This window comes from Scyliorhinus canicula, chromosome 17 (genome assembly GCF_902713615.1).
Source record: "Scyliorhinus canicula chromosome 17, sScyCan1.1, whole genome shotgun sequence".
NCBI classification, from domain to species: domain Eukaryota; kingdom Metazoa; phylum Chordata; class Chondrichthyes; order Carcharhiniformes; family Scyliorhinidae; genus Scyliorhinus; species Scyliorhinus canicula.
In genome coordinates, this window is record NC_052162.1 from 102900225 (window position 1) to 103044403 (window position 144179).

Here is a 144179-nt window from a genome sequence, read left to right on the forward strand (position 1 = left end):
GAATGAGATAAGCGCTCACGCCGCTGAGGACCCGGGTTCAATCCCAGCCCCGGGTAACTGCCCGTGTGGAGTTTGAAAATTCTCCCCTCGTCTGCATGGGTCTCACCCCCACAACCCCAAAGGTGTGCCTGGTAGGTGAACTGACCACGCTAAATTGCCTCTTACTGGAAAAAAAATGAATTGGGTACTCTAAATCTGTAAAAATAAAATGAGATAAGAGCATTTATTTTAGCTAATTATGGATGTTCTTAACCTACAACGCTATCTCTTAAACTGTATCTCTTATCTAAACTGTATCTCTTACCTTGAGTTTCCTAAGTGTCAAACAATAATTGGTTAACGTAACCATCTTTCAATCCATAATTGGGTCCTGACACTGCTAGCATCTCCTGATGTTTTAATACAGAGATTAACTGAAAGATCCGACAGTTTGAATAAAGGTTTATTCAATACCCAACTGAATGTAGCTGTCAAGGCCATAAAGGTTTCCAGAGCTCAATTTTACAGTTCTCATGATTTATGCTGAGGGTACTTAATTATGTGTAATTATAAAGCTTAAAACTTTCTAGATTTTGTGTTGCAAGTTACATACCAGCCTTACTGCTACATTTATTGATCAGGTGCTTATTCTTTAATTGTCTCACAATTAAGGCTCTTTAGTTGACTAATCTGGTGTCTGATAATGCAGTCATTGGTTTAGTTTTAAAAATGTTGGGCGGAATTCTCCGACCCTCAGCGCTAAAATTGTGCTTGGCACGGGGGCGGAGAATTATCCAAAATGGGCTCCCACGCTGGCACGCAATTCTCCGGCGACCCGGGAATCGCCGCCAGTAGAGTGCATGCGATTGCCACGGCACCGTTGATAGCAGCCCTGCGGTGATTCTCCGCGCTGGAGTGCCCGCCGGCGTGGTTCACATGTGGTCCCACCCGCCGGGACCTCGGCGTTCTGGCTGCGGGGGCCGTCCTGGTTGGGGAGGGGGGGGGGGGGGGGGTTCTGACTCCGGGTGGGGGGGGACCTCCAAGCTGGCCAGGCCCACGATCGTGGCTACCGATCAATGGGCGTGCTCATTCCGGGCGGAGCCTATGTTCCTCCGCGCGGGGCCCCTGTAGGGTGCCACCATGTTGTGGAGGGGCCGGCACGAAGTTGACCTGCGGCCGCCTGCCGTGCGCATGCGTGGCCGTAACTACAGAGCCCCGCCGGCATCCGGAGCTGCGGGACACATGCCAGGGCCCCCTTGAAAACGGAGAATCACCCCGGACACTCTGGGAAAAAGTCCAGAGTGATTCCCGCCCGTTTTCTGACAGGCGTGGGGACTTAGTCCCCATAAAGGAGAATCCTGCCCGTTATCTAGATTAGTTAAAACTGTTTTCTGACCATGTTAGTTTGCCATACTAAGCAACAAGAATTCAGGTTATAAAATGATATCCACACTGAAATTAGTGATTTTGAAACTACTGACATTCATTGTGAACTCATTGGCATTTCAGGTGGGTTGTGGGATGACTCACTAAGGTCCTTCTCACACAGTGCAGGCGGCAGCCTTTCTCCAGTGTGTCTTCACTGGTATTTCAGTCGGGTCAGTGAATCAGCAAATTCATTTATAAGCACTGAGCAGGAGAACGGATTCTCTCTCGTGTGAATTCGCTGGTCGTTAACAGCCGGGATAATTGAGTGACTCCCTTCCCAAACTCCAAACAGGTGAACAGCCATTCCGCAGTGTGGGTGCACAGAATCTCTTCCCATAGTCCCCATTTTTCCAGTTCCCCATTCCAGTGCAACTATGTTTGTGTTTCAATCAGCTAGATGATTGGCTGAAGCGTCCACACACCACACGTGTACAGTTTCTCCCCACTGTGAACGGTGCTTTTCCTTCTATGTTTAAAATCTGATGATATTCAGGTTACAATAAATTGAGAAACTCTAGCAGATCCTGAGGTGATGTTAGGTCTGAGTTTGCCGACTGCAAATCTTCCTCTTCTGATACCCTGTGAAAATGAAATGGATTTAAAACAGAAAAAAAGGGAGTGAGAGAACACCCAAAAAGACACTAAGGTAGATTATTAAATTGAGTTGAATTAATCTGGTAATTTTTGAGGTCTGTACTAGGGGAAAAGTGACCATGAAAGCAGCTGGATTGTTGTAAAAAACCCAAATAGTTCATTTAATGTCCTTCAGGGAACCTGCCAACTGTTTTGAGTCTATACAAACTTCTAACGTCTTTGGGAAGAAATAGAGAGGGAGATGGGAGAGGCAGGGATGACATATGGAGATCTTATACATCTACAACTTAACCATAACTATGACAGAATCTCCCAAACTCGCAACCCCCACCACCTAAAAGGACCAAGGTAGCAAGTTTCCCTCCAAGTCACACACCGTCCTGACTTGTCCGAAATCCAGTACTGGATGAACAGAAATTCTCTCCATTTAAATATTGGGAAGAATTATGTCATTTCCTTCAGTTTCCATTACAAACTCCAGTCCCTAACCATCAGTACCATCCAACTCTCTTACAACTTTGAGGCTGAACCAGACTGTTCAAAATCTTGGTGTTATATTTGAGCCCAAGCTGAGCTTCTGATCACATATCACTAAGACTGCTTATTTCCTCTTCGGTAACTCTGTCTAACTTCACTCCTGCCTCAGCTCACCTACTTCGGAAACTCATCCATTCCTTTGTTCCCTTGAAAATGGACTTTTCCCAGTTGATCACGCAAAGATAGGCATGGTAGACAGTGGTTAGTACTGCCGCCTCACAGCGCCAGGGACCCGGGTATGATTTTGACCTTGGGTGACCATCTTGGTGGAGTTTGTACATTTTCCCCGTGTCTGCGTAGGTTTCCTATGGTTTTGCACAAGATGTGCAGGATAGGTGGATTGGGCAAGCTAAATTGCCCCTTAGATGTCCAACAGTTAGGTGGGGTTACAGGCCAAGGCACGGGACTGAGCCTGGTGAGGTGCTCTTTCTGAGGTTTGGTGCAGACTCAATGGGCTAAGGGAGGGGCAGGACTGGCAGCTCAATGTTCCAGGATAAAGATGCTACAGGAAGGATAGAACAGGAGGTAAGAGAGGAGGGGGAGTTATGTTTTGGATTAGGGAGAATACCAGGGCAGTACTGAGAGGGGATATATCTGCGGGTTCGCCCACTGAGTCTGTATGGGTAGAACTGAAAAATAAGAAGGGAGAGATCACTTTGATAGGATTGTACTTACAGGTCCCCAGATAGTCAGAGGGAAATGTAAGGCTGCAAGAGAAATAGGGTGGTAATAGTTGGGCTCTTTAACTTTCTCAACATTGACTGGGACAGTCATAGCATTAGGGACATGGATGGAGAGAAATATATTGAGTGTATTCAGGAGGAATTTCTCATTCAATATGTGGATAGGCCGACTAGAGAAGGGCCAAAACCTGATCTCCTATTGGGAAATAGGAAGGGCAGGTGACGGAAGTGTCAGTGAGGGATCACTTTGGGACTAGTGACCATAATTCCATTAGTTTTAAGATAGCTATGGAGAATGATATGTCTGGCCCAAAAGTTAAAATTCCAAATTGGGTAAAGGCCAATTTTGATGGTATTAGACAGGATCTTTCAAAATTTGATTGGGGGAGTCTTTTGGCAGCCAAAGGGATGGCTGATAAGTGGGAGGCTTTCAAAAGTGTGTTAATCAGGGTTCAGGGTAAGCACATTCCTCTTAAGAGTAAAGGGCATGGCTGGTAGAAAGTGGGAACCCTGGATGACTCGGAATATTTAGGCCCTGGTCAAGAAGAAGAAGGACGCATATGACATGCATAGGCAACTGGGATTAAGTGCATCCCTTGAAGAGTATAGAGGTTGCTGAAGTAGAGTTAAGAAAAATTAGGAGGGCAAAAAGGAGACACGAGATTGCTTTGGCAGATAAGGCAAAGGAAAATCCAAAGAGCTTCTACAAATACAGAGGTACAGATGCTATAGGAAAGCTGGGTGGCACATGGCGCAGTGGTTAGCACTGGGACTACGGCACTGAGGCCCAGGTTCGAATCCCGACCCTGGGTCACTGTCTGTGTGGAGTTTGCATATTCTCCCTGTGTCTGCGTGGGTTTCACCCTCAAAGATGTGCAGTTTAGGTGGATTGGCCATGCTAAATTGCTCCTCAATTGGAAAACAATAATAATAATTGGGTACACAGCACAGAACAGGCCCTTCGGCCCTCGATGTTGTGCCGAGCCTTGTCTGAAACCAAGATCCCACTCCCTGTCATTCTGGTGTGCTCCATCTGCCTATCCAATAATCGCTTAAAAGTTCCTAAAGTGTCCGACTCCACTATCACAGCAGGCAGCCCATTTCACTCTAATTAAAAAAAAACAGATGCTATAGAAAAGGTAGAACAGGAGGTAAGAGAGGAGGGGAGATGCGTTTTTAATTAGGGACAGCATCACGACAGTACAGAGAGAAAGGATATAATCCAAGGGTTTGCCCACTGAGTCTATATGGGTAGAACTGAAAAATAAGAACGGCGAGATCACTTTGACAGGAGTGTACTATAAACCCCCAAATAGTCAGCGGGAAATCGAGAAGCAAATATGTAAGGAGATAACAGATAGCTGCAGGGAAAATAGGGTGGTAATAGTGGGGGATTTTAACTTCCCCAACATGAACTGGGACAGCCACAGCACTAGTGGTTTGGATGGAGAGAAATTTGTCGAGTGCATTCAGGAAGAATTTCTCATTCAACGTGTGGATGGCCTGACTAGAGAGGGGGCAAAATCTGACCTCCTCTTGGGGAATAAGGAAGGGCAGATGACGGAAGTGTTAGTGAGGGATCACTTTGGGACCAGCGACCATAATTCCATTAGTTTTAAGATAGCTATGGAGAATGATAGTTCTGGCCCAAAAGTTAAAATTCTAAATTGGGGCAAGGCCAATTTCACGGGTATTAGGCGGGAACTTTCAAAAGTTGACTGGGGGTGCCTGTTTACAGGAACATTTGGTAAGTGGGAGTCTTTCAAAAAGGGTGTTAACTAGGGTTCAAGGTGAGCACATTCCTCAGAGTGAAGGGTAAGGCTGGTAGAAGGAGGGAACCCTGGATGACTCGGGATATTGAGACCATAGTCAAAAGGAAGAAGGACTGGCTCTGGGTAACTGTCTGTGTGGAGTTTGTACATTCTCCCCATGTTTGCATGGGTTTCGCCCCCTCAACCCAAAAGATGTGCAGGGTAGGTGGATTGGTCACGCTAAATTGCCCCTTAATTGTAAAAAATGAATTGGACACTCTAAATTTTAAAAAAAGGAGGCATATGACATGCATAGGCAGCTGGGATCAAGTGGATCCCTTGAAGAGTATAGGGCTTGTCGGAGTAGAGTTAAGAGAGAAATCAGGAGGGCAAAATCGGGACATGAGTTTGTCTTGGCAGACAAGGCAAAGGAAAATCCAAAGAGCTTTAGGGTAAAAGGGTGACTAGGGAGAAGTTAGGGCCTCTTAAGGATAAACAAGGCCATCTATGTGCAGAGCCACAAGGAATGGGAGAGATCCCAAATGAATATTTCTCATCAGTATTCACTGTTGAGAAAGGCACGAATGTTAGGGAAATAAAAAATGATGTTTTGAGGAGGGTACATATTACAGAGGAGGTGGTGCTGGAGGTATTAAAGTGCATCAAGATAGAAAAATCCCCGGGACCTGATGAAATGTATCCCAGGACGTTGTGGGAGGCTAGGGAGGAAATTGCTAGCCCCTTAGCTGAGATATTTGAATCACTGACAACCTCAACAGAGGTGCCTGAAGATTGGAGGATGGCAAATGTTGTGTCCTTGTTTAAGAAGGGTTGTAGGATAAGCCTGGGAACTACAGACCAGTTAGCCTTACTTATGTAGTGGGTAAACTGTTAGATGGTATTCGGAGGGACAGGATCTACAGATATTTAGACATGCAAGGACTAATTAGGGAAAGTCAGCATGGCTTTGTAAGGGGAAAGTCATGTCTCAGCAATTTGATTAACCAAGAAGGTAGATGAGGGCAGTGCGGTCAAGGTTGTCTACATGGACTTTAGAAAGGCCTTTGACAAGGTACTGCATAGTAGGTTTTTGCAAGAAAAGGTTAAATCTCACGGAATCCAGGTAGCCAATTGGATATAAAATTGGTTTGGCGACCGAAGCCAAAAGATGGTTGTGGAGGGTTGTTTTCAAACTGGAGGCCTGTGACCAGCGGTGTGCCTCAGGGATCGGTGCTGGGTCCACTGTTATTTGTGATATATATTAATGATTTGGATGAGGCTTGGGTTTAGGTTTGCAGATGACACCAAGATTGGTGGCATAGTGGATATGAAGAAGGTTATACAAGATTGCAACAGGATTTGGGCCACTGGGCCGTAGAATGGTACATGGAATTTAATTTGGATAAATGTGAGGTGATGCATTTTGATAGATCAAATCAGGGCAGGACCTACTCAGTTAATGGGAGGGAGTTGGGGAGAGTTACAGAACAAAGAGATCTAGCTCCTTGAAGGTGGAGTCGCAGGTGGACAAGGTGGTGAAGAAGGCATTCAGCATGCGAGGTTCTATTGGTCAGAATATTGAATACAAGAGTTGGGATGTCTTGTTGAAGTTGCACAAAATAATGGTAAGACCACACATGGAATACTGTGTTCAGTTCTGGTCACCCTATTATAGGAAGAATAGTGTTAAACTAGAAAGTGTGCAGAAGAGATTTACGAGGATGCTACTGGGACTTGATGGTCTGAGTTATAAGGAGAGGCTGGAACTTTTTTCCCTGGAGCATAGGAATCTTCGGGGTGATCTTAGAGGTCTGTAAAATAATGAGGAGCATATATAAGCGAGGTAGTAAACATTTTCCCCCCCAAAGGTAGAGGAGTCTAGAACTAGAGGGCATAGGTTTAAGGGGGGAGATACAAAAGAGACATAGAACATAGAACGATACAGCGCAGTACAGGCCCTTCGGCCCACGATGTTGCACCGACATGGGAAGTCAAAAACTAAAGGCCATCTAACCTACACTATGCCATTATCATTATTATGCTTATCCAATAAACTTTTAAATGCCCTCAATGTTGGCGAGTTCACTACTGTTGCAGGTAGGGCATTCCACGGCCTCACCACTCTTTGCGTAAAAAAACTACCTCTGACGTCTGTCCTATATCTATTACCCCTCAATTTAAGGCTATGTCCCCTCGTGCTAGCCACCTCCATCCTCGGGAGAAAGCTCTCACCGTCCACCCTATCTAACCCTCTGATCATTTTGTATGCCTCTATTAAGTCACCTCTTAACCTTCTTCTCTCTAACGAAAACAACCTCAAGTCTATCAGCCTTTCCTCATAAGATTTTCCCTCCATACCAGGCAACATCCTGGTAAATCTCCTCTGCACCCGTTCCAAAGCTTCCACGTCCTTCCTATAATAAGGCGACCAGAACTGTACGCAATACTCCAAATGCGGCCGTACCAGAGTTTTGTACAGCTGCAACATGACCTCATGGCTCCGGAACTCAATCCCTCTACCAATAAAGGCCAACACACCATAGGCCTTCTTCACAACCCTATCAACCTGGGTGGCAACTTTCAGGGATCTATGTACATGGACACCGAGATCCCTCTGCTCATCCACACTGCTAAGAATTTTACCATTAGCCAAATATTCTGCATTCCTATTATTCTTTCCAAAGTGAATCACCTCACACTTCTCTACATTAAACTCCATTTGCCACCTCTCAGCCCAGCTCTGCAGCTTATCTATGTCCCTCTGTAACCTGCAACATCCTTCCACACTGTCTACAACTCCACCGACTTTAGTGTCATCTGCAAATTTACTCACCCAACCGTCTGTGCCCTCCTCTAGGTCATTTATAAAAATGACAAACATCAACGGCCCCAGAACAGATCCTTGTGGTACGCCACTCGTAACTGAACTCCATTCTGAACATTTGCCATCAACCACCACCCTCTGACTTCTTTCAACTAGCCAATTTCTGATCCACATCTCTAAATCACCCTCAATCCCCAGCCTCCGTATTTTCTGCAATAGACAACCGTGGGGAACCTTATCAAACGCTTTACTGAAATCCATATACACCACATCAACTGCTCTACCCTCGTCTACCTGTTCAGTCACCTTCTCAAAGAACTCGATAAGGTTTGTGAGGCATGACCTACCCTTCACAAAACCATGCTGACTATCCCTAATCATATTATTCCTATCTAGATGATTATAAATCGTATCTCTTATAATCCTCTCCAAGACTTTACCCACAACAGACGCAAGGCTCACCGGCCTATAGTTACCGGGGTTATCTCTACTCCCCTTCTTGAACAATGGGACCACATTTGCGATCCTCCAGTCCTCTGGCACTATTCCTGTAGCCAATGATGACATAAGAATCAAAGCCAAAGGCTCAGCAATCTCTTCCCTGGCTTCCCAGAGAATCCTAGGATAAATCCCATCAGGCCCCGGGGACTTATCTATTTTCACCTTGTCCAGAATTGCCAACACTTCTTCCCTAAGCACCTCAATGCCATCTATTCTAATAGCCTGGGTCTCAGCATTCTCCTCCACAACATTATCTTTTTCCTGAGTGAATATTAACGAAAAGTATTCATTTAGTATCTCGCTTATCTCCTCAGCCTCCACACACAACTTCCCACCACTGTCCTTGACTGGCCCTACTCTTACCCTAGTCATTCTTTTATTCCTGACATACCTATAGAATGCTTTTGGGTTTTCCTTGATCCTACCTGCCAAAGACTTCTCATGTCCCCTCCTTGCTCGTCTTAGCTCTCTCTTTAGATCCTTCCTCGCTTCCTTGTAACTATCAAGCGCCCCAACTGAAACTTCACGCCTCATCTTCACATAGGCCTCCTTCTTCCTCTTAACAAGAGATTCCACTTCTTTGATAAACCACGGTTCCCTCGCTTGACCCCTTCCTCCCTGCCTGACTGGTACGTACTTATCAAGAACATGCAATAGCTGTTCCTTGAACAAGCTCCACATATCCAGTGTGCCCAACCCTTGCAGCCATACTTCTCCAACCTACACATCCTAAGTCATGTCTAATGGCATCATAATTGCCCTTCCCCCAGCTATAACTCTTGCCCTGCGGGGTATACTTATCCCTTTCCATCACTAACGTAAAGGTCACCGAATTGTGGTCACTGTTTCCAAAGTGCTCACCTACCTCCAGATCTAACACCTGGCCTGGTTCATTACCCAAAACCAAATCCAATGTGGCCTCGCCTCTTGTTGGGCTGTCAACATATTGTGTCAGGAAACCCTCCTGCACACATTGTACAAGAATGACCCATCTAATGTACTCGAACTATATCTTTTCCAGTCAATATTTGGAAAGTTAAAGTCTCCCATAACAACTACCCTGTTACTTTCGCTCTTTTCCAGAATCATCTTCGCCATCCTTTCCTCTACATCCCTAGAACTATTAGGTGGCCTATAGAAAACTCCCAACAGGGTGACCTCTCCTTTCCTGTTTCTAACCTCAGCCCATACTACCTCGGAAGAAGAGTCCCCATCTAGCATCCTTTCCGCTACCGTAATACTGTCCTTGACTACAGGGTAATTTTTTTTCACAGAGTGGTGAGCATCTGGAACGGGCTGCCAGATGCAGTGGTAGAGGCGGGTACAATTTTGTTCCTTTAAAAAAAGTTAAGAGGTGCGGGTCGGTGTGATCCCCGATCTGTGACAGTCACCGGTTCGCTCTGGCGGGGGCATCAGGAGGTGGCAGCGGGCAGCAATTGAGAGATTTGGGGATCTCTTCATTGAGAAGGGTTTCAAGAGCCTGGAAGATCTAAAGGAGAGAGGGGGGGGGGGGGGGGGGGGGAAGGCAAAAGAGTCATGACGGGAAGAGTAGGGCCTCTTAAGGATCTACAATGTCATCTATGTGCGGATCCACAAGAGATGGGCGAGATACTAAATGAATATTTCTCATTAGTATTTACTGTTGAGAGAGGCATGGAGGTTGGGGAAATAAATAGTGATGTCTTGAGGAGTGTACATATTACAAAAAAGGAGGTGCTGAAAGTCTTCAAACGCATCAAGGTAGATAAATCCCTGGGACCTGATCAAATGTATCCCAGGACGTTGTGGGAGGCTAGAGAGGAAATTGTGGGTCCCCTAACAGAGATATTTGGATCGTCAACAACAGGTGAGGTGCCTGAAGATTGGAGGGTAGCAAATGTTGTGCCTTTGTTTAAGAAGGGCCGCAGGGAAAAGTCTGGGAACTACAGACCGGTGAGCCTAATGTCTGTGGTGGGTATGTTTTTGGAAGGTATTCTGAGAGACAGGATCTACAGGCATTTAGAGAGGCACAGATTGATTAGAGACAGTCAACATGGCTTTGTGAGTGGTGTAGCCACCTGGGGTGGCCACGTCCCGATTACAAAATGGACACTTGCAGAGAATGAAGGGAAAATTGGACAATGCTGAGAAAGCAAGCCAATGCAAGGTTTGTCTGTGGATTGAAGTTTGCAGCTCCCAGACAAGACCGATACTGCAAAGCCATTAGCATACTAATGAGCTATCTCCGGGGACAAAATAGAAACATTTAAGCAAACGATACCAAAGCAGACACCCCGGTGCCAGAGGAGACTGAAACAAAGCAGGCCAACGGTCACCTAGGGCCCGCCCAGCGATCAGGGCAGCCACCCCTTTATTGGAGGAAATCAATACCAATGATTAGGATATGGTCCAATTAATTGGGGCTAAGTTCAAGGCCCGCCCAAAAGCACGCGAAACCCCTTTGGGGTATAAGAGGTAGCCCAAAAGAGAGAATTGTTCTTCTTGGCCTTGGCTCTCAGCAGCGAGAGACCTAGCAGCTGCACCAGACAAGCAAGTCCAAAGTCAACGCACGCTACGAGATAGACACTCCTAGCTACTATTCTGTACAAGTTCGATGCCAGCAGCCTCAGAACCGGACAACGGCCATTGTTCCTCTGACTGGGTGGGCACCCGAAGCTAAGTATAGGCTTTTAGTCGTAGTGATAGTTTAGTTAGTAGAGTTTGTGCATGAGTATAATTGACTGTGTGTAAATAAATGAGTATTGATTTTGAACTTACTAACTGGTGTATCGAGTCTTTGATCAGTATTTGGTTTTGAACCTTGTGTCGGTATCAAAAAGATACCTGGCGACTCTTGAGCAAGCATAATTAGAATTAAGGACGGCGACCATATTAACCGCCATAAACAGAGTCAATTAAGGAGAGAGCATAACGAGCAACAGTGGAAAATCATGTCTCACGAATTTGCTTGAGTGTCTTGAAGAAGTAACCAAGAAGGTAGATGAGGGCAGTGCGGTTGACGTTGTCTACATGGACTTTGACAAGGTACTGCAAGGTAGGTTGTTGCACAAGGTTGAATCTCACGGGATCCAGTGAGGTAGCCAATTGGATACAAAATTGGCTTAGCGACTGAAGCCAAAGGGTGGTTGTCGAGGGTTGTTTTTCAAACTGGAGGCCCGTGACCAGCGGTGTGCCTGAGGGGTCAGTGCTGATGGGAGTTTAATTAGATAAATCTGAGGTGATGCATTTTGGTAGATTGAATCGGGGCAGGACCTACTCAGTTAATGGTCGGAAGTTGGGGAAAATTATAGAATAAAGAGATCTAGGAGTACAGGTTCATAACTCCTTGAAAGTGGAGTCACAGGTGGACATGGTGATGAAGACGGCATTCAGCATGCTTGGTTTCATTGGTCAGAAGATTGAATGCAGTTGGGACGTCTTGCTGAAGTTGTACAAGACAAGACATTAGTAAGGCCACACTTGGAATACTGTATACAGTTCTGGTCACCCTATTATAGAAAGGACATTATTAAACTAGAAAGAGTGCAAAGAAGATTTGCTAGGATTCTACCAGGACTTCATAGAATCATATAATTTACAGTGCAGAAGGAGGCCATTCGACCCATCGAGTTTGCACCGGCCCTTGGAAAGAGCACCCTACTCAAGCCACGCCTCCACCCTTTTGCCCAAGGGCAATTTAGCATGACCAATCCATCTAACCCGCACAACCTTGGACTGTGCTAGGAAACCGCAGACAAAACCCACGCAGACACGGGGAGAACATGCCAACTCCGCACAGACAGCGACCCAAGCCGGGAATCGAACCTGGGACCCTGGAGCTGTGATGCAACTGTGCTAACCACAGTGCTACCGGGCTGTCCACTTCATGGTTTAAGTTATAAGGAGAGGCTGGATAGACCGGGACTTTTTTTCTCCTGGAGGGTAGGAGCCGTAGGGAGGTCGATAAAATAATGAGGGGCACAGATCAGGTAGATAGTCAACATCTTTTCCCAAAGGTAGGGGGCTCTAAAACTAGAGGGCATAGATTGAAGGTAAGAGGGGAGAGATACAAAAGGGTCCAGAGGGGCAATTTGTTCACAAAGAGGGTGGTGAGTGTCTGGAGTGAGCTGCCAGAGGCAGTAGTAGAGGCAGGTACAATTTTGTCTTTTAAAAAGCATTTAGACAGTTATATGGGAAAGCTGGGTCTAGAGGGTTGTGGGCCAAATGCAGACAATTGGAACTAGCTTAGTAGTAAAAACTGGGCGGCATTGACAAGTTGGGCCAAAGGTCCTGTTTTCATGCTGTAAACCTCGATGACAATGGGCTGAATGTCTAAAAGGTATAGATAAAGTAGATGTGGATCTGGTGCTTCCTCTTATGGGGCATACTAAAATGTGAGGTCATAATCTTAGAATAAGAGGTAGCAAATTTAAAACGGATTTGAGGAAAACCTTCTTCTCCCAAAAGGGTTGTGAATCTATGGAATTCGCTACCCCAGAGTGTGGTGGATGCAGGGACAGTGAATAAATTTGAGGAGGAGTTAGACAGATTTTTAATTGGTAATGGGTTGAAGGGTTATGCAGGACGGTCGAGTTGAGGCCAGGATGAGATCAATCATAATCACATTGAAGGTGTTAGGCTCGGGAGGATAAACTGCTCCTTGGTCATGTGTTCTAGGGAGGAGATGCTCTGGCTGATTTTGCAATGCAGCTCTTGGCCTCTAACATTGTAGGTCACAGATGAGGAACATATCAGCCAGGATAGCATGGCGGAGCAAACTCGATGGGGCAAATGGTCTAATTCTGCTGTTATATCTTATGAACTTCATTGTAAGGATTCTATGAAAACAAAGCTGATATATTTGGCTTTTCCCCCAGATTGTTAACACCCAAAACTGCCCATGGTATTATTAACATTGGCAGAAACAGACCCTAATAAACATGGTTCAGTCCTGGATGTGACTATCATAATCCAATCACTACACTTACTTGTGAAGTCGCTGGTGTGCCCGCAGGTTGGATGAGGTAGTGTATCCCATCCCACACTTGAAGCAGATGAAGGGTCTCTCCCCAGTGTGAACACGCTGGTGTGCCCGCAGGTCAGCTGGCCGAGTGAATCCCTTCCCACACTTGGAGCAGGTGAATGGTCTCTCCCCACTGTGAATTCGTTGGTGTTCACTGAGTTGAGATGAATGCTTGAATCCAGACCCACATTGAGAGCACCTGAAAGGCCGCTCATCAGTATGAACACGTTGATGGGACATGCATTCACTGGAACTTTTATAGCCCTTCCCGCAGTCTGGGCATTTAAAAGGTCTCTCCCCAGTGTGAATTCGCTGGTGTATCAGTAGGGCAGAGGAAGCAGTGAATCGCTTCCCACACTCGAAGCAAGCAAATGACTTCTCCCCACTGTGAGTGCGCTGGTGTGTCAGCAGGTCCAATGACTGAGTGAATCCCTTCCCACACTTGGAGCAGGTGAACGGTGTCTCTCCACTGTGAATTCTCTGGTGTGCAGTAAGATGAAATGATTGCTTGAATCCAGTCCCACATTGAGAGCATCTGAATGGTCTCTCGTCAGTATGAACACGTTGATGGGACATGCATTCACTGGAACTTTTATAGCACTTCCCGCAGTCTGGGCATTTAAAAGGTCTCTCCCCAGTGTGAACTCGCTGATGTGTCAGCAGGGTGGAGGAGGCAGTGAATCCCTTCCCACACTCTGAGCAAGTGAACGGCCTCTCCCCAGTATGAGTGCGCTGGTGTATCACCAGGGTGGATAACACAGCAAATCCCTTCCCACATGTGGAGCAGGTGAATGGTCTCTCCCCTGTGTGAATTCGTTCGTGTATCAAACGGTCTGACAACCGACTGAATCCTTTCCCACAATCGGAGCAGGTGTACGGCCTCTCCCCAGAATGAACTCGCTGGTGTCTCAGCAGGTCGGATGACTGACTGTATCCCTTCCCGCACTCTGAACAGGTGAATGGTCGCTCTCCAGTGTGACACCGTCGATGAATTTCCAGCACAGATGGGTAATTGAATAACATCCCACAATCACCACATTTCCAAGGTTTCTCCTCACTGTGACTGCAGTTATGCTCTGACAGGTCAGATGATTGGCTGAAGTCTTGTCCACACACAGAACACATGTACGGTTTCTCTTCACTGTGAATGGTGCTTTTTTCTTCCATATTCAAAATCTGATGACATTCAGGTTTCAATAAACTGGACCACTCCGTCAGATCCTGATGTGATGTTTGGTTTCAGTTTCTCAACTGCAAAGCCTCCCCTTCTAATACCCTGTGAAATTGATTTAAAACAGAAAAAAGGGTGAGGGAGAGAACCTACAGAAACACAAAGGCAGGTTGTGAAATTGAGCTCAATGAATCTGTAAATTTGTGAGGCCGTACTTAGAAAATGTGATAATGAAAGCTGCTGGAGTGTTGTTAAAAACCGCCAACTGGTCTAGGTCTACAAAAGATTTGAACTTCCATGTGAGCAGTGTGGCAAGGAAGGAGGTTAAGAGAGGTGGGACGAGCACAATTAAACAGAATCTTCCAACCTCTACCATCTAGAAGGACCAGGTTCACATGTGTATGTGAACACTTTCACCTCCAACTTACACACTGTCCTGACTTATCTGACATCTAGTGCTGGATCAACAGAAAATTCCTCCATTTAATTATTGAGAAGGCTGAAGCCATTGTCCTCAGTCTCCATCACTCCACTGACAATGATACCATTCCTCTTACTGCAATGAGTCCCAATTACTTGCCATCACCCTGTCCTCACTGACCGACATAGGCTCCTGACTCAATTAAAAATTATCATCTTTTTCAAATCCCTCCATTATATTGCTCTTCCCTATTTCCGGTCACACAGATGTTTGAATATTTTCCCACAGACACACTTACATTCAGGTTCTGATGAATCAAATGACTGTCAGGTTTTGACCTGATGTTTGGCTTGAGCTTCCCGACTTCAAACCCTGATCTTCTAATATTCTGTAAAAAAAAAGGATCACTGTCAGTGCAGGATATAAATTGAGTAGAGATAAACATTTCTGTTGGTTTGAGTTTTGTGTGAGTAAAAATGCTCTCCTCCTAATGCCCTGCAAAAAGGAGTTTCCAAAATCGATCAGTGTCAGTCCAGGATTGAAACTCACATAATTATCTCCTCCTGCTGCCTGGAGCAGGATGATCGCGCATGCTCACTGCTGCACATTGCCCCCGCCCTATAAAGATGGCGGCTGTTAACCCAGCGTCTGTAACTGCTGCGGCCCCGTTTGGTGCGAATGCGGCCTCGTTCGGTTATTATTCCACTTTTGAGTCCTCCACTGAGTATTTATGAAGTCTCCCCACCCACGCCGCCGACTCCATTACCCTCCTACAATCCGTCTCTTTGTCTCCAATTCTGGAGCCGAGCGATCCACCACTCAGCATCGGAAACTCCCACGGCGCGCATGTACCAATCGGAACTCGAATCGCGCATGCTCGGATTCACAACGCAGGACTGCGGCTGGGCAAACAGGAGGATAAGGCACATTCTGATTGGCTGCGAATCCAGGGCAACACATAGCCTTTAAATATTTTATTGTTGACTATTAGTCTCGTGTTCGATTCAATTACAGTTAGTGCCATAAAATGATTAAACTATCTAATACAGAAAGCAGGGTTTGATCAGGGATAGTCAGCATAGTTTTGACAGAGGGAGGTCATACCTAAGGAATTTGATTGCATTTTTCGAGGAGGTGTGCAGATGTGGGTAGTGCAGTTGGTGTAGTTTATATGCATTTCAGCAAAAGATTTGTCACCATTGCTGCTGGAAGATTGATAATGATGATAAAAGCACCTGGGATCCGTGAGGAGTGGTTGGGTGAGGGCGGTGTGATAAGGAAGTTTGCAGATGTCACGCAGACTGGAAGGGTGGTTAGTAGTGAGGAAGAAGGTCTTAGGTTGAAGGAAGATACAGACAGGTTGGTCAGATGGGCAAATCAGTGACAGATGGAATTTAACTCTGAAAAGTGTAAGATGTGGTATTGAGGAGGTGGGGAGGCTGCAGAAAGATTTAGACAGTTTAGGAGAATGGTCCAAGAAGTGGCTGATGAAATTCAACGTGGGCAAGTGCGAGGTCTTGCACGTTGGAAAAAAGAATAGAGGCATGGACTATTTTCTAAACGGTGACAAAATTCATAATGCTAAAGTGCAAAGGGACTTGGGAGTCCTAGTCCAGGATTCTCTAAAGGTAAACTTGCAGGTTGAGTCCGTAATTAAGAAAGCAAATGTAATGTTGTCATTTATCTCAAGAGGCTTGGAATATAAAAGCAGGGATGTACTTCTGAGGCTTTATAAAGCACTAGTTAGGCCCCATTTAGAATACTGTGAGCAATTTTGGGCCCCATACCTCAGGAAGGACATACTGGCACTGGAGCGGGTCCAGCGGAGATTCACACGGATGATCCCAGGAATGGTAGGCCTAACATACGATGAACGTCTGAGGATCGTGGGATTATATTCATTGGAGTTTAGGAGGTTGAGGGGAGATCTAATAGAAACGTACAAGATAATGAATGGCTTGGATAGGATGGACGTAGGGAAGTTGTTTCCATTAGCAGGGGAGACTAGGACGCGGGGGCACAGCCTTAGAATAAAAGGGAGTCACTTTAGAACAGAGATGAGGAGAAATTTCTTCAGCCAGAGAGTGGTAGGTCTGTGGAATTCATTGCCACAGAGGGCGGTGGAGGCCGGGACATTGAGTGTCTTTAAGACAGAAATTGATAAATTCTTGATTTCTCGAGGAATTAAGGGCTATGGGGAGAGAGCGGGTAAATGGAGTTGAAATCAACCATGATTGAATGGTGGAGTGGACTCGATGGGCCGAATGGCCTTACTTCCACTCCTATGTCTTATGGTCTTATGATGCACTTTGGAGAGATAATCAAGACAAGAGAGTACGGGGGCGGTGTGATAAGGAAGTTTACAGATGTCACGAAGATTGGAAGGGTGGTTAGTAGTGAGGAAGAAGGTCTTAGGTTGAAGAAAGATATAGACGGGTTGGTCAGATGGGCAAATCAGTGGCAGTGGCTTAACTCTGAAAAGTGTAAGATGATGCACTTTGGAGAGAGTATCAAGACAAGGGAGTAATCAATGAATGACAGGACACATGGAAGGTCAGAAAAACAGGGATCTTGGGGTGCTTGTCCACAGCGCCATGAAAGTGGCAGGACAGGTTAATAGTGTAGTTAAGGCATACGGGACACTTGGCACAGATTATAAGAGCAAGGAGGTTATGTTGGAGCTGTATGAAACTTTGGTTCGGCCACAGTTCGATTACTGTGTGCCATTTGGAAGGATGTGATTGCACCAGAGATGGTGCAGAGGAGATTCACCAGGATGTTGCCTGGGATGAAGCACTTGAGTTATGAAGAGAGATTGTATAAACTGGAGTTGTTTTCTGTAGTAATCCACGGGAGGCAGGAGTTCCGTCACCACACCAATATTTATTTACAATAACGATATTTACAGGAGCAGCTACAAACAATGCTGCTAGCAGTCCAGTCAACTCAAGACTGCTCACAAAGCCTAAACAGGTGCTTATATGGCCCCCCTCAATGAGCTATCACTGAGGGAGCTCATACTCCAATTGACCAACCAATAAAGCCAATTGGAGTTCATTACACCCCTCCCCCCCACAAGGTCCGAGGAATTCCTGCCAGCTGGCATTCCTCTGAGCTTCTTCCTGCTCCTCATGTCTGGGTCTGTCACCTCTGTGTTGTCCGCCCGGTTGTTCTCCGAAGTGGGCGGGGTGTAACTTATAGGTGCCCGTCTTTTCCTTGAAGACCTCCTTGGAAGTTGTTCTTCCTCCTCCTCTGGGAGAGGTGTCGCGGCGGCCTCGTCGAACGTGTCCATCTCTGATTCTGACGACTGGGTCTGGAAAAATTGCTCGGGGCTGGGGTGTGGGTATTCTTTCCGTCTGGGCTATCCCAGCTTGAGGCAGTCCTGCTTCGCCTGCCTCCAGGTGTGGTTCCACTGCCCTTATTTGGTCTAGGTGTTTCTTCAGCACCTTACCTCCTATCGAAACCTCATAGGATATGGGCCCTGTTTGGGACTCTACCGTTTCTTTGACCCACGTTGGTCCATTCCCATAATTCTTGACCCAAATCGGTGCCCCCACCTGGAAATGTCTCTGCTGCCAACTATTATCATGCCCCTTGCATTGGGCCTCCTGTTGTTTCTCCACTTTCCCTGTTAAATTTGGGAAAAGGAGACTCAGCCTCGTTCGTAGCCGCCTTCCCATTAAGAGTTCAGATGGCGGTATGCCTGTTGTGGAATGCGGTGTGGTCCTGTAATCAAACAGCCACCGGGAGAGCTTTGTGTCCATTGACGCTGCAGGCTGCTTCTTGAGTCCCGCTTTAAGTGTCTGGACCGCTCTCTCTGCCAGGCCGTTGGTCGCTGGATGGTAAGGGGCCGTTTTGATGTGACGGACTCAGTTTTCCTTCAGGAATTTTCAGGCCGGCGTGGTCAAGAAATTCGTGACTGACTCCCTGTCTTCCTGCTTCGCTGTGCAAAATCTGTACCTACGTAAAATAGGGGTGGTTTTGGGTCGTAGTGCTCTTTCACCAATTCCGTTAATTCTTGGAAGGTTTTCGTGTCCGGCGCATCGGGATAAGTCAGACTACGTATAATGGCGAAAGCTGAGGGTCCGCACGCCGACAGCAGGATAACCCGTCTCTTTTCGTCCGTCAGTATATCATTGGCCCGGAAGAAGTAACACATTCTCTCCACATACTGGGACCAGTCCTCAATAGCCGGGTCGAATGCCTCTAACCTCCCAAAAAACGGCATTTTTTAAATGGCAAGGCTTACCCTCCGAGTGCGGCAGCTGGTCTCCGCAAAATTCGTAGTTTACCTCGTCGCCACTGTAGTAATCCACGGGAGGCAGGAGTTCCGTCACCACACCAATATTTATTTACAATGATGATATTTACAGGAGCAGCTACAAACAGTGCTGTCCAGTCCAGCACTGGACAACAAAGCAGTCCAGTCAACTTAAGACTACTCACAAAGCCTAAACAGGTGCTTATATGGGCCCCCTCAATGAGCTATCATTGAGGGAGCTCATACTCCAATTGGCCAACCAATAAAGCCAATTGGAGTTCATTACATTTTCTTTAGAGAAGAGAAGGCTAAAGGGGGATCTTATGAGGTTTATGTACAAGGTGGATAGGAAGCAGATGTTCCCCTTAGTTGGGGAATAAAAAGGTGCGAGCAGGAGGTTTCGAGAGGATATGAGGAAAATGTTTGCACCCAGAGACTGGTGGGGGTCTGGAATGCACTGCCTGGGAGGATAGTGGAGGTGGGAAACCTCACATCGTATTGAAATGTCATAACATTCAAGACAGTGGGCCAAGTGTTGAGAAGTGGGATTAGAGTTGTTTTAATGTAGTCTTGTCAGTGTGGACTCAGCGGACTGTACGATGATGTAATGACTATTAAAATTGCTGCAGCACCGTAGTTCTGGCCTGGGGTGTAATTAGCAGCACGAAGAACTTTGAGCAACAGAAACACAATCGATGTTTCCCCACCAGAACACCAAAATAAAGAAAGAGAAATGCAAATAAAGTAAGTAATGATTGATATTTAGAACATCTCTATCAGTTATTGCAGAACAATGTGATGATGTTCAAGTTTGGTGAAGATTCCTCCGATTGAATAAGTGTTTGTGGAGTTCCCAATATTCTATTCTGCTCTGCCTCTCTTTTTCTCAAAGATCGACCTGTGCCTTGGGCCATTGTCTGCCTGACAACATGAAGTTAACATGTCACCCAAGTTTTATCTCAGCTGTATCTATAGATCTCTTATCAAAGAGAATAGAGTTCACCAAGGCAACTTTTGTGCCTGTTTTTTTTCTCTCTCTCTCATGTTTGATGGAAAGAGGCAGCTATTTGGAACATGGAAAATAATCATCTACACTAAAACATGTAATTAGCACAATACAGGTATGAATCAGATAGCTTTGACACAATATAGTTTGTCTAGATCAATAAACTGCGATCTGAGGACAGCACAGAGGTGTAGTGATTCGCACTGCTGCCTCACGGCGCCGAGGAGCCGGGTTCGATCCCATGTCACTGTCCGTGTGAAGTTTGCACATTCTCCCCGTGTCTACATAGGTCTCACCTCCACAACCTAAAGATGTGCAGGGTAGGTGGATTGGCCTAGCTAAAATTGCCCCTTAATTGGAAAAAATAAATAAATAAACTCTAACTCTGTCGTCTTACAGCAGCATTTTTTAGGTTTTTGTTTTGAAGAAATGGAATTTGGCTGTTCTCATTAGGAATACTGCAGACAGACTGATCTAACAATGTCATCATCAAATAGCACTGCAATATAAGAGATCGTCTGCTCATCATATTGATAGAATGAGAGGAGCACACATATTTCTGAGGCTTCATAGAATTTATAGTGCAGAAGAAAGTCATTCGGCCCATTGAGCCTGCAATGGCCCTTGGAAAAAGCATCCAACTTAAGTCCAATGCCCCCACCCTAACCCTGTAACCCCAGTAACCTTTTGGATACTAAGCGGTAATTTAGCATGGCCAATCCAACTGACCTCCACATTTTTGGCTTGTGGTATTTAAAGAAATTACAGTGAGAGGCAGGATCAGGGTCATGGAGGGATATGAACACAAGGATCAGAAATTAAAATTAAGCCAATTTGTTTTTTGGAAAATCTTTTTATTGGCTTTTCTCATATTTATAAACAGTTGTTGCTTAGATACATTACATTTTTCTTGCCCGTGCTAATTTGCTTTATTTGTTTGTTTGGTCCTTCATTTATTGCGCAGTCCTTTGGTTCCTCATCTTTTTTTTTCCTGGCTTACTCTTCGTTGCTGGCCTCAAACAGGTTTTGGAACAGGCCGACAAACTGCCCCCAAGTATCCAGGAAGCCTTCCTCCAACCCTCGGATGGTGTACCTAATCTTCTATAGATATGTCAGGAATAAAAGAATGACTAGGGTAAGATTAGGGCCAGTCAAGGACAGTAGTGGGAAGTTGTGCATGGAGTCCGAGGAGATAGGAGAGGTGCTAAATGATTTTTTTTCGTCAGTATTCACACAGGAAAAAGACAATGTTGTCGAGGAGAATACTGAGATACAGGCTACTAGACTAGAAGGGCTTGAGGTTCATAAGGAGGAGGTGTTCGCAATTCTGGAAAGTGTTAAAATAGACTGGCGTCCCCTGGGCCGGATGGGATTTATCCTAGGGTTCTCTGGGAAGCTAGGGAGGAGATTGCTGAGCCTTTGGCTTTGATTTTTAAGTCATCTTTGTCTACAGGAATAGTGCCAGAAGACTGGAGGATAGCGAATGTTGTACCCTTGTTCAAGAAGGGGAGTAGAGACAACCCTGGTAACTGTAGACCAGTGAGCCTTACTTCTGTTGTGGGCAAAGTCTTGGAAAGGTTGAAAAGAGATAGGATGTATAATCATCTGGAAAGGAATAATTTGATTAGAGATAGTCAACATGGTTTTGTGAAGGGTAGGACGTGCCTCACAAACCTTATTGAGTTCTTTGAGAAGGTGACCAAACAGGTGGATGAGGGTAAAACAGTTGATGTTGTGTATATGGATTTCAGTAAAGTGTTTGATAAGGTTCCCCATGGTAGGCTATTGCAGAAAATACGGAGGCATGGGATTCAAGGTGATTTAGCAGTTTGGATCAGAAATTGGCTAGCTGGAAGAAGACAAAGGGTGGTGGTTGATGGGAAATGTTCAGACTGGAGTCCAGTCACTAGTGGTGTACCACAAGGATCTGTTTTGGGGCCGCTGCGGTTTGTCATTTTTATAAATGACCAGGAGGGGGCATAGAAGGATCGGTGAGTAAATTTGCAGATGACACTAAAGTCGGTGGAGTTGTGGACAGTGCGGAAGGATGTTAAAAGTTACAGAGGGACATAGATAAGATGCAGAGCTGGGCTGACATGTGGCAAATGGAGTTTAAGCAGAAAAGTGTGAGGTGATTCATTTTGGAAGGAATAACAGGAAGACAGAGTACTGGGCTAATGGTAAGATTCTTGGTAGTGTGGGTGAACAGAGAGATGTCGGTGTCCATGTACATAGATCCCTGAAAGTTGCCACCCAGGTTGAGAGGGTTGTTAAGAAGACATACGGTGTGTTAGCTTTTATTGGTAGAGGAATTGAGTTTCGGAGCCATGAGGTCATGTTGCAGTTGTACAAAACTCTGGTGTGGCCGCATTTGGAGTATTGCGTGCAGTTCTGGTCACCGCATTACAGGAAGGATATGGAAGCATTGGAAAGGGTGCAGAGGAGATTTACCAGGATGTTGCCTGGTATGGAGGGAAGATCTTATGAGGAAAGGCTGAGGGACTTGAGGCTGTTTTCGTTAGGTGTTTTCAATTAAGGTGACTTAATTGATGCACACAAGATGATCAGAGGATTAGATAGGGTGGACAGTGAGAGCCTTTTTCCTCGGATGGTGATGTCCAGCACGAGGGGACATAGCTTTAAATTGAGGGGAGATAGATATAGGACAAATGTCAGAGGTAGATTCTTTACTCAGAGAGTAGTAAGGGCGTGGAATGCCCTGCCTGCAACAGTAGTGGATTTGCCAACACTAAGGGCATTCAAATGATCATTGGATAGACATATGGACGATGAGGGAATAGTGTAGATGGGCTTTAGAGGGGTTTCACAGGTCGGCGCAACATCGAGGGCCGAAGGGCCTGTACTGCGCTGTAATGTTCTATTTTCTATGTTCTCCAGGTGGAGAAATTCCGAGGTCAGCGAGCCAGTCTGCAGCTTTGGGAGGTGCTGCCGATCGCCAGCCGAGCAGGATTCTCCGGCGTGCGATTAAGGCAATATTTTAATGGGAGGCAATCCATGTCAGCAAGCAGAAAGTTGATAAGTAAATGGGACTTAAACACAGTGGCAATGTTGGATGACCTTACGTTTCAGGAGGGTAGAATGTCCACATACCTTTCAGAACTGACATTCTGGTAAATCAGCACCAATTTTGATCCTTTATAAGGTACAGTTCCCAGAACTATACAGTCCTCCATCTAACCACGGCTTTCTATAGCTATAGCAAGGCTTTCCATCTTTTCTATAACAGCTTCTGTAACCGGTGTACAGCAAGTGAACATTTATTTTACACATCGAGTAAGAAAAATGAGGCCATTCTTGATCAAAATTAAGTTCTTCTAAATATTTGACATGAAATCAATTGCATAAACAATCCTTCCCCCCCCCCCCCCCCCCCCCCCCCCAAATATTAGTATGAGAATTTAAGAATCCCCAGACCAATTCTTTGTGTTATGGGGTTAATTTTCTCTCTGTGCGTGACACTGCAGAAGCTGCTGGGCCTCTCTGAATATTGTTTTTCTCAACATGGCCATTTTAAAATGTGAATTGGATAATTCACATAGATAAGCTGCAGAGCTGGGCTGAGAGGTGGCAGATGGACTTTAATGCGGAAAAGTGTGAGGTGGTTCACTTTGGAAGGAGTAACAGGAATGCAGAGTACTGGGCTAATGGCAAGATTCTTGGTAGTGTAGATGAACAGAGAGATCTCGGCATCCAGGTACATAAATCCCTGAAAGTTGCCACCCAGGTTAATAGGGCTGTTAAGAAGGCATATGGTGTGCTAGCCTTTATAAGCAGGGGGATTGAGTTTCGGAACCACAAGGTCATGCTGCAGCTGTACATAACTCTGGTGCGGCCGCACCTGGAGTACTGCGTGCAGTTCTGGTCACCACATTATAGGAAGGATGTGGAAGCTTTGGAAAGGGTTCAGAGGAGATTTACTAGGATGGAGGGCCTTGTATGGAGGGAAGGTCTTACGAGGAAAGGCTCAGGGAATTGAGGTTGTTTTCGTTAGAGAGGAGAAGGCTGAGAGGTGACTTAATAGAGACATATAAGATAGTCAGAGGGTTAGATAGGGTGGACAGTGAGAGTCTTTTTCCTCGGATTGTGATGACCAACACGAGGGGACATAGCTTTAAATTGAGGGGTGATAGATATAGGACAGATGTCAGAGGCAGTTTCTTTACTCGGAGAGTAGTAGGGGTGTGGAACGCCCAGCCTGCAACAGTAGTAGACTCGCCAACTTTAAGGGCATTTAAGTGGTCACTGGATAGACATATGGATGAAAATGGAATAGTGTAGGTCAGATAGGCTTCAGATGGTTTCACGGGTCGGCGCAACATCGAGGGCCGAAGGGTCCGTACTGCGCTGTAATGTTCTATGTTCTATTAGTAAAAAAAGAAAATGCAGGGTTATGAAGAAAGGGAAATATATTGGGACTAACTGGATAATTCTATGGAAACAAGCTGGCACAGACATGATGGGTTGATTGGCCTCATGTGTAGTGCATTTTACGTTTCTATTGATAGATCAATTTTGTTACAAATTCCTAGACATCCTGTCCGAGTTCTATCTCTGCAAAACAAGATTGTGAATCGTAACATGACTACATAGTTTGAAACAATGTGCAGTTGCTTTAGTGCAGTAATAGGTGCAGCATGTTAGCACAGTGGTTAGCACTGTTGTTTCACAGCTCCAGCATCCCAGGTTCGAGCCCGGCTTGGGTCACAGTCTGTGTGGAGTTTGCACGTTCTCTGCGTGGGTTTCCCCCAAGTGCTCCGGTTTCCTCTCACAGTCCAAAGATATGCAGGTTAGGTGGATTGGCCATCCTAAATTGCCCTTCGTATCCAAAAAGGTTAGGTGGGGTTACTGGGTTACGAAAATAGGGTTGAAGTGTGGGCTTAAGCGGGGTGCTCTTTCCAAGGGCCGGTGCAGACTCAATGGGCCTAATGGCCTCCTGCACTGTAAATTCTATGATTCTGTGATATTTCTGTATTGTTGTGGCTATCACGTTCGCCTCATATACGAACGGTTCCTGGCTTAAAACTAGGCAGAACCCTTGACAGAAAATGTCAATTTTAGAGTGAGGAAGAAGTTCAATAATACGTGGTTGTCACTCAGCGCCGGCCCTAGGGTTGCTGGCGCCCCGGGCAAGTTGAACTTCGGCGCCCTTGGAGGGGGGCGGGGCCGAGAGGGGGGGGCGGGGCCGAGAGGGGGGGGCGGGGGCGAGAGGGGCGGGCGGGGGCGAGAGGGGGGGGGGCGGGGGGAGGGGCCGAGAGGGGGGCGGGGGCGAGAGGGGGGCGTGGGCGAGGGGGGGGCCGCCCTGGGGGAGTGCGGCCACCGCGCATGCGCTGGTTGGCACCGGCCCAACTGCGCATGCGCGGGACCTGAGTCTCTGGCGCCCCCTAGCACATGGCGCCCCGGGCGACTGCCCGAGTTGCCGGTGCCTTGAGCCGGCCCTGTTGTCACTGCATATCAACTGACTTGCCTGATTGTAAAGTCAGGAGTCACTCGGTGAAAGGAATAGAAGGGAAGGTCTGTGATAGAGAGCAAGACTGGATGGTGTAGTAATAATCAGGGCCTAGTATTAAGGCCGATTAAATTGGATATCTTAAATTGAAGAATTGTGCACTTTAAAAACCACATACTGCAGAAGCCGGTAGAATCCGAATATACAGAATTCAGACAAGCTGTTTGAAGCAGCCCATGAATTTCTTTTTCCATAAATTTAGAGAACCCAATTCATTTTTTCCAATTAAGAGGCAATTTAGCATGTTCAATCCACCTACCCGACACATCTTTGTGTTGTGGGGGCGAAACCCACGCAAACACGGGGAGAATGTGCAAACTCCACACAGACAGTGACCAGAGCCGGGCTTGAACCTGGGACCTCAGCGCCGTGAGACTGCAGTGTTAACCACTGAGCCACCATGCTGTCGAAGCAGCCCATGAGTAACCCATCAATTAATTATTGCTGCTACTTGAGATGCATTGGCCTAATGTCCACAGTTCCTGATAACCCATCAAGCAATCATCGCTCCTCCTATGGCGAGCTCAGGTGCCCTGTCAACATATCATCAACTAGACCATTGGGCACTGAGAACCTGACTCCTGAGACTCCATTGGCAGAAGGCCAAAGACAGATGGAGAAAGGAGGTGGGTGGCGACGGGAATAAAAAAATAGGCATTCCAGACATCTGGAGAGAAAGAGAAAATGCTGATAAATCTCAGCAGGTCTGGAAGCATCTGTAGAGAGAGAAAAGAGCTAATATTTCGACTTCCATTACTTTTTGTCAAAGCTAACAGTCAGAGAATGTGGGGAATATTTATAAATGGAAAGCAGTGAAGGTGGATAGTGGGGGAGGGACATACGAAAATCCTGTCAGAGCGAAGAGCAGTACTTCTTCAGGGTAGGCATTCCTGGAAGAGAAGTGGCAGTGAATTAAACACTGGATAAGTTCTCTCCCTGCAGATGCTACCAGACCTGCTGAGATGTTCCAGCATTTTCTCTTTTGTCTAGCATTTTTTTTGGTTTGAGTATCCCATCTGCAAATCCTCTCCCTGTAAACATATTTAAACAGTGTTTACAGTACGTTACTTAAATTTAGTACCAGGGAAACACTGACGCAGTGGGTTAGCACTGTGGCCTCACGGTGCTGAGGTCCCAGGTTCGATCCCGGCTCTGGGTCCGGCTCTGTGGAGTTTGCACATTCTCCCTGTGTTTGCGCGGGTTTCGCCCCCACAACCCCAAAAGATGTGCAGGCTCGGTGGATTGCCCAAACTAAATTGCCCCTTAATTGGAAAAAAATGAATTGGGTACTCTAAATTAAAAAAAAAATTAAAACTTAAATTTAGTACCGATAATTCTAGGTTCTGGGGAACAGTTTTTCCTCTCTTCTTCCCCCAAAGCTGTAAATCCCCATCCTCCACACATCCTCCTATCTGGGCTGAAATCCAAATCAATCTCACCACCTCCACCCTTCCTTTACAACACTCCCAGTTTTCTCCCTCCCTTTACTCTGACTGGGTTCAGTTCTCCAGCTCCTGTGACCCTTATTCTGGTGCTCAGACTGGCCCCAGGTACTGTCTGGCGGAACAGAGGCGGGGACCCCCTGTTGGATCTTATTCAGATCCTGAAGCTGTTCATCCAGTATCTGACGCCACAGTGAGCGGTCAGGATGTGGCCTCCCTGCAGTTGCTGGATCTATATGATATTAACAGAAGCAGGGTAGAGAAAGATTCAGTTTAAGTGTGGTGACACTGCCAGAGGAATAGACAATTGGGATTTACCCAGGGAAGCAGCAAAATGGTAAGAGTGTGGAACACGTTACCAGAAGAGTTTGAGCTTTGCCTCTGAGCTGAGAACAAAGCTCACAATGTAAACAAATTGTTGACCAGCTGAAAATGGAAAGGGACTCACACTATCGTACAATTTGCGCAATGAACTTGTGGAGTTTGCACGTTCTCTCCATGCCTGTGTGGGTCTCACCCCAAAGATGTGCAGGTTAGGTGGATCGGCCACACTAAATTTCCCTTTAATTAGAAAATAATAATTGGGTACTCTAAATTTATTTTTAAAAATACAATTCGCACAAAAGCATCTCGGAACTGGTGTGAAGGGATTTATACAGTTTGCACACCTGTTAACGTACCAACTTCAGAGGATTTGAAGCACAATCAGAGCATTGCTACCATCAAGACACAGTTTATCCTTGGCCTGCTGCAATGCTCCAGTGAAGCCCAACACAAGCTGCAGGAACAGCATCTCATCTTATGATTAGGACTCAACATTGAGTCAAACAACTTTACATTGTGATCTTTCTCCTCCACCTTGAACTTTTAAACTCTCGGGGTGGCACAGTGGTTAGCACTGCTGCCTCACAGCGCCAGGGACCCGGGTTCAATTTCGACCTCGGATGACTGTGTGAGTTTTCACATTCCCACCATGTCTGTGTGGGTTTCCTCTGGGAGCTCTGGTTTCCTCCCACGGTCTAAAGATGTGCAGGTTAGGTGGATTGGCCATGATAAATTGCCCCTTAGGATAGGGTTGCAGGAATAGGGCGGGGGGATTTGGCTTGGGTAGAGTGGTCTTTCGAAGGGTCGGTGCAGACTTGAAGAGCCAAATTGCCTCCTTCTGAACGTTCACTGTCTCAATGCAAAGACACCCCACCTTCTCCTCCTCAGCAGGCCATCTCTCTTGTTCTTAAGGTTGCTACAACTTGTTGCAATCTCACAGCTATGGCTTAATAGCCAAAACATTCTCCCTCTCCTTTATTTCTGATGAAGAGCTAAACAGAATTAAAGCATTGACTGATTTTCTCCCGATAGATGCTGCCGGCCCAGTTGAGTTTTCCCAGCATCCTTTTATCATCTACCGGATTCCATTATTTGCAGTGTTTTGCTTAACTTACTGTTTAAAAACTATCACGAGCTCACACCATCTGCTGAGACTTCACTGAGTTTCGATCTAACTGTAGGGATTTGTTGTACTGTTCATTACATGCAGGAGAGAACTGTGGCGGAGGCCAGACCAATTTGGTTGTTGGGATCTATGCTATTCTGATAACAGGACATTGGTTTCTATTCTGCAATATCAGCTGTCAATGGTGGGTTGTTCACCCAGGATACAATGCGGATGGTAGCACAGTGGTTAGCACTATTGTTTCACAGCGCCAGGGACCCGGGTTCGATTCTTGCTTGGGTCACTGTCTGTGCAGAGTCTGCATGTTTTCCTTGTGTCTGCGTGGGTTTTCTCCGGGTGCTCCGGTCTCCTCTCACAAGTCCCAAATAACGTGTTTTTAGGTGAATTGGACATTCTGAATTCTCCCTCAGTGTACCCCAAGAGGTGCCGGAGTGTGGCGACTGGGGGATTTTCACAGTAACTTCATTGCAGTGTTAATGTAAGCCTACTTGTGAAACTAATAAAGATTATTATCCTGTTCTCAATACGGCTGCTTCCTATGCATTGCAGAATGTGCCTGGATCATGCCAGTGCTGCCCACTGAGTTTGCACTGACCCTTGGAAACAGTACCTGACCTCGGCCCAAGCCCCGACCCCATTGCCGTAACCCAGTAACACCAAGGGCCAATTTAGCATAGCCAATCCACCTAACCTGCACATCTTTAGACTGTGGGAGGAAACCGAAGCACCCGGAGGAAACCCATGCAGACACTGGGAAGAAGTGCAAACTTCACACAGTCATCCGAGGCTAGTATTGAACCCAGGTCCCTGGTGTTGTAGTGCAAACTTGACAGTCACCCGAGGCTGGAATTGAACCTGGGTCCCTGATGTTGTAAGGCAGCACTGGTAACCACTGTGACACAGGGCCACCCCAGTGAATTTCTATCCTGGACTGACACTCATGGATTTTGTGAACTCCTTTTCCAGGGGATTTACACACAGAAAACTAATTTCTCTCCCCCTCTTTTTTTCACTCACCCACATTCTCGTTTTTCCCCTTTTGGGTCTTTACAACAACCCAGCAGCTTTCATGGTCACTTTTTTCTAGTACTGCCCCACAAATTATCAGGTTAATTCGGCTCAATTTCACAACCTGCCTTTGTGTTTTCGTGGGTTCTCCCTCAATGTTTATTTATAAGATTTAAATTAATTTCACAGGATATTAGTAGGAGTGCGATTGGCAATCAGGAAATTCAAAACAAATATCACTATGATGGGGGTGTACTATCGACCTCCCAACAGCCCATGGGAAGTTGAACAGATATGGAAGCAGATTCTGGATAGATGTAGAAATAATAGGGTTGTTGCAGCGGGACACTTTAATTTTCTTTTATTGACTGGAAACCCCTTAGGGCTAGGTGTCTGGATGGTGAGGAATTTGTTAAGTGTGTCCAGGAAGGTTTTTTGGAATAATATGTGGATAGTCCGACTAGAGAAGGGGCCAGTGTATGGATCTAGAACTAGAGAACGAGCCCGGCCAGGTCATCAACGGGGGAACGTGTGGTGAACAGTGCCCACAATTCCGTCAGCTTTCGGATACTCATGGAAAAGGACTAGTGTTGTCCTCAGGTTAAGGGTTAACCAGAGTACGCAGGATTTGTAGGCTGTTGTTTGGGAGAGGCGGTTTGAGGGTAAAACCACATTTGGCTTGTGGGAGTCTTTCAAGGAGCAGGTGATGGGAGTGCAGGACAGGCATGTGCCAGTGAAAAGGAAGGCAGGATCCAGGAACCGTGGGTGACCAGGGAAATTGCGAGTCCAGTCAAAAAGAAAAAGGATGAATACGTGAGATCTAGGCAACGAAAAACAGATGAAACACTTGAAGAATACAAGAAAAGAGCTCAAGCAGGGGATTAGGTGGGCTAAAAGTGGTCACGAAATGTCCTTGGCAGACAGGAGTTTTAAAAAGTAAATTTAGACTACCCAATTCATTTTTTCCAATTAAGGGGCAATTTTAGCTTGGCCAATCCATCTGAAATGGCCACCTGCAAACGACCATGGGAATTGTGGTCAACTTAGTCACAGACAAGTACACAGCCTCTGTGTATTGCGCAAAGAAGCCAGACCTGACCAAAACTTGCAACCATTAAAAGTCAATCACCATTTCCCCCAGGACAACAGAGTTTGAATCAAGGAGCTACAGCAGTAGCAGACTAACCGGCGCCACTTCCCTTATTTGGAAAGGCCTATGTGCCTAGGACAATGATAGCTGGGACCCACCCAGCCACCGAGATATCTAATTGGCCAGGATCAGTGAGGGTGATCAAAACCCTATCGATCCATTGGAGCTGAAGATAGGACCATCCCAAAGGGCGCGAAAGAGAAGAAGGATAAGAAGTGCTGCGCACTAGGGATCGGCCTCTTTTGGACCGGCCTGTGTGCGACCAATTGCAGCATATCAACCAGCCAAGTTCAAGGTCCCGCGATCGCTACCTGAAGGACGAGCCCAGCCGAGACGAACCTGAAGACTTCCAACCGACCCGCGTGGACACAGATAAAGGCCTTATCTCCCACACAGAGCTGGTCATCCCAAAGTTAAGTAAAGGTCATCTTAGTTATTAGGTTTAGTTTAGTGCATAGCCGCATGAATCATTGCATATAGAACAAGTGTGTTTGTTAATAAACTGTCTTTTGGACTAATATACTGGTTGTGTGGTCATTCGGTCAATATAAGAAACAGCTTGTTTTTCACATAGAGATAAAGAAGTCACATCTTTTAGCCTGCACATCTTTTATTTGTGGGGGCGAAACCCACGGAAACACGGAGAGAATATGCAAACTCCACACGGACAGTGACCCAGAGCCGGGATTGAACCTGGGACCTTGGCGCTGTGAAGCAGCAGTGCTAACCACTGCACCACCGTGCTGCCCTGGCCGACAGGATTAAAGACAATCCCAAGACATATTCGGAACAAGAGGGTAGCTGAAGAAAGAGTTAGTCCACTCAAGGACAAAGGAGGGACATGTTGATTGGTGACTCAGAGGGATGCATAAATACTTTAGGAGAGGTCGTTATTACGAGGGAGGAAGTGTTAAGTGTGTTAAAAAGCATTAAGAGCGGCAAATTCCCAGGGCCAGATGGCATCTATCCCAGATTACTGAGGGAGACAAGAGATGAAATCACTGGGCTTCGAACAGAAATCTTTGTTTCCTTGTTGGCCACAGGTGAGATCCCAGAGAATAGGAGGATAGTCAGTGTTTTCTCGTTATTTAAGAAGGATAGGAAGGATAACCCGGGTAATTATAGGCCAGTCAGCTTGTCGTCAGTACTGGTGAAATTGCTGGAAAAGATTCTCAGAGATAGGGGGCTGGATTCTCCGATTCTGGGGCTATGTCCCCACACTGGTGTGGGAACAGCGGCCAGAAGAATTGACGCAAAATGCCCTCCAATTCCCTGTTTTGCTGGGGGCGAGCAGGACGGCAGCATTGAGCACCTGGGTCTAGCTGCTGATATGCCCCAGAGAAGTGCCAGGTCAGCGGCCGTGCATGTGCACGGCGGTGGCCTCCAGTGGCTCGCACCGCGGACCATCCCCCCACCCCAATGTCTCCAGCCCTGAATAATGTCCCCCCTACCCGCCAATCGGCACTCCCCCGACTGTGGCGGCGCTGGACTGAGTTCGCAGCCGTCACGGCGAGTTCCCGACGGGTGAGACCATGAGAGACCCACGCTGTCAGGAACTTAGCTAGTCAGGGGCGGAGCATCAGGGAGGTGGGCCTCAGGCAATGTCCTGTGGCCGTTGATACGTGGTGTGTGAGTACACCGCTTTGGAGGGGGCAGCCCACCACGAAAGCGGCGGCGCCCCCCTGGTTTCGAGAGAAACTTGGATTCTCCGGCCGTTCGGCGAACATGATTTTGGCGTTGGAGACCGGAGAATCCAGCCCAGGATCTATGCACATTTGGAAGTGAATTATCCTATTAGCTACAGCCAGCATGGTTTTGCATGAAGGAGGTCATGTCTCTCTAATTAAATTGAGTTTCTTGAGGAGATGACAAAAATGATTGATGAGGAAAGGGCTGTGGATGTTGTCTACATGGACTTTAGTAAAGCATTTGACAAGGTCCCTCATGGCAGGCTGGTGCAAAAGATTAAATCACATGGAGTCAGGAGTGAACTAGCTAGATGGATTCAGAACTGGCTTGGCCATACAAGACAGAGGGTAGCAGTGGAAGGGTGTTTTTCTGAATGGAGGTCTGTAATTAGTGGTGTTCCGCAGGGATCAGTACTGGGACCTCAGCTGTTTGTGATATAGATAAATGACTTGGAGGAAAATGTAGCTAGTCTGATTAGCAAATTTGCGGATTATACTAAGATTGCAGTGGAAGAAATAGGCAAAGATTGTCAGAGAACACAACAGGATATAGATAGGCTGCAAAATTGGGCAGAGAAATGGCAGATGGAATTTAATCCGGACAAATGAGAGTTGATGTATTTTGGTAGATCCAATTCAGGTGGGAGCTGTAAAATAAATGGCAGAACCATCAGGAGCATAGAGACACAGAGAGATCTGGGCATGCAGGTCCACCGATTCTTAAAAGTGGCAGCACAGGTGGAAATGGTGGTAAAGAATCCACGTGGAGGACTTCCGGTGGCAGCTATGAAGGAGTAGGTCGCACATTTGGTAGCTCCCGCTCGGGTCGGAACTTTGGACCTTTTGCCCCGATTTTTTGTCGGATCTGAAGTGGAAAATTGATGTTTGATACAACTGTGACGAGGAATCCTACATCAGTGCATGGAGGGGCGGACCAGGAGGACCCGCAAAGGAAGAAATAGGCGAACGGAGAAGGCTTGGGCTGAGGCTGCAACGGGAGAAATCATGGCGGAGGACCAGAGTTCTGGCTTGACGGCCCAGCGGTCGAAGGAGCAGTTGAAGCCGTTTATACAGGAATGCTTGGACCCGATTAAGGATTCGATTGCACGACTGGAACTCAGACTGGGTGTTCAAGATCGGACGATCCAGAAAGTGGAGAAGGCACTGACTGAGCAGGAGGAGCAGCAAACTGCAGTGGAGTTGGAGGTGGGAATGTTGAGAAACCAACAGAAGAGTCTCCAGGAGAAGGTGGAGAATTTGGAGAACAGGTCCCGCCGGCAGAACTTGAGAATCGTGGGTCTCCTGGAGGGATCCGAAGGAACGGATGCAGGGGCTACATAGCAACTATGTTTGAGAAGCAACTGGGGGAGGGGACATTCTCCCGACTCATGGAGGTGGACAGGGCGCACAGAGTGCTAGCGAGGAAGCCACGTGTAGATGACTCCCGAGAGCAATAGTGGTGAGATGCCACAGGTATCTTGACAAGGAGTGGATTCTACAGTGGGCCAGGCAGACGCAGAGCTGAAAATGAGAGAACAGCGTCCTGCGTATATATCAAGATCTGAGCGTGGACGTGGCGCGGAGAAGAGCACGGTTCAACCAGATAAAATCTACCCTTTTTAAGAAGAAGGTAAAGTTTGGACTACTGTACCAAATGTGTTATGCACGAAGAGCAACATTTCTACTTCGAGTCGCCCGAGGAAACGATGGACTTTGTGAGAAGGAAAGGGCTAGTAGCGGACTGAGGTGTTTGGACTGAACTTTGCTGCAGTGCTCATGTGTTTTTTTGTTTTGTTTTTCTCTTCAGTTATTTAAAAAAAAAAGAAAAGTTTTTGTCTTTGGATGTTACTAGTAATGCCTTTTGTATTGAGTTGGGGTCTGCGGACAAGCTGGTTGAGTTAAAATTTGCATTTGCAAATTGGGGATGGGGGTGCGAATGTTAGATGTTTGATCTTTTTGATTCTCGATGGGCAATTGGGTTGGGATTGTTTATGTTTGCACATGTGTGTGGGGGGTGGGGGGAGGTCATAATAGGTGGGAAAATGTCTGCGCTATGGGCGGGGGCCACCTAGCTAGCTGGGTGGACCAGCTCACAGAAGCGCAGTGGGGGGGTGAGCAGATGGTATGCTTGTTGGAGGGGGCTGTGTGTATACTGCTGTTACTGGGGGGAAGAGGGGGGGGAAATGTGCTGCTGATGGGGGAGGGACTTTTGCTGTGGGACAATAGGGAGGTCGGGGACCGAGGCTACCGGGGCGGGCCTGTGAATGCGTGGGGCACGGGCTGGAGACTGGCCCAAGAAAGGTGATGGCTGATCGGCGGAGGGGGGTTGGGGTGGGGGGAGGGCCCAATGAGGCTGATCGCATGGAATGTAAGAGGGCTAAATGGGCTGGTTAAGAGGACACGCGTGTTCGCGCATTTGAGAGGATTGAAGGCAGACGTGGCAATGTTGCAGGAGACGCACCTTAGAGTAACTGACCAGGTCAGACTAAGGAACAGATGGGTCTGTCAGGTTTTCCACTCACATCAGGACTCTAAGACTAGAGGGGTCGCGATCCTGATTAATAAGCGAGTGTCATTTGAAGCGGGATGAATAGTTGCGGACGTGGGGGGTCGGTACATAATGGTCAGCGGAAAGCTGGAGGGATGCCGGTGGTACTCATGAATGTGTATGCACCGAATTGGGATGATGTGGAGTTCATAAGGAGGGTATTGGGGAAGATCCCGGACCTGGATTCACATAAGCTGGTTATGGGGGGGGACTTCAACACAGTCATTAACTCAGGGCTAGACTGATCTAGCTCAAGGACAGGCAGGGTGCCAGAAATGGCAAGGGAGCTAAAGGGGTTTATGGAGCAAATGGGGGGGATGGGGGACGGGGGGGGGGGGGGGGGGGGGGGGGGGAACGGTAGGGGTGGACCCATGGAGATTTGGGCGACTGAGAGTGAAAGAGTTTTCCTTCTGCTCGCACGTGCATAAAGTTCTCCTGGATTGACTTTTTTATCCTGAGCAGGGCTTTACTGATGGAGGTAATGGACACTGAGTACTCAGGATCATGGATCATGCCCTGCAGTGGGTTGACCTACAGGTGAGCAAGGAGTTTAGCCAGCGCCCGCACTGGAGGCTGGACGTGGGACTTTTAGCTGATGAGGAGGTGTGTGGGCGGCTGACGAAATGTATCCAGAACTATCTGGAAGTCAACGACATGGGGGAATTTTCAGCTGCAGTGGTCTGGGAGGCGAAGAAGGCGGTGGTTAGAGGGTATACGGGCCCACAGGAAGAAGGCAGATTAGAGACGGACCGACTGATAAATGAAATACTACAGGTCGACAGGAAGTATGCGGAGACCCCAGAGGCAGGGCTTCTAAGGGAACGATGGAGGCTGTTTGGCTTGTTACCTACAGGGAAGGCGGTTGAGCAGCTGAGGAAGACAAGGGGAGAAGGCCAGTAGAATGCTTGCACACCAGCTTAGAAAGCAGGAGGTGGCCAGGGAGATTGGGAAAGTAAGGGACAGAGATGGGAACCTGGTCGGAGATTCAGCTGGGGTCAATAAGGCTTTCGAGGAATTCTACAGCAGGCTGTATGAGTCGGAACCCCCAGCTGGGCCAGAGGGGATGAGGCAATTCTTAGGGGGGCTGAAGTTCCCGAAGGTTGATGAAGACTTGGTAGAAGGGCTGGGGCCCACGATCGGATTGGAAGAGATAACAGATGAGCTGAAGGCCATGCAGTCAGGTAAAGCCCTGGGATAGGATGAGTACCCCGTGGAGTTTTACATAAGGTTCTCTGGGATGCTGGGGTCACTGCTGATGAGGACATTTAATGAGGCAAGGGGGAGAGGGGGCTTCCCCCGACAATGTCACAGGCCACTATCTCATTGATCCTGAAGCGGGATAAGGACCCGGAGTTATGCGGGTCCTACAGACCGATCTCGCTACTAAATATAGACGCCAAATTGTTGGCTAAGATCTTGTCCTCAGGATTGAGGACTGCGTCCCGGACGTGATTGGGGAGGACCGGACGGGATTTGTTAAGGGGAGGCAGTTGGCGGCCAATGTAAGAAGGCTGTTGAATGTTATCATGATACCCCCAGTGGGTAAGGATGTAGAGGTAGTGGTCGCAATGGACACAGAGGAGGCATTTGACTGGGTGGAATGGGATTATCTGTGGGAGGTACTGGGGCGGTTTAGATTTGGGCGGGGCTTCATTGACTGGGTCAGGCTGCTGTATCAGGCGCCCATGGCAAGTGTTCAGACAAACAGACTGACATTGGGCTATTTTAGGCTGCACCGGGGGACGAGGCAGGGATGAACCCTCCCCGCTGTTGTTTGCAATGGCCATAGAACCACTGGCAATTGCATTGAGAGCCTCAAAGGGCTGGAAGAGACTGGTCCTGGGGCATGGGTGGGGAGGGGGGGGGGTGCGTGGAACACAGAGTCTTGCTATAAGCGGACGATGTGCTCCTATATGTGTCAGACCCATTGTAAGGGATGGAAGAAATGATGGGGATTCTGGGGGATTTTGGGTTATAAATTGAACATGGGGAAAAGCCAGATGTTTGCGATCCAGGCAAGGGGGCAGGAGAGGCGACTGGGGGAACTGCCATTTAGAGTGGTAGGGGGAAGCTTTTGGTGCCTCGGGATCCAGGTGGCGCGGGAATGGGAACGGCTGCACAAGCTTAATCTGGCCCGACTAGTAGACCAATTGAAGGAGTATTTTCGGAGGTGGGATGTGCTCCCGCTGTCACTGACTGGGAGGGTACAGACAGTGAAAATGACGGTTCTCCCGAGATTCCTGTTTGTGTTTCAGTGTCTCCCCATCTTTATTGCTCGGTCCTTTTTTAAACGGGTCAACAAGGTGATTTAGAGCTTTGTATGGGCGGGTAAGACGCCGTGAGTTGAAAAGGGGATGTTGGAACGCAGCCAGGAGAGGGCGGGCTGGCACTCCCAAACTTTAGTAATTATTACTGGGCGGTGAATATAGCAATGATTAGGAAGTGGATGGTGGGGGGGGTGTGAGGGTCGGTGTGGGAGCGCGTAGAGACGGCATCTTGTGAGGGCACTAGTTTGGGGTTGTTGGTAACGGAGCCTCTGCCGTTCCCGCCAGCGCGCTACTCCACCAGCCCCGTGGTGGTTGCGGCCCTGAGAGTCTGGAGGCAATGGAGGAGACATGTGGGAGCATCGGGAGCATCGGTCTGGTCCCCAATCTGTAATAATCACCGGTTTGCCCCGGGAAGGTTAGATGGAAGGTTCCAGAGGTGGCAGAGAGCAGGGATCGAGAGGATGGGCGATATGTTTATCGAGGGGAGCTTTCCCAGCTTGAGGGAACTGGAGGTGAAATTTGAATTGACAGGAGAGAATGAAATTAGGTACCTGCAGGCGCGAGACTTCCTACCCAGGCTTCCTACTCAACTTTCCCGCTCCTACCACCAAGGGGGATACAGGATAGGGTAGTTTCCAGAATGTGGGTGGGAGAAGGGAGGGTTTTGCACGAGAAGGGAGGGTTAATAAGGGGTCAGAGGAAACACAGACCGAGGAGCTGAGACACAAATGGGAAGAGGAGTGAGGTGGAGAGTTAGAGGATGGTCTCTGGGCGGATGCGCCGAGTAGGATCAACGCATCCACAACATGTGCCAGGCTCAGCCTGATACAATTTAAGGTCGTTCACCGGGCTCACATGACAGTGGCCCGGATGAGCAGGTTCTTTGGGATGGAGGACAGGTGCACAAGGTGTGCGGGAGGACCAGCGAACCATGTTCACATGTTCTGGACATGCCCGAAGCTTAGGGGATTCTGGCAGATGTTTGTGGACGTTATGTCCAAAGTATTGAAAACAAGGGTGGCACTGAGTCCAGAGGTGGCGATTTTCGGGGTGTCGGAAGATCCGGGATTCCAGGAGGAGAAAGAGGCAGACGTTCTGGCCTTTGCCTCAATGGTAGCCCAGAGACGGATATTATTAGCTCGGAGGGACTCAAAGCCCCCGAAGTCGGAGACATGGCTAACTGACATGGCTAGCTTTCTCTGTCTGGAGAAAATCAAGTTCACCTTGAGAGGGTCAATGTTAGGGTTCGCCCGGAGATGGCAGCTGTTTGTCGATCTTTAGGGAAAATTAACGTCAGCAGAAGGGGGTGGTGGCTGTGGGGGTAGTTTTGTGTAGAGTAGGAGGCTAGAAAAGGTGGGACCTGTGAGAGAGGAAGATGGCTTTTGCACTATGTTTATAATTGTATTGACACTGTTTCCTCTGTTACTGTTATAAAACCATAAATACCTCAATAAAATGTTTATATATAAAAAAAGAAAGCATATCATAGATTATCATAGAATTTACAGTGCAGAAGGAGGCCACTCAGCCCATCGAGTCCGCACCGGCTCTTGTAAAGAGCACCCTACCCAAGGTCAACACCTCCACCCTATTCCCATAACCCAGTAACCCCACCCAACACTAAGGGCAATGTATCATGGCCAATCCACCTAACCTGCACATCTTTGGACTGTGGGAGGAAACCGGAGCACCCGGAGGAAACCCACGCACACACGGGGAGGATGTGCAGACTCCGCACAGACAGTGAACCAAGCCGGAATCAAACCTGGGACCCTGGAGCTGTGAAGCAATTGTGCTATACACAATGCTACCGTGCTGCCCCTATGGTATGCTTGCCTTCATAGGATGGGCACAGTAAGAAGTCTTACAACACCAGGTTAAAGTACAACAGGTTTGTTTCAAACACGAGCTTTCGGAGCGCAGCTCCTTCCTCAGGTGAGGACACAATTTCTTGCCTGGTATGGAGGGTATTAGCTGTGAGGAGAGATTGAATAAACTGTGATTGTTCTCCCTAGAAAGACGGAGGCTGAGGGGTGACCTGATAGAAGTTTATAAAATTATGAGGGGTATAGATAGGGTGAACAGTTGGAGGCTTTTTCCCTGAGAGGAAATGATAATTACCAGGGGGCACAGGTTCAAGGTGAGGAGGGAAAGGTTCAGTGGAGATGCACAGGGGAAGTTTTTTTACACAGAGGGTGGTGGCCTGGAATACACTGCCAAGTGAGGTGGTTGAGGCAGATATGTTAGCGACCTTTAAGACTTATCTGGATATCATGAACAGAGTACAGAAGAATACAGGCGTTTGGTCTAGACAGGACAGTGATCGGCGCAGGCTTGGAGGGCTGAAGAGCCTGTTCCTTTGCTGTATTGTTCTTTGTTCAAGAGCAGGCAGACACTTTGGATTTGTCAGAGCATGGATATCATCGGATTTTGAACATGGAAAGGAAAAGCTCTGTTATTAATAATAATCTTTATTATTGTCACACGTAGGCTTACATTAACACTCCAATGAAGTTACTGTGAAAAGCCCCAGGTCGCCACATTCCGGACCCTGTTCGGGTACACAGAGGGAGAATTCAGAATGTCCAATTCACCTAACAGCTTTATACTCTTAGTAATTATATTAACTCTTTATTCCTCACATTCATCCCTCATCGGGGGAACAGGACATCCCTCCTGACCTCAACCACATCTAGGAACCTCCCCAGGTCTGCATCTCCAAACCTTTGGGCCCATTGTCTCAGTGTCATGCTGCAAGCTGAGTGGGGTAGGCTGTTCAAGTACAGTTTAAGTGCTGCTCGACCTTGTTAGCCGGGGTGAGGTGGGGGCGCTGGCGAGTGCAATCTCAGCGAATCAGCTGCCAAGCTTTCATTTGCGGCATGAAGCCCATGGGGCCTCGTTAAGTGCACCAATTAACGTTGAATTGTGTTGCCGGCCTCACCAGGCCGAGCGCTGGAAAGCTCGTGTCAGTACCTGCCTGCTACCACCACTTAGAATCTTTCCGGAGATCGCACCTATATCTGACCCTGGCGGACACAATGACTGGATCCTCAACTGATGAGGCTGTCCAAGGATCTTACTGGACTCTTGTGGGTATAAATTCCTTGGTGTTATTTACATCCCTGATCAATCTGCAGTTTCCTTACAGGTTTGCTGCTCAGCCTAGTGATGTTCCACCTCGTCTTGGAACATGAAGAGTCAGATTAAACGATATAAATATCATCTTGACATCCCTCTCTGAAGGTGGTGTTCAAATAGCAACTGGGACGTATCCCCTGTGTGACATCATTACCATTTGTCATCACTGAAAATATGCAAGTCAGAAAGAATTGTCAATGGGGATTAATCAGCACTTTCCAATTGGAGATGTTAATCAGTGAAACCTTTTAGACACCCAATTATAGATTTTGCATCAAAGATCAATTAGGGATTGAATTAAAAGTTCATAATTTTATTGCAATTGAGTTCCAGTTTAGAGTTCTTGAATGAGGGAGTAAGATCACAGATAGTGCTTTTAAAAAAGAACAGTGCAGCCCTAAAAATCAGTGACAGATCCAGAATATTAAACTCCAGCTAGCTATAGGGTTGTTAATATTAGCAGAAACAAACCTAATACACTCAGACTCTAAGTACTGGACGTGATTAACAGCAGCAGTTAAGCAGCATCCAACACTTTTCATAAGTCACTTATGAATTAGTTGGTGAGTCTGCAGGTTGGAGGACCTTGTGAATCCCTTTCACACACAGCAGATGAATGGTATCTATTCCAACGATGAGTCCAAATACAGGAGGGAGATAGAGAACCTAGTGGAGTGGTGTAATGACAACAATCTCTCCCTCAATGCCAGCAAAACTAAAGAGCTGGTCATCGACTTCAGGAAGCAAAGTACTGTACACACCCCTGTCAGCATCAACGGGGCTGAGGTGGAGATGGTTAGCAGTTTCAAATTCCTAGGGGTGCACATCACCAAAAATCTGACCTGGTCCACTCACGTCGACGCTATCACCAAGAAAGCACAACAGCGCCTATACTTCCTCAGGAAACTAAGGAAATTCGGCATGTCCACATTAACCCTTACCAACTTTTACAGATGCACTATAGAAAGCATCCTATCGGGCTGCATCACAGCCTGGTATGGCAACTGCTCGGCCCAGGACCGCAAGGAACTTCAGAGAGTCGTGAATACCGCCCAGTCCATCACACAAACCTGCCTCCCATCCATTGATTCCATCTACACCTCCCGCTGCCGGGGGAAAGCGGGCAGCATAATCAAGGATCCCTCCCACCTGGCTTACTCACTTTTCCAACTTCTTCCATCGGGCAGGAGATACAGAAGTCTGAGAACGCGCACGAACAGACTCAAAAACAGCTTCTTCCCCACTGTCACCAGACTCCTAAATGACCCTCTTATTGACTGACTTCATTATCACTACACCCTGTATGCTTCATCCGATGCCAATGCTTATGTAGTTACATTGTATAGCTTGTGTTGCCCTATCATGTATTTTCTTGAATTTTGTTTAATTCCCTTTTCTTCCATGTACTGAATGATCTGCTGAGCTGCTTGCAGAAAAATACTTTTCACTGTACCTCGGTACACGTGACAATAAACAAATCCAATCCAATCCAATCCAATCCAATTTGAATTTGCTGGTGTGTGGTGAGCTTAGATGACAGCCTGAATCCTTTTCCACAGGAAGTACATCAGAATGAATTCTCCTAAGTGTGAATCCGGTGGTGTGATTGGAGGCCGGATAGCCGAGTAAATCACTTCCCCCACACTGAACAGTCTCTCTCCAGTGTGAATTCGCTGGTGTCTCATCAGGTAGAATGACTGAGTGAATCCTTTCCCACACTGACAGCAGGTGAACGGTCTCCCCCCAGGTTGATAATATTCGGGTCTTGAAAAGTCAAGTGGCTCAACCAAGATAGTTGTGTTGTGTTTCACAACAGCAAATTCTTCACTCTAAGATCTTGAACAGTTCACAAAATGTGTCACTGTAATTACATGACAGAAATCTGGTTTCCTCCCACAGTCCATAGATGTGTCAATTAGGGGGATTAGCCATGATCAATTTCCCCTTAATGTTCAAATAATTTGTCTAGGTTAGGTTAAGGGGTTTTTGAGATAGGGAAGTGAGCTTGGGTAGAACACTCTTTCAGAGGGTCGGTGCAGACTCGATGGGCCGAATGGTTGGCATTCAGTTGGCCTACTGAAGGACAGGAGAGAGGGAATCTATGTGTGGAGCCAGAGGAAGTGGGCGAGGTACTAAATGAATACTTTGCAACAGTATTCACCAAAGAGAAGGAATTGGTGGATGTTGAGACTGGAGAAGGGTATGAAGATAGCCTGGGTCACATTGAGATCCAAAAAGACAAAGCCTTGGGCGTCTTGAAAAATATTAAGGTGGATAAGTCCCCAGGGCCTGATGGGATCTACCCCAGAATACTGAAGGAGGCAAGAGAGGAACTTTCTGAGGCCTTGACAGAAACCTTTGGATCCTCACTGTCTTCAGGTGATGTCCCGGAGGACTGGAGAATAGCCAATGTTGTTCCTTTGTTTAAGAAGGGTAGCAAGGATAATCCAGGGAACTACAGGCCAGTGAGACTTACATCAGTGGCAGGGAAATTACTGGAGAGAATTCTTCGAGACAGGATCTACTCCCATTTGGAAGCAAGTGGACGTATTAGCGAGCAACAGCACGGTTTTGTCTCACTAACTTGATAGAGTTTTTCGAAGAGGTCACAAAGATGACTGATGCAGGTGGGGCAGTGGATGTTGTCTATATGGACTTCATTAAGGCGTTTGACAAGGTCCCTCATGGCTGGTACAAAAGGTGAAGTCACATGGGATCAGAGGTGAGCTGGCAAGATGGATATAGAACTGGCTAGGTCATAGAAAGCAGAGAGTAGCAATGGAAGGGGGCTTTTCTGATTGGAGGGCTGTGACTCGTGGTTTCCGCAGGGTTCAGTGCTGGGACCTTTGGTGTTCGTAGTATATATAAATGATTTGGAGGAAAATGTAACTGGTCTGATTAGTAAGTTTGCGGACGACACAAAGGTTGGTGGAACGGCAGACAGCGTGAGAGCTGTCAGAGGATACAGCAGGATTTAGATCGTTTGGAGACTTGGGCGGAGAGATGGCAGATGGAGTTTAATCTGGACAAATGTGAGGTAATGCATTTTAGAAGGCCTAATACAGGTAGGGAATATACAGTGAATGGTAGAACCCTCAAGAGTATTGGCAGTCAGAGAGATCTGGGTGTACAGGTCCACAGGCCACTGAAAGGGGCAACACAGGTGGAGAAGTTAGTCAAGAAGGCATACGGCATGTTTGCCTTCATTGGCCGGGGCATTGAGTATAAAAATTGGCAAGTCATGTTGCAGCTGTATAGAACCTTAGTGAGGCCACACTTGGAGTATAGTGTTCAATTCTGGTCGTCACACTACCAGTAGGATGTGGAGGCTTTAGAGCGTGCAGAAGAGATTTACCAGGATGTCGCCTAGTATAGAGGGCATTAGCTATGAGGAGCGGTTGAATAAACTTGGTTTGTTCTCACTGGAATGAAGGAGGTTGAGGGGCGACATGATAGAGGTCTACAAAATTATGAGGGGCCGAGACAGAGTGGATAGTCAGAGACTTTTTCCCAGGGTAGAGGGGTAAATTACTAGGGGGCATAGATTTAAGGTGCGAGAGGCAGGGTTTAAAGGAGATGTATGAGGCAAGTCTTTTTACACAGAGGGTAGTGGGTGCCTGGAACTCGCTGCTGGAGGAGGTGGTGGAAGCAGGGACGATTGTGACGTTTAAGGGGCATCTTGACAAATACATGATTAGGATGGATATGGACCCCGGAAGTGTAGAAGACTTTAGTTTAGACAGGCAGCATTGTTGGCGCAGGCTTGGAGGGCCTGTTGCTCTGCTTCCTGTGCTGCCCCAGTAGGGGCTGGTTTAGCACAGAGCTAAATAGCTGGCTTTTAAAGCAGACAATGGCAGGCCAGCAGTGTGGGTTCAATTCCTGTACCAGCCTCCCCGAACAGGCACCGGAATGTGGTGATTTAGGGGCTTTTCACAGTAACTTCATTTGAAGCCTCCTTGTGACAATAAGCGATTTTCATTCATTTTCATTTCATTTTTGTACTTTTCTTTGTTCTTTGTTCTCCTTCTACACTGCAGGGATATCTATCTAAATTTAGAACAATTCTAATTTTTAAATAATTGTTACTTTCTTGCATCCCGAGCTGTAAATTGTCATGCCCACTATTCCATGCATCAGTTCCACTTATTTTATTACGCTCCTGTATTATCTTTTGTTACACTTCTCTGTGTGTTTTGATATACTACGGAGTGTAATATGTGTTACTCAAACCTTAGTTACTGATAAGGTCTTCTGAATCTCGATGAAGAAGACTCAATCTCGTCCAGTAGTAACAAAAGGTTTATTGAGTAACTATAACAATAATTGCGTGAGTTCTTTACTAGTGATACTACTGATAAGGTTAACAAGATCAAACTACAGTAACTATGCTTGACTACACTCACCATCTGAGCTAATCTGATACTCCTGTCCTGGTCACAGTACATCCAAAAGAGAGAGAGTGACACACAATGTGGTTGCGTTTATACCTCTGTTGGTCCGGCCCTCCAGTGATCATCGGGTGCTACTGATTACACATTAACTCCTTATGTACATGTACATACAGACATCACTACACCACTTTTCTCATCACTCCCGTATGGGCTGCGTTCAGTTCTCAAGCTTCTCTCTGCAGAGCGAAAATAAAATCAATTAATAAATCATATTCATATTCATGGTGGGCGGCACGGTACCACAGTGGTTAGCACTGTTCTTTCACAGTACCAGAGTCCCAGGTTCGATTCCTGTCTTGGGTCACTGTCTGTGTGGAGTCTGCACGTTCTCCTTGTGTCTGCGCGGGTTTCCTCCAGTTTCCTCACACAAGTCCCGAAAGACGTGCTGTTAGGTAATTTGGACATTCTGAATTCTCCCTGCGTGTATCTGAACAGGTGCCGGAATGTGACGACTAGAGGCTTTTCACAGTAACTTCAGTTTTAATGTAAGTCTACTTGTGACAGTAAAGATTATTATATTCTGTCCAGTCATTTTATCTTCAGGGCACTAGGATCCTGTCGCCCCGCCTACTGTTCATCAGCAGGGGAGCCGGGCATGCGCAATGCTCCTTGCTGAACACTGGTCAATAATCAGGGCCTGTTCCCGGGGAAAATGCCCGGCTGTGTGACTGCGGGAGCTGAAGCTTCTTATTGGGGGTTTGCCGCCTCCAGCGGCTGTTTCTGACTCCTCCCAGCCCACCTTCCAGGAAACTCACACTGCTCATGCCCTCATAATGACCGATATGTGATTGACAGCAGCTCTGCGCCAATAGGAAGGAAGGGTGGGGCTGGAGGACCGAGCAGGAGCGGCTGATCCTCCAGTAAATCAGAGTGAATAAGGCATGGAGCTGAGCCCGGATCAGCCTCACTGGCTGCGTGTGCGATCTCACGCAAAAAGCGTGCTCCCCGAATGCTGCCGATTTACGGGACCCTCTACGGAAAAATCTGAAGTCACTGTCACTGACTCAAACGCTGTATTGCTAGTTATTCGAGGTATGGGGCCTACACGGGGTGTTGATGCCCCAATCCACCTGGCGGTATCTCAGCCACTGTGATTCTTCACAAAGCCACCTGAGGCCAAGGGACCACGCATGGTCCAGCTCATACTGCCCAGGTGATTGATGGCAGGTCCGGACCAATAGGAAGAGGGGCCTCTGCTGGAGGAACGAGTGGGAGTGGCTGGTCCTTCAATCAATCTGAGTGAATAAAGGGTCGGATGGGCTGAGACCAGACAGGAGGGAAGTTCTCTGGTTGCCGACGCCGAAATTGCATTTGTTTCAAACCAAATCGGGGGCGGTGCTGCTGTCACGATGTTCCAAAGCGTACACCGCACACTGTACCGACGGCCTCAGGATGTTGACTGAGGCCCATCCCCCCGATGCTCCGCCGCCAACCGGCCGAGTTCCCGATAGCGTTGCTCGCGTGTGCTATCATCCGTCGGGAACTCGGCATGGTGGCTGCGGACTCAGTCCAGTGCCGCTACAATCGGGGGGAGGGATGATCAGCGGGCAGGGGCTGGGTGCACTGTTGGGGGGGTGGCCCAGGGTTCGCGAGCCGGCCAAAGTGGGGTGGGTGCGGGGAAGTATTTTGCAGCACGGATCCGCTAGCGGCCGGCGCCATGTTGCAGGGCGTGGCTGCTGCAGGCTGCTGCCATGCGCATGCGTGGCCACAGACCCGGCAATTGTCCGGCAGCTAGAGTTGGGTGCTCTATGCTGCTCGTTTACTAGCCTCCAGCCAAACAGACGATCAGTGGTCATTTTACACCGAATTTTCGGTCATAAAACGCTATCGTTCCCAAATCGCTGTGGGGGCACAAACTCAAAATCATAGAATCCAGCCCAGGGTTTCTCCCATCACAGGCGGGGTTCCCAATCACTCCTGGAGTGATCTGGAGTGATGGGTCATTGAGCTTTACAGCACAGAAATTATGAATTTCCAGGACATTGTTGTATGCAACTCGAGAAAGATCACAGGGACATTAAAATAGATTGTTTCATTGTCATTGATCACCCTATGAGAGTCAGACTTCCAACATTTTGGGGGAAATAATGTTCCACAAAATCTTGATTGTCTTCTGAATTTTAATCTTCTTTTAAATCTTTATTATTGTCACAAGTGTGCTTACATTAACACTACAATGAAGTTACTGTGAAAAGCTCTCAGTCGCCACATTCGGGTACCTGTTCGGGTACACAGAGGGAGAATTCAGAATGTCCAAATTACCTTTCTCTGTCCTGTACTTGGGTGCGGATTGTTTTCAAATCCAGGATATCAAAAGGGGAAGATTTACAAACAGGAAAATTAAATCAAACATCACATCAAGATCTGACAGAGTAACAAGAATCGCCAAGACCCTAATATCATCATCCTTTGAATGTACAAAGAAAAATTATTTGTTCTGTTGTGTCTGTGGCACATAAGTGTGATTCGAAAAGCACTAACACAGATACACCCAGCTGGAAACGTATGAGAAGCCGTTCACCTGCTCCTCTTGTTGAATGGATTGACTCCGCCAACAAAAAATGCTGTCACGCCAGCGAGCTCACAATAGTGAGAGGCCGTTCACCTGCTCTGTGTGCGGCGAAAGGTTCAGCGAGTCAGTGCCTCTCACTGAGCACCAGAGAATTCACACCAAGGACAAGCCATTCAGCTTGTGGGAAGAGGTTCGCCCAGTCCTCCCTATACACTGACCACCAACTGATTCACTCAGACAAGAGACATTTTCAATGCAACAAATGTGAATTGCTTTAAAAGAAGCAATGATCTGTTGAGACACCAGTACACTCACACCGGGGAGAGACCATTCCTCTGCACCGAGTGTGGGAAGAGATTCACTCGTTCAATGCACCTTCTGACACACAAGCATATTCACACTGGGGAGAGGCCATTTACCTGTTCCGCATGTAGCAAGGGTTTAATTTATCAGTCAGACCTTCTGAAACATCAGTGAATGGCAAGATTATTTACCTGCTCTGACTGTGGGAAGAGATTCACTCTGTCATCCCACCTGCTTACACAACGAGAGGCCGTTAACCTGCTCCGAGGGTTGGAAGACTTTCTCTCAGTCGTGCCACCTTTTGAGTCCAAAGGTGTGCTAATTAAGTAGATTGGCCATGTTTTAAAAAATTGACCCGTAGGTTAGGTGGGTTTACGGGGATACTGCGGGGTGTGGGGGTGTTCTTTCCGAAGGTTGGTGCAAACTCGATGGGCTGAATGGCCTGCTTCTGCACTGTAGGGATAATGCTGGCGTCAATTATTAAGGAAGAAATAACTGAACATTTGGAAAGTGGGGACAGAATTGGTCCAAGTCAGCATGGATTCACTAAGGGGAAATCATGCTTGACAAATCTTCTGGAATTTTTTGAGGATGTGACCAGTAGAGTGGACAAGGGTGAACCAGTGGATGTTGTGCACCTGGACTTTCAAAAGGCTTTGACAAGGTCTCACACAGGATTAGTGGATAGGTTTGCAAACAGGAAGTAGAGAGTGGGAATAAACAGGTCCTTTTCAGAGTGGCAGGCAGTTACTAGTGGGGTCTGCAGGGTTCAGCTGGGACCTCAGCTGTTCACAATATACATTAATGATTTGGATGAAGGAATTGCATACAATATTTCCAAATTTGCAGACAACACTGAGCTGGGTGACAGTGTTGTGAAGAGGCTGCAGGGTGACTGGACAGGCTGGCTGAGTGGGCAAATTCTTGGTAAATGCAATATAACATGGGTAAATGTCAGGTTATCCACTTTGGTGGCAAAAAACAGGAAGGCAGATTATTATCTGAATGCTGGCAGTTTAGGAAACGTGGAAGCGCAATGAGACCTGAGTGCCATGGTGGAAGTCACTGAAGGTTGGCATGCAGGTACAGCAGGCGGTGAGGAAAGCTAATGGCATGCTGGCTTTCGTAGCGAGACAATTTGAGTATGGAAGTAAGGATGTCTTGCTGCAGTTCTACAGGGCCATGGTGAGGCCACGCCATGAGTATTGTGTACAGTTTTGGTCTCCTAGTTTGAGGAAGTCATGATGTATAGATGCGGGCGTTGGACTGGGGTGGGCACAGTAATAATTCTGGCAACACCAGGTTAAAGTCCAACAGGTTTGTTTCGACTCACTAGCTTTCGGAGCGCAGCCCATTCACCTGAGGAAGGAATGGCGCTCCGAAAGCAGTGAATCGAAACAAACCTGTTGGACTTTAACCTGGTGTTATCAGACTTCTTACAGTTTGAGGAAGGACATTCTTGCTCTTGAGGGTGTCCAGCGAAGGTTTGCCAAACAAATTCCCGGGATGGCAAGACTGACATATAAAGAAAGACTGGATTGACTGGGCTTGTACTCACTGGGGTTTAGAAGAATGATAGGGAATCTCATAAAAACATATAAAATCCTGTTGGGACTGGACGGGTTAGATGCGAGAAGAATGTTCCTGATGTTCAGGACGTCAAAACTAGGGGTAACACGGGCAGCACGGTGGTGCAGCGGTTAGCACTGCTGCCTCACGGCGCCAAGTTCCAAGGTTCGATCATGGCTCTGGGTCATTGTCCTTGTGGAGTTTACATATTCTCCCCGTTGTTGCTTGGGTTTCGCCCCCACAATCCAAAGATGTGCAGGGTAGGTGTATTGGCCACGCTAAATTGCCCCTTAATTGGAACAAATGAATTGGGTACTCAATTTTTAAAAAAAGAGCGAGGGTAACAGTCTAGAAACATAGAAAGTAGGTGCTGCAGTAGGCCCTTCGAGCCTGCACCACCATTCAATATGATCATGGCTGATCAGGCAAATTCAGTATCCCACTCCTGCTTTCTCTTCATACCCCTTGATCCCTTTAGTTGCAAGGGCCACGTCCAGCTCCCTCTTGAAAAATCCAACGAACTTTTGTGGAATAGAACTCCACAAGTTCACAACTCCCTGAGAAAGGTTCTTCCTCATCTCAGTCCTGAATGGTTTACCCCTTATTCTTAGACTGTGACCCGCTAGTTCTGGACTATAGCCAATGTTGAATAGCCAATGTTGTCCTTTGTTTAAGAAGGGTAGCAAGGATAATCCAGGGAACTACAGGCCGGTGAGCCTTATGTCAGTGGTAGGGAAATTACTGGAGAGAATTCTTCGAGACAGGATCTACTCCCATTTGGAAGCAAATGGAGGTACTGGCGAGAGGCAGCACGATTTTGTGAAGGGGAGGTCGTGTCTGTCTAACTTGATAGAGTTTTTCGAGGAGGTCATAAAGATGATTGATGCAGGTAGGGCAGTGGATGTTGTCTATGTGGACTTCAGTAAGGCCTTTGACAAGGTCCCTCATGGCAGACTGGTACAAAAGGTGAAGTCACACGGAATCAGGAGTGAGCTGGCAAGATGGATACAGAACTGGCTAGGTCATAGAAGGCAGAGAGTAACAATGGAAGGGTGCTTTTCTAATTGGAGGGCTGTGACTAGTGGTGTTCTGAGGGATCAGTGCTGGAACCTTTGCTGTTCGTAGTATATATCAATGATTTGGAGGAAAATGTAAGTGGTCTGATTAGTAAGTTTGCGGACGACACAAAGGTTAGTGGAATTGCAGATAGCGATGAGGACTGTCAGAGGATACAGCAGGATTGAGATCGTTTGGAGACTTGGGCAGAGAGATGGCAGATGGTGTTTAAGCCAGACAAATATGAGGTAATGCATTTTGGAAGGTCTAATACAGTGAATGGTAGAACCCTCAAGAGTATTGAAAGTCAGAGAGATCTAGGTGTACAGGTCCACAGGTCACTGAAAGGGGCAACACAGGTGGAGAAGCTAGTTAAGAAGGCATACAGCATGCTTGCCTTCATTGGCCGGTGCATTGAGTATAAAAATTGGCAAGTCATGTTGCAGCTGTATAGAACCTTAGTTAGGCCACATTTGGGGTACAGTGTTCAATTCTGGTCGCCACACTACCAGAAGGATGTGGAGGCTTTAGAGAGGGTGCAGAAGAGATTTACCAAAATGTTGCCTGGTATGGAGAGCATTAGCTATGAGAGAGGTTGAATAAACTTGGTTTGTTCTCACTGGAATGACGGAGGTTAAGAAGAGCAGCCAGAATCTAAGGTTTAAAATAAGGGACAACTGTTAAGCATGAAAACTTGCTGACGCCAGTAATAAGATGAGACAACTGATTTACAAATAAAGAAACCCATAAGGTGACAAGGTTACACTATAACACACACCATTTTGACGTTAAAACCTTTTAGGAGATAGTCAAGCCAGATGAAGTTAAAGTCAAAGTGCTTAACCTGAACATGACATGAACTTGACCCAAAGATGACCCAGGTTGACACTGTAAAAATCATTAAAAAGATATAAATCTGAAAGGTTACTGACGAAGACACAAACAAATTTATTACAAGTCAAGCAAAGTGAAAAAGTTCAAAGTAAATAATGGCGAGCTGGTGGAATGAAGCCGCACTGTTGCAAGGAGCCACGCTTCCAACCGATAGAAACTAGCTTTCAACTGTCAGGCTCAGTCAGCAAAGGGGAGCCATTTGTGAAGGTCAGGCTACACCAATTGCTATAAAAACTCTGAAAATTGAGCAGAGAGGCAGAGAGGCATTCTTCCCCGGTGATGGGACAAGCAGCATTTGAAGACTGAGCAACCCAGAGAAGCGAACAGAAGACCAAAAGCTGAAGAAAAACGATTGACAAGATAGACGTGAAAGTCTTACAACTGGTCCGACAAGAAAATATCTTTTTACCTTTCTGGAAAAATAGTTTTTATCTTTTTAACTTGAAAATAAAGTTAAGTTGAAATTGTTAACCTGAAAGAGTGGTTATTATTATTAGAAAGTTATTAGCAAGCTGGACCCGTGTGCAAGCTACTGAGTGGTAAGTAGACAAAATCTCCTCGGAAGATATGGATTATACCGGGGGACAACTTGAAATAATAGTTTGACCTGATTGGCATCCACCTAAGTCTGCCTCGGAGTCAGGGAAAGCAAGGGAATCCCTGGATCACCATTTAGAATTACAGCGCTCTATCGACTATAGGGGGAATTCTAAGAATAGTGGTGAGGTTTTTACTTCATGGCGCCCAATGTGGGGCCTCAAATATTAGAAGTTTCTAGGTAAAGTGAGGCTAGAATATTAGATGTTTCTAGTTAAGCAGAGCGAGGCTAGAATATTAGAAGTTTCTAGTTAAGAATATAGAATATAGAACAGTACAGCACAGAACAGGCCCTTCGGCCCTCGATGTTGTGCCGAGCAATGATCACCCTACTCAAACCCACGTATCCAACCTATACCCGTAACCGAACAACCCCCCCTTAACCTTACTTTTTAGGACACTACGGGCAATTTAGCATGGCCAATCCACCTAACCCGCACATCTTTGGACTGTGGGAGGAAACCGGAGCACCCGGAGGAAACCCACGCACACACGGGGAGGACGTGCAGACTCCGCACAGACAGTGACCCAGCCGGGAATCGAACCTGGGACCCTGGAGCTGTGAAGCATTTATGCTAACCACCATGCTACCGTAAGCAGGTGGAGGTTAGAATATTAAAAATTTCTGATCGACACAGGGAATAGAATATTAGAAATTTCTTGTTCCCAAATAACGGTTCGAATATTAGAAGTTTCTAATCGGCACAGAGGCTAAAATATTAGAAGTTTTCAGTCTATGTGTGAGTCAAACTTTACCAGCCGAGTTTAGTTTGGAAAGTCATGTGTGATTGACTTAGAAGGATATTCTGTGGATCGTGGGGACATAAAACTCAGTTGGGTGCGAGTGTTAGTAGACTAGAAAATACTATCCCTGAGTAAAAGTCTGCAGGGCGGCTGAGTAACAAGTACCATCAGTGGTAGAAGTAGGCTCAAATTAAATCATCCTTGGAGTCAGGCAGATTGTGAGGATCAAACCTGGAGAAATAGGTATGCCTAGAAACCTTTGGGGACCTTTGTAAGACCGCACCTGGAGTATTGTGCGCAATTATGGTCCCCTTTTGGCATGTCATGGAAATTTGGCATGTCGCCTACAACTCTCACCAACTTCTACAGATGCACCATAGAAAGCATTCTTTCTGGTTGTATCACAGCTTGGTATGGATCCTGCTCTGCCCAAGACTGCAGGAAATTACAAAAGGTTGTGAATGTTGCCCAATCCATCATGCAAACCAGCCTCCCATCCATCGATTGTCTACAATTTCCGCTGCCTCGGCAAGGTAGCTAGCATAATTACGGACCCCACGCATCCAGGACACACTCTCTTCCACCATCTTCCGTCAGGAAAAAGATACCAAAGTTTGAGGTCAAGTACCAATTGACTCAAGAACAGCTTCTTCCCTACTGCCATCAGAATTTTGAAGGACCTACCTCATATTAAGTTGATCTTTTCTCTACACCTTGCTATAACTGTAACATTATATTCTGCAGTCTCTCCTTCCTTCCCTATGTACGGTATGCATTGTTTGTACAGCATGCAAGAAACAATACTTTTCACTGCATACTAAAACATGTGACAATAATAAATCAAATCAAAAAATCTTATTTGAGGAAAGATGTAGTGATAGAACATAGAACAGTACAGAACAGGCCCTTCGGCCCTCGATGTTGTGATCACCGTACTCAAACCCACGTATCCACCCTATACCCGTAACCCAACAACCCCCCCCTTAACCTTACTTTTTAGGACACTACGGGCAATTTAGCATGGCCAATCCACCTAACCCGCACATCTTTGGACTGTGGGAGGAAACCGGAGCACCCGGAAGAAACCCACGCACACACGGGGAGGATGTGCAGACTCCGCACAGACAGTGACCCAGCCAGGAACTGAACCTGGGACCCTGGAGCTGTGAAGCATTGACGCTAACCACCATGCTACCATGATATTGGAGACAGTTCAGAGGAGGTTCACTGGATTGATTCCAGAGATGAGGGGTCTTCTGAAGAGAGATTGAGCAGTTTAGGCCTATACTCTCTCCAGTTTAGAAGATCAGCAGAGATCAAATTTAAGTATATAAATGATCTGGGCAGCACGGTGGCACAGTGGTTAGCACTGCTGCCTCACAGCGCCGAGGTGCCAGGTTCCATCCCGGCCCTGGGTCACTGACCGTGTGGAGTTTGCACATTCTCCCCGTGTTTGCGTGGGTTTCGCCCCCACAACCCAAAGATATGCAGGTAGGTGGATTGGCCACACCAAATTGCACATTAAATGGAGAAAAGAATTGGGTACTCTAAATGTATTTTTAAAAAAGTATAGAAATTATAAAAGATATGGATAAAGTAGACGTGGAGTGGATATTTCCTCTTGTGTGGCATTCTAGAACGAGAGGTCATAGTCTCAGGTTAAGGGGTAGAAAATTTAAAACAGATGAGGAGAAACTACTTCTCCCCAAGGATTATGATTCTGTGAAATTTGCTACCCTAGTGTGCGGTGGATGCTGGGACAGTCAGCAAATTTAAGGAGGAGTTAAACAGATTTAAAATTAGTAATGGGTTGAAGGGTTACGGGTTACGGAGAACGAGCAGGATGGTGGAGTTGAGGCCATAATGAGATCAGCCATGATCGTATTGAATGGTGAATCAGGCTCGAGTGGCTCAATTGCCTACTCCTCCTCCTAGTTCTTATGGTCTAAGAAAGAACTATTCTGTCTGATTCCACCTTCCAGCTCGTGGTCTTTAGTCCTGTAGGGAACAGCACCTCAAGCACAAATCTGGTGTTCTTGATTAATAAGGAGATCAGTGGTTATTGGGAGGAGGCAGGAGAATGGGGATGAGGAACATATCAGCCATAATCAAATGACGGAGCAGACTTAATGGGCCGAATGGCTTAATTCTACTCCTATATCTTACAGTCAGAGGGTCAGTACTGAGGGAGCGCTGCACTGTCAGACGATCAGTAATGAGAGAGTGCGGCAATGTTGGAGGATCAGTTCTGAGGGAGTGCAGCAGTGTCAGAGGGTCAGCACTGAGGGAGTACAGCACTGTCAGAGGGTCAGCACTGAGGGAGTGCAGCATTATCAAAGGGTCAGTTCTAAGAGAGTGCAGCATTGTCAGAGGGTCAGTTCTGAAGGGAGTGCAGCACTGTCAGAGGGTCAGTTCTGAGGGAGTGCAACACTGTCAAAGGGTCAGTTCTGAGGGAGTGCAGCACTGTCAGAGGGTTAGTTCTGAGGGAGTGCAGCACTGTCAGAGGGTCAGTTCTGAGGGAGTGCAGCACTGTCAGAGGTGCTGTTGCTCACTTCACAATATTACCTGAAGTGCCAGCTAGTTGCTCATATCGGAGTGAAAGTTCCATTATCCACTATTTCGAAGAAGACCAACAGATTATCACCAGTGTCTTAGATACATAGAAGATAGGAGCAGGAGGAGGCCTTTTGGCGTATCGAGCCTGCTCCACCATTCATCACGATCATGGCTGATCATCCAACTCAATAGCCTAATCCTGCTTTCTCCCCATAGCTTTTGATCCCATTTGCCCCAACTGCTATATTCAATGATGTGGAGATGCCGGCGTTGGACTGGGGTGAGCACAGTAAGAAGTCTTACAACACCAGGTTAAAGTCCAACAGGTTTGTTTCAAACACGAGCTTTCGGAGCACGGCTCCTTCTTCAGGTGAATGCTGACCTGTTCACCTGAAGAAGGAGCCGTGCTCCGAAAGCTCGTGTTTGAAACAAACCTGTTGGACTTTAACCTGGTGTTGTAAGACTTCTTACTGTGCTATATTCAATGTTTTAGCATCAACTACTTCCTGTGGTAATGAATTCCACATGCTCACCACTCTTTGGGTGAAGAAATGTGGCCTCACGGTAGCATGGTGGTTAGCATCAATGCTTCACAGCTCCAGGGTCCCAGGTTTGATTCCCGGCTGGGTCACTGTCTGTGTGGAGTCTGCACGTCCTCCCCGTGTGTGCGTGGGTTTCCTCCGGGTGCTCCGGTTTCCTCCCACAGTCCAAAGATGTGCAGTTTAGGTGGATTGGCCATGATAAATTGCCCGTAGTGTAAGGTTAATAGGGGGATTGTTGGGTTACGGGTATACGGGTTACGTAGGTTTAAGTAGGGTGATCATTGCTCGGCACAACATCGAGGGCCGAAGGGCCTGTTCTGTGCTGTACTGTTCTAATTCTAATTCTAAAAAAAAAATGTCTCCTCTTCCCTGCCCGAAATGGTTACCCTGAATCCTCAGACTGTGACCCCTGGTTCTGGACATACCCATCATTGGTAACATCTTCCCTGCATCTACCCTGTCTAGTCCTGTTGGAATTGTATAAGTCTCTATGAGGGGCGACTTGAACAAAATTTTGAGGGGCATGGACAGAGTTGATAGTTAGAAGTTTTTTTCCCAGGGTGGAAGAGTCAATTACTAGGGGACATAGGTTTCAGTTGTGAGGGGCAAAATTTAGAGGAGATGTGCGAGGGAAGTCTTTACACAGAGGCTTGGAACGCGCTGCTGGAGAAGGTGGTGGAAGCAGATACAATAGTGACATCTAAGGCATCTTGAATGCCTTAATAGGATGGGAATAGAGGGATACAGACCTGGAAGTGTAGAAGATTTTAGGTTAGATCGGCAGCATGGTCAGCACAGGCTTGGAGGGCTGAAGGGCTTTATTTTTCTTTGTTCTTTGTTATTTGTTATTTAACTTCCATGACCTTTAATTAAAATTTGGAAAGGTTAGAAATGTAGGAAGTTTTAAACAAGTGAAATACAGGAGGGATGAAACATAATAACATGAAAGGACTCTGATAGGATTTTGATTTGATTTGATTTATTATTGTCACATGTATTGGTATACAGTGAAAAGTATTGTTTCTTGCATGTCATACAGCCAACGCATAGTGTACATAGGGAAGGAAGGAAAGACTACAGAATGTAATGTCAAGTCATTACATGAGTCAGAGTCAAAGCTAAGGTATAGAGAAAAGATCAACTTTTGGAGGTCAGAAGAGATTAAATGAGTAAAATGATCCACCGTGTGAAAGCAGTGTTTCGGGATTGTACAAAATCTGAAATGAAAACATTAATAGCCGGAACCACTCAGTAGGTCTGGAAGAATCTGTGGCGAGAACAGAATTAACATTTCAGGTCAGTGAGCACGTGAAAATCATGGAAGTGTGAAAAAGATCCAAATGTAGCCAAAACGGCCACAAAGGAACAGCAAGTAATTAGGAAAATTAATAAAATACTATGTTTCTTGTGTGAGTAATTGAATGTAGGGACGTTTTGCATCAGTAATATAGGACATTAGTGAGACTACATATGGAGTATTATGTACAGTATTGGTTTTCTTATTTAAAGAAGGATGTAAATGCATTCAATGTCGTTCAGAGAAGACTTACTGTACTAATACCAGGAATGGGCAGGCTGCTTCTGAGGAAATACTGGGCAGGCTAGATTTATATTCGCTGGAGTTTGGAAGAGTAAAAGGTGAATGAATTGAAATCTTTCAGACCCTGAGGGGTCTTGTCCTGATGGATGTGGGCAGCACAGTAGCACAGTGGTTAGCACTTTGGCTTCACAGCACCAGTGTCCCAGGTTCGATTCCTGGCTTGGGTCACTGTCTGTGCGGAGTCTGCACGTTCTACTTGTGTCTGCGTGGGTTTCCTCCAGGTGCTCCGGTTTCGTCCCGCAGTCCAAAGATGTGCAGGTTAGGTGGATTGGCCATGATAAATTGCCCTTAGTGTCCAAAAAAGGGGGTTACTGGGTTACGGGGATAGGGTGGTGGCATGGGCCTAAGTAGGGTGCTCTTTCCAAGAGCCGGTGCAGACTCAATGGGCTGAATGGCCTCCTTCTGCATTGTAAATTCAGTGTTCAAAGATCTTCTAAGGAGAGAACCTAGACTTAGGGACCACTGTTTAAAAATGATGCTCTGCCAATTTAAGACAGAGATGTTGGGAATTATTTTCTCTAAGTCTCTGAAACTCTTCCTCAAATAGCAGTGGAAACGGAATCTTTGAATATTTTAAAGACTGAGGTACAGTAGTTGGATTCTTGATTAGCAAGGGGATGGAAGGTTAGCAAGGGTAGGCGTGAGGTTGTAGTTAGATCACCTTATTGAATGGTGCAGCAGTCTCAAGGGCCACATGGCCCACTCCTGCTCTGTACACAAGTGTTGTCATACATTGTACATGCTGCTCCACCGACAAACGCGTCCCTCACACTTCCAGTGAAGTGGGGGACAGTTTTCACTGACGCTTTCAGTGGTTGAAAAACAAAGCTGATAAAGTTGGGTACATACACAGGGCAATTAGATGACATGTAAACAATGTTTCTCTCTTTACAATCCATGCATTTTTTATGCCAAGATACTGGTTAAACGTTCTTGTGTGGGAAAGGAAGTGTTCGTTCAACCCAGCGGGCGAGACTCCAGTTGTTATGCTTAATTATACCAAGGAAAGAATGATGGTGGTGGGGTCCGTGCTCTATAATTGCAGTGTTAATTTGTTTCATAACTTTATACCGTGGCTCCAATCGTAATCATTCTGAGTACAATTTTAAAATCAAAATATCACTTTCCAATGGAAGGGGGTCTACCCAGGATTCGCTGCGGGCCAGAACGTGCCCTATTCTCACTGCAGAAGGGGCCCGCGCATGCTTAGTGACCAGTTGTTAATACAGCATGCGCAATATGGCCTCTTCGTGGAGCATGTGCAGTGTGGTGCAGATTCGGGGCGGCGGACATTTCGACTCCTGAAAGGGAGAAAAAGAAAGGTCGACGGAAGAAGGGCAGTGGCGGCTGCGGAGGGGAGAGGGGGCTTCATAAACACCCATTGGATTCCGCAAAACTGGACGAAGAACCGATCGGTGCCGCGTTCGAACCAAACTAGGCCGCGGCATCAGCAATCTGAGTTGGAGGCCCCAAGTTACCGGCGGCCATCTTTATGGGGGCAATGTGCAGCGGGGCGCATGCTCGGTCATTCTGTCCTCGGCTGCAGGAGGAAACCATGTTGTGAATTTCGATCTCGATAAAATGGTGAGATGATGACCTTGTTGTATTACTGGACTAATTCAAAGTTGTTCATATCCCACCATGGTAGCTGGTGGAATTTAAATTCAATTAATACATTTAATTTAAAAACTCTGGAATTAAAAGCTAGTTTCAGTAATGGTAATCATGCAATTATTTTAATTTTCATAAAAACTGCTCTGGTTCACTAATACCATTCAGGGAAGGAAATCTGGCATCCTTTTCTGTTTTGGCCTACACGTCACTCCAAACCCAAAGTGATGTGATTGACTCTTAACTGTTGTCAAAGGTTGAGCACTAGATGTTTGCCTTGCTAGTGACGCCCTCATCTCATGAACAAATACAAAATAATCTTAACTGTCTGAAGGATTGAATATGGGCAGTCAGGCACTGTAGGGATTCTATGGAGTGCTAGAATTGTCAAGTCTAGAGGTAATAAATAGATGGATGAGAGTTTCAGAAACATGAACTGAGATGGGCAAAGTGGAGTGACGTCACTGAGGTGAAAATAGGTGGCCTTGGAGATGGCACAGAATATATGGTATATCAGTATTAGATGGCAGGGCGGCATGTGCCTTGGAGGGGAAGTGATGCTGTTCACATCCACCTGGAAACCAGGTCCTTATAGGGGGTGGAGTTTTATTTTTAATTTGGAATACCTAATTATTTTTCTCCAATTAGTGGCAATTTAGCATGGCCAATCCACCTAACCTGCACACCTTTGGGTTGTAGGGGTGAAACCCACACAGACACGGGAGAATGTGCAACCTCCACATAGACAGTGATCAGGAGCCGGGATCAAACCCAGGTCCTCGGTTCTGGGAGACAGTAGTGCTAACCACTGCGCCGCCTTGACGCCCGGGGGTGGAATTCTAGAGTTTGGGAGATTCTCTCTGTCAAAGTTCTGGTGACGTTGTAGGTATCTAAAATCCCTCTCCTTCCGTTTCTGCGATTTCCTCAAGCCTCACTCCTGTAGAGTCTTGAGTAGGCGGCAGACTGGGTGACCATTTTCCTTGCCTGAAGAACAATTTTGAACCAGATGAATAGATACAACATTCCAACAGCTTTTATACTCACTTTTTCCTCATATATTGTGACCTGAAAAACATCAGATTTTGAGCATGGGAGGAAAAAAACACCTTCACAACGGGGAGAAGATGTGCAATTGATATGCATAAGGAGTTTGAGGGAGATTCTGTTAAATTTCTTAGTGCGATGTTGATAAATAAAATTTGCTGCTCCCACATCGCTTTCCCTTCCCGACCTCAGAAGCCACAGACCTGTGTAGGCCCAGATTGGATGGTCAGTTCCCTTCTCTGAAGGATATTAGTGAACCAGTTGGGGTTTTACAACAGTCCAGCATCTCTCATGGTCACTTTTTCGAGCGCCGGACCCTCAAATTACAAGATTCATTCAGCTCAATTTCACAACCTGTTTTTGTGGGTGTTCTCACTCCCTTTTTTCTGTTTTACATCAATTTCTCAGGGTATTAGAAGGGGAGGATTTGCAGTCGGGAAACTGAAACCAAACATCACATCAAGATCTGATAGAGTAGCCCGGTTTATCGTACCCTGAATATCATCGGATTTTGAATATGGAAGGAAAAAGCATTGTTCACATTGGGGAGAAATCGTGGAAATGTGAAAACTGTGAAGAGGGATTCAGTATTCCATCAGAGCTCGAAGCTCATCGATGCACTCACACTGTGGAGAGGCCATTCAGTTGCTCCAAGTGTGGAAAGAAATTTACTCAGTCATCCAACCTGCTGATACACCAGCGAGTTCACACTCACGAGAGACCTTTTAAATGCCAAGACTGTGGAAAGTGCTTTAAAAGTTCAGGGAATCTGATATCCCATCAGCAGGTTCACACTGATGAGAGGCCTTTTCAATGCCCAGACTGCAGAAAGTGTTTTAAAAGTTCACAGGAACTGATTCGCCATGAACGTGTTCACACTGACGAGAAACCATTCAGGTGCTCTCACTGTGGGACTGGGTTCAGACACTCTTCTCATCTCACTGTACACCAGCGTGTTCACACTGGAGAGAGACCAAAATCCACCTGTTCCGAGATTGGAAAGGGATTCACTCAGTCATCCAGCCTGTTGACACACCAGCGGGTTCACACTGGGGAGAGACTGTTCACCTGCTCCAAGTGTGGAAACTGTTTCACTAACTCATCGCATCTGTTGAGACACCAGCGACTTCATGATGGGGAGCGACCGTTCACCTGCCCCGAGTGTGGGAAGGGATTCATTCAGACATCTGACTTGTTGATACATCAACGAGTTCACACTGGGGAGAGGCCATTCACCTGCTCTGACTGTGGGAAGGGATTTACCCGGTCAACTGACCTGCTGATACACCAGCGAATTCACACTGGGGAGAAGCCGTTCACCTGCTCCGAGTGTGGGAAGGGATTCACTCGGTCATCTGACTTGGGGACACACCAGCGAGTTCACACAAGGGAGAGGCCGTTTATGTGCACCACATGTGGGAAGGGATTCACTCAATCATCCAACCTGCTGACACACCAGCGGGTTCACACTGGGGAGAGACCATTCAACTGCTCAACCTGTGGGAAGGGATTCACTACCTTATCTCACTTGTTGAGACACCATCGAGTTCACAAGAAACTACAGTGATTGGAATTTGGTGTTAATAGCATCCATAACTGAAAGATGTTCATTCAGTTCTGTTTATACTGATATGAATAAACTCCAATCCAGTATTCGGGCTAATATTCTGGATGAATAATCTCCAACCCACTATTCTGGCTAATATTCTGGATAAATGACAAATAAGTAAACTTTGCACAAATAATTTTTAATATCTCTAACACAAGTTAGTTCCTTTTGAAGGGCCCTCCCTCTCTGTTTCCTCCATCCTCGCCTCCAACAACAAGTGTGAGGAGCTCATGGAGCTTCTTTGTCACTAAGATTGAGACAATTTGATCAGCTGCCTTTGCTGTTTCCCGCCCTTCCATTAGCCCACTGGGACAAACTGTCTCTGAAGCTCCCCCTTTGTCTGAGCACAGAACATTCTCCAGTTCCTCTCCATGCCCTCTCTGTGCTCATCTTGTCCATTGACCCTATTCTCACTAAATTGCTGATCACCCAACTTCCCCATGTTCACTGATATTGTTAATGATTCTCTCTTCAGGGTACTGCCCCTCTCCTATACATCACTCTTTCCGCATAAAAGCAAAACCTTGACTCCACCATCCTTGCAACCGTCCCCTCTCCAGCCTCCCTTCCCTCTCCACAATCCTTGAATGTGTTGTCACCATCCAAATCTGTGCCGATCTTGCCCAGAACTCCTTGAATCTCTCCAAACAGGTCTGTGCCCTGTCACTGAACTGACTTACATAGAACAGTACAGCACAGAACAGGCCCTTCAGCCCTCGATGTTGTGCCGAGCAATGATCACCCTACTTAAACCCTACTCAACCCCAACTCCACCTACACCCTACTCCACCCCAACAATCCCCCCATTAACCTTACACTACGGGCAATTTAGCATGGCCAATCCACCTAACCCGCACATCTTTGGACTGTGGGAGGAAACCGGAGCACCCGGAGGAAACCCACGCACACACGGGGAGGACGTGCAGACTCCACACAGACAGTGACCCAGCCGGGAATCGAACCTGGGACCCTGGAGCTGTGAAGCATTGATGCTAACCACCATGCTACCGTGAGGCCCCATTTAGTTCTTATTAAATCCACCAATGAAATCCTCTGTGAGTGTGACAAAGGTAAACTATCTCTTCATGTCCTTCTCCAGCTGTCTGCAGCATTTGACAAGGTTGACCACCCCATTCTGCTCAGTTACCTCTCCAGGTGGGTGGGGCTGCTCAAACCTGGTTCCATTCTTCTTTATGTAATCATAGCCAGAGAATCACTTGTAATGTCTTCTCGTCCCACTCCCACTGTGGCGATTCCAAGGGTCTATCCTTGACACGCTGCCCCTCCAATTTCTCATCAGCTGCTGCTCAACTTCACCATCAGTGAAAGAGATCTACCATATGGATCTAGTGGCACTTGCGAACACTAAAACACAGTAGAAATTTGAGTTAAAACTTCTCGGGTGCAAATAAGAATCGTTTATTGCCTCTATTTGATTACAGTTGACAATCACTTAAATCTTATTCTCTAATAAGTCCGGTGAGCAAAAAGGACTTAAAGAGAAGCACTTATACACAATTTAACTTTTAAAATGATACAGAAATGGTTTCTTGCTTACGACAAACAGCTTGCATTTACTTCAAGAGTTTGAGTGGAAAAGTGAAAGTATAGAGATAGAGAATACTTTAGATCAAAGTATAGAATGATCCAGATAAAAATGACCACACTGACCCTCACGGTTATACTAAATCATATCAGTATTTAGCCATCTATCTACACCCCTGTGCAATCCTAATTGGTTTGGATTAGAATCAAATGAGTTTGATTTGACGGTTAGCTGTCAATTTTCAATTTGCAACATTGGCTTTAATTGTTTCATGTCTGAATTCTTGTCCATGTTACGGAATGCGATATTGTGCTGTTATCGTGACCAGCTTAAACTGGTCTTCTGCTGACTTAGCTGTTATCACCATTATGAACAATGGTGCCTTCATATTACTGTGGTGTTACTATGGTGTTGCTATGTCCTTGATCTGACAGCACATGTATAGCGTCAAACTGTCTTGCAAATCTGCTGTTTTAATCTATAATGGAATTATGCTGTGTCATGCTGTTCTGTTGAAGCTGTATGTTTTGAAATGACCTGAGGTTATGAGCAAATTTAAAATGGGTATTTAGAAAGACTGGGCTTAATATTTACGCTAAATAGCTATCTCTTGCCTATCAGGTGTATTAGAAAATAGTTGGCTTCTACAGTCCCCACTTCTGATCAATCGAAAGATTAAGTGAGATATATCACAATAAGATAAAATACACCATTAATGCGATAGGCTAGGTAAAAGCGCAAAGAATAACTCATTCATATTGTTATTGCAGTTTTAAACAATAGAGTGGGCAAGCATTGCATAACAAGCATTTCAGCAAAAATTATTATAATTCTTAAAGAATCATTATTATAAAATAATTAATCAATTAATCAAATTTGATTATACTGATTCAGTATTAATACATTATCAATATGTTAACCATACAGTCAAATAATTGATTGATCAGTAACATTTCAACAATAATACTTCATTTCTACTTCATCTAATGGTGGTGCAGTCGGGTTAGTGTGAACATTCTGGCAATTGGGCCCGCCCTTGCATTTAGCGAATAGTTCTTTGATGCTGTGTCATGCTGTTCTGTTGAAGCTGTATGTTTTGAAATGACCTGAGGTTATCAGTGAATTTAAAATGGGTATTTAGAAAGACTGGGGCTTAATATTTATGCTAAATACCTATCAGGTGTATTAGAAAATAGTTGGCTTCTACAATCAGAAACACATGATGTGGAGATGCCGGATCGAAACGCAGACTAAAATTTCACATGTACACATGATGACACCCAGCTCTATCTCACCAGCAACTCTCGACATGTTCACTTTTGTTAAATTATCAGACAGCGGATCTGACATTCAGCATTGGATGAGCAGACCTTTCTGTGAATTAAATATTATGAAAATGATTGTTTCCCTGGAAAAGTCTGAGACCAAACCAGCTTTTCATAACCTCACTCTCAGATTTGATATTGAGATGAGCTAAAAACAATCACATAATTCTACCATCACATAGATCATTTCTGAGACCTCTCTTCTCTCTGTCTCTGCACATCTGCTGCTGAAACCCTCCTTTAGGCCTTTGTTATCTCCAGACTTGTCAATTCCAGTACACTCCCCGCTGGAATCCTAAACTTGAGGTCGCCCAGAACTCAGCTATCCATATCCTTCCTCACATTGTCGCATGGTCTCAGTAACCTTTCACCCCTGTCCCCACTGACTTACACCTCTCCCCATCGAAGAACATCTTGATTTCAAAATTCTCACCATTGTTTTTGAATCCCTTCCCATAGCCTCACCCCTCCCTAAATCTATCATCTCTGCTATCCCGAGGTTTCTGGACTCAACTCTGTTTGATCGAGGTAGCACGGTAGCATAATGGTTAGCACTGTTGCTTCACAGCTCCTGGGTCCCAGGTTCGATTCCCGGCTTGGGTCACTGTCTGTGCGGTGTCTGCACGTTCTCCCCGTGTCTGCGTGGGCTTCTTCCGGCTGCTCCGGTTTCCTCCCACAGTCCAAAGATGTGCAGGTTAGGTAGATTAGCCATGCTAAATTGCCCTTAGTGTCCAAACAGGTGGGGTGGAGTTACTGGGGTACGGGGATAGGGTGGATGTGTGGGCTTGGACAGGGTCCTCTTTCAAAGGACCAGTGCAGACTCGATGGGCTGAATGGCCTCCTCCTGCATGGTAAATTCTATGATCTCTCGAGCATTCTCGATTTTCATTACTCCACCATTGGTGGCTGTACCTTCAGCTGCCTAGACCTCAAACTCTGACACCCCCACCCAAATCTCTCTCTCCTCCTTGGTGATGTTTCTTAAAACCTGCCTCTTTAACCAAGCTTTTGATCATCTGACTGAATACCGCATTATGTGTCTCGGTGTATTTTATTTTATAATATGAATATGAAACACCTTCAGGCATTTGATTACATTAAAGAGTTTATATAACTGTTAAATATAAGTTGTTGACAGTTACATCTTCTATAAGGGTCTGCTTGCTTTTATCAGCTGGCATCTGTACCATGATATTGGGAAGCTGGTGTGAGTGTGGAGAAGTGATTTGTTTCTTGTAGCTTAACTAGCGTGTGGAAACAGGGTGAATTTGCGGTGATAACAGGACACAGGCGTGCTCAGCTACCCGACAACTGAACAACGTTAAATTATTCCTGTGGACAGTAGAATGAGAACATTTCAAATCATCAAGACATTGACATATACACCATAAGAATGTGCGTAATATATATTCAACATTTTCTTTAGTGTTTTTAAAAAAATGTATTTTGTTACCAACATGTATCCAAACAGGTTACAACACATAAACACCCCGGAAAACATACTTCCCAGCAATCAACTATACAGTCTGTACAATTGTTTTCCCCTTTTTCACCCCCCCTTTGCACAAACAGCACCTCAATAATAATAACTTATTGTCACAAGTAGGCTTCAATGAAGTTACTGTGTAAAGCCCCTAGTCGCCATATTCCAGCGCCTGTTCGGGGAGGCCGGTATGGGAATTGAACCCGTGCTGCTGGCATTGTTCTGCATTACAAGCCAGCTGTTTAGCCCACTGTGCTAAACCAGCCTCATAAACACAGCCACAAACATCCCCCCACCTTTTCTCAAACTCCTCTGCAGAGCCCCTGAACTCATATATTTTATATGCTCCAACTGCAGGAAGTTGTACAGGTCACCCAACCAAGCCGTTAACCCCGGTGGCGATGCCGACTGCCACTCCAGTAAAATTCGCCGCCGTGCAATCAGAGAAGCGAAGGCCAAGACATCGGCCTTTCTCCTCTCCATGAGTTCTGGCTTCTCTGAGACCCTAAATATCTCTACCAAAGGATCCGGGTCCACCTCCTTCACTATCCTGGCTAAGACCGCGAACACTCCCACCCCAGAACCGTCCCAATTTTTTGCAACTCGAAAATATTAAAAAAAATACATTTAGTGTACCCAATTCATTTTTCCAATTAAGGGACAATTTAGCATGGCCAATCCACCAATACACATCTTTGGGTTGTGGGGGCGAAACCCACGCAAACGGGAGAATGTGCAAACTCCACACGGACCGTGACCCAGAGCTGGGATCGAACCTGGGACTTCGGCGCCGTGAGGCAGCAAGGATAACCCACTGCGCCACCATGCTGCCCATCGCAACCCAAAAACATGTGCATGTGTTTCGCTGGCCCACACCTCTCACACTTCTCTGCTACCCCCTGAAAGAACCCACTCATTCTCGCCCGAGTCATATGCACCCTATGCACCACCTTAAACTGTATTAGGCTCATCCTTGCACATGAGGAGGTCCCGTTTACCCTATGCAGTGCCTCACTCCATACTCCCCAATTGATATCCCCTCCCAATTCCCCGTCCCATTTCTCCTTGATCTTCATCAAACCCCAGCCACTTGTATATATCCCCAATTCTTCCCTTCCGTTCCACATCCGGAAGCAGCGGTCGCTCCAGCAGGGTGTATCCCGGCAACCTAGGGAACCCCCTCCAGACCTTTCGCACAAAGTCCCTAACCTGCAGATACCTGAACTCACTCCCCCTTGGCAGCTCTGCCCTCTCCCTTAGCTTCTCCAGACTGGTGAACCCTTCCTCAAAATACAGATTCCTCATCTTGGCCAGCCCCACTTCCCTCCACCTCCTGTATACACTATCCATCCCCCTCCGGCTCAAACTCATGATTCTCGCACAGCAGCGTTGACACCAACATCCTTCAACCCCAAGGTGCCTCATCAACTGATTCCATATGTTCACCATGGACTACTACCAGGCTCCCTGAATACGTACTCGGAGCCATTGGCAACGTTGCTGCCACCATAGCCTTGGAACTAGACCGCTTACAAGATTCCTCCTCCATCCTAACCCACTCCACCCCTTCTTCCCACCACCGCCGCACCTTGTCCACATTCGCCGCCGACTAATAATGAAGCAGTTTCGGCAATGCCAACCCCCCTGCTACCTCTACGTCTGTAGCAGGGTCCCCCCTCCCCACCCGTACAAAGTCAGAATTGATCGTGTCCAAATTCCGAAAAAAGGCCGATTTTAAAGATCAGGAGAGCCTGAAAAGTAAACAAGAACCTTGGCAGAATATTCATTTTCACCACTTAGACCCTCCCTGCCAACGTCAACTGCAGTGTATCCCACCTCTTAAGATTCTCCCTGGCTTTCTCCACCAGCTTTGTTAAGTTCCACTTATGGAGCCCCGTCCATTCCCTCGCTACCTGAATCCCCAAATACCTAAACCTATCCCTCGCTACCGTATATGGCATCGCCCCTAAATTTGCCCGCCGTCCCAGCTCATTGACCAGGAAAACCTCGCTTTTCCCTACATTTAGTTTATACCCCGGGAACCCTCCAAACCTCCCCAGCAGGCCCATTATCCTTTCCATACTCTCCGCGGATCTGAAACATATAGCAACAGGTCATCGGCACAGAGCGACACCTGATGCTCCCTCTGTCCCCTCATAATCCCTCACCATGCTGCCGATCCCCTGAGACCCATTACCAGGGGCTCTCTGGCCAGCGCAAACAGTAACGGCGACAGCGGACACCCCTGCCTCATACATCTTCAGTGTTTTAACATCTTTTTTCTATGGAGTCTGGAACTGCACGCAGTCCTCCTTCTAACCAAGATTCTCTATAAATCTAATAGGACCCCACAGCTGTTACATTAAATTCCTCGAAAAAATGAACCCCATCTCATTCTTTGCGCTCTCAACAATTTGTGTTGTCCCTTTTGGTGATTCATATGTGTGGACTTTATTCCCAGGAATCTCATTAAATCTGTCTGGTTTATCCAGGGAAGCCAATGCAGAAGGAGGCTATTTAGCCCATCGAGCCTGCATCGGCCTTCCAAAAGTGCACTTCACCTTGGGCCCACTCCCCTGCCCTCGGCCCACTCCCCAGGCATTGATCAGAGCCAATTCACAGAACCATTCTGTTTGCATCTCCCTGGATTTGGTGCAGGTCACCACGTTATTAACTCTCGCACAACTTTTAAGAACATAAGAACTTTTGTCGACTATAAATGTCATCAAGATATTTCCAATACCAGGTGATGAATGGCAGTTGCTCCTGGCAAACATCCCTGCGGAACATCGCATCTCATTACAGCCAGTCAGAGAAAGAAATATCCCCGAAGCCCTAGCCTCTGAGCTGAGCACAGTTTGTGGTCAGATTTCCCTGGGTTCTGCTGCAGGACCCTTCATTCACACAGCCTAGCTTCGGTCAGCCTCCTCGGCCACCCATACTGCAGACAGAGTGTAGCTATACTCGAGCTGGGGGTCAGATCCTGTGGCAGCAGCAGCACTGAGGAATTGGGCTCCTCTCCTGTGTGTTTTGAGGTCCTGCTCCTGGAGTTTTTACAAATCTTATCACTTTTTAAGAACAATATTACCATCTTATTGAAGCGATTAACAGCCTCTCAGTGCAACACACACACTGAAAGGTCTGAAGGTGGATAAATAACCTGGACCAGATGGACTACACCCCACGGTTCTAGAAGATATAGCTGAAGATATTGTGGAGGCATTGGTGGTGACCTTTCAGGAATCACTGGAGGCAGGAAGGGTCCCAGAGGACTGGAAAGTGGCTAATGTTGTTCAAGAAGGGAGGGAGGCAGAAGATGGGAAATTATAGGCCAGTTAGCCTGACTTTGGTCATTGGTAAGGTTTTGGAGTCCATTATTAAAGATGAGATCATGGAGTACTTGGAAGTGCATGATAAAATAGGACTGAGTCAGCACGGCTTCGTCAAGGGGAGGACATGTCTGACAAATCTGTCAGAGTTCTTTGAGGAAGTAACAAGGAAGTTAGGCAAAGGAGAACCAGTGGACCTGATTTATTTAGATTTCCAGAAGGCCTTAGACAAGGTGCTGCATAGGAGACTGTTAAATAAGTAAAGAGGCCATGGTGATCAGGGCAAGATCCTGGCATGGATAGAGGATTGGCTGACTGGCAGAAGGCAGAGAGTGGGGATTAAGGGGTCTTTTTCAGGATGGCAGCCAGTGACATGTGGTGTGCCTCAGGGGTCGGTGCTGGGACCACAACTTTTCACAATGTACATTAATGATCTGGAAGAAGGAACTGAAGGCACTGTTGCTAAGTTTGCAGATGATACAAGGAACTGTAGAGGGGCAGGTAGTATTGAGGAAGCCGGTGGGCTGCAGAAGGATTTGGACAGGCTAGGAGAGTGGGCAAGAAGTGGCAGATGGAATACAATGTGGAAAAGTGTGAGGTTATGCACTTTGGAAGGAGAAATGGAGGCACAGACTATTTTCTAAATGGGAAGATGTTTAGGAAATCAGAAGCACAAAGGGACTTGGGAGTCACTGTTTGCGATTCTCTTAAGGTTAACGTGCAGGTTCAGTCGGCAGTTAGGAAGGCATTCATGTCGAGAGAGCTGGAATACAAGACCAGGGATGTACTTCTGAGGCTATATAAGGCTGTCAGACCCCATTTGGAGTCTTGTGAGCAGTTTTGGGCCCTTATCTAAGGAAGGATGTGCTGGCCTTGGAAAGGGTCCAGAGGAGGTTAACAAGAATAATCCCTGGAATGAAGAGCTTGTTGTGTGAGGAATGGCTGAGGACCCTGGGTCTGTACTCGTTGGAGTTTAGAAGGATGAGGGAGGGATCTTATTGAAACTTACAGGATACTGCAAGGCCTGGATAGAGTGGATGTGGCGAAGATGTTTCCACTTGTAGGGAAAAACTAGAAGCAGAGGACACAATCTCAGACTGAACGGATGATCCTTTAAAACAGAGATGAGGAGGAATTTATTCAGCCAGAGGGTGGTGAATCTATGGAACTCTTTGCCGCAGAAGGCTGTGGAGGCCAAATCACTGAGTGTCTTTAAGACAGCAAGAGAGAGGTTTTTGATCAATAAGGGGATCAGGGGCTATGGGGAAAAGGCAGGAGAATGGGGATGAGAAAATAACTGCCATGATTGAATGGCGGAGCAGACTCGATGGGCCCAGTGGCCTAATTCTGCTCCTATGTCTTATGGTGTTAAAAGAGGCCTTTAAGTAAGATGTTCCACGTTGAAATCAAATGAAGCTGCTGACCTCTGTTTGGAAAACTATTTTTTTTTTAACAAACCATTTTATTGAGGTATTTTTCGGCATTGTAAACAGTTACAGATAACAAAAAAAAAAGCAAAAATGTGCAAACATCAACGTGAAATCAATACTTCAATCAAACCATACTGCACAAGCTCGCTCCTCTCCCATAGACACTACCCGCTTATTTATCCCTCCTACTCTAATCTCCCCCCCCCCGCCCCTGCTGACGTTCACTCACCCGCGAAGAAGTCGATGAATGGTTGCCACCTTCGGGCGAACTCCAGTACAGATCCCCTGAAGGCGAACTTAATTTTTTCCATATCCAGAAAACTTGACATGTCCGAAAGCCATAGTTCGGTCTTCGGGGGTTTTGAGTCTCTCCATGCCAGCAGTATTCGCCGACGGGCTATTAGAGAAGCAAAGGCCAAAACATCGGCCTCTTTCTCCCCCTGGAATCCCGGGTCTTCCGAAACCCCGAAAATTGCCACCCCTGGACTCATCACCACCCTTGTTCTTAGCACCCGGGACATGATCCCCACAAATCGCTCCCAGTACCCCCCAAGCTTAGGACATGCCCAAAACATGTGAACGTGGTTCGCTGGTCCTCCCGCGCATCTAGCGCACTTATCCTCTACCCCAAAGAATTTGCTCATCCGAGCTACCGTCATGTGGGCCCGGTGAATGACCTTAAATTGAATCAGGCCGAGCCTGGCACATGTTGCGGTTGAGTTTACCCTACTCAGGGCTTCTGCCCACAGCCCGTCCTCCATCTCCCCGCCAATCTCCTCCTCCCATTTGAGTTTCAGTTCCTCCGCCTGGGACTCTTCCCCCTTCATGAGCACCTTGTAAATAACCGAGACTCTACCCTCTCCTCCTTCTCTAGAGACTATTCTGTCTTGGATCCCTATTAGTGGGAGGCGTGGGAAGGATGGGACCTGTCTGCGGACAAAGTCCCGCATCTGTAAGTACCTAAAGTAATTTCCCCTTACCAGCCAAAATTTCTCCTCCAAGCCCCTCAAACTCGCAAAGCTCCCCTCCAGGAACATATCGCCCACCCTCCACACCCCCGCCCACCGCCATGTTCGAAACCCTCCATCCATGTTCCCGGGGGCAAACCGATGATTATCACATATTGGAGCCCAGACAGACGCACCCACCTCCCCTACATGCCTCCTCCACTGGCCCCATATCCGCAGGGCCTCCCCCACTACCGGGCTGGTTGAGTACCTGGCCGGCCTCAATGTTTCCAGTATATTTTCCATCCCGGCCAGTGGGTCCGACACGTACAGGAGCAGGTCGTCCGCATAGAGAGACCCTATGTTCTACCCCCCCCCCCCCCCCCCCCCCCCGGTCATTCCCTTCCACCCCTTCGCAGCTCTCAACGCAATCGCTAATGGCTCTATGGCCAGCGCAAACAGCAACGGGGAGAGTGGGCATCCCTGTCTGGTCCCGCGATGGAGTCTGAAATAATCTGACATTACCCTGTTTGTCCTAACGCTAGCTTTTGGGGCCTGGTACAATAGTCTGACCCAGTTAACCAGTCCCTCCCCGAACCCAAACCGTCCAAGCACCTCCCACAAATAGCCCCACTCCACCCGGTCGAAGGCCTTCTCAGCGTCCATTGCCAACGCTACCTCCACCTCCTTGCCCGTCGGGGGCATCATGATCACATTAAGCAATCTTCTCAAGTTAGCTGTCAGCTGCCTGCCGTTCACAAACCCTGTCTGATCATCCCCAATCACCTCCGGTACGCAGTCCTCCATTCTAATCACCAGGACCTTTTCCAGGAGCTTGGCATCCACATTGATCAGGGAGATTGGCCTGTATGACCCGCAGGATTCCGGGTCCTTGTCCCGCTTCAATATCAACGAGATGGTGGCTTGCGACATAGTCGGTGGCCGGGTCCCTCTGTCCCTTGCCTCATTGAAAACCCGAGTCAAGACCGGTCCCACTATCTCAGAGAACATCTTGTAAAACTCTACTGGGTATCCATCCGGCCCCGGGGCTTTCCACGACTGCATGGCCTTTAGGCCCCCCAATACCTCCTCCGCTCTAATCGGGGCCCCCAGCCCGTCCACTAGTCCCCCGCCTACTTTTGGGAATGTTAGCCCGTCCAGGAACCTTTTCATCTCCTCCGGCTCCTTCGGGGGTTCTGAAGTATACAGCTTACTATAGAAGTCCCGGAATACCTTATTCAGCCCTGCCGGGTCCTCCACTCTGCTCCCCTCCCCATCAATCACTCTACTTATTTCCCTGGCCGCCTCCCTCTTCCTGTGTTGCTGCGCGAGCAATCTGCTGGCCTTCTCCCTATGCTCATACACCACTCCCCTCGCCTTCCTAAATTGTTCCATGGCCCTACCCATGGATAGCACCCCCAGTTCCGCCTGTAATCTCCGTCTCTCCCTGAGTAGGTCCTCCCACGGGACCCCACATGCTCCTCGTCTATCCGATAAATTTCCCTAACCAATCTGTCCATTTCTGCTCTGTCCGCCCTGACCCTGTGAGCCCGAATTGAGATCAGCTCCCCCCTCATTACTGCCTTCAACACCTCCCACAGGGTCGCTGCTGAAACCTCCCTCGTATCGTTCACCTGCAAGTAGTTTTGCATACACTTCCGAAGTCTCTCACATATCCCCTCCTCCGACAACAATCCTACGTTGAACCTCCATTGCGGGTGTTGGTAATCCCCCCCCCCCCCCCCCCCCCGACCTGCAGGTCCACCCAGTGCGGGGCATGGTCCGAGATAGTGATTGCTGAATATTCCGTATTCTTTACCTCCCCTACACAGTCCCTGCTCAAGATTAAGAAATCAATCCTAGAGTATACTTTATGAACATGTGAGTAAAACGAGTAGCCCCTTCCCGTCGGCTGTCTGGCTCTCCATGGGTCCACTGCCCCCATTTGCTCCATGAACCCTTTCAGCTCCCTTGCCATTGCTAGGAATCTACCCGTTCTGGGACACGGCCGGTCCAGCCCCAGGTCAAGGACCGCATTGAAGTCCCCTCCCCCATTATCAACCTACGCGAGTCTAGGTCCGGGATCTTCCCCAGCACTCTTTTGATAAAGTCCACGCCGTCCCAGTTCGGAGCATATATGTTCACCAGCACCACTCTTCTCTCCTCCAGTTTGCCCCTTACCATCAGGAATCTGCCCCCGCTGTCTGTGACTACGTCTTCCGCCTCAAATTGAACCCGCTTATTGATCATAATTGCTACCCCCCTGGACTTAGAATCCAAGTCCGAGTGGAAGATCTGGTTAATCCAGCCCTTCCATAAAGTGTACTCACGGATTGATTTCTTTATTTTGAGCAGGGCCTTGCTGGCTGGGGTGATGGACACAATCTCAGACCATGCTCGGCACTGGGTTGACCAGCAGGTTAGTAAAGACAGTAACCAGCCCCGCACTGGAGGTTTGATGTGGGACTTTTGGCTGACGAAGGGGTGTGCGTGTGTGGTGATCCACTGTGTGCACCTGTATTAGGGGATGTAAGGTAGGACCTGCACTACAAGTTCACCGGTAGCCCCTGCCGGCTAGCTCCGCCCACAAGGAGCCATATAAATATGCATGACCTCCTCCTGATCAGCCATTTCGCCAGCTGCAGCAGGAGGCCACGCATCTGACTGTAATAAAGCCACAGTTGTACCAATCTAAGTCTTTCGTGCAATTGATCGTGCATCAATCAGATGCAGTCAGAGTTTTCTCCATTATGGACATCAGGATCAAACCCGATCGCCTGCAGCTGGATCCGCACTCGCCAGATGCCAGAAAGGACTTTAATCACTGGCTGCTTGCTTTGAGGCCAACATCAACGCTGCGACCCCCGCGCCGACGGAAGTTCAGAAGATCCAAGTTCTATACTCCAGGTTGAGCTCCAGCGTGTTCCCGTTGATCCAGGATGCCCCGAGTTAGGCGGAAGTGATGGCACTCCTCAAAGACAAACACACTCTTCGCAAGGCACGTACTCGCCACTCACGTACAATTACCTGGTGAGTTGATCGAAGACTTCTGGCGGGCTCTTATCCCACTCGACGGGACTGTGACTGTCAGGCCGTCACGGCCACTGAACATTCCAATCTCCTCATGCGTGATGCATTTGTGACGGGGATTGCATTGGACCCCATCCGACAACGACTGCTGGAAGGGGCCACGCTCGACCTAGCGGAGATTAAAGCTTTAGCACTATCCATGACGGTCGCATCTCGCAATGTCCAATCCTACCCCGCTCGCCGCGCGGCCCACCCCTCCTACACCTCCTGGGCCCCGCAAACGACCCTGCCGGCTGGGGCCTCTCCTACTCAATATGCCTGTGCCGCCCGCTAAACCACGCACCCTTGGGGTCCCCGCTGTTACTTCTGCGGCCAGCAGAAGCACCCTCGCCAGCGCTGCCCAGCCCGCGCCGCCACTTGCAAATCCTGCAGTAAGAAGGGCCACTTTGCGGTGGTCTGCCAGGCCCGCGCAGTCGCCGCTACCACGCCCGCAATCGCCCCCTTCCCCCAGCCGATCGCCCAATGGGCACCGCCATCTCCTGCTCCCGGGGCCACGTGCGACCAGTGGGCGCCGCCATCTTCTCCCCCCAGGTCCACGTGCGGCCCGTGGGCGCCGCCATCTTGCCCCGCCCCCACAACGTATGCACCATGGACGCCGCTGTCTTGCCCCGCCCCCGCAACATGCGCTCTCTGGATGCCGCCATCTTGCCCCACCCCTACAAAGTGCACTGCATGGACGCCGCCATCTTCTCCTGGAGAGCCCAAGTGGTAGTGGTTAAAACTGGGGAGAAACACAGAATGGTCGTGGACTACAGCCAGACCATCAATCGGTACCTACACCCCTTCAATTTACTGCTCTCCATGTGCCTGTCTAAGAGTCGCTTAAATGTCCCTAATGACTGACTCCACCACCTCTGCTGGCAGTGCATTCCACACACGCACCACTCTCTGTGTAAAGAACCTACCTCTGACATCTCCCCTATACTTTCCTCCAATCATCTTAAAATTATGTCCCCTCGTGACAGCCATTTCCACCCTGGGGAAAAGTATCTGGCTGTCCACTCTATCCATGCCTCTCATCACCTTGTACACCTCTATCAAATCACCTCTGCCTTCTTCGCTCCAGTGAGTAAAGCCCTAGCTCCCTCAACCTTTCTTCAAAAGACATGCCCTCCAGTCCAGGCAGCATCCTGGTAAATCTCCTCTGTACCCTCTCCAAAGCATCCACATCCTTCCTATAATGAGTCGACCAGAACTGGACACAATATTCCAAGTGTGGTCCAACTAGAGTTTTATAAAGCTGCAACAAAACCTTGTGGCTCTTAAACTCAATCCCCCGTTAATGAAAGCCAACACACCATACGCCTTCTTAACCCTATCAACCTGGGTGGCAACTTTGAGGGATCTATGTACATGGACCCCAAGATCCCTCTGTTCCTCCACACTTCCAAGAATCCTGCCTTTAACCCTGTATTCAGCATTCAAATTTGACCTTCCAAAATGAATCACTTCACATTTATCAAGGTTGAACTCCATCTGCCACTTCTCAGCCCAGCTCTGCATCCTGTCAATGTCCTGTTGTAACCTGCAACAACCCTCAACGCTATCTACAACTCCACCAACCTTTGTGTCATCGGCAAACTTACTAACCCACCCATCCACTTCCTCATCCAAATCATTTATAAAAACCACAAAGAAGCAGAGGTCTCAGAACAGATCCTTGCGGGACACCACTGGTCACCGACCTCCAGGCGGAATACTTTCCATCCACTACCACTCGCTGTCTTCTTTTGTCCAGCCAATTCTTCTATCCAGACAGCCAAAATTCCCTGTATCCCATGCCCCCTAACTTTCTGAATGAGCCTACCATGGGGAACCTTATCAAATGCCTTACTGAAATCCATATACACCACATCCACTGCCCGACCTTCATTAATGTGTCTCGTGACATCCTCAAAGAATTCAGTGAGGCTTGTGAGGCATGACCTGCCCCTCACAAAGCCATGCTGACTATCTAATCAAACTATGTTTTTCTAAATAATCATAAATCCTATCTCTCAGAATCCTTTCCAATATTTTGCTCACCACAGACGTAAGACTGATGCGTCTGTAATTCCCAGGGATTTCCATATTCCCTTTCTTGAATAGGGGAACAACATTCGCCTCCCTCCAATCATCCGGTACTACTCCAGTGGATAGTGAGGACGCAAAGATCATTGCCAATGGTGCAGCAATCTCCTCCCTTACTTCCTGTAGTAACCTTGGCTATATCCCGTCAGGCCCAGGGTACTTATCTATCCTGTTGCTTTTCAAACTTTCCAGCACATCCTCCTTCTTAATATCAACCTGTTTGAGTCTATTAACCTGGTTCACACTGTTCTCAACGAGGTCCCTCTCTCTAGTGAATACTGAAGCAAAGTATTCATTTAGGGGCTCCCCTATCTCTTCAGACTTTAGGCACAAGTTCCCTTCACTAACCCTGATCGGCCCTACTATCATTCTGATCATCCTCTTGCTTCTCACATAAGTGTAGAATGCCTTGGGGATTTTCCCTAATTCTTCCCGCCAGGGCTTTTTCGTGCTCTCCTCAGTCCATTTTTGAGTTCCTTCCTGGCTACCTTGTAACCCTCCAGAGCCGAGTCAGATCCTTGCTTCCTCAACCTTACGTAAGCTTCCTTCTTCCTCAACCTTACGTGAGCTTCCTTCTTCTTGACTTGAAGTTAATAACTTTGGTAGGAAGGAGCTGAAAATTATTTAAATGGAGAAAGACTGCAGAAATCTGCAGCAGGGAGGGATTTGGAGATCCTTGTGCTAAATCACAAAAAGCTGGCAAACAAGTTCAGCAGGTAATTGGGAAGGGAAATGAATAGGATGGGAATAGAGGTCCCCGGAAGGGTAGGGGTTTTTAGTTCAGATGGGCAGCATGGTTGGTACAGGCTTGGAGGGCTGAAGGGCCTGTTCCTGTGCTGTAATTTTCTTTGTTCTTTGAAATAGAATGTTGGCCTTTATTTCAAAGGGAATGGAGTATAAAAATAGGGAAGACCTGATAAAACTAAACAAGTCACTAGTTAGACCACACCTGGAATAGAACATAGAACATAGAACGTTACAGCACAGTACAGGCCCTTCGGCCCTCAATGTTGCGCCGTCCTGTGAAACCCTTCTAAAGTCCCTCTACACTATTCCCTTATCGTCCATATGCCTATCCAATGACCATTTGAATGCATTTAGTGTTGGCAAGTCCACTACTGTTGCAGGCAGGGCATTCCACGCCCTTACTACTCTCTGAGTACATAACCTACCTCTGACATCTGTCCTATATCTATCTCCCCTCAATTTAAAGCTACGTCCCCTCGTGCTTGACATCACCATCCGAGGAAAAAGGCTCTTGATGTCCACCCTATCTAATCCTCTGATCATCTTGTATGCCTCAATTAAGTCACCTCTTAACCTTCTCTCTAACGAAAACAGCCTCAAGTCCTTCAGCCTTTCCTCATATGATCTTCCCTCCATACTAGGCAACATTCTTAATACTTTGAACAGTTTTATCTAAGGGGATATATTGACATTAGAAGCAGTCCAGAGAAGGTTCACGAGGTTCATCTCGGATATGGAAGAATTTTCTTATGGGAGAGGTTGAGTAGCTTCAGCATGTACTCAATGGCGTTTAGAGGAATGAGAGGTGACCTTATTGATACAGATAGGATTCTCAAGGGGCTTGTCAGGGTAGATGCTCAGAGGTTGTTTGCCCTTGTTGAAGAGACTAGTACTAGCAGGCATGATCTCAGAATAAGGAATTTAAGACAGAGACAAGGAAGAATTTCTTCTCTCAGTGGGAAGTGAATCCATGGAAGTTACCACAGTGAAAAGTAGAGGCTGGGTCATTAGATATATTGAGGGCTGAGATAGACTGATTTTTAATCAGTAAGGGAATAATGATAAGGCAAGAAAGTGGCATGGAGGATTATCACATCAGATCAGTCATGATCTCATTGAATGGCGGAGCAGACTTAATGGGCCGAATGGCCTACTTCTGCTCCTAAGTCTTATGATCTTATGAACATAAACTGACAGTGAAGGGAAATAGCACCGCAGGCTGCGGATGTATAATTTTCAATTTCCAAAATTCACCAACCTCATCAATGTGGTTCTTCTGAAACTTTCAATGTAAGAGAAGAAAGTAAAGACAGGTCCAGCGGAGGTGTGAATGATAACAGCAGAAATGTTACCAGCGTTGACTTTGGAAAAAATGGGCATGCTGGTTTTCATCTGAAATAATTGAAATTAATGTTGAGGTTATGAAACATCGAATGGACAGATGAGGTGCTGTTCCATGAGCTTCCAATGAGCTTTATTGGAACAAAGCAGAAAATCAGGAATCCACAGAATTCCTACAGTGTAAAGGAAGACCATCGAGTCTGCACCGACCCTCTGAAAGAGCACTCTAAATAGCCCAATCTCCCGCCCTATCCCTGCAACCCCACCTAGCCAGCATATATTTGGACAATCAAGGAGCATAGCCAATCCTACTAACCTGGACTGGGAGGAAACCAGAGCATCCGGAGGGAACGCACGCAGACACGGGAAGAACGTGCAAACTACACAAAGACAGTCAACAAAGGCCAGAATCAACCCCGACTTCCTGGCACTGTGAGGCAGCAGTGTTAACTACTGCCACTGAAAGATTGGGACAGATAATTAAAAAGACAACAGACTGGAAGCTCAGGATCACACTTCCAGATTTTATGGTGATGTTTCACGAAGCAGTTACCCAACCGGGATTTATTCTCCTCAATGTAGAGACCACATCAAGAGCTTCAAGTTAGCAATATTAAATTGCAGTAAGTGTAAGTATATCCTTTGTAATCTGGAAAGTGTGTTTGGGGCACTGGAATGTGGGAAGAGAGGTTGTGAACAGACAGGTGCTGCACAGAAATTTAATGGAATTGTGTTAGAATTGGAAGCTTATATTTATAAAGCAAGATTGCACAGGCAAAACATGTTTACTCTGAATAGCAGAGTGAGGGTTAATCCGATCGTGGCCTCTGATTGTGAAATGGTTTGACAGGGTAAAAAGGTGGGAGAGGTTTCCATTTGCAGATGGATGAGAATAAATATCTCAGTTACTGATAAATCTAAAGTGAAATTCAGGGGCAACTTCATTAACTGGAGATGAAAACAGAAAATGCTTCATATACTCAGCATATCTGAACTAAGAATCAAACCATTTCGGGTCTGTGCACTGATTCAGTGCAGTTCTGGTGAAAGGTCATCGACATAAATATGAACTATGTTTCTCTCTCTGCGAACACAGATCTGTGGAGCATTTCCAGAATTTTCTGTATTTATTTCAGATATCCAGCATCTACAGTATTTTGTTTTCATTTGCTTGGGAGAACATAGAACATAGAACAGTACAGTACAGAACAGGCCCTTCGGCCCTCGATGTTGTGCCGAGCAATGATCACCCTACTCAAACCCACGTATCCACCCTATACCCGTAACCCAACAACCCCCCCTTTAACCTTACTTTTTAGGACACTACGGGCAATTTAGCATGGCCAATCCACCTAACCCGCACATCTTTGGACTGTGGGAGGAAACCGGAGCACTCGGAGGAAACCCACGCACACACGGGGAGGACGTGCAGACTCCGCACAGACAGTGACCCAGCCGGGAATCGAACCTGGGACCCTGGAGCTGTGAAGCATTTATGCTAACCACCATGCTACCGTGCTACCGTGCTGAAAGTTTTGTGAATGTGCAACTCATTGTCAGTGTTTGTGATTCCGTTCTGAGCTGGAAACCCATGAGTAAATCCCATCCTGTAAAGACCATTCATCGGCTGAAACTGCAAAGAAAATTGTTTGGTTCTCCAATTTACTGACATAGCGACAGGATCACACCGCAGAAACACCATTCAGATATTTGAGATGTGTGAAGCAATTTCATCAGTCTTCCCTTCCTGCATTGTCCCCATACCCTTCAACACCTCCACTAGCCCAATGGGGCTCCCAGTCGCTCCATCAGATTCTCCTCAAACTTGGGGAATTCCAACTCGTCTAAGAAATGTCTCAGTCTCTCCACCCCGGCCGGGAGTTCCAAATCATAAAAATCCTCAAACACCCCATTCACCCCCATTAGGTCTAAGATTGTATTCCTCCTCCTATCCTTCACCTTTCTGATCTCCCTTGTTGTCTCCTGCTTCCTCAAATGTTGTGCCAACATCCTACTCGCCTTTTCCCTTTATTCATAGACTGCCCCTCCTCAACTGCCCCACTGCCTTACCCGTAAATGTCAGTAAAAACTCCATCTGGAACTTCTGCCGCTCCTTCAAACAGCTTACGGGGCCTCCGAATACCTCCAATCCACCTACAGGATCTCATCCAGTAACCTCGCCATCACCGCCCGCTCCATCTTGTCTCAATGCACCTGTATTGATATAAACTCCCCCCATACCACTGCTTTCAACGCCTCCCATACCGTGGCGGCCGAAACCTCACCCATGTCATTCAGCTACACATAACCCTGAATAGTAGCACTCACCCGCTCACAAACCTCCTCATCTGCTAACAGTCCCACATCCAGCCTCCACTGTGGGTGCTGCCCCCCCCCCCCCCCCCCCGGATTTACCTACAAATCCACCCAATGCGGCGCGTAGTCTGAAACCATAATCACCAAGTACTCTGAACTGACCACCGCTGCCACCAACATTTCATCCATCACAAAATAGTCAATCTGGGAGTACACCCTGTGCACATGGGAGAAGAACGAAAATTCCTTCGCCCTTGGCCTACCAAATCTCCACGGGTCCATTCCTCCCATACGCTCCAAGGACCTTTTCAATTCCCTCACCACCGCTGATACCCTCCCCGATCTCAGATTTGACCGATCTAATTTCAACTCAATAACCGTATTAAAATCCCCCCCCCCCCCCCCCCCCCCCCCATTATCAGCTCGTGCAAGTCCAGGTTCGGGATCTTCCCCAGCACCCGCCTCATAAACTCAACATCATCCCAGTTTGGGGCGTAAACATTTATCAAACCACTGGCATCCCCTTCCCCCGGAGTCTGCCACGATGTTCTCCACCTCAAACGCTTCCCACTCACCATAACAGTCCCACATCCAGCCTCCACTGTGGGCACTGCCCCCCCCCGATTTACCTACAAATCCACCCAATGCGGCCCGTAGTCTGAAACCATAATCACCAAGTACTCTGAACTGACCACCCCTGCCAACAACATTTCATCCATCACAAAGTAGTCAATCTGGGAGTACACCCTGTGCACATGGGAGAAGAATGAAAATTCCTTCGCCCTTGGCCTACCAAAACTCCACGGGTCCATTCCTCTCATACGCTCCAAGGACCTTTTCAATTCCCTCACCACCGCTGATACCCTCCCCGATCTCAGACTTGACCGATCTAATTTCAACTCAATAACCGTATTAAAATCCCCCCCCCCCATTATCAGCTTGTGCAAGTCCAGGTTCGGGATCTTCCCCAGCACCCGCCTCATAAACTCAACATCATCCCAGTTTGGGGCGTAAACATTTATCAAAACATAACCGGAGTCTGCCACTATGTTCCCCACCTCAAACACTATCCGCTTATTTATCAGGACCGCCAGCCCCTGCGTCTTCAGATCTAATCTGAATGAAAGACTTGACCTACCCACCCTTTCCTTAACCTGGTCTGATCCCCGATCATCTGCTGTCTTTCTTGCAAGAATGCCACACCTGCCTTTAAGCTCCTCAAATGAGCAAACCTTTTTGACCGGCCCATTCGCCCCTCTGATATTCCATGTGATCAGCCTTGTCCCTCCCCCACCTGCTGATCAACCATAGCCCCTCCTGGGCCAGCCTCCGGCCCACGTCCTACAACCCACAAGGCCTGCCCTTGGATGTCCACCATCATCAACCCCCCTCATATCATACTTCAAAAGTCCCTCCCGTGTCAGCAGTCCCTGTCCCAAACCCCCCGAACAAAGCAACAATCCCAACACCCGCTAACACACAAACCACCTGCTCACCCCCCACCGCGCTCCTTTGAACTAGCCCACCCAGATAGCCTGCCCATGCTGCCTAAAATTGATTCCCCTCCTCCCTGCCCACACACTGCCTTGGTGCAAACAGCAATAACAACAAATGAAGGAAGAGAAAAAAAAAAGAGGAACAAAGGAAAATAACCCCAAGAGGGAAACAAAATCCAATGCACTCACTCAACACAACCTTCACAAATCCCATTAAAAGTCCTGAGTGAAGCCACAAACAAAGACCTCGAGGAAGGTTCCCCCCAAACCCCCTCGCCCTGGTAGGCAAGCAAGTTACAGCAATAACAGCCCAATAAGAAAAAAAACCCAAAGGGAAAAAAAACCCCAAACTCCCCGGCAAGGTGGGTAGGGAGAACTAACTGCCCCAAACACCTCCTCCAAAGTTCAATGTCCTCCTTCTCCTGCCAGTCCATTGTCTCTCACAAACTCCATCGCTTCCTCCGGTGTCCCAAAATAATATTCACGACCATTGTAGGTCAACCAGAGACGGTACAGCATCCCGAACATCACCCCCTTCTTCAAGAAGGCAGCCTTCACTCGATTAAAACCTGCTCTCCTCTTGGCTTGCTCCGCATCCAGGTCCTGGCATACAGAAGCTCCTTACCCTCTCAGGTACATTGCTTCATCTGCCTGGCCCACCTTAAGATCCTTTCTTTATCAAGGAACCAGTGCAACCGCACCACAATTGCCCTCAGCGGCTTGTTAGCCTGCGGCTTCCTCATCTGTGACGCCCTATGTGCCCGGTCCACCTCCAGGGGCCGTTCGATGGCCCCCTTCCCCTGCCACTTCTCCAGCATTTTGGCTGCATAAGAGTTAGCGTCCGCTCCCTCAATGCTCTCTGGCAACCCTACAATCCTCAGATTCTGTATCTTGGAGTGGTGTTGGGATCTTACATCTCCTCCTGAAGCCGCCTCTGGGTATCTCTCAACATCCCCATCAGCCGCCAATGAAGTAAGCTGCTCCTCGTGTCCCCCACCATCTCCTCCGCCTTCTGATTGCCTGGCTTTGGGTCTCCAGCCTTTTCTCCACACGGTCGATCCCCGTCTTAAACGGGTCCCCCGTCTTCGCCAGGTCCTCCAGACACTTCTTTCTCTGCTGGCTGAACTTCTCATTCAAGAAGTCCACCAGCTGTTCCATATACCATTGAGATGGTTGGGCCGACCCCTTGCCCTCCGTCATCTTTCCCTGTGTGGCAGGAAAGGTTTCTTGCTCCAACAGTTCCTTTCGCCTAAAACCACTTCTGGACCATTAATCCATCCACCGGTGGAATACTCTTATCTCCACTATCCTGCACCTTCTCCCATCAAAACATCCCCATTAGTCGGGGAAAAGGACCAAAAAAGTCATCACAAGCGCAAGCTGCCAACTGTGCGACCATGCCCATCATGGCTGCCTGTCCCGGCCTGTGCACTTTAATTGCTGTATGAATTGATTCAGTAATTTGACATATTGTCCCTATGTCTCCTATTATAATCGGACCATGCAGCATAATTATTAATTTAACATATTTCCATTCAATGGCGGGCCTGTTACCCAGCTTTCACAGCGAATCAAAATGTGCCCTCTCCTCACTGCTGGGGCCTGTTGCGTAGGCGCGGATGGGTTGTGAACGGAGCATGCGCCATGTGGTTTGCCAGATGCGGATGTGCAGTGGTGTTGCAGAGGCAGGTAGTAATTTTGGCTCTACAAGAGAGGGGAACGGTCGGCATATAGGAGGCTAATGGAGGCCGCGGAATGGGTGGGGAGGTTTCATAGAAACATCACAGATGACAGCAAACCAGAATAAGAACTGATCGGTCCCTCAGTGGGACAAAGCGAGGCCACGGCAGCTGGTGCCTGAGTTGGAGGCCCCGAGTTAACGGCCGCCATCTTTATAGGGGGCACTGTGCAGCAGCGCGTATGCGCGGTCATCTTGCTCCGAGCAGCAGGAGGAGAAAAGTTGTGAATATCTCCTGGACTGACACTGATAGATTTTGGAAACCCCTATTCACAGTGGCCTGGAATGGGACGGTTTACACTCCCATGTAACCAAGAGGAATGTTGATTTCTTCCCAATTTCTAGCCTACACAGATGCTATGAACTTTCTTTACAGGATATTAGAAGATCTGTACAGGGCAGCACGGTGGTGCAGTGGTTAACTCACAGCACCGAGGTCCCAGGTTCGATCCCGACTCTAGGTCACTATCCGTGTGGAGTTTGCACATTCTCTCTGTGTTTGCGTGGGTTTCGCCCCCACAACACAAAAGATGTGCGGGGTGGGTGGATTGGCCACGTTAAATTGCCCCATAATTGCAAAAAATGAAGTGGGTTCTCTAAATTTAGAAGAAAAAAAGATCTGTAGATAGTATTGGGGAAGCAGGGGGTCTGCAGAAGGACTTGGACAGGCTAGGGGCTGGTTTAGCTCACAAGGCTAAATCACTGGCTTATAAAGCAGACCAAGCAGGCCAGCAGCACGGTTCGATTCCCGTACCAACCTCCCCGGACAGGCGCCGGAATGTGGCGACTAGGGGCTTTTCACAGTAACTTCATTGAAGCCTACTCGTGACAATAAGCGATTTTCATTTCATTTCAGTGGACAAGGTAGTGGCAGGTGGAATACAATGTGGAAACGTGTGAGGTTATGCACTTTGGAAGGAGAAATGGAGGTAGAGACTATTTTCTAAATGGGAAATACTTAGCAAATCCGAGGCACAAAGAGACTTGGGAGTCCTTATTCACAATTCTCTTAAGGTTAATGTGCAGGTTCAGTCGGCAGTTGGGAATGCAATGTTCGCATTCATGTCGAGAGGGCTAGAATACAAGACCAGGGATGTACTTCTGGTCAGACCCCACTTGGAGTCTTGTGAGTAGTTTTGGGTCCCGTATGTAAGAAAGGATGTGCCTTGGAAAGGGCCCAGAAGAGGTTCACAAGAATGATCCCTGAAATGAAGAGCTTGTCGTATGAGGAACGGTTGAGGATTCTGGCTCTGTACTTGTTGGTATTTAGAAGGATGAGGGGGGATCTTATTGAAACTTACAGGATACTGCGAGGCCTGGATAGAGTGGATGTGGAGAGGATGTTTTCACTTGTAGGAAAAACTAGAAACAGAGGTACAATCTAAGACTAAAGGGACGATCCTTTAAAACAGATGAGGAAGAATTTCTTCAGCCAGAGGGTGGTGAATCTGTGGAACTCTTTGCCGCAGAAGGCTGTGGAGTCCAAATCACTGAGTGTCTTTAAGACAGAGATAGATAGGTTCTTGATTAATAAGGCAATCTGGGCTTATGAGGAGAAGGCAGGAGAATGAGGATGAGAAAAATATCAACCATGATTGAATGGAAGAGCAGACTCAATGGGCCGAATGGCCTAATTCTGCTCCTATGTCTTTTGGTCTTATTCTGTAGTTGGTCATTCTATAGTTGATTGTATAGGGACTCTTTAGTTAGGAGTACAGATAGGCTCTTCTGTGGACATGAAAGAGACTCCAGGATGGTATGTTGCCTCCCTGGTGCCAAGGTCCAGTATGTCTCTGAACGGAGAGGGTGAACAGCCAGAGGTCGACAGAGTACCAATATGGAGTATGGAGGGCATTAGCTATGAGGAGAGGTTGGAGAAACTTGGTTTGTTCTCACTGGAACGATGGAGGTTGAGGGGTTGCCTGATAGAAGCCTACAAGATTATGAGGGGCATGGACAGAAGGCGACAAGATTATGAGGGGCATGGACAGAAGCCGACAAGATTATGAGGGGCATGGTCAGAGTGGATAGTCAGAAGCTTTTTGGCAGGGTGGAATAGTCAATTACTAGGGGACATAAGTTTAAGGTGCGAGGGGCAAAGTTAAGGTGCGAGGGATAAAAAAGATGTGCGAGGGAAGCTTTTTACATGGTGGATGGTGGGAGCCTGGAACTCGCTGCCGGGGCAGATAATGGAAGTAGATACATTGTGACTTTTAAAGGGCGTCTTGACCAATACATGAATAAATGGGAATAGAGGGATATGGTCTCCGGAAGGTTAGGGGTTTTTAGTTCAGACAGGCAGCATGGTCGGTTCAGACTTGGAGGGCTGAAGGGTCTGTTCCAGTTCTGTAATTTTCTTTGTTCTTTCTAATTGGAAGTGGAAAACTCAGTCCAAACATCAGATCTCAACTTGGCAGAGTAACTCAATTGGAGAGATTTGAAAAGAGTGGTGAGAATTTTAAATTAACTTGCTGTTCAACCAGGAGCCTGTGAAGGCCAGTGATGCGTAAGTGAATGAAACTCGCTGCATAGCACAGGGATTTACATAGTGAGGCCGGTCAGGATAGCACTGTTGCTTCACAGCACCAGGAACCTGGGTACAATTCTGGCCTTGTGTGACTGTGTGGAATTTGAATGTTCTCCCTGTGTCTGTGTGGGTTTAGTCTTGGTGCTGCGGTTTCCTCCAACAGTCCAAAGGTGCACATGTTAAGCGTGGTTACAAGGATAGGGCGATTGGGGTGGGGGGGGGGGGGTAGGTAGGGTGCTCTTTCAATATGCTGAATGGCCTCTATATATGTAGGGATTGTATGGAGTGTCATAGTCATAGATGGGCAGCATGGTAGCAAAGTGGGTAGCGCAGTTGCTTCACAGCTCCAGAGTCACAGGTTCGATTCCTGACTTGGGTCACTGTCTGTGCGGAGTTCTCCCCTTATCTGTGTGGGTTTACTCCGGGTGCTCCGGTTTCCTCCCACAGTCCAAAGATGTGCAGGTTAGGTGGATTGGCCATGATAAATTGCCCTTAGTGTCTGGTTACGGGTGGAGGTGTGGGCTTGGATTGGATGCTCTTTCCAAGGGCTGGTGCAGACTCGACGGGCCAAATGGCCTCCTTCGGTACTGTAAATTCTAGGATTCTAAGATTGCCTACAGCACAGGAAAGGTCCTCTGGCTCATTGTATGTAATGGAACCGACGAGGGAACAAGCGGTTCTAGATCTTGTCCTGTGTAATGAGACAGGATTGATTCATGATCTCATAGTTAGGGATCCTCTCGGAAGGAGCGATCACAATATGGTGGAATTTAAAATACAGATGGAGGGTGAGAAGGTAAAATCAAATACTAGTGTTTTGTGTTTAAACAAAAGAGATTACAATGGGATGAGAGACTTTATGGTGTAACAGTTGAGGAACAGTGGAGAACCTTCCAAGCGATTTTCACAGTGCTCAGCAAAGGTTTATACCAACAAAAAGGAAAGACGGTAGAAAGAGGGAAAATCGACCATGGAAATAAGGGAGAGTATCAAATTGAAGGAAAAAGCATACAAAGTGGCAAAGATTGGTGGGAGACTAGAGGACTGGGAAATCTTTAGGGAGCAACAGAAAGCTACTAAAAAAGCTATAAAGAAGAGTAAGATAGAGTATGAGAGTAAACTTGCTCAGAATATAAAAACAAACAGTAAAAGTTTTTACAAATATATAAAACAAAAAAGAGTGGCTGAGGTAAATATTGGTCCTTTAGAGCAGTGCATCTCAAACTATCTGATGTGGCGGACCGGCAGTTTTCTTTTTCAATGTGCCAGGGACCGGTGAGCGAAACAAGCCAATCCAGGATTACTGTCTCTTTCTTTTCTGGAAACACTCCAAGTACCGGCAGACGATGGCTCGCGTACCGGCACCGGTACGCGTACCACACTTTGAGAAGCACTGCTTTAGAGGATGAGAAGGGAGTTTTAATAATGGGAGATGAGGAATGGCTGAGGAACTGAACAGGTTTTTTGGGTCGGTCTTCACAGTGGAAGACACAAATAACATGCCAGTGACTGATAGAAATGAGGCTATGACAGGACCTTGAGAGGATTGTTATCACTAAGGAGGTAGTGATGGGCAAGCTAATAGGGCTAAAGGTAGACAAGTCTCCTGGCCCTGATGGAATGCACCCCAGAGTGCTAAAAGAGATGGCTAGGGAAATTGCAGATGCACTAGTGATGATTTACCAAAATTCACTAGACTCTGGGGTGGTCCCTGTGGATTGGAAATTAGCAAACGTGACACCACTGTTTAAAAAAGGAGGTAGGCAGAGAGCGGGTAATTATAGGCCAGTGAGCTTAACTTCGGTAGTAGGGAAGATGCTGGAATCTATCATCAAGGAAGAAATAGCAAGGCATCTGGATAGAAAATGTCCCATTGGGCAGACGCAGCATGGGTTCATAAAGGCAGTTTGTGCCTAACTAATTTAGTGGAATTGTTTGAGGACATTACCAGTGCAGTAGATAACGGGGAGCCAATGGGTGTGGTATATCTGGATTTCCAGAAAGCCTTTGACAAGGTGCCAGACAAAAGGTTGCTGCATCAGATAAAGATGCATGGCATTAAGGGTAAAGTAGTAGCATGGATAGAGGATTGGTTAATTAATAGAAAGCAGAGTGGGGATTAATGGGTGTTTCTCTGGTTGGGAAAAAGTAGCTAGTGGTGTCCCTCGGGCAATGTGTCCAAGTTTGCAGATGACACTAAGATGAGTGGTAAAGCGAAAAGTGCAGAGGATGCTGGAAGTCTGCAGAGGGATTTGGATAGGTTAAGTGAATGGGCTAGGGTCTGACAGATGGAATACAATGTTGACAAATGTGAGGTTATCCATTTTGGTAGGAATAACAGCAAATGGGATTATTATTTAAACAAAATATTAAAGAATGCTGCTGTGCAGAGATACCTGGGTGTGCTAGTGCATGAGTCACAGAAAGTGGTTTACAGGTGCAACAGGTGATTAAGAAGGCAAATGGAATTTTGTCCTTCATTGCTAGAGGGATGGAGTTTAAGACTAGGGAGGTTATGCTGCAATTGTATAAGATGTTAGTGCGGCCACACCTGGAGTATTGTGTTCAGTTTTGGTCTCCTTACTTGAGAAAGGACGTACTGGCACTGGAGGGTGTGCAGAGGAGATTCACTAGGTTAATCCCAGATCTGAAGGGGTTGGATTACGAGGAGAGGTTGAATAGACTGGGACTGTACTCGTTGGAATTTAGAAGGATGAGGGGGGATCTTATAGAAACATATAAAATTATGAAGGGAATAGAACATAGAACATAGAACGATACAGCGCAGTACAGGCCCTTCGGCCCTCGATGTTGCACCGACATGGAAAAAAACTAAAGGCCATCTAACCTACACTATGCTCTTATCATCCATATGCTTTTCCAATAAACTTTTAAATGCCCTCAATGTTGGCGAGTTCACTACTGTTGCAGGTAGGGCATTCCACGGCCTCACCACTCTTTGCATAAAAAACCCACCTCTGTCCTATATCTTTTACCCCTCAATTTAAGGCTATGTCCCCTCGTGCTAGCCACCTCCATCTGCGGGAGAAGGCTCTCGCTGTCCACCCTATCTAACCCTCTGATCATTTTGTATGCCTCTATTAAGTCACCTCTTAACCTTCTCTCTAACAAAAACAACCTCAAGTCCATCAGCCTTTCCTCATAAGATTTTCCCTCCATACCAGGCAACATCCTGGTAAATGTCCTCTGCACCCGTTCCAAAGCTTCCACGTCCTTCCTATAATGAGGCGACCAGAACTGTACGCAATACTCCAAATGCGGCCGTACTAGAGTTTTGTACAACTGCAACATGACCTCATAGCTCCGGAACTCAATCCCTCTACCAATAAAGGCCAACACACCATAGGCCTTCTTCACAACCCTATCAACCTGGGTGGCAACTTTCAGGGATCTATGTACATGGACACCGAGATCCCTCTGCTCATCCACACTACCAAGAATTTTACCATTAGCCAAATATTCCGCATTCCTGTTATTCTTTCCAAAGTGAATCACCTCACACTTCTCCACATTAAACTCCATTTGCCACCTCTCAGCCCAGCTCTGCAGCTTATCTATGTCCCTCTGTAACCTGCAACATCCTTCCGCACTGTCTACAACTCCACCGACTTTAGTGTCGTCTGCAAATTTACTCACCCATCCTTCTGCGCCCTCCTCTAGGTCATTTATAAAAATGACAAACAGCAACGGCCCCAGAACAGATCCTTGTGGTACGCCACTCGTAACTGAACTCCATTCTGAACATTTCCCATCAACTACCACTCTCTGTCTTCTTTCAACTAGCCAATTTCTGATCCACATCTCTAAATCACCCTCAATCCCCAGCCTCTGTATTTTCTGCAATAGCCGACCGTGGGGAACCTTATCAAACGCTTTACTGAAATCCATATACACCACATCAACTGCTCTACCCTCGTCTACCTGTTCAGTCACCTTCTCAAAGAACTCGATAAGGTTTGTGAAGCATGACCTACCCTTCACAAAACCATGCTGACTATCCCTAATCATATTATTCCTATCTAGATGGTTATAAATCGTATCTTTTATAATCCTCTCCAAGACTTTACCCACCACAGACGTTAGGCTCACCGGCCTATAGTTACCGGGGTTATCTCTACTCCCCTTCTTGAACAAAGGGACCACATTTGTTATCCTCCAGTCCTCTGGCACTTTTCCTGTAGCCAATGATGACCTAATAATCAAAGCCAAAGGCTCAGCAATCTCTTCCCTGGCTTCCCAGAGAATCCTAGGATAAATCCCATCAGGCCCCGGGGACTTATCTATTTTCACCTTGTCCAGAATTGCCAACACTTCTTCCCTACGCACCTCAATGCCATCTATTCTAATAGCCTGGGTCTCAGCATTCTCCTCCACAATATTATCTTTTTCCTGAGTGAATACTGACGAAAAGTATTCATTTAGTACCTCGCTTATCTCCTCAGCCTCCACACACAACTTCCCACCACTGTCCTTGACTGGCCCTACTCTTACCCTAGTCATTCTTTTATTCCTGACATACCTATAGAAAGCTTTTGGGTTTTCCTTGATCCTACCTGCCAAAGACTTCTCCTGTCCCCTCCTTGCTCGTCTTAGCTCTCTCTTTAGATCCTTCCTCGCTTCCTTGTAACTATCAAGCACCCCAACTGAAACTTCACGCCTCATCTTCACATAGGCCTCCTTCTTCCTCTTAACAAGAGATTCCACTTCTTTGGTAAACCACAGTTCCCTCGCTCAACCCCTGCCTGACTGGTACGTACTTATCAAGAACATGCAATAGCTGTTCCTTGAACAAGCTCCACATATCCAGTGTGCCCAACCCTTGCAGCCTACTTCTCCAACCTACACATCCTAAGTCATGTCTAATGGCATCATAATTGCCCTTCCCCCAGCTATAACTCTTGCCCTGCGGGGTATACTTATCCCTTTCCATCACTAACGTAAAGAATAGATAGGATAGATGCGGGCAGGTTGTTTCCACTGGCGGGTGAAAGCAGAACTAGGGGGCATAGCCTCAAAATAAGGGGAAGTAAATTTAGGACTGAGTTTAGGAGGAACTTCTTCACCCAAAGGGTTGTGAATCTATGGAATTGCTTGCCCAGTGAAGCAGTTGAGGCTCCTTCATTAAATGTTTTTAAGGTAAAGATAGATAGTTTTTTGAAGAATAAAGGGATTAAGGGTTCTGGTGTTCGGGCTGGAAAGTGGAGCTGAGTCCTGAAAAGATCAGCCATGATCTAATTGAATGGTGAAGCAGGTTCGAGGGGCCAGATGGCCTACTCCTGCTCCAAGTTCTTATGTTGTTATGTTCTTATTGCGACTGCGTGGGTCAGAAACAACCACCTAACCATTCTAATCCCAATTTCCAGCACTTAGCCCATAGCCTTGTGTGCCTTGGCATTGCAAGTGCACATCTAAATACCTCTTAAATGTTCTTTTGTCTCTGCCTCCACCACCCTTTCAGGCAGTGAGTTCCAGATTCCCACCACCCTCTTGTGTGAAAATGTTTTCCTTAGATGACCTCTGAACCTGTGCCCCTTACCTTCAATCAATGCCCCTGATCATTGATCTCTACAGGAAGTGGAAATGTTTCTTCTTGTCTGCCTATGCTCCTCATCATTTTATATATGTCACTCATGTCTCTCTTCAGTCACCTCTGCTACATGGAAAAAACCTCAGTCTCTCTTCATAGCTAAAACTCCCCAGCTCAAGCACCATCCTGGTAAATCTCTTTTGCATTCTTTCAAGTGCTATCACATCCCTCCTATAATGTGGATTCCAGAGCTGCGCACAATACTCTACTACTCTACTTGTGGCCTAGCCAACATTTTATACAGTTCTAGCATAACCTTCTTGCTCTTAAACTAAAAGTTTCATATAAGAGACTGTTAATTAAGGTGGAAGCCTACAGATTGGGGGCACATTTTTGACATGGTTAAGAAATTGGTTGAGTGGCAGGCAACAGAGAGTGGGGATAATGGGTAATTGCTCTAACTGGCAGGAGATGACTAGTGGTGTACCACAGGGATCTGTGTTGGAGCCTCAATTATTCACATAATTAATCATTGACTTGGATGATGGCATAGAAAATGATATATCCAAATTAGCTGATGATACAAAGTTAGATGGTATTAGAAAGCCAAGATGATAGCACAACATTGTAAGGAGATATTGACAGATCATGTGAATTGGCAAATTGTGGCAGATGGAATTCAATGTAAGCAAGTGTGAGGTTATCCATTTTGGACCAAAAAAGGTTAGAGCAGAGCACTTTCTAAATGGAAAAATTATGTGGAGATGCCGGCGTTGGACTGGGGTGAGCACAGTAAGAAGTCTTACAACCCCAGGTTAAAGTCCAACAGGTTTGTTTCAAACACGAGCTTTCGGAGCGCAGCTCCATCCTCAGGTGACTAGAGAGGTACCTCTCCAGTCACCTGTACCTCTCCAGTCACCTGAGGAAGGAGCTGCGCTCCGAAAGCTCATGTTTGAAACAAACCTGTTGGACTTTAACCTGGTGTTGTAAGACTTCTTACTTTAAATGGAAAAAGGGTAGGTATAGTAGATGTTCAAAGAAACTTCAGGGTTCAGGTGCATAGATCCTTAAAATATCACGAACAAGTGCAGAAAATAATCAAGAAGACTGATGGAATGTTGGCCTTTATATCCAGAGGATTGGAGTAAAAAGACATAGAAATTATGCTGCAGCCATAAAAACCCTGCTTAGACCCCAATTGGAATATTGTGAGCAGTTCTGGGTACCACACCTTGGGAAGGATGGTTTGGCCTGTATACAGGGGTTCAGTTATGAGGAGAGATTACACAGATTAGGCCTAATTTCGCTAGAATTTTGAAGGTTAAGGGGTGCTCTGATTGGAATATTCAAGATATTATGGAATATTCACGATATTCACAGGGAAGACAGGGTAGATAAAGTTAAACTATTTGCACTGATTGAAGATGCTAAAATTAGGGAATGAATTTCTTTTTTTTCCCTCCGGCTTGCCCCCTCTCCCCCCACATCCTCCAACTAGACCCCTCTCCCCCCACACCCTCCGGCTCTCCCCCTATTCCCCCCCAACACCCTCCGGCTCGCCCCCTCTCCCCTCACACCCTCCGACTCGCCCCCTCTCCCCCCACACCCTCCGGTTCGCCCCCTCTCCCCCCACACCCTCCGGCTCGCCCCCTCTCCCCCACACCCTCCGGTTCGCCCCCTCTCCCCCCACATCCTCCAACTAGACCCCTCTCCCCCCACACCCTCCGACTCGCCCCCTCTCCCCCCACACCCTCCGGCTCGCCCCCTCTCCCCCCACACCCTCCGGCTCGCCCCCTCTCCTCCCCCGTCCCCCAACACCTGCAGGGCCCTCCTCTCTCCCCCAACACCCGCAGGTCCACCCTCTCTCCCCCACACCCCCAGGGGGGTCTCCCCCACACCCGCCCACACCCGCTCCCCCCCAACACCCGCCCCCACCACCTCTCCCCCCCCCCAACACCCGCAGGGCCCCCCTCTCTCCCGCAACACCCGCAGGGCCCCCCTCTCTCCCGCAACATCCGCAGGGCCCCCCTCTCTCCCCCACACCCCCAGGGGGGTCTCCCCCACACCCACAGGGGGGTCTCCCCCACACCCGACCCCCCTCCTCTCCCCCCAACACCCGCCCCCTCCTCTCCCCCCCCAACACCCGCCCCCTCCTCTCCCCCCAACACCCGCCCCCCCTCTTCTCCCCCCCAACACCCGCCCCCTCTTCTCCCCCCCCCATCACCCGCCCCCCCCCCTCTTCTCCCCCCAAACACCCACCCCCCCTCTTCTCCCCCCCCCAACACCCGCCCCCCCTCTTCTTCTCCCCCCCAACACCCGCCCCCCCTCTTCTCCCCCCCAACACCCGCCCCCCCCTCGGCAGTGTCAATTTCAGCGGCCGGCTGATTATTTCAGTGAGAGCAGCTTCCCTCTCCGGATCAAAGTGAGCCGGCCGCTGAAATTGACACTGCTCGCTGCTCTCTCCCTCCAATCAGAAACATTAAAACTTAAAAGTTGGATTGGAGGGAGAGAGCAGCGGGCAGTGTCAATTTCAGCGGCCGGCTCACTTTGATCCAGAGAGGGAAGCTGCTCTCTCACTGAAACAATCAGCCGGCCGCTGAAATTGACACAACTGACAGTTGGGGTCCATTAGCCCCCCCGCGGTATATCGCGAACCGCGGTATTGCGGAGTGCGGTATAACGGGGGACTACTGTACTATCCTTGATTGGCCCTAATCTTACTCTAGTCATTCTTTTGTTCCTGATATACATATAGAAAGCCTTAGGGTTTTCCTTGATCCTATCCGCCAACGACCTTTCGTATCCTCTCCTCGCTCTTCTTAACTCTCCCTTTAGGTCCTTCCTGGCTAACTTGTAACTCTCAAATGCCCTAACTGAGCCTTCATCTGGCCCTGGATATTTGTCTACTTTGAAGCCTGCCAGAGCACTCTGAACCTCTTCTCTGTCAATGTTAATTTCTTTAATTTTTTCACAGTCCTTCTCCCTGATTTCTGTACCCACACCGGCCTTTTCACTAGTGAACACCAACACACTGTATTCATTTAGAACCCTACCTACGCCCTCCGGCTCCACACACAAGTTACCACTGGGCCCTACTCTTTCCCTAGTTATCCTTTTACCTTTAATGTACTTGTAAAACAATTTAGAAATGTCCTTTATTTTACTTGCCAGTATCCTTTCATGCCCCCTGTTAGCTCTCCTAATTTCCTTTTTAAGTTCCCTCTTGCACATTGTATATGACTCAAGGGCTTCTGCTGTTTTAGGCCCTCAATATCTGCCAAAACCAGGTCTTTCTCCCCTTATCCAATGCTGTATATCCCTCGATATTCAGGGTTCACTGGATTTGTTGGTCCCACCCTTTTTCTTGATTGGAATATGTTGGCCCGGTACTCTCCCTATTTCCTTCTTGAATGTGTCCCACCCGTCACAGATTTATCTAAAAGTGTCTGCTCCCAGTCCACTCTCACTAAATCACATCTGATCTTCCCCCAGTTTAGAACTTTGATTTCAGGCCCATCCTTGTCCTTTTCTATAACAATCTTGAATCTAACAGAATTATGAAGCACTTCATTCCAAAGTACTTAAAGAAGTGGTCCTAGTAATAGTAGATCCATTGGTGGTCATTTTCCAAAATTATTGGTTGGAGAGTAGCGAATGTATTCACCTGAGGAAGGAGAATGGGCCATTCACCTGAGGAAGGAGCAGTGCTCCGAAAGCTAGTGATTTGAAACAAACCTGTTGGACTTTAACCTGATGTTTTAAGACATCTTACTGTTCAAAAAGTGAGGTAGAGAGAAAACAGGGAAATATAGATTAGTGAGCCTAACGTCAGCAGTAGGGAGGTTGCTGGAGTCAATTATCAAGGATTTCATAGCACAGCATTTCAAAAGCAGTTTGGAAATCAGACAAAGTCAGCATGGATTTCTGAAAGGAAAATCATGCTTGACAAATTTACTCAAATTCTTTGAAGATGTAACTAGTAGAGTTTACCAGAGAGAACCAGTGGATGTGGTTTATTTAGACTTTCGGAAGGCTTTCAACAAGGTCTCACGTAGCTGATTAATATGTAAAGTTAAAGCGCATGGGATTACCGGTAGTGTCTTAAGATGGATGGAAAGCTGGTGAGCAGATAGAAAGCAAAAGTCGGAATAAATGGGTCTTTTTCTGATTGGCAGGCAATGACTAGTGAATAATGCAGGGATCTGTGCTAAGACCCAAACTGTCATGTATTATCTCCAGATTTGTAGATGATACAAATTTGGGTGGGAGGTTGAGCTGTGAGGAGGATGCGGAGATACTTCAGTGGGATTTGGACAGCTGAGTGACTGGATACATGCATGGCAGATGCAGTATAATGTGGATAAACGTGAGGGGAGCAAAAATAGGAAGGCATGTTATTATTTGAATGGATGTAAATTGGGCGAGGTGGATACTCAGCGCGACTTTGGTGACCTTGTGCATCAGTCGCTGAAAGCAATTGCACAGGTACAGCAGGCAGTAAAGAAGGCAAATAGTATGTTAGCCTTCATAGCTAGAGGATTTGAGTATAGGATTAAAGATGCTTTACTGCAATTGTATAGGGCATGTCTTTATCTGAGGAAGGACGTTCTGCTATGGAGGGAGTGCAGCGAACGTTTACCAGGCTGATTCCTGGGATGGCAGAACTGTCATATGAGGAGAGACTAAATTGGTTAGGATTATATTCATTGGAGTTTGGAAGAGTGAGGGGGGATCTCAAATAAACTTACAAACTTCTAACAGGGTAGATTGAGAAAGAATGTTCTTGATGGTGGGGGTCCAGAACTAGGGCATAGTTTGAGAATAAGGGCTAAACGTTTTAGGACTGAGATAAGGAGAAATCTCTTCACCGAGAGAGTGGTGAATCTGTGGAATTCACTTCCACAGAAAGAATTTGAGGCCAAAACATTGTGTGATTTCCCCCCCCCCCCCTCCACCTCCCCCCCCTCCACTTCTCCCCCTCCACTTCCCCCCCCCCCCCCCCCTCCTCTCCCCCCCCCCCCCCTCCTCTCTCTCTCTCTCTCTCTCTCTCTCTCTCTCTCTCTCTCTCTCTCTCTCTCTTCCCCCCCCCCCCCCCCCCAGTTATCTCCAGTGGTTCAATTTTGTTAAAAAATACAGAAAGAATTGTCAAAAATGTTATTTGGATTTAAGCATAGAGAAGAGGGAGAATGCGTGGGTCAGAGATTTGCAACAAACTGGAATTGTCTGTACTGAATTGCTACCCTGCACTGACAGTGATGACTTTTTTAAACTCAGTTTACAGGAGATCAGAGGAAGAGAGTTTGCAGACTGAGCCAAATGATCATCCAACCTGGAGAAACACAGGGACACCGGCACCATGGAGAAACCGTGGAAATGTGAGGATTGTGGGAAAGGATTCAATTATGCATCCCAGCTGGAAAACCATCGGCGCACTCACACTGGGGAGAGGCCGTTCATCTGCTCCGTGTGTGAGAAAGGATTCACACAGTCATCTAATTTGCTGACACACCAGCGGATTCACTCTGGAGCGAGACCGTTCACTTGCCCTGTCTGTGGGAAAGGCTTCACTGGGTCCTCTGACCTACTGAAGCACCAGCGAATTCACACTGAGGAGAAGCCATTCAGGTGCGCTTCCTGTGGAAAGAGATTTAGGTCTTCATCCGAACGCACTGTACACCAGCGATTTCACACTGGAGAGAGACCATTCACCTGCTCCGAGTGTGGGAAGGGATTCACTCAGTCATCCGACCTGCGGACCCACCAGCGAGTTCATAGTGGAGAGAGACCGTTCAGTTGCTCTGAGTGTGGGAAGGGGTTCACTGGGCCCTCTGACCTGCAGAAACATCAGCGAGTTCACACTGGGGAGAGGCCATTTACCTGCGCTGAGTGTGGGAAAGGATTCATTCAGTCCTCTGACTTGCAGACACACCAGCGAGTCCACACTGGGGAGAGGCCGTTCACCTGCTCAAAGTGCGGGAAGCGATTCACTCAGTCATCGAACTTGCAGACACACCAACGAGTTCACAAGTGACTGCTGGGATTTGATTGTTATTGCTGCTGTTGATCACATCCAGGACTGAACCATGTTCATTCTGACAGTTGGGGTTTGTTTCTGCACATGTTAATAATCCCTGTAACTGGGCTGGAGTTTAATATACTGGATCTGTAGCCGATTGTTTTCGGGGTTGCAGTGTTCCACGAAGAACTGCTGTCTGTGATCTTACCCCATAATTCAGGAACTCTCATCCGAAATTAGTTTACAACAAGATTCTGAACTTTTACTTCAATCCAAAATTGATATTTCATGTGAACTCTACAATTCAGTGTGTGAGAGGTTCCAATGATTAACATAATCAATTAGACAGTGCTGATTAATCCTTCCTGACACTTCTTACTGACTTTCACATTACACATAGTGACACCTCCATAATCCAGCAGGAAGAAGGCTTATGGGAATTGGTGGAGAATTGAGAGTTCCCAAATGTTATCCCTCTCGCCCAGGACAGAAATCCCCTCAGCATGGGAAAGGAGACAAGTGCAAACAAAATAATGGACTGTCCGAAATCTGTGCCAATAACCTTATAAATTCTTCAGACATTTATGTAATATTATTGAAATATCTCACTCTCTCTCGGACTTTTGAAGAAAGCTTCCATAACAGCTTGCTGGCTGACAAACACAGGGCAGGCCTGTTATCTCTGCCAAGGACATGTCTCTAGTACAGGCCCTGAAACAAGACATTTCTAACCCTGTTACAATTGGATCGCATGACCCATACATAAACCAACTGTCTGTGTAAAGGTTAAAACAGATGGGTGGCATGGTGGCACAGTGGTTAGCACTGCTGTCTCACGGCACCGAGGACCTGGGCTCAATCCCAGCCCCGGGTCACTGTCCGTGTGGAGTTTGCACATCCTCCCTGTGTCTGCGTGGGTCTCACCCCCACAACCCAAAGATGTGCAGGGTAGGTGGATTGGCCAGGCTAAATTGCCCTTAATTAGGAAAAATAGAACTGGGTATTCTAAATTTTTAAAAAATAGGTTAAAACAGGCTCTCAAGAGCAAAGATATTTTGAAGTGATCCGTACTGGCTTCAGCCCAACACCCAGACTCTGGCTCACACCAGTTAACCGTTCAGAGGACACTGCGGCCACCAGCTACGGAGACCATTATTTTCTATCGCTATGGAGACCAGCTCTCACTCTGCGTCTTCCATCCGTTTGTCCTCCGGGACCAGTATATTGTTCTCACCTGACACAGGTTGTGCGTTTTTATGTCTATTTAACTTCTGCATAATATTTAAACTGTTCCTTCTCAATAAACCACTTTAAAATCACATCTGAGCTCAACCCCCTCTCTAAATCTTTCAAGTGGTGATAGGAATAGGTTCACAGTGGTCGAGCTAATAGACTTGAGAAGCAAGTCTTATTTAAACGTGAATGGAGAAGTTCCTAAGTGATAGCAGGAGTATACAATAGCATTGACATGTTACAGGGAATGATTAATAGATCATAGATTCATACAATTTACAATGCAGAAGGAGGCCATTTGGCCCATCGAGTCTGCACCGGCCCTTGGAAAGAGTACCTTACTTAAGCCCACGACTCCACCCTATCCCGTAACCCCACCAAATATAAGATAGTCTGAGAAAAAAGGCTAGGGTTGAGAGATATCCTGGGTATTGGATAAGAGGATTTCTAGAGAGGCTCAGAAAGGAAAAATTAATTTGAATAAGGTTCAGAAGCAGTTAGAAAGTATCCACAACGGAACTTCCGGTGGCGGCCATGCGAGGGTAGGTTGCGTACTCGGCAGCTCCCGCCGCGAACGGACTTGTGGGCCCTTTTTAGGAGTTTCAGCGGCTCCTCCTCAGTGAAAGTTGGCGGGGCAAGCAACGCTGGTAAGATTCCCCGCATCGGTTTATGGAGGGGCCCAGGAGCAGAGCGACAAAGCAAGCGAGTGCTGAGAAGCGGGTAGAATGGGTGCGGGAACACAAAATGGCGGCCGGCTTGGATCAGGCAGCGTGGGCCCAGTGGTCGCGGGAACAGCAGGAGTTCCTCAGAAGCTGTTTGGCAGACCTGAAAACGGAGATGCTGGCTCTGATGAAGGCCTCAATGGAGAAGATGGTGGAGACCCAGAAGATGCAGGAGAAGGCGATCAAGGAGATTGAGAGAAAGGTCTTGGATAACGAAGATGAAATACTTGGTCTGGCCGTCAGGGTGGAGGCGCACGATGCCTTGCATAAGAGGTGGCAGGAGAGATTGGGAGACCTTGAAAACAGGTCCAGGAGACAAAACCTGCAAATTCTGGGCCTCCCTGAGGGTGCAGAGGGGTCGGTCGCGAGCGCATTTGTGACTACGTTGCTGGGGACTCTGATGGGGACGGGGGCATTCCCTCGGCACAGAGTCCTCACAAGGAAGCCCAAGACTAACGAACCGCCGAGGGCTATGGTGGTATGATTCCACCGCTTCTCGGACAAGGAACGTGTCATGCGATGGGCTAAAAAGGAGCGGAGCAGCAGGTGGGAGAACAGCGTAATTCGCATATACCAGGACCTGGGAGCAGAACTGGCCAAGAGGTGCGCTGGATTCAACCGTGGTAAGACGGCCCTCCACAGCAAAGGGGTGAAGTTCGGGCTGCTGCATCCGGCGAGGCTTTGGGACACGTATCAAGACCGCCACCATTACTTTGATACACCGGACGAGGCGTGGACAATTATCAAACAGGAAAAGTTGGACTCGAGCTAAAGGACTGCCACACTTTGATGATATGCTCTGGTGGGGATGTGTAACATGATGCTGTCCTAACATAAGATTGGGAGTAATGTTAATTGAGGGGGCTGGGGAGGTGGCTGGAGGGAGCTATGTTATGTTGTTTCCCTTTTTTGTTCCCTGTTTTTCTGGCCATGCTGTCTGCTTTTGCAGAGTTCAGCCACAGGGGGGAGAGGGGCCCTATACCTAGGGCTGCTCCAGGCATCTGGAGCCGTTTCTTTTGTGGGGCCGGGTTAACGCCCGGGGTTTGTTTCTTGTTTCACTGGGGGGGGGGGGGATATTCTTTGGGGGCTGTACAGGCGGTTAAATTGGGCTTTCCATAGGAAGAGAGGGGCCCAAATAACGAGGCAGCAGGATAATTGGAGTCAGAGGTGGGAGCGTCCGAGGTCAGCATGGGTCAGCTGACTCACGGAAGCGTAATGGGGGGAGAGTTAGTGTTAAGCTGGTGCTTGACTTGGGGGATTGGGATCGCGGGGCTGCTGGGGGAGGGAGGGAAGGTGGGATGCTGCTTTGCTGACAGAAGAGGAGCCAACTTTGGGGAACAGATGGAGAGTCGGGCGGGGGGGGGCCTCCAGTGGGAGGGCTCGAGTAAGCGGGGGCTGGGGCTCCCACTTGGGGCTGGCCGAAAAAGGGGGATGGCTACCCGGCCATCCAGACTGATCACGTGGAATGTGAGGGGTCTGAATGGGCCGGTCAAGAGGGCTTGCGTGTTCTTGCAACTAAAGGGGTTAAAGGCAGACGTAGCCATGCTACAGGAGACGCATCTAAAACTCGCAGATCAAACAAGATTGAGAAAAGGGTGGGTGGGCCAGGTGTTCCACTCGGGGCTGGATTCAAAGACCAGAGTGGTAGCAATTCTGGTCAGTAAACGGTGGCATTTGAGGCAGGGAGTATTGTAACTGATAAAGGGGACAGATACATAATGGTGAGTGGGAAGCTGCTGGGGACCAGGGTGGTGCTCATGAACGTCTACTCCCCAAACTGGGATGACGTGGAATTCATGAGACGCATGCTGGGAAAAATTCCTGACTTAGACTCACATAATTTGATCATGGGGAGTTACTTCAACACAGTCATTGACCCGGTATTGGACCGGTCAAAGTCCAGGTCAGGAAAGCGGCCGGCAGCGGCTAAGGAATTGAGGGGTTTCATGGAGCAGTTGGGGGCGTAGACCCAGGGAGGTTCGCTCAGCCGAGGGCGAAGAAGTTCTCTTTTTTTCCTCCCACGTCCACAAAGTTTATTCTCGTATAGATTTTTTTGTTGTGAGCAGGGCGTTAATCCCAAGGGTGGAGGGGACGGAATACTCGGCCATTGCAGTCTCTGACCATTCTCTGCACTGGGTGGACCTGCGTCTTGGTGAAGAGAGAGGGCAGCGCCCACTCCGGAGGCTAGATGTGGGACTGCTAGCGGATGACGAGGTTTGTGGGCGGATAAAAAGGAACATCCAAAACTACTTGGAAACAAACGATACGGGAGAGGTAACAGTGACTACGGTTTGGGAGTCTCTGAAGGCAGTTATTAGAGGGGAGTTAATTTCTATCAGATCTCATAGGGAGATGAAAGAAAGCAGAGAGAGAGAGGCTAGTTGAGGAGATGCTCAGAGTAGAGAGGAGCTGCACGGAGACCCCTGAGACGGGGCTACTGAAGGAGCGCCGGAGACTGCAGGTGGAGTTTGATCTGCTGACCACAGGGAAAGCTGACCACAGCTGAGGAAGGTTAAAGGGGCAGCCTATGAGGATGGGGAAAAAGCGAGCAGAATGCTGGCGCACCAACTTCGTAGGAGAGAGGCGGCCAAGGAAATTGGGAGAGTTAGGGATCAGGAAAGTAACACGGTCTTGGACCCAGAGGAGGTGAACAAAGTCTTTAAGGTGTTTTATGGTAAAATGTACTAGTCAGAACCCCCGATTGGAGGGGAAGGGATCAAGCAATTTATGGACCAATTGAGGTTTCCAAAGATGGAAGAGGATCTGGTGGAGGGACTGGGGGCCCCGATAGAGTTGGAGGAGATTGTTAAGGGCCTAGGAAATATGCAAACGGGCAAGGCCGGATGGCTATCCTGTAGAATTCTACAAGAAATCTTCGGAACTGTTGAGTCCACTTCTGCTAAGGACCTTTAATGAGGCTAAAGAGAGAGGGACCCTCCCCCCAACAATGTCACAGGCCTCGATCTCTCTCATTCTCAAACGGGAGAAAGATCTGCTACAATGTGGGTCCTACAGACCGATATCGCTCTTGAACGTAGATGCCAAATTGCTGGCCAAGATTTTGGCTGCTAGAATAGAGGACTGTGTCCCAGGGGTGATAGGGGAGGATCAGACAGGCTTCGTTAAGGGCAGGCAATTGAACTCCAATGTACGGAGGCTCCTAAACATTATTATGATGCCCTCAGAAGGAGGGGAGGCAGAAGTAGTGGCTGCGGTGGATGCAGAGAAAGCCTTTGACCGGGTGGAATGGGAGTACCTGTCGGAAACGCTAAGAAGGTTTGGATTCGGTGAGGGATTCATGGGGTGGGTCCAATGACTATATCAGGCCCCCGTAGCAAGTGTATGCACGAACAGGGTGAGATCGGAGTATTTTAGGCTTCACCGAGGGATGAGACAGGGGTTACTATTCATCCTTGCAATAGAGCCGTTGGCCATCGTGATGCGGGCTTCAAAGAATTGGCAGGGGTTGGTTCGGGGGGGAGGAGCATCGGGTCTCGCTCTATGCGGATGATCTGCTCCTGTATATTTCGGGGAGGGGATGGGGAGGTCATGCAGATTCTGAGCTACTTTGGTAATTTTTCGGGGTACAAATTAAACGAAAAGAAAAGCGAGATGTTCGTGATCCAAGCTAAAGGGCAGGAAAAGGGACTGGGGGAGCTTCCGCTTAAGATGGTAGAAAAGAGCTTTCGGTACCTAGACATACAGGTGGCTCGAAACTGGGATGCCCTACAGAAGCTTAACTTGTCCCGGCTGGTAGAGCAGATGGAGGGGGACTTTAAAGGGTTGGACATGCTCCCGATTTCTCTAGCGGGGAGGGTGCAGACCGCTAAGAAGACGGTCCTCCCCAGATTTTTGTTTATCTTCCAGTGCCTTCCCATCGTCATCCCCAAGTCCTTTTTTAAGCGGGTGAACAAGATCATTTCGAGATTTGTATGGGCAAATAAGACCCCGCGAATAAAGAGACTGTATGTAGAGCGCAGTCGGGGTTGGAGGGTGCGTGGGCTGGCGCTGCCGAATCTTTGCAGCTACTACTGGGCAGCTAATATAGCCATGATTAGGAAATGGGTATTGGGGGAGGGGTTGACGTGGGAGCAGTTGGAGGCGGCCTCATGTAAGGGCACCAGCTTAGGGGCACTCGTAATGGCATCTCTGCCATTCTCGCCGGCGCGCTACTCCTCAAGTCCGGTGGCGGCGGCACTAAGGATCTGGGGTCAGTGGAGAAGACACAGGGAGGTGGAACCACAGTTTGGACCCCGATACGCAACAACCACAGATTTGTCCTGGGCAAGATAGATGGAGGGTTTCAAAGCTGGCATAGGGCAGGTATTAAAAGGATGGGGGACCTGTTCATAGACGGGACTTTTCCCAGCTTGAAAGCGCTGGAGGTGAAATTTAATCTGCCCCCTGGAAATGCCGTCAGATACCTTCAGGTACGCGCCTTTCTAAAAAACAGGTGGTGACATTTCCGTTGCTAACCCCACGTAGGATACAGGATAGGGTGGTCTCCGGCACCTTGGTAGGGGAGGGGAAGGTGTTGGACATCTACCAGGAACTTCAGGAGGCGGAGGAAGCCCCAGTGGTGGAACTTAAGGGCAAGCGGGAGGAGGAGCTAGGCGGGGAGCTGGATGCGGGCCTGTGGGCGGATGCCCTAAACAGGGTTAACTCCTCTTCATCATGTGCCAGGCTTAGCTTAATCCAGTTTAAGGTGGTCCATCGGGCACAAATGACGGCAGCGAGAATGAGCAAGTTCTTTGGGGTTGAGGAATGATGTGTGAGATGTGCGGGAAGCCCAGCGAACCATGTCCATATGTTCTGGGCATGTCCGGCTGTCAAAGGATTCTGGCAGGGATGTGCTAAGGCAATGTCCAAGATCTTAAATACGTGGGTGGGGCCGAGTCCAGAGATAGCGATCTTTGGTGTGTAAGACGATCCGGGAGTTCAGGAAGTGGAAAAGGCTGAGGTTTGGCCTTTGCCTCCCTGGTAGCCCGGAGGTGGATCCTTTTAATGTGGAGGGACTCGAAGCCACCAAGTGTAGAGATCTGGATTAGTGACATGGCTGAGTTTCTCAGTCTGGAGAAAATAAAGTTTGCTTTGAGAGGGTCCCTGACGGGGTTCTCTCAGAGGTGGCAGCCATTCCTCGACTTTGTAGGCGAGCATTCCAGCGGGGGGGGGGGGGGGGGGGGAAATGTTGCATAGTCTTGTTTTCTTTCTTTATATAATGTTAACATTCACCTTGTTCTGTTAAATGTTGTTAATGGTTATGTCAAAAGTTTTGTTTTGATAAAAATCTGAATAAAAATCATTTAAAAAAAAAAAAAAGAAAATATCCACAACGTGAACAGGGAGCTGGAGAATCTTTAAAGTCTGTGCATGAACTTTCATTTGTCTAATAGCCTGATAAAATCTTCAGAAATGTGTCGAATATTATAGTAATCTCTCTCTCCGTAATGCAGAAAGCTTCCTGGGTTTACAAACACAGGACAGTGTGAGTCTGTTATCTCTGCCAAGGACGTGTCTCTAGCACAGACCCTGAAACAAGACAAACTTGATAGGGTGGGGGTGTTCATGTCCCAACACCACTGTCTGAGTAAAGGTTAAACAGATGTCCCAGGAAGTGATGAGCCATAAAATAACTTCATAGATTTGTAATGGAAACAGGAGGAATTACCTTGAATACCTGTCCCTTGTTAATGTACAATTGAATAAATGATTGATATAAACCCACGGAATTCAGTTAAATGAATGACCTTTTGAGAGGGAAAATCACGTCAGACTGTGAAGAACTTCTCAAAGTCATCATCCATCCATATAATCTCTTCACTGGGAGTGTCAAAGACAGGTCTAGGTGCAGCCTAATGTATAATGAATGATGAAACTTTCAAAGTGAAAGTTACACTCAAGCCCCTGAACCAGCAAATGGAATGTGTGTTGCCATGGCAGCCGAATGCGCACTGCGTATCTGTGAACACAGAGCGATCAGTCCAAATCACTTTGGAAAGTGATGACTGGATCTGTTTCCACAAGTCATTCAGACATTGTGTTCTAGATCAGCATAATTCATTACATAAAATAATCTCTCCTCATCCCCATCCTGGATATTTACCCAATTATTTTAAAGCTGTGCTCAGCGGTTACCAGCCATCCTGCCAATGGAAACAATTTCTCCCGATGTGGATGAAAACTCCTCAGCAATGTCCACAGCTCTATTAAATCACTCCTTAACCTTCTCTGCTATGACGAGAACTATTCCATCTTAGCCAGTCTCTCCACAGAACAGAAATTCCCTCATCCTTGAAACTATTCTGGGAAATGTTCCTTGCTCCGTCTCCAAGACCTTGACATCTTTCCTAAAGAGTGGGGCCCAGAATTGAACACACAATTTCAGCTGAGGATTAATCAGTTATTTATAAAGATTCCTTGCTTTTGTACTCCTGTCTCCATTAATAAACTGAGGACTCCATCAGTTTTATGTTTAAGCGGCTTGATCAACTTGTCCTGTCACAGTCAAAATTTGTATACAGGCACTCCCAGGTCCCTGTGTTTATTTTGCCTCTCTTCATGCTTCCTTCCAAAATACATCACTGACTAAATCACTTTGGGATGTTCTGAGGGGATCAACGTTGCTGAACACTCACAATACATTTATTTTTCTTTTACAGCTGATTTGAAATTGTAGATTTTACTCTAAAAGTTAAATTCAGGGATGAATGCTTTCCAGTTCAGCTTGGGCGCAGGGTGTCAATCGGCTTCTGTCCTCTCCCCATAACCACAGAGGGTCTTCTGCTTCCCTGTGGACAGCAGGCTCTGCAAATTTCACTTTCAAATTTGGTGCATGCCTTTCTCACTGAAAGTTGCTTTTTATTAACCCTTTCCAAGCCACAACCCACAACTTCATCAATGATGTTATTTTCTGATTGGCCTAAGTGAGGCAAGGCTAATTCTCCAACCAAAAAGAAAATGCAGGAAAATCTCAGCAGGTCTGGCAGCATCTTTCGGCAGAGAAAAAGCTAACGTTTCGAGTCCATATGACCCTTTGTCAAAGCTCCTGCTAATTCTTCATTGGTTCAAGGGGTGCATGATCATTCTGTGATTGGTTTAGATTTAAATTTATTGTCACGTGTACGGAGGTACAGTGAAAAGTATTGTTCTGCATACAGTGCAGACAGATGTCTGGAGAGATCAGTTCAGTCCATAAGAGGGCCATTCGGGAGCCTGGTAACAGTGGGGGAGAAGCTGACTTTGAATCTGTAATTGTGTGTACTCAGACTTTTGTACCTTCTGCCCAAGGGAAGAGAGAATAACCCGGGTGGGCGGGGTCTTTGCTTATGCTGACTGCTTTCCCAAGACTGCGGGAGGTGTAGACAGAGTCAATGGGTGGAGGCGATTTCCCGTGGTGGACTGGGCTGTGTTCATAACTCTGTAGTTTCTTACGGTCTTAGGTAGAGCAGTTGTGATGCAGCCAGGTGTGATGCTTTCTGTGGTGCATCTGTAAAAATTGTTAAGAGTCAATGTGGATATGCCTTATTTCCTTAGTTTCCTGAGGAAGTATAGATGCTGTTGTGCTTTCTTGGTCGTAGCACTGATGTAGGTGGAGCAGGCCAGATTGTTGGTGATGTGTACACCTAGGAATTTGAAGCTGGGGCAGCACGGTAACATTGTGGATAGCACAATCGCTTCACAGCTCCAGGGTCCCAGGTTCGATTCCGGCTTGGGTCACTGTCTGTGCGGAGTCTGCACATCCTCCCCGTGTGTGCGTGGGTTTCCTGCGGGTGCTCCGGTTTCCTCCCACAGTCCAAAGATGTGCAGGTTAGGTGGATTGGCCATGATAAATTGCCGTTAGTGTCCAAAATTGCCCTTAGTGTTGGGTAGGGTTACTGGGTTATGGGGATAGGGTGGAGGTGTTAACCTTGGGAAAGGTGCTCTTTCCAGGAGCCGGTGCAGACTCGATGGGCCGAATGGCCTCCTTCTGCACTGTAAATTCTATGTATGTATGTATCTCCACCTCGGCACCATTGATACAGACAGGAATGTGTATGACACTTCGCTTCCTGAAGTCAATGACCAGCTTCTTAGTTTTGATGACATTGAGGGAGAGATTGTTGTCGTTACACCATGCCACTAGGTTCTCTATCTCCCTCCTATACTCTGACTCATTATTGTTTGCGATCCGACCCATTATGGTCATGTCAACAGCAAACCTATAGATGGAGTTGGAGCTGAAATTTGCCACACAGTCATGTGTGTATAGGGAGTACAATAGGGAGCTAAGTACGCCGCTTTGTATTGAAGACTATCGTCGCAGAGGTGTGTTTATCTTTACTGATAGTGGCCTATGGGTCAGGAAGTTGAGGATCCAGTTGCAGAGGGAGAAGCTAAGTCTGGAGTCTGGTTTGGAGTAATGATATGAACGTGGCTGGGATTATCGTGTTGCAGGCAGAGTTGTAGTCAATGAATGGGAGTCCTTGTTGTCGAGATGCTCCAGGGATGAGCGTAGGGCCAGGGATAAAACGTCTGCTGTTAACTGGTTGTAGCAATATTTGAATTGCGGTGGATCAAGGCATTCTGGGAGTATGGAGTTGATGTGTCTCATGACCAACCTCTCAGCACTTCATAATGAAAGATGTCAAGGCCACCGGACAGTAGTCATTTAGGCTCTTCTTTGGCATCGGTATGATGGTGATCTTCTTGAAGCAGGTGAAAAACTTAGAATGGAGTAAGGAGAGGTTGAAATGTCCGCAAACACACCCACCAGTTGGTCCGTACAGGATCTCAGTGCACGATTAGGGACTCGGTCAGGACCTGTTGTTTTCCAAAGGTTCACTTTCAAGAAGGCTAATTTGACGTCAGGGGCTGTGACAGTAGCTATGTGCGTGTCCGAGGCTGTTGGGCAGTTGACAATGGTTTGTTGGCTTCCTGCTCGAAACGAGCACAGAATGCATTGAGTTCAGCCAATTGGTCCGCACAAGATCTGGGTGCATGACCAGGCACTCCGTCAGGAGTTATTGCTTTCCGAGAGTAGACTTTCAAGAAGGCTGCTCTGACTTCAGATGCTGTGACAGTAGGTATGTGTGTCCCCTAGGCTACTGGGGCAGTTGACAATGGTTTGTTGGTTTCGTGCTCAAAATGAGCATAGAATGCATTGAGTTCATCAGGCAGTGATAATCTGTTGCCAGAGATTCCACTTGTCTTTGCTTTGTAGCCCATTATATTGTTTAAGCCTTGCCACAACCGACGAGAGTCTGTCTCATTAGTCTATGCCTTTAGCTTAGTCTGGTATTGTCTCTTGGTCTCAAAATGGATAAAGCACCTGGGCCGGATGGTTCTAAACGAGATAGTTGAGGAAATTGTGGAGGCATTGGTGGTGATCTTTCAGGAATCACTGGAGGCAGGAACATAGAACATAGAACAGCACAGAACAGGCCCTTCAGCCCTCAATGTTGTGCCGAGCCATGATCACCCTACTCAAACCCCGTATCCACCCTATACCCATAACCCAACAACCCACCCTTAACCTTACTTTTATTAGGACACTACGGGCAATTTAGCATGGCCAATCCACCTAACCCGCACATCTTTGGACTGTGGGAGGAAACCAGAGCACCCGGAGGAAACCCACGCACACAGGGGGAGGACGTGCAGACTCCACACAGACAGTGACCCAGCCGGGAATCGAACCTGGGACCCTGGAGCTGTGAAGCATTTATGCTAACCACCATGCTACCCTGCTGCCCAAAAATGAACTGAAAATCGCTTATTGTCACGAGTCGGCTTCACCAGAGGACTGGAAAATGGCTAATGCAACACCGCTGTTTAAGAACGGAGGGAGGCAGAAGATGGAAAATTATAGTCCGGTTAGCTGCACTTCGGTAATTTAGAGTCCATTTTTTTTTTTGTTTTTTTAATAATAAATTTAGAGTACCCAATTATATATTTTTCCAAATAAGGGGCAATTTAGCGTGGCCAATCTACCTACCCTGCACATCTTTGGGTTGTGGGGGTGAAACCCATGCAGACACGGGGAGAATGTGCAAACTCTACACGGACAGTGACCCAGGGCCAGGATTCAAACCCCTCAGCGCCATAGGCAGCAATGCTAACCACTGTGCCACATGCCGCCTTAGAGTCCATTATTAAAGATGAGATTGCAGAGTACTTGGAAAGGCATGATAAAATAGAACTGAGTCAGCTCGGCTTTGTCAAGGGGAGGTCATGTCTGACAAATCTGTTAGAGTTCTTTGAGGAGGTAACAAGGAAGTTAGCGGTTGTACGTTAATAGAGTTAAGATGTTTATATTTTGTAAAAATTTCAATAAAAATTATTTATAAAAAAAAAAGTTAGACTAGTGGACGTGATTTATTTAGATTTCCAGAAGGCCTTTGACAAGGTGCCGCATAGGAGACTGTTATTTTAATATAAATTTAGAGTACCCAAATCATTTTTTCCAAGTAAGGGGCAAGTTAGCGTGGCCAATCCACCTAAACTGCACATATTTGGGTTGTGAGGGCGAAACCCCGCAAACGGGAAGAATGTGCAAACTCAAACTGTTAAATAAGTTTTTTTATTCTAGACATTTTATTGAGGTATTTATTATGGTTTTACAACAACAACAAAATACACAATGTACATGAATTTCTAAAAATAGTGCAAAAGCCATCTTCCTCCCTTACAGGTCCCACCTTTATTCACACCCAGCCCCCCTCCCCCTCCCTGCTTCTGCTGACTATTAATTTTCCGCAAAGAAGTCGACGAACGGCTGCGACCTCTGGGCGAACCCTAACATTGACCCTCTCAAGGCAAACTTGATTTTCTCCAGAAAAAGCTAGCCATGTCAGTTAGCCAGGTCCCCATCGTCGGGGGCTTTGGGTCCCTCCAAGCTACTTGAATCCGTCACCGGGCTACCAGGGAAGCAAAGGCTATAACGTCTGCCTCTTTCTCCTCCTGGATTTCCGGCGGGTTCAATTCCCGTTCAGCCTCCCTGAACAGGTGCCGGAATATGGCGACTAGGGGCTTTTCACAGTAACTTCATTGAAGCCTACTTGTGACAATAAGTGATTATTATTATTAGGTTGTGGCAAGGCTGCACAACATAACAGGCTACAAAGCAAAGTCAAGTAGAATCTTTGGCAGCAGTGCAACCCTCCCTGATGAACTCAATGCATTCGAGCACAAACCATTGTCAATTCCCAACAGCCTCATACACACCCATATCTTCTACAGATGCGCGATAGAGAGCATCCTATCCGGCTGCATCACAGCCTGGTATGGCAACTGCTCGGTCCAAGACTGCAAGAAACTGTGCGTGGTGAACTCTGCCCAATGCACCACACAAGCTTGCCACCCCCATATTGATTCTGTCTACACCTCTCGTTGCCTCAGGAAGGCAGACAGCATTATCAGAGACGCCGCCCACCCAAGCATTGCCTTCTTCCAGACCCTTCCATCAGGCAGAAGATACAGAAGTCTGAAGACCCGCACATCCAGAAATAGGAACAGCTTCTTCCCCACAGCTACCAGACTCCTCAACGCCCTCCCTCGGACTGATCTGCTCCCTGTAACAACAATATTCACGACACCCTATGCTGCTCATGTATTTGCTTTGTTTGGCCCCTTGTTCCACACTAACCAATCACTGTTTGTCGATGTACCATTTGTCAATGTTCTCTGTTGATTATTCTTGTGTCTACTATGTTAGTACTGTGTACAGTCCCTCGGCCGCAGAAAAATACTTTTCACTGTACTTCAGTACATGTCACAATAAATCAAATCAAATCTACTGTCACAGCCTTTTTGAAAGCGAGCCTTTGGAAAGCAATGGGTCCTGGCGGAGTCCCTGGCCATGCACTCAGATCCTGCAAGATCCAACTGGCGGGTGTTTGCAGACATCTTTAACCTGTCCCTCCTCTGTTCCCACCCACTTCAAGAAGACCACCATCATACCGGTGCCAAATAAGAACCAGGCAATGTGCCTCAACGACTGCCGTCCAGTGGCCTTAACATCTATCGTTATAATAATAACCTATTATTGTCACAAGTAGGCTTACATTAACACTGCAATGAAGTTAGTGTGAAAATCCCTGATGCACTATCAATTACGATAAGATGAGAGTAGAGAGTAATCGAGGCTTTATTAAGCAGAGATGTGTGGCCTCCTGCAGCTGCTACCAGAATGGGAGCAGCTCGGTGTGCACACACATTTATACTCCCTCTACTGGGCAGAGCCAGCAGGCAGGGATTTACAGCTGTACCTGTAGTACAGGAGCCATACCGTATTACCTCTAATAACAACTGTTATACAATCAGTGGTGACTACCACATTCACCCCCTGTTAAAAAAGAGTCCAGTGGGGGTGGTGGAAAAATTTACAGGTTTGTGAAAATTTAAAGTTAACAGTCTGGTGAAAATTTAAAAATTCAGCCGGTCGGGTGCCTTGATCCTCCGCTGTGAGCGCCTCCGGTCCCGGTGGTGATGCAGGCGGCGACTTGGTTGTCTGTGACTCCAGGAGCGTGTTGTCCTTGTCTTCATTCCTTGGTGGAACCAGTGGGAGGACGGATCATCCTGGGGTGGGGGCTGTACCAAGGTGCGCTGGAGGGAGGGTGGGTGGCGCCGGGACAATCGGAGGGGGGGGGGTGTTGGGTGGTGGGCCGTGGGTGGGGATCCAGCTGGTGCCAGGTCCCTGAGGGAGACTGTGTTCTGGTGCCCATCGGGGTAGGCCACGTAGGCGTACTGCGGGTTTGAAGGTTTGAACCCTTTCGACCAACGGGTCCACCTTGTGGATCCGCACGTGCTTGCGGAGGAGGGTGGGTCCCGGAGCTGCCAGCCACGTTGGGAGCAAAATCCCGGAGGCCGACTTCCTGGGGAAGGCAAGGAGACGTTTCATAAGTTGTAGTGCAAAGTAGTGACCGTATGGAGTAGAGCGCATTGGAGAGGACCTCCTGCCAGTGGGAGACCAGGAGATTTTTAGACCGCAGGGCCAGCAGGACGGCCTTCCAGACCGTCCCATTCTCCATCTCCACCTGCCCGTTTCCCCGGGGGTTGTACCTGGTCGTCCTGCTCAAGGCAATACCCTTGCTGAGCAGGAACTGACGCAGCTCATCACTCATAAAGGAGGATCCCCGGTCGCTGTGGACGTAAACGGGGAAACTGAACAAGGCGAAGATGCTGTTGAGTGCTTTAATTACCGTGGCAGAATTCATGTCGGGGCATGGGATGGCGAACGGAAACCTGGAGTACTCATCGACCACGTTCAGGAAGTGCGTGTTTTGGTCTGTGGAGGGGAGGGGCCCTTTGAAGTCCATGCTGAGGTGTTCAAAGGGATGGAGGCCTTCACCAGGTGCGCTCGGTCTGGCCGGTAGAAGTGCGGTTTGCACTCCGCGCAGACCTGGCAGTCTCTGGTGACAGCCCTGACGTCCGCAATGGAGTAGGACAGGTTGCGGGCCTTTATAAAGTGGAAGAACCGGGTGCCCCCGGGTGACAGAGAGCATCGTGTAGGGCCCGGAGTCGGTCCACTTGTGCGCTGGCACATGTACCTCGGGATAGGGCATCGGGGGGCTCGTTGAGCTTCCCAGGGCGATACAAAATCTTGTAATTGTAGGTGGAGAGCCCGATCCTCCACCTTAAGATTTTATCATTTTTGATCTTGCCCCGCTGTGTATTATTAAACATGATGGCAACCGACAGTTGGTCAGTGAGGAGAGTGAATCTCCTGCCGGCTATGTAATGCCTCCAATGCCGCACAGCTTCGCGATGGCTTGGGCCTCCTTTTCGTCAGAGGAGTGCCGAATTTCGGAGGCATGGAGGGTGCAGGAAAAGAATGCCACGGGTCTGCCTGCAAGGTTGAGGATGGCGGCCAGAACAACGTCCGATGCATCGCTCTCAACCTGAAAAGGGAGGGACTCGTCGACCGCGTGCATCGTGGCCTTGGTGATGTCTGCCTTTATGCAGTTGAAGGCCTGGCGGGCTTCAGCTGTCAGGGGGAAAACTGTGGAGTGGATGAGTGGGCGGGCCTTGTCCGCATAGTTAGGGACCCTCTGGGCATAATAGGAGAAAAACCCCAGGCATCGTTTCAGGGCCTTGGGGCAGTGGGGGAGGGGGAGTTCCATGAGCATGCAGTAGGGATCCGGCCCTAGAACTCAGTTTTCCACAACATAGCCAAGGATGGCTAAGCGGTTGGTGCGGAACACGCTCTTCTCCTTATTGTACATGAGGTTCAGGAGTTTGGCGATGTGGAGAAATTTGAGAAGTTTAGCTTCGTGGTCCTGCTGATCTTGGCTGTAGATGGTGATGTTATCTAGGTACGAGAAAGTGGCCCGCAGTCCGTACCGGTCAACCATTCGGTCCATCTCACGTTGGAAGATCGAGACCCCATTAGTGACGCCGAAAGGAACCCTAAGGAAATGGTAAAGGCGGCCATCTGCTTCGAACGCAGAGTATTGGCGGTCCGCCTTGCTGGTGGTAGGCAGATTTCAGGTCTACTGTAGAAAAGACTGATGCAATCTGATTGACCATATCAGATATGCGTGGGAGGGGGTACGTGTCAACCTGCGTGTACCGATTGATGGTCTGACTGTAGTCAATGACCATCCTGTGCTTCTCCCCAGTCTTCACTACTACCACTTGGGCTCTCCAGGGGCTGTTGCTGGCCTCGATGATGCCTTACCGCAGTAGCCGCTGGACCTCTGACCTGATGAAGGTCCTGGCCTGGGCACTGTACCGTTCTGCTCCTGGTGGCTGACGGGTTTGCAATCCGGGGTGAGGTTTGCAAACAGGGAAGGTGGGTCGACCTTGGGGGTCGTGAGGCCGCATATGGTGAGGGGTGGTAGGGGTCCGCCGAATTTTAGAATTAGGCTTTGGAGGTTGCACTGGCCGAATCCAGGCCGAGTAACAGGGTGGTGCAGAGGTTGGGGAGGATGTAGAGTCGGAAGGTGCTGAACTTTACACCCTGGATGGTGAGGGTGGCGATGCAGTACCCCCGGATTTCCACGGAATGGGATCCGGTGGCCAGGGCAATTCTTTGGGTATCGGGGTGTACCACGAGGGAGCATCGCCTTGCCGTAGAGGGGTGGATGAAGCTTTCCGTGCTCCCGGAGTCAAGAAGGCAGGAAGTCTTGTGCCCATGAACTTTCACCATCGTCGTCGTGGTTATGAGGTTGTGAGGCTGGGACTGGTCGAACGTGATGGAGGCGAGCTGCAGCTGGTGCTGGTGGGCTCTGGGCTGGTCGTCGGCGGTGGCAGGCGATAAATGGCCAGACGATGTTCCCAATGAACCGGTGTCCTGAGGTGCCATCCAAAATGGTGCCGAAGGTGACGGCGCACATGCGGGCGGCGTTAAGGATGGCGGTGCCCACGGGCCGCACGTGGTCTGCTGGGAGGAAGATGGCAGTGCCCACGGGCCATATATGGTCTGCGGGGGTGCTGGGCCTAGAAACTGCAGCGATCGACCAGGCCTGGCACACAGCAGCAAAATGTCCCTTCTTTCCGCAGGCTTTGCAGTTTACACTCCGCACTGGGCAGCGCTGCCGGGGGTGTTTGGTCTGCCCGCAGAAGTAGCATTTGGGCCCCCCGGGGTTGGCTGGCTGCCGCGTGGTGCAGGCTTGGAGTGGGCTGGGGGCGGAAGCTGGTGGAGCCCACGATGTCCATGAGGGTGCCGTGCGTCGGGAGCGTACGACTGTACGTTACAGGAGGCTACTGTCAATGAGTTTGCGAGCTGCCTGGTCGCAAGGTACCCCTTCTAATAGGCGCTGGCGGATGTACACTGACCCCATGCCCGTAACAAAAGCGTCCCTGATTAAAAATTCATTATATTCGACTGCCAAAACTGCCTGGTAATCACAGTTCCTTGCCAGGATGTGCAGGGCACGCCAGAAATCGTCTAAAGACTCACCAGGAAGTTGCTGTCTCGTGGACAGGAGGTGCCTGGCGTACAGTTTGTTGATCGGGCGAATATAATGTCCTTTCAGGAGCTCCATTGCTTCCGTGTAAGTAGGCGCATCCCAGATAAGGGGAAAAATATTGGAGCTCGCCCGTGAGTAAAGGATCTGGAGCTTCTGTGCGTCCGAGGGTTGGTCCGTCGCGGATTGGAGGTAGCTCTCGAAACAAGCGAGCCAGTGGTCGAAGGACGACATGGCGTTGGCTGCTTGCAAGTGCAGCTGTAGGCGATCAGGCTTGACGGGTAGTTCCATTGCTGTAATATCTCTGCTTCATAAATTGATGCACTATCAATTACGACGAGATGAGAGCAGAGAGTAATCGAGGCTTTATTAAGCAGAGATGTGTGGCCTCCTGCAGCTGCTCCCAGAATGGGAGCAGCTCGGTGTGCACACACATTTATACTGTGCCTACTGGGCGGAGCCAGCAGGCAGGGATTTACCCCCATACCTGCAGTACAGGAGCCCTACTGTATTACCTCTAATAAGAACTATTATACAATCAGTGGTGTCTACCACATTCCCCGAGTCGCCACACTCCGGCACCTGTTCGGGTACACCAAGGGAGAATTCAGAATGTACAATTCATCTAACAAGTATGTCTTTCGGGACTTGTGGGAGGAAACCGGAGCACCCGGAGGAAACCCACGCAGACAGAGGGAGAACGTGCAGACTCCGCACAGACAGTGACCCAAGCGTGAATCAAAACTGGGACCCTGGCGCTGTGAAGCATCAGTGCTAACCACTCTGCTACTGTGCCACCATACTCCCAGTATACCATGATTTACTACAATTTGCATTCTGCCACAACCGGTCCCCAGAAGACGCTATCTCCCTGGCCCAATAATCACCCTTGGAGCATCTCGACAACAAGGACTCCTACGTTAGACTCTTATTCATTGACCACAGCTCCGCCTTCAGCGCTCTAATCCCAGCCAAGCTCATATCAAAACTCCAAAACCTAGGACTTGGGTCTTCCCTCTGCAACTGGATCCTCGACTTCCTGACCCATCGACCACAATCAGTAAGGACCAACAACAACACCTCCTCCACTGGAGTCCTCAATACTGGGGTCCCACAACCCTGTGTATTTAACTCCCTACTATACTCCCTGTACACACACGACTGTGTGGCAAAATCTGGCTCCAATTCCATCTACAGGTTTGCAGATGACATGACCATAGTGGGTCGGATCTCAAACAATGAAGAGTCAGTGTATAGGAGGGAGATAGAGAACCCAGTGCTGTGGTGTAATGACAACAATCTCTCTCTCAATGTCAGCAAAACTAAGGAGCTGGTCATTCACTTCTGGAAGCAAAGTATCGTACACACCCCTGTCTGAATTAATGGTGCTGTGGTGAAGATGGTTGACAGCTTCAAATTCCTAAGTGTACACATCACCAACAATCTGTCCTGGACCACCCATGTTGACGCTACGACCAACAAAGCACAATAGCGCCTATACTGCCTCAGGAACAAAGGAAATTCAGCATTTCCACATTGACTCTTACCAATTTTTACAGATGCACCATTGAAAGCATCCTATCTGACTGTATCAGCCTGGTATCACAACTGCTCGGCCCAAGACCGTAGGAAACTACAGAGTCATGAACATAGCCCAGTCCATCACGTAAAACCACCCAACATCCATTGACTCTGTCGACACATCCATTCACTCTGTCTGCACCTCCCGCTAACCTTGGCAAAGTGGGCAGCATCATCAAAGACTCGTCCCACCCAGGTTACTCTCTCTTCCAACATCTTCCATTGGGCAGGAGATACAAAAGTCTGAGAACATGCACTAACAGGTTCAAAAACAGCTCCTTCCCCACTGTTACCAGACTCCTGAATTAATTTTTTTTTTAAGAGTACCCAATTCTTTTTTTTTTCCCAATTAAGGGTCAATTAAGCATGTTCAATCCACCTACCCTGCACATCTTTGAGATGTGGGGGTGAGACCCACAGAGATAGGGGGAGATGTACAAACACCTCACAGACAGTGACCCGGGGCCGGGATCAAAACAGCTTCTTCCCAACTGTCACTAGATCCCTGAACGACCCTCTTATGGATTGATCTCTCCACACATCCTCTCAACTGAGCTGTACTACACTACGTATGCTTCACCTGATGTCTGTGTCTATGTATTTACATTGTGTAATTGTCGTATGCCCTATGTTTCCTCATGTGTGGAATGATCTGTCAGGACTGTACCTTTCACTGTACCTCAGTACATAGAACATAGAAAAATACAGCACAGAACAGGCCCTTCGGCCCACGATGTTCTGCCGAACCTTTGTCCTAGATTAATCATAGATTATCATAGAATTTACAGTGCAGAAGGAGGCCATTCAGCCCATCGAGTCTGCACCGACATGTGAAAATAAATTAAATCAAAGCCTTAGTGATTAAGGCGCTGGCAATGACACTTAGGAATTCGAGGGAGTGAGGCGACATCAAGCGGGGTCGGAGGGGATCGGGCACTAGGTTTTGTTGTATGCGGACGGCCTCCTTTTGTATATTTCAGACCTGCTTCGATAGGATCATTGGGATGCTGGGGGAGTTTGGCCGCTTTTCGGGGGATAAGTTGAATGTGGGGAAAAGCAAGGGGTTTCCAATCAAAGCACGGGGGCAGGAGAGGAGGCTGAGGAAACCGCTGTTTCAGTTGGTAGGAGCGAGTTTTCACTATGTTGGGATACAGGTGGCGTGGGGTTGGGCCCAGCTGCACAAGTTGAATTTGATGTGGATCTGGTGGAGGGAATGAGGAGGTATTTAAGAGGTGGGCTGTATTGGTAGTTCAGGTACAGTGAAGATGACGGTACAGTGAAGATGACATTGCTGTCAACGTTTTTCTTTGTATTTCAGAACCCCGCCCCCCCGATTTTTGTCCCCTTGCCCTTTTATAGGAAGGTGGACGGTATGAAAGGTGGACGGTCTGATTTTGAAGTTTGTGTGGGCGGGGAAGGCCTCAAGGGTTAGAAGACCATTGATGTGTTGGGTAAGCTGGGTCTGCAAGGACTGCGTTCACTGCAGCAGTGAGAGAGACAGGCTTCCAACACTTGAAGAAATGCAACTCGATTTTATTGAACTCTTAACTATTATACATACTTTAACTGTGGGTTGACACTAAGCTGACTTGACTGGAGACCTGAGGCTAACCTGACCAGACTATCTTACTACCACATGGTGTATGTTCTAGTTGTTGCTCACAGGCTCTGACTGTGGCAGCACGGTAGCATTGTGGATAGCACAACTGCTTCACAGCTCCAGGGTCCCAGGTTCGATTCCGGCTTGGGTCACTGCCTGTGCGGAGTCTGCACATCCTCCCCGTGTGTGCGTGGGGGTGCTCCGGTTTCCTCCCACAGTCCAAAGATGTGCAGGTTAGGTGGATTGGCCCTGATAAATTGCCCTTAGTGTCCAAAATTGCTCTTTGTGTTGGGTGGGGTTACTGGGTTATGGGGATAGGGTGGCGGTGTTGACCTTGGATAGGGTGCTCTTTCCAAGAGCTGGTGCAGACTCGATGGGCCGAATGGCCTCCTTCTGCACTGTAAATTCTATGAGTCTATGAGTCTCAGAAGCTGGATCCCGAGACAGCGGAAAAACTAGTGCCCTCTGGCTTTTTACTGGTTGTGTCCTGTCTGGTGATTGGCTGGCTGCTGTGTTCTGTGTGTTCACTGGTCATCCTATGTGTCAATCACTGCCTGTCTGTGCACCATCATATACCTGTGTGTATATTATGACAACATTAAGACATAGGAGCACAATTAGGTCACTAGGCCCATCGAGTCTGCTCTGCCATTCAATCATGGCTGATATTTTTCTCATCCCCATTCTCCTGCCTTCTTCCCATAACTCCTGATCCCTGATAAACTCCTGATAAATCAAGAACCTATCTATCTCTGCCTTAAAGATGCTCAGTGATTTGGCGTCCACAGCCTTCTACGGCAAAGATTTCCACACATTCCACAGATGTGGAGGCTTTGGAGAGGGTGCAGAGGAGGTTAACCAGGATGTTGCCTGGTCTGGAGGGTGTTAGCTACGTGGAGAGGCTGAATAGACTCAGACTGTTTTCATTAAAAAGACGGAGGTTGAGTGGTGACTTGATAGAGGTCTGCAAGATTATGAGGGGCATGGATAGAGTCGATGGGCAGGCACTCTTTCCCAGGGTGGAGGGGTCAGTCACCAGGGAACATAGGTTTAAGGTCCATGGGGCAAAGTTTAGAGGAGATGTGCGAGGCAGGTTTATTACGCAGAGGATAGTGAGTGCCTGGATCGCGTTGCCAGGGGAGGTTCTGGAAGCAGATACATTAACGGCATTCAAAAGGCATCTTGACAAATACATGGATAGCATGAGTATAGAGGGATATGGCACAAGGAAGTGCTGAGGGTTTTGGCAAAGGTTGGTATCATGAGCGGTACAGGCTTGGAGGGCTGAAGGACCTGTTCCTGTTCTGTATTGTTCTTTGTTCTGTTCACCACCCTCTGTCTGAAGAAATTCAGAGACATATAGACATAGAATTTACAGTGCAGAAGGAGGCCATTCGGTCCATCAAATCTGCACCGGCCGACTTCCGGTGGCGGCCATGGAGGAGTAGGTTGCACATTTGATAGTTCCCGCCTGTAACGGACTTAAGGACCTTTTTCCCCCATTTCTTTTCGGATTTCATGGGATAAATCACTGAAGAGTGAGCCGCCGAGGGCCATGGTGGTACGTTTTCACCATTTCATGGACAAGGAACACGTTTTGCGGTGTGCCAAGAAAGAACGGAGCAGCAAGTGGGAGAACTGTGAGTTGCACATCTATCAGGACCTGGGAGCGGATTTGGCCAAGAGACTAGCTGGGTTCAATCAGGCAAAAACGACCCTCTTTAAGAAGGGGTGAAGTTCGGGATGCTGTACCCAGCCCGTCTGTGGGTCACACATGACTTCTACTTTGAAACGGCAAAATATGGACCATTATTAAAGAAATGAAGCTGGAGGTGAATTAAAAGACACTTAAGCCTTGGAGAAGTACTGTGGCAGCGATTTGTGGTGCTGGATTGTATACATTTAAGTAGCTCTATGTGAAATAATGAGCTGTGTGGATGGTTAACGGTTGATCTATCTTACAGGGACCTTGTTAGGGGGGGGTGGGGGGGGATGTGCTTTGTATTTAGTTCTGCTTTTTGGTGACTATTTTTCTAAAGTGACTGTTTCTTCACTGTTTTTCTGTTGTTTGTTTACTGGGGAATGTGATGCTTTAAAAATGTTTATTCATGTGAGGGGAGAGGAGAGTACAATAGGGAGACAGACTGCTTGGTGCCAGGGGCGGGAGCTACCAAGTCAGTATGGGTCAGCTGACTCACGGAAGCGCAGTGGGGGGTGAGAAGGTGTTAAGCTGGAACTTGACTTGGGAGATTGGGTTTCTAGTGTTGTTGCTAGGGGGGGAGGGAGAGGGGGAGCTGCTTTGCTGACAGGGGAGGAACTGTTAATAGGGGACAAATGGGAGGTCAGGAACGGCGACAGCCCGAGTGGGGACTCAAGGAAGCGGAGGGCACGAGCTCGAGGCTGGCCTAAAAAGGGTGATGGCTAGTCGGCTGATCACATGGAACATGAGAGGACTGGATGGGCCGGTCAAGAGGACTCGCGTGTTCGCTCATTTGAGGGAACCGAAGGCGGACGTGGCCATGCTAGAAGAGACACACCTGAAGGTTACAGACCAGACGAGATTGAGGAAGGGATGGGTTAGCCAAGTGTTCCACTCAGGACTGGACTCAAAGACCAGAGAGGTAGCTATCTTGATTAGCAAACGAGTGGCAGGGAGAATCGTGTCAGACATAATGGTGAGTGGGAAACTGGAGGGGGTGCGAGTTGTACTTGTGAACAAATATGCTCTGAATTGGGACGACGTGGAATTTATGAGGCGGGTGTTAGGTAATATCCCAAACTTAGAGTCACATAACCTGATCATGGGAGGGGACTTCAACACAGTCATTGATCCGGAATTGGACCAGTCAAAATCCAGGACAGGGAGGAGGCCGGCTGTGGCAATGACATTGAAGGGGTTTATGGAACAGATGGGGGGAGTAGACCCATGGAGGTTTGCACGGCCGAGGACGAAAGAGTTTTCCTTTTTTTCACATGTCATAGACATAGAAAAGTACAGCACAGAACAGGCCCTTCGGCCCTCGATGTTGTGCCGAGCAATGATCACCCTACTCAAACCCGCGTATCCACCCTATACCCGTAACCCAACAACCCCCCCTTAACCTTACTTTTTAGGACACTACGGGCAATTTAGCATGGCCAATCCACCTAACCCGCACATCTTTGGACTGTGGGAGGAAACCGGAGCACCCGGAGGAAACCCACGCACACACGGGGAGGACGTGCAGACTCCGCACAGACAGTGACCCAGCCGGGAATCGAACCTGGGACCCTGGAGCTGTGAAGCATTTATGCTAACCACCATGCTACCGTGCTGTCCACAACGCATCGGCTTTTTTGTTCTGAGCAGGGCGCTAATATCGAAGGTGGTGGATACTGAGTACTCGGCAATTGCAGTGTCGGATCATGCCCCGCACTGGGTGGATCTACGGGTTAGTGTGGAGGGAGGGCAACTCCCGCTGTGGAGACTGGATGTGGGGTTGCTAGCGGATGAAGCGATCTGTGGGCGGGTTAACAAGTCCATCCCGAACTACCTGGAAACAAATGATACGGGTGAGGTCTCTGCAGCGATGGTCTGGGAGGCTTTCAAGGCAGTCGTCAGAGGGGAATTAATCTCGATACGGGCCCACAGAGAAAAGGTGGAACGGCTGAGAGGGACAGGTTAGTGGAGGAGATACTCCAGGTGGACAGGAGCTACTCGGAGGCCCTGAACGCGGGGCTACTGAGGGAGCGGCGGAGGTGACAGGTGGAGTTTGGGCTGTTGACCACAGGGAAAGCAGTGGAACAGTTGAGGAAGGCAAGGGGGGTGCGATCTATGATTACAGGGAAAAGGCAAGCAGAATGTTGGCACAGCAGCTCAGGAAAAGAGAGGCGGCCAGGGAGATAGGTAAAGTAAAGAGAAGAGACGTTAATGCTGCCCTGGACCAGCGGGGGTGAACGAGGTGTTTCAGGACTTTTACAGTAAATTACATGAGTCGGAACCCCTGGCTGGGGTGGAGGGGATGAGGCAATTTCTGGATCAGTTGATGTTACCGAGGGTGGAGGAGGACCTGGTGGAGGGGTTGGGAGCCCCAATTGAGATTGAGGAAATAATCAAGGGGCTGGAGGGCATGCAGTCAGGCAAGGCCCCGGGGCCTGACGGCTACCCAGTGCAATTCTATGAGAAGTTTTCAGAGATATTGAGCACACTGCTGGTGAGGACATTTAACGAAGCAAGGGAGAAGGGAGTCCTCCCCCCAACAATGTCGCAGGCCTCAATTTCATTGATCCTGAAACGGGAGAAGGATCCGGAGCAATACAGGCCGATTTCTCTACTGAATGTGGACGCCAAACTGCTGGCTAAGATACTGGCCACAAGGGTAGAGGATTGTGTCCCGGGGGTGATAGGGGAAGACCAGATGGGATTCATTAAGGGCAGGCAACTGAAGGCCAATGTTCAAAGGCTTCTAAATGTTATTATGATGCCCTCGGAAGGCGGAGGTGGTGGTAGCGATGGATGCGGAGAAGGCTTTTGATCGGGTGGAGTGGAATTACCTGTGGGAGATGCTGGGAAGGTTTGGTTTTGGTGAGGGCTTTATTGGCTGGGTGCGGTTGCTCTATCAGGCACCAGTAGCGAGTGTGCGTACGAACCGGCTGAGGTCGGGGTATTTTGAACAACACCGAGGGACACCCCGTTACTGTTTGCTCTGGCCATAGAGCCATTGGCCATGGCATTAAAAGCCTCCAGGAACTGGAAAGGGCTGGTTTGGGGGGGTGGAGCACCGGGTCTCGCTCTACGCAGATGACCTGCTTTTGTACATTTCGGACCCGTTGGAGGGGATGGGGGAAGTAATGCGAATCTTGGGGGAATTTGGCAATTGTTCGGGGTATAAATTGAACATGGGGAAAAGTGAGATGTTTGCGATCCAAGCAAAAGGACAGGAGAAGAGACTGGGAGAGTTGCCGCTTAGAATGGTAGGGAAAAGCTTTCGATATCTGGAAATCCAGGTTGCCCGGAAATAGGAGGTACTACACAGGTTAAACGTATCCCAGTTGGTAGAACAAATGGAAGGGGACTTTAAGAGATGGGACATGCTCCTGCTATCACTGGCGGGGAGGGTATAGACCGTGAAAATGACGGTCCTCCCCAGATTTCTGTTTGTCTTTCAGCGCCTCCCCATCTTCTTCCCGAAGGCCTTTTTCAAGCGGGTGAATCAGATTATTTTGGGCTTTGTGTGGGCGAGTAAAACCCCGCGAGTGAAGAAAGTGTTGCTGGAGCGTAGTCGGAGAAGGGTGGGTTGGCGCTGCTGAATTTCTGCAATTACTGCTGGGCGGCTAATATAGCCACGATTAGGAAGTGAGTAGTGGGGGAGGGTCAGCATGGGAGCGGATGGAGGCGACGTCATGTAAAGACTCCAGTCTGAGGAAGTAGGAAAAGACCTTCAAAGGTGGGGCTCCCTCCCACTCTCCCTGGCGGGAAGAGTGCAGACGATCAAGTTTAGATCTGTTTAGATCCATCCCAATCTTCATCCCCAAGGCCTTTTTCCAAAACATAGGCAGGCTAATCATGGCAGTTGTGTGGGGGGTGTAAGAACCCGAGAATTCCCAAATCGACGTTGCAAAGAGGGAAAGTCAGAGGGGACCTGGCTCTACCGAACCTACAATACTACCACTGGGCAGCAACGGCAGAAAAAGTGAGGGGATTGGTACAAGAACCCGACATAGATTGGGTACAAATGGAGGAGGCACCCTGTAAAGGAACAACCCTCCGGGCCCTGGCCACAGCAGCACTCCCATCCTCCTCAACAAGGTACACAACGAGCCCAGTGGTAGCGGCTACGCTGAAAATGTGGACCCAGTTGAGACAGCACTTCGGGATAACCAAAATGTCCCTTATGGCCCCCATCTGCGGCGATCACAGATTCCCCCCAGCCATGCTAGATACCACCTTCAAAAGATGGAGGCGGGCCGGGGGCACACTGACGGTCAGGGACTTCTACGTGGGGCACAGACTGCGACACTGTATGAACTGACGAGGAAGTGGAAACTAGCAAGAGGACAGGAATTGAGACACCTCCAAATAATGCACTTCCTTCAAAAAGAGACAGTAGGGTACCGCGGGGCACCAGAAAGCACACTACTTGAGGATCTGACAGGCACAAGCAGCGAGATGGGTGGGCTATGTGGGAAAATATACGGAAAGCTACTGGACAGAGCCCGAACACCACTGGACGGGACCAGACAAAAATAGGAGGATGAACTGGGGACAGAGGTGGGATGGGGACTCTGGAGTGAAGCACTGAGCAGGGTGAGCTCCACCTCCTCCTGAGCAAGGCTAAGCCGAATGCAGCTCACAGTGCTGCACAGTGCGTATCCGACCAGAACCGGAATGAACAGGTTCTTCCCAGACGTGGAGGACAAATGTGAGCGGTGCCAGAGGGGCCCGGCCAACCATACCCACATGTTTTGTGTTTGCCCCAAGCTTGCTGGGTTCTGGGCAGCCTTCTCCGAGGCAATGTCCAAGGTTGTGGGGGTGAGGGTGAAGCCATGCCCAATAGTGGCAATCTCCGGGGTATCGGAGCAACCAGAGCTACACATGGGGAAGAGGGCCAACGCCCTTCTTTCGCTTCCCTAATCGCACGCCGGGAATCCTGCTCAGCTGGCAATCGGCAGAACCACCCACAGCTGTAGACTGGCTCGCTGACCTCTCAGAATTTCTCCATCTGGAGAAGATTAAGTACGCCATCCGTCAGTACGTCAGAGGAAGGCTTCCTGGATATTTGGGGGCAGTTCGTCGGCCTGCTGTTCGAGGCCAGCAATGAGGAGTAAGCCAGGGAAAAAAAAAGATGAAGAACCAAAGGACTGCGCAACCCGGGGAGAGGGGGGGGGGGGGGGGGCGGGGGGAATGGGAAAAACCACAAGAGAAGAGGAAGAGGAGGAGGAAGGGAGGATATCATAGACCGATCCAGAGGGCAGCAAAATGTACATACAGTTAGTCAAATGAAGGACAAAACAAACATCTCTGTAAAATAAAGCAAATTAGCGCGGGCAAGAAAAATGTAATGTATATAAGTAACAACTATTATAAATATGAGGAAAGCCAATAAAAAGATTTTCAAAACAAAAAAGACACCAGTCTGGGAGCATTGGTAACGGCACCTCTGCCGTTCTCGCCTGCCCGATACTCCACATGTCCGGTGGTAATGGCGGCTCTGAAGATCTGGGGGCAATGGAGGAGATACAAGAGTGTGGAGGGAGCATCGATTTGGACCCCGATTTATAATAATCACAGGTTTGTACCGGGCAGGCTACAAGGCGGGTTCCGGAGTTGGCAAAGGGCAGGAATTAGAAGGATGGGGGATCTATTTATAGATGGGAGCTTTCCCAGCTTGAAATCCTTGGAGGAGAAATTTGAATTGCCAGTAGGGAACAGGTTTAAGTATTTGCAGGTGCGAGATTTCCTGAGAAAACAGGTGCCGGCCTTTCCGCTGCTGCTGCCACTGGGGATACAGGATAGAGTAGTTTCCAGTACCTTGGTGGGAGAGGGGAAGATATTGGATATTTACCAGGAGCTTTCAGAGGCGGAGGGAACTCCGGTGGAGGAGCTTAAGGGCAAGTGGGAGGACGAGCTAGGAGGAGAGATAGAGGTGGGGCTATGGACAGATGCCCTAAACAGGGTTAATACCTCATCACACGCCAGGCTTCGCCTGATACAATTTAAGGTAGTCCACCGGGCACACTTGACAGTGGCTAGGATGAGGAAGTTCTTCGGGATTGAGGATAGGTGTGCGAGGTGCGCAGGAAGCCCAGCAAATCATGTCCACATGTTTTGGGCATGCCCGAAGCTTTGAGGGTTCTGACAGGATTTTACTGAGGCAATGTCCACAGTACTAAAAACACGGGTGGTGCCGAGTCTGGAGTAGCGATTTTTGGAGTGTCGGAAGATCCGGGAGTTCAGCGGTCGAAAGAGGCCGACGTCTTGGTCTTTGCCTCCCTGGTAGCCCGGAGACGGATCTTGTTAATGTGGAGGGACTCGAAGCCCCCGAGTGTAGAGACCTGGGTTAGTGACATGGCTGGGTTTCTCAGTCTCGACCTAAGAGGGTCAATGTTAGGGTTCACCCGGAGGTGGCAGCCGGTTGTCAGCTTTCTCGGGGAAAATTAAAATGTCAACAGATGCAGTATTCCAAAGTGGGGGGGGGGGGGAGCGGATTGTTGTTGTATGGTTGAGGTGTGTGAAGATTGATGTCATTGCTTATGTTACTGTTATAAAAATTTTCAAATACCTTTATAAAATATCTTTTTTTAAAGTCTGCACCAGCCCTTGGAAAGAGCACTCCACTTAAGCCCACACCCCCACCCCATTCCCTAACCCAGCAACCCCACCCAACCTGCACATCTTTGGACTGTGGGAGGAAACCGGAGCACCCAGAGGAAACCCACGCAGACACAAGAACGTGCAGACTCCGCAGACATTGACCCAAGCCGGGAATCAAACCTGGTACCCTGGAACTGTGAAGGAACAGTGCTAATCACTATGCTACCGTGCCGCCCTCCTAATTTCTGGTGTAATTCCTCTTCATTTCTGTTGTAAAGGATCGTCCCTTCAGTCTGAAGTTGTGTCATCAGTGTTGTGTTATGTACTCTGGGATAACACAGGCTGCAACGCGACAGCTTTGACCAAAAGACTTTGAAGTAAGTTCCATGTGATTTATTGAACCATTAGCACAGTTCTCTATGAGTTTGACTCTTATAGATGAATTTAACCCTGGGAATTACAGGCCAGTTAGTCTTACTTCGGTGGTAGGCAAAGTAATGGAAGGGGTACTGAGGGATAGGATTTCTGAGCATCTGGAAAGGCATTGCTTGATTAGGGATAGTCAGCACGGATTTGTGAGGGGTAGGTCTTGCCTTACAAGTCTTATTGAATTCTTTGAGGAGGTGACCAAGCATGTGGATGAAGGTAAAGCAGTGGATGTAGTGTACATGGATTTTAGTAAGGCATTTGATAAGGTTCCCCATGGTAGGCTTATGCAGAAAGTAAGGAGGCATGGGATAGTGGGAAATTTGGCCAGTTGGATAACAAACTGGCTAACCGATAGAAGACAGAGAGTGGTGGTGGATGGCAAATATTCAGCCTGGAGCCCAGTTATCAGTGGCGTACCGCAGGGATCAGTTCTGGGTCCTCTGCTGTTTGTGATTTTCATTAACGACTTGGATGCGGGAGTTGAAGGGTGGGTCAGTAAATTTGCAGATGATACGAAGATTGGTGGAGTTGTGGATAGTGACGAGGGCTGTTGTCGGCTTCAAAGAGACATAGATAGAATGCAGAGCTGGGCTGAGAAGTGGCAGATGGAGTTTAACCCTGACAAGTGTGAGGTTGTCCATTTTGGAAGGACAAATCTGAATGCGGAATACAGGGTTAATGGTAGGGTTCTTGGCAATGTGGAGGAGCAGAGAGATCTTGGGGTCTATGTTCATAGTTCTTTGAAAGTTGCCACTCAAGTGGATAGAGCTGTGAAGAAGGCCTATGGTGTGCTAGCGTTCATTAGCAGAGGGATTGAATTTAAGAGCCGTGAGGTGATGATGCAGCTGTACAAAACCTTGGTCAGGCCACATTTGGAGTACTGTGTGCAGTTCTGGTCACCTCATTTTAGGAAGGATGTGGAAGCTTTGGAAAAGGTGCAAAGGAGATTTACCAGGATGTTGCCTGGAATGGAGAGTAGGTCATACGAGGAAAGGTTGAGGGTGCTAGGCCTTTTCTCATTAGAACGGAGAAGGATGAGGGGCGACTTGATAGAGGTTTATAAGATGATCAGGGGAATAGATAGAGTAGACAGTCAGAGACTTTTCCCCCGGGTGGAACACACCATTACAAGGGGACATAAATTTAAGATAAATGGTGGAAGATATAGAGGGGATGTCAGAGGTAGGTTCTTTACCCAGAGAGCAGTGGGGGCATGGAATGCACTGCCTGTGGTAGTAGTCAAGTCGGAAAAGTTAGGGACCTTCAAGCGGCTATTGGATAGGTACTTGGATTAGGGTAGAATAATGGAGTGTAGGTTAACTTCTTAAGGGCAGCACGGTAGCATTGTGGAAAGCACAATTGCTTCACAGCTCCAGGGTCCCAAGTTCGATTTCGACTTGGGTCACTGTCTGTGTGGAGTCTGCACATCCTCCCCATGACTGCGTGGGTTTCCTCCGGGTACTCCGGTTTCCTCCCACAGTCCAAAGATGTGCAGGTTGGGTGGATTGGCCATGAAAAATTGTCCAAAATTCTATGATTAACCTAGGACAAAAGTTCGGCGCAACATCGTGGGCCGAAGGGCCTGTTCTGTGCTGTATTTCTCTATCTATCTATCTCTCCTGCTAATCTTGCTGTAGTAACTCAGTCTAACTCACCAGTCTGCTCTAAGCCATGTGGTGGGTGTGATGCTTCTGATCTGCCCCTGTTCTACTGAGTGTCGCCTGTGCAAAGAGATGTGTGCCCTGTCCATTGTGTAATGCCCCCTTGTGGTAGTGTCACCTCTGGGTGTCTTGACTGCCTATTGGTTGTGTCCTATTCTATCTGTTCATTAGCTGTATGTCTGCATGTCATGACTTTCTGGTGCTCCCTCTAGTGCTTACTTAGTCATAGTGTATTAACATTAACCCCTTGTGTATTTACAGTGATGCATATCACCACAATCAGGTTCTAGTTTATCCCACCAGTGGAAACATCCTTTCCACACTCCATTGAGGCCTCGCAGTATCCTGTAAGTTTAATAAGATCCTACCTGATCCTTCTAAACTCCAACGAGTACAGACCCAGAGTCCTCAACCGCTCCTCATACAACAAGCTCTTCATTCCAGGGATCGTTCTTGAGAACTTCCTCTGAACCCATTCCAAGGCCAGCACATCCTTCCTTCGGGTTAGGAGGGTGTTCCTGGAGAGGGGGCCGAATTTGATGAACTACTACTGGGCCTAGTATGGTGGTTGGGACTTGTATTTCCGTTGTCCTTTTGGTTTTCCCGTTTTGTGTTCACAGATATTTTAAAATGCCTTCACTAAAATGTTTTTCAAAAAATAATTTCTCCCTTTGAACTTGTTAAAAGCCTTTCCCTCCTTATCCAGTCCTGGATTGTCCGAAACATCCAGGATTCCCTGAACTTACTGCTTCTATATTTCCCCCTATAGAGAACTTGGAACTGAAGTTTATAAAAATGAAATATTCTTGAGTAACGAAGGAGAAAATGACAACAAACTAAATAATCAGTAACAGCAGCAGTGCAAGGGGGTACGGTAGCACAGTTACTTCACAGCTCCAGGGTCCCGGGTTCGATTCCCGGCTTGAGTCACTGTCTGTGCGGAGTTTGCATTTTCTCCCCGTGTCTGCGTGGGGTTCCTCCGGGTGCTCCAGTTTCCTCCCACAGTCCAAAGATGTGCAGGTTAGGTGGATTGGCCATGCTAAATTGCCCTTAGTGTCCAAAAAGGTTGGGAGGGGTTACTGGGATAGGGTGGAGGTGTGTGCTTAGGTAGGGTGTTCTTTCCAAGGGCCTGGTGCAGACCCGATAGGCCAAATGGCCTCCTTCTGCACTGTAAATTCTATGATTCTATGAATTAGTCTCCTCTTACCAAAGGGAAATCATTAATTCTTCACTGCCCATTCTGATTTTGGCTCTATCCTTTTCCCATGCTGCTAACGTGTCAGTCTGTATGTTTTGTTAAAGTTCTGCTATAAATCCTCTCTAACTTACCTTCAGACAGGGGCAACCCTTTTGTCAGCCAATAACACATGCTTTAGTCTTTAATACCAGCATTACTTTGACATGTGTTATTTAATATCTCCTGAGCTCTGACCTTTTCTATTTTGCTTCATTGGCTCCCACAATGAGGATGGAGGAGACTTAGGGAAAAGGACAAACTTCAAATGGAATTAAATTGTGTTCGAGGTCTTAAGAAGATTGAACACATTGTAATTAACTCATAGTTCATTTATTCGACTTTTATCTAAAATATTAATTAATGTAAGTGGATTACAGTTCATTTTCCGTATTTACAGAAAGATGTAGATGTGCTTTCAGCAATTCAGAGAAGATTTACTGGACTATTACCAGAAATGGATGGGTTGCCTTATGTGGAAATATTGGCGAGGTTAGGTTTGAATCCACTACACTCTAGAGTGATTGGAGTTTGGAAGAGTAAGAGGAGACTTGTTTGAAACGTTAAAGATCCTGAGCGGTCTTCAGAGGGTGGATGGGGAGAGGATGTTTCCACTTGCCAGGGGCCACTGTTTCAAAATAAGGGATTTCTCAATTCAGTCAGAGATGAGGAGAATTTTCTCTCAGAGGATCATGAGTCTCTGGAACTCTCTTCCTCAAAAAGCAGTGGAAGCAAAACTTTCAAATATTTTTAAAGACGAGTTTGATAGATTATTGATTAATACGGTGATGAAAAGTTATTTGGGGGGGGGGAGGGAGGCAGGAATGTGGGGTTGAGATTACAAACAGATCAGACATGATTTTATTGAATGGTGGAGCAGGATCGAAGGGCCAAGTTGTCCCCTCCTGTTCCTAATTTCACTGTAGTTGTTTGTGAACTTGCTGGTCTCTCAGCACATGGGATGACTCAGTGAATCTCTTCCCACATTCAGAACACATGAATGACCTCTCACCAGTGTGAACTTGCTGGTGTCTCAACAAGTGGGATGATTGAGTGAATCTCTTCCCACATTCATAGCAGATGAATGACCTCTCACCGGTGTGAACCCGCTGGTGTCTCAGTAGATGAGATAACCAAGTGAATCCGTTCCCACACTTGGAGCAGGTGAAGGGTCTCTCACCGGTGTGAATTTGCTGGTGTCTTAGCAAAGTGGATGACTGAGTGAATCCCTTCCCACACTTGGAGCAAGTGAATGGCCTCTCCCCGGTGTGAATTCGCTGGTGCCTCGGCCAGGTGGATGATTGAGTGAATCCCTTCCCACACGGAGCAGTGGAACGGCCTCTCCCCAGTATGAATTCGCTGATGAATTTCCAGCTCAAATGGGGAATAGAATCCCTTCCCACAGTCCCTGCATTTACAAGACTTTTCCCCACTGTGACTATGCTTGTGTCTTGACAGGCCAGATGATTGATTGAAGCCGCGTCCACACACAAAACACGTGTACGGTTTCTCCCCACTGTGAACGGTGCATTTTCCTTCCATGTTCAATATCCAATGATATTCAGATTACGATAAATATAGGAAATCTGTCATGATCCATCTGTGATGCTTCAATTTCCTGATGAAAATTCACCCCTCCTGATACCCTGTGAAATCGTTTCAACACAGAAAAAAATTAGTGAGATAAATCAAAAAACAAGGTTGTGAAAATGAGACGAATGAATCAGGTAATTTGTGGGGCCGGCACAAGGAAAAGGTGACCATGAAAGCTGCTGGATTGCTGTAAAAACCCAACTGGTGCACTACTGTCCTTCAGGGAAGGGAATCTGCCACCCAGTGTGGGCTAACTCAGGGTTCTGGCCCCTACGGGAGGAGAAACAGTGGGAGAGAGGGTTTAAAAAAAAAGTATTTTATTCCAAATGTATATAAAAGGTTACAAAACAAAAACAATTCAGGGAACAAACTCCCCAACACACAACTATATAGTTTGTACAAATTTTCCCCCTTTTCATCTCCCTCCCCCCCCCCCCCCAACGAAGAGCTCCTCAAACATGGCCACGAACATCCTCCACCTTGCCTCGAAGCCCTCCGCTGAACCCCTTAATTTGTACCTCCCGCAGTACAGCTGGATATTCTTCTTAACCAGTAGTGCAACTCTCCCATCTCTTTTACATCCCCCTCTATCCCACCTGAAACATCTAAATCCTGGAATGTTTAGCCCTCAATGCTGTCCCACGCTCAACCAAGTCTCCGTCTTGGCAACAATATCATAGTTCCAAGTATAATCCAAGCTCTAATAAGTTAATCTGCCTTACCTGTTATACTTCTCGCATTGAAACAAATGCACTTCAGAGCACCAGTCCCTCTGTGTTATGCAATATCTCCCTGCCTGCTCTCCCTCGGAGTCTTACTGGCCTATTCTCTAGTTCCCCCTCAGTTATTTCACCTTCTGACCTATTGCTCCGGTTCCCACCCCACACCAGACTAGTTTAAACCCTCTCCTAAGCTCAGAAGCAGAAGAGAAATAGACTATAGTACAGGAAAAACTATTCCTGACTATGAAACATTACTGTGGGAAGACAAAGCTGGTAAGACAGCAGCCACAGTTGGGGGATGGGCAGTAGAATACTAAACAGAGCTAAAATGAAAATTGCTTATTGTCACAAGTAGGCTTCAGATGAAGTTACTGTGAAAAGCCCATTGTCGCCACATTCCGGCACCTGTTTGGGGAGGCTGGTGCGGGAATTGAATCCGCGCTGCTGGCCTTGTTCTGCTTTACGAGCCAGCTGTTTAGCCCACTATGCTAAATATATCCATTATTAGAGACATGTGGAATTAGAGAATGCCACAGAGGCGATCAGGGAGGGCAGAAGGGAAATAGAGCAATGGATGAGCATGGATACAGATCCACAGTGCAGGAGTCACACCAGCCCCAGAGTAGATGAATGACCAAAAATAATCATCACCGAAAAAATTTCCCTCTTTTCAATGTTAAAATATCCTGCTGGAGTCTGCAGCTGGAAAGATATTAGAAGTTCTGAAGTCAGAGAGAAATCTCCCAGTTGAGGAAATGTCTGTGGAGTGGGCTGATGTCACCATGCAAATTTCGGTCATCTGGGTCTGTGCAAACCTGTGATCCCCACACATTATGGAGGATGGGAGGGTCCTTGAGAGGGTGCAGAGGACATTTATCAGAATGGTTCTAGGACTGAGTGATTTAAATTGTCAGGTTAGCTTGGGTAAACTGGAGTTGTTCTTCTTCGAGCAAAGGAGATTTGATGGAAGGAAACTAATTTATGATCATTTTAGATAAGGTAGATAAGACAAAGCTGTTTCCAGTTTTAAAAAATTATCTTTATTGTCACAAGTAAGCTTACATTAATACTGCAACAAAGTTACTGTGAAAAGCCCCTAGTCGCCACATTCCGGCACCTGCTCGGGTACACAGAGGAAGAATTCAGAATGTCCAATGTACCTAACCCACACATCTTTCGGGACTTGTGGGAGGAAACCGGAGCACCCAAAGGGAACCCACGCAGACACAGGGAGAACATGCAGACTCCGCACAGTGACCCAAGCCGGGAATCGAACCTGGGATCCTGGAGCTGTGAAGCAACAGTGCTACCATGCTGCCCATTTGGGCAGCAAGGTGGCACAATGGTGCGACTGCTGCCTCACAGCACTAGGGACACGAGTTCAATTCCAGCATTCGATGACTGTGTGGAGTTTGTACTTTCTCCCCGTGTCTGGATGGGTTTGCTCCGGGTGCTCCGGTTTCCTCCCACAGTGCAAAGATGGGCAGGTTAGGTGGTTTGGCCATGCTAAACTGCCGTTTAGTGTCCAAAAGGTGAGGTGGGGTTTCAGGGAGAGGGGGTATGGGCCTGGGTAGGATGCTCTTTCAGAGTGTTGGTGCAGACTCCATGGGCCGAATGGCCTCCTTCTGAACTGTAGGGTTTCTATGATAAACAGATCGAAGAAGGATTACAGACACAGATTTAGATCTTGGATAAAAGTTAGTGGAATGATGTGCAGAAATTTTACACAGTGAATGTAATGACCTGGAACTAAATACATACATTCAAAAGCTAATAATATCCAGTTCCTGGTGAGCTGAGTGACTGTCAAAATTTGATGTGATATTTGGTTTGGGTTTTCAGTCTTCAAATCCTTCCCATTTAGTACCCTGTTTAAAAGATTACAAAAACAATCGTCACTGTCATTTCAAGAATAGAAATTAAGAGACAACATCTTGGTTTGAGTTTATTGTGTATAAATCCTCCTCATAATAAAGCCTGTAAAAGTAGTTTCCAAAATCCATCAGTGTCACTCAGGGATAGGAATGCACAATATTCTCTCCTCCTGCTGACCGAAGCACGATGATCGCGCATGCGCCCTGCTGCACAACCACTCCCACGGGCCGGGCAGAGAAAGAGATCCAGCCGTTGTCAACCTGTTCACTGCAATCGTCGGGCCGGTAGTTCCTGATTCAGGGTCTGCGGGTTGCACTAAGTGCTTATGCAACGTTACTGCCCATTCCGCTGGCTCCATTCCTCCCGCCCACCTTCGAAATCTGTTATTCTGCTGCAGCCGCCATTTTCTCACCAATTCTCCGACTCCGGTCACAGGCTAGCACTGCGCATGCTCTGGAAAAAGACCGCAAAGGCTCCAATAACAGGCCTTATTTTTAAAATCATTTACAGGATGTAAATGATTTGGCCTGGCTAGCATTTATTACCCATCAATGGTTGCCTTCAAAAGATGGTGGTGAGCTCCTTTGAACTACTGCAGTCCTTCAGGTGTAGATACACTCACTGTTGTTAGGGAGGGAGTTCCAGGATGTTGTCCCAGCGACAGTGAGCGGTGATATATTTCCAAGTCAGGGTGGTGAGTGACTTGGAGATGAAATGAAAATGAAAATCACTTATTGTCACGAGTAGGCTTCAATGAAGTTACTGTGAAAAGCCCCTAGTCGCCACATTCCGGTGCCTGTTCGGGGAGGCTGTTACAGGAATCGAACCGTGCTGCTGGCCTGCCTTGGTCTGCTCATGGATGAACCTCCAGGTGATGGCGTTCCCAGGTATCTGCTGCTCTTGTCCTAGATGGTAGTGGCCGTGGGTTTGAAAGGTGCTGTTGAAGGAATCTTGCTGAGCTACTGCAGTGCACCTTGTAAATGGTATTTGGCTGCCACTGTTTGTCAGTGATGGAGGGGTTGAATGTTTGTGGAAGGGGAAGCAATCAAGCGGGCTGCTTTGTCCTGGATAATGTCTTGACTTGGGGAAGGTTTAAACTAATGTGGCAGGGGGATGGGAACCAATGCAGGAAGTCAGAAGGTAGTAAAGAGGGCAGTAAAGAGGGGGCAGAAACAAAAGCTAGTAAGGAGAAACGTGAAAGAAAGAAACATAGATTGAACTGTCTAGTTCCGCAGGGGAGTGGGAACCAGAGCAGTAGGTCAGTGGGAGAAATAACTGAGGGAGAGCTACAGACTAAGGACAGTAAGATTAAGAGGAAGAGCAGGGAGTGGTTGGTCAGTGCAGCGGGGCTGCTGGGCTGAAGTGCATTAGCTTCAATGTGAGGAGTATTTCAGGTAAAACAGATGAATTTAGAGCTTGGATTAGTACATGGGATTATGATGTTGCTATTACAAAACCATGGTTGAAAGAGGGACAGGAATGGCAACTAAACATTCCAGGATTTAGATGCTTCAGGCAGGATAGAGGGGGATGCAAAAGGGGTGGGGGAGTTGCATTATTGGTTAAGGAGATTATCACAGCTGTGCTGAGGGTGGACACCTTGGAGGGTTCAGGTAGTGAGGCAATATGGGTAGAGCTCAGAAATAAGTCTTGTCACAATGTTGGGGGTTTACTACAGACTTCCTAACAAGCAGCGGGAGATAGAGGAACAGATATGCAGACAGATCTTGGAAAGATGCATAAACAGTAGGATTGTTGTGGTGGGTGATTTTAACTTTCCCTATATTGACTGGGACACACTTACTGCTGGAGGCATGGATGGAGCAGAACTTGTAAGGAGCGTCCAGGAAGAGTTCTTGAAACAACATGTAAATAGCCCAACTCGGGAAGGGGCCATATTAGACCTGTTGCTGGGAAATGAGCCCAGCCAGGTTATCAAAGTTTCAGTAGGAGATCATTTCGGGAACAGTGATCATAATTCTGTAAGTTTTAAACTGCTTATGGAAAAGGACAAGAATGGTCCTCAGGTGAAGGTGTTAGACTGGGGGAAGGCTAATTTACAATAGCATAAGGAGAGTGTTGACTGGGCGAGGCTGCTTGAGGCAAAATCATCATCCGTCATGTGGGAGGCTTTCAAAGAACAAAGAAAATTACAGCACAGGAACAGGCCCTTCGGCCCTCCCAGCCTGAGCAGATCCAGATCCTTTATCTAAAACCTGTTGCCTATTTTCCAAGGTCTACTTCCCTCTGTTCCCGCCCATTCATATACCTATCTAGATGCCTCTTAAATGATGCTATTGTGCCCGCCTCTACCACCTCCGCTGGTAAAGCGTTCCAGGCACCCACCACCCTCTGCGTAAAAAACTTTCCTCCCCTCACCTTGAAATCGTGACCCCTTGTAACTGACACCCCCACTCTTGGAAAAAGCTTGTTGCTATCCACCCTGTCCATACCTCTCATAATTTTGTAGACCTCAATCAGGTCCCCCCTAAACCTCCGTCTTTCCAGCGAAAGCAATCCTAATCTACTCAACCTTTCTTCATAGCTAGCACCCTCCATACCAGGCAACATCCTGGTGAACCTCCTCTGCACCCTCTCCAAAGCATCCACATCCTTCTGGTAATGTGGCGACCAGAACTGCACGCAGTATTCCAAATGTGGCCTAACCAAAGTCCTATACAACTGTAACATGACCTGCTGACTCTTGTACTCAATACCCCGTCCGATGAAGGCAGCATGCTGCATGCCTTCTTGACCACTCTATCGACCTGCGTTGCCACCTTCAGGGTACAATGGACCTGAACTCCCAGATCTCTCTGTACATCAATTTTCCACAGGACCCTTCCATTGACCATATAGTCCGCTCTTGAATTTGATCTTCCAAAATGCATTACCTCTCATTTGCCTGGATTGAACTCCATCTGCCATTTCTCTGCCCAACTCTGCAATCTATCTCTATTTTGTTGTATTCTCTGACAGTCCTCCTCGCTATCTGCAACTCCACCAATCTTTGTATCATCTGCAAACTTGCTAAGCAGACCACCTATACCTTCCTCCAGGTCATTTATGTAGACCACAAACAACAGTGGTCCGAGCACGGATCCCTGTGGAACACCACTAGTCACCCTTCTCCATTTTAAGACACTCCCTTCCACCATTACTCTCTGTCTCCTGTTACCCAGCCAGTTCTCTATCCATCTAGCTAGTACACCCTGAACCCCATACGACTTCACTTTTTCCATCAACCTGCCATGGGAAACCTTATCAAACGCCTTACTAAAGTCCATGTATATGACATCTACAGCCCTTCCCTCATCAATTAACTTTGTCACTTCCTCAAAGAATTCTATTAGGTTTGTAAGACATGACCTTCCCTGCACAAAATCATGCTGCCTATCACTGATAAGTCTATTTTCTTCCAGATGTGAATAGATCCAATCCCTCAGTATCTTCTCCAACAGTTTGCCTACCATTGACGTCAAGCTCCCAGGTCTATAATTCCCTGGATTTTCCCTGGTACCCTTCTTAAACAGAGGGACAACATTTGCAATTCTCCAGTCCTCCGGGACCTCACCCGTGCCCAAGGATGCTGCAAAGATATCTGTTAAGGCCCTAGCTATTTCGACCCTCGCTTCCCTCAGTAACCTGGGATAGATCCCATCCGGTCCTGGGGACTTGTCCACTTTTATGTCCTTTAGAATACTCAAAATTTCCCCCTTCCGTATGACAACTTGACCTAGAGTATTTAAACATCCATCCCTAGCCTCAACATCCGTCTTGTCCCTCTCCTTTGTGAACACCAATGTAAAGTACTCATGAAGAATCTCACCCATTTCCTCTGATTCCACGCATAAATTCCCTCTTTTGTCTTTGAGTGGGCCAATCCTTTCTCCAGTTACCCTCTTGCTCCTTACATACGAATACAAGGATTTGGGATTTTCCTTAACCCTGTTAGCCACAGGTATTTCATGACCTCTTTTAGCCCTCTTTATTGCGCGTTTGAGATTCGTCCTAGAACATAGAACATAGAACAGTACAGCACAGAACAGGCCCTTCGGCCCTCGATGTTGTGCCGAGCAATGATCACCCCCCTTAAACCCACGTAACCCGTATACCCGTAACCCAACAATCCCCCCCATTAACCTTACACTACGGGCAATTTAGCATGGCCAATCCACCTAACCTGCACATCTTTGGACTGTGGGAGGAAACCGGAGCACCCGGAGGAAACCCACGCACACACGAGGAGGACGTGCAGACTCCACACAGACAGTGACCCAGACGGGAATCGAACCTGGGACCCTGGAGCTGTGAAGCATTGATGCTAACCACCATGCTACCGTGAGGCCTACTTTCCCGATATTCCTCCAAAGCTTCATCAGTTTTGAGTTGCCTCGATCTTATGAATGCTTCCTTTTTCATCTTAGCTAGTCTCACAATTTCACCCGTCATCCATGGTTCCCTAATCTTGCCATTTCTATCTCTCATTTTCACAGGAACATGTCTGTCCAGCACTCTAATCAACCTTTCCTTAAAAGGCTCCCACATTTCAAATGTGGATTTACCCTTAAACAGCTTCTCCCAATCCACATTCCCTAGCTCCTGCCAAATTTTGTTATACTCTGCCTTTCCCCAATTTAGCACTCTTCCTTTTGGACCACTCTTGTCCTTGTCCATGAGTATTCTAAAATTTACGGAATTGTGATCGCTATTCCCAAAATAATCACCGACTGAAACATCAACCACCTGGCCAGGATCATTCCCCAATACCAGGTCCAGTGTGGCCCCTTCCCGAGTTGGACTATTTACATACTGCTCTAAAAAACTCTCCTCGATGCTCCTTACAAATTCTGCTCCATTTACACCTCCAACACTACACGAATTCCCCATTCAATGTTGGGGAAGTTAAAATCTCCCATCGCACCCACCCTATTGCTCCGACATTTTTCTATAATCTGTCTGCACATTTGTACCTCTACTTCATGCTCGCTTTTGGGAGGCCTGTAGTAAAGTCCCAACAATGTTACTGCACCCTTCCTATTTCTTAGCTCCACCCATATTGCCTCATTGCTCGAATTCTCCATCGTGCCCTCCTTAATCACAGCTGTGATATCATCTCTGACGAGTAATGCAACTCCTCTCCCCCTACCTCCCTCTCTATCCCTCCTAAAGCATCTATACCCTGGGATATTTAGTTGCCAGTCTTGCCCATTCCTCAACCAAGTCTCAGTATTACCAATAACATCATATTCCCAGGTACTGATCCAAGCCCTAAATGCATCTACCGTACCTGCTACACTTCTCGCATTAAAACAAATGCATCTCAGACCACGTGTCCCTTTGCGTTCATCAACTCTTCCCTGTCTACTCTTCCCCTTAGTCACATTGAGTTTATTATCTCATACTTTAGTGGCGTTAGTTGCTGCTTCTTTACTGACCTCTAACTTCCTAATCTGGTTCCCATCCCCCTGCCACATTAGTTTAAAACCTCCCCAACAGTGTTAGCAAAAGCACCCCTTAGGACATTGGTTCCAGTCCTGCTCAGGTGTAGACCATCCGGTTTGAAATGGTCCCACTGCCCCCGGAACCGGTTCCAATGTCCCAAATATCTGAACCCCTCCCTCCTGCACCATCTCTCAATCCACGTATTCATTCTGACTATTATTTAATTTCTACTCTGACTGTCCCGTGGCACTGGTAGCAATCCCGAGATTACTGCCTTTGAGGTCCTACTTTTTAACTTATCTCCTAACTCCCTAAATTATGATTGTAGGACCTCATCCTTTTTTTTAACCTATATCGTTGGTGCCTATATGCACCACGACAACTGGCTGTTCACCCTCCCCCTTCAGTATGTCCTGCAGCCGATCGGAGACATCCCTGACCCGAGCACCCGGGAGGCAACATACCATTCGGGAGTCTTGTTTTTGACCACAGAAACGCCTGTCTACTCCCCTTACAATTGAATGCCCTATGACTATAGCCCTGCCAGTTGATTAGAATTCAAGATCGGCATGTACCTGTGAGAACAAAAGATAAGTGTGGCAAGTATAAGGAATCTTGGATAACAAGTGATATTGTGGTTAGCACAATCGCTTCACTGCTCCAGGGTCCCAGGTTCGATTCCGGCTCGGGTCACTGTCTGTGCGGAGTCTGCACATCCTCCCCGTGTGTGCGTGGGTTTCCTCTGGGTGCTCCGGTTTCCTCCCACAGTCCAAAGATGTGCGGGTTAGGTGAATTGGCCATGATAAAATGCCCTTAGTGTCCAATATTGCCCTGAGTGTTGGGTGGACTTACAGAGTTATGGGGATAGGGTGGAGGTGTTGACCTTGGGTAGGGGGTAGGGTGCTCTTTCCAAGAGCCGGTGCAGACTCGATGGGCCGAATGGCCTCCTTCTGCACTGTAAATTCTATGTCTATGTCTATGACCCTTGTCAAGAAGAAAAAGGAAGCATTCGTAAGGTCTAAAATGCTTAGGACAGATGAAGCCCTTGAAGACTATTAAGCAAGTAGGAAGGAACTAAAGGTAGGAGTTAGAAAGGCTAAAAGGGGTCATGAAATGTCATTGGCAAACGGGATTAAGGAAACTCCTGGGGATTTCCGTGGGGAAAAGTTTCGAACTGATGTGCGAAGCAAGTTTTTTTACACAGAGGGTGGTAAAAATATGGAACGCCCTGCCTTGGGAGATGGTGGGAGCAGGTACGATAGTGGCATTTAAAGAACATCTAAACAAATCTATGAATAGGGTGGGAATGGAAGGATACAGACTCTGTAAGTGCAGACGGTTTTTGTTTAGGCAGGTACCATGGTCAGCGTAGGCTTGGAGGGCTGAAGGGCCTGATCCTGTGCTGTATTGTTCTTTGTTGAGTGTTGTTGGAGCTGCACTCATCCAGGCAAATGGACTGTATTCCATTACGCTTCTCAATTATACCTTGTAAACGGTGGACAAGCTTTGGGGGGGTCACGTGGTGAGTTATTCACCATAGGATTCCAGGCCTTTGACCTGCTCTGGTAGCCAGAGTATTAATATGGCTAGTCTAGTTCTGTTTCTGACCAATGGTAACCCCCCCCCCCCCCCCCCCCCCCCGCACAAGATGTTAATTGTGGGAGATTCAGCAATGGTAATGCCAACGAATGAAGGTGCGATGGTTAGATCTTTTCTTGTAGGAGGTGGTCATTGCCTGATATGTGTGTGGCGTGAATGAAACTGGCCACTTGTCAGCCCGAGCCTGGATATTTTCCAGGCCTAGGTGCATTTGAACATGGGCTGCTTCATTATCTGAGGAGTCGCTAATGGTGCTTTCATAAAATCCCCACAGTGCAGAGGAGGCCATTTGGCCCATTGAGTCTGCATGGCCAATCCACCTAACCTGAACATCTTTGGACTGTGGGAGGAAACCAGAGCACCCGAAGAACGTACAAACTCCACACAGACAATCACGCAAGGCTGGAATTGAAGCCAGGTTCTTGGTGCTGTGAGGAAGCAGAGCTAACCATTGAGCCACCGACTTTTGACTTTATGATGGAAGGGAGGATATTGATGAAACATCTGAAGATGGTTGGGCTTAGGACACAACCCTTAGGAACTCCTGCAATGATGTCCTGGAGCTGAGATGATTGACGTCAAACCACCACAATCATCTTCCTTTGTGCCAGCGGAGCCAATCTTGTGCCAACCAGCGAAGCGTTTTCCCCCTAATTTCCAGTGACTTCAGTTCAGCTACAGTTCCTTGATGCCATATGCGCCCAAATGTTGCCTGAATGTCAAGGGCAGGCACTCTCGCCTTACCTTTGGCATTCAGCGCTTTTGTCCATGTTTGAACCAAGGCTATAATGATGTCAAGAATTGAGTGACACTGGCGGAACCCAAACTGAGTGTCTGTGAGTGGATTATTGCAGAGTAAGTGCTGCTTGAAAGAACTGTTGATGATTCCTTCCATCACTGCTGATAATGGAGAGTAGACCTATAGGGCAGTAATTGTTGGGTTGCACTTTCCTGTTTCTTGTGTGCAGGACACACCTGGGCAATTTTGCACAGTGCTGGGTAGATGCCAGTGTTGTAGCTATACTGGAACAGCTTGGCTCGGGGTGCAGAAAGCTCTGGAGCACAAATCTTCAGGACTATTGCCGGGATATTATCAGGGCCTTCAGTATCCAGTGCCTTCAGCCGTTTCTTGATATCACTTGGGAGTGAATCAAATTACAAAGAACAGTACAGTGCAGGAACAGGCCCTTCGGCCCGCAAGCCTGTGGCAATCGTCATGCCAGTCTTAACTAAAGCCTTCTGCGCTTCTGGGGTCTGTATCCGTCTATTACAATCCTATTCATGCATTTGCCAAGATGCCTCTTAAAAATTGTTATCGTATCTGCATCCACCAACTCCCCTGGCAGCTAGTTCCAGGCACTTGTCAAAGTCTGCATAAAAAAACTTGTATTGAAGTGTCATGTGAGAGTACCTTTAAGAAATGGATGTTTAAGCAATTTACCTTTAAGAAATGGAGCAGCTCATATTACTGAAGTGATGTCAGAGTGTGGGTGGAGCTGGGTTTTTTGCTCAGCCATTTTGCAGTGTTTAGTTTCAGTTTGAGAGAGAGCAGCTGAAAAGTGCCTGGCTGGTTTGCTGTGAGCTGTTTGAAAGGAAAAACCAGTTTTGAGGAAAAGAGCTTGGGTGTGTCTGTGTTTGCAGTGAGCTGGATCTGCGGTGATCTCTGCCATGAAAGACTATCTCTCAATCATTTGGGTGATTTAAACTCATAATAGAAATGTCTTTAACCTGATGTGTTTCTGTTTAAAGGTGTTATGTTTAAAGGAGGTTTGAAGGAGCATTTTGAGTGACTATTTAGTGTTGTATTATTTTCGGGGTTATCTTTGAAGTAAGGGGTGGTAAATGATCCAATGTTTATTTAAAAAGGTTAAGTTGAATTCATTGAATAAACA

The 144179-nt window shown here is 47.7% G+C and overlaps 2 protein-coding genes across 3 annotated transcripts; one reads left to right on the top strand and one right to left on the bottom strand.

The window, feature by feature from the left end:
• Positions 1 to 1441: 1441 nt before the first annotated feature.
• LOC119951428 (zinc finger protein 501-like) lies at positions 1442 to 15749 on the bottom strand. Of its 2 annotated transcripts, none has more exons than XM_038774604.1 (4): positions 15441 to 15749; positions 15190 to 15279; positions 13265 to 14575; positions 1442 to 1986 (listed from the first exon to the last, which is right to left on the bottom strand). In XM_038774604.1, exons 3-4 carry the CDS (start codon positions 14464 to 14466, stop codon positions 1902 to 1904), a joined length of 1287 nt encoding a protein of 428 aa, XP_038630532.1. In that variant the 5' UTR covers positions 14467 to 14575; positions 15190 to 15279; positions 15441 to 15749; the 3' UTR covers positions 1442 to 1901. The 2 variants fall into 2 exon arrangements, with proteins under 2 accessions (XP_038630532.1, XP_038630533.1); XM_038774605.1 differs by having other exon boundaries at positions 15658 to 15743.
• Positions 15750 to 58476: 42727 nt separating this feature from the next.
• Positions 58477 to 99732, top strand: LOC119951444 (gastrula zinc finger protein XlCGF57.1-like). The gene is made up of 3 exons (XM_038774643.1): positions 58477 to 58784; positions 60264 to 61418; positions 97741 to 99732. Exons 2-3 carry the CDS (start codon positions 60373 to 60375, stop codon positions 98426 to 98428), a joined length of 1734 nt encoding a protein of 577 aa, XP_038630571.1. The 5' UTR covers positions 58477 to 58784; positions 60264 to 60372; the 3' UTR covers positions 98429 to 99732.
• The last annotated feature ends 44447 nt before the right edge of the window (positions 99733 to 144179 follow it).

Coding starts and splice junctions, on each gene's coding strand:
- LOC119951428 (XM_038774604.1), bottom strand. CDS start 14,466: ATGGAAGAAAAAAGCACCATTCACAGTGAAGAGAAACCGTACATGTGT. Junction 1,987..13,264: donor GCACACCAGCGACTTCACAA/GTAAGTGTAGTG, acceptor TCATTTTCACAG/GGTATCAGAAGAGGAAGATT.
- LOC119951444 (XM_038774643.1), top strand. CDS start 60,373: ATGGAAGGAAAAAGCATTGTTCACATTGGGGAGAAATCGTGGAAATGT. Junction 61,419..97,740: donor CGAGTTCACAAGAAACTACA/GTGATTGGAATT, acceptor GGAGAAACACAG/GGACACCGGCACCATGGAGA.